The sequence below is a fragment of the Scyliorhinus canicula genome, chromosome 4 (assembly GCF_902713615.1).
Source record: "Scyliorhinus canicula chromosome 4, sScyCan1.1, whole genome shotgun sequence".
Taxonomy (NCBI): domain Eukaryota; kingdom Metazoa; phylum Chordata; class Chondrichthyes; order Carcharhiniformes; family Scyliorhinidae; genus Scyliorhinus; species Scyliorhinus canicula.
In genome coordinates, this window is record NC_052149.1 from 124,738,601 (window position 1) to 124,882,779 (window position 144,179).

The following is a 144,179-nucleotide window of genomic DNA, read 5'->3' on the forward strand; positions in this document are numbered from 1 at the left end:
CCCTCCTGTTGTTCTATAATGGTTTTAACGTATTCACTCTTGTTACCAACTTACTGAGCAGTGGGAATAGTTTATTCCGATCTATCAAAGCCCTTCATAATTTTACAACAATCCATCATAGTTTGTCACACCATCATTGCTGAGACAAGCTTTCTGTGCCCGGGTTTTTTAAATTGGTGACGTGAGCTTAAATTCCACCAGCTGCCGGGATGGGAATTTTCCCAGGACTTTAGCCTGGGCCTCTGGGTAACTTCTTCAATGACATCCCCACCTCCTTATTCCTTATGGGGCAACATAGTTTTCCAGATTTATGAACCAAAATCTGCTTGATACTAATTTATATGTCTGTCTGGGAACAATCCCCACCGTTCCTAGCAGTCCTGGTGTGAATGGTTTGCCTATTATATGCATTGGTGAATACGGGCTGATGGCACAGATCCTTGGTAATGGTGGGAAGAAGGAAATCCTCATTAAGGCCATAGACGTCGGAGCAGAAGTAGGCCATTCAGCTCATTGAGTCTGTTCCGCTATTCAGTGAGATCATGACTGATCTAATTTGATAATCCTGCCATATCTCCATAACTTACTGATTAATAAGATTCTCGTACTGAACCTCATAACCCTTGATTCCCTCACTGATTAAAAATCTGTCTATCTCAGCCTTGAACATACTTAATGACCCAGCCTCTACAGCTCTCTGTGGTAAAGAATGCCACAGATTCACTACCCTCAGAGAGAAGAAATTCCTCCTCATCTCTCTCAAATGGGCGAACCATTACTGAAATTATGCCCTCTGGTCTGAGACTCTTCCACAAGGGGAAACAACCTCTCAGCATCTACCCTGTCAAGCCCCCTGAGATTCCCATATATCTCAATAAGGTTGCCTCATTTTTTTCAACTCCACTGCGCAAAAGCCCAACCAATCGCGAAGGCCCTGCAGAATACCGGGTCGGGCCCACTAATGATATGCAAACAATATCTACTGTATGTGCGTTCCGGAACGCATTGATGCCGCTGTTGAGGTGCTGGGGCATTGTGATTTGGTCTCAAATCAGCGCCTGCCGCGATTTTGGTATCGGAACCAATTCTCCGCCGAATCGCCTTTCCTGATTGTGGCATCGGCTAACGGAGAACCCCGCCCAGTTTATCATCTTGACCTTCATATATAACAGCAACTTCTGTGCTGTCCTTACATCAGACCCCTTTGCACTACAGCAACCTTACAACAATCTGCTGTCAGTAAAATCTCAGACATTTCGACCAGTTTATTACTCAACATTTTACCCAGGAGTTTTTTTTATGAGATGAACAATAGACAAATACAAGTGTATAATTCAACCAAATGTATTTATCTCAAACAGTTATGTTAAAACAGTTACCCTTCTTAAATTATCCCAAAACAATACTAAGCGATCCCAAGATTCTTCATACTACCCAAGGTGATGGATTCGAGTCAAGCTACAGGTCCAATTCTTGGAGTCTTGATTTCTCAGGGCCTTCATGGGTCTCACACACTGCTTCGTTCTGTCTCTGGTTGGTCGTCCAATCTTCTCTGAACCCTCTGCGAGTCTTTGCTGGGGAGGGCGATCCTGGTGGTCGATCTTTATATCCCTTTTCTTGCCTTGCCAAAAAGTTCTCTGGCCCTCAGTCAATGAGGTCTTGGGGTGAGGGTCGTAATACCCAATGGAGTTGCCAATTGCAGCTCTGCAGGACACCAGGAACCCACCCCCAGGTGTCAATCACTGGGTGTATTGTCTGCATGTAACCTCTTTCCATATAAGGTAATTACAGGAAAACTGGGTGCCAGAACGTCCAGCTTTATCTGGGAAACCCAAAACAATCGATCCATAAGAGTAAAACCGATTATTTCCTGATGGGTGAATAACAATGCAGGTCCAGACATGTCCTGGCAGTTTGTTCAGTGTATTCAAACTTGGCCAAGTTTAAATTTCCACCAGGCCAGTCCTGGAACTGACTGTGATTTGATTTAAAATGTCCAATTTTGAATTGTGTCCAATTTTATATCGGGCCTAAAATTATGGCTGTGGTCCATTTTACCATAAATCCCTTCACATTATTGACATTGGGTATATAGTAATCACTCACTGTTCTTACAACAGATATGCAGGAATTCCTGCACACATTATTTATTTTTACCACAGTTGTATACTATGAATGTGCCAATCAAGATTAACCCCTTGCAAAGGAGACAGAATTCACCTTTATCAGAGCACAGTGGTTAGCACTGTTGCTTCACTGTTGATTTCCTACTTGGGTCACTGTCTGTGAGGAGTCTGTACGTTCTCCCCCTGTCTGCATGGGTTTCCTCCCACAAGTCCCAAAAGACGGGCTTGTTAGGTGAATTGGACATTCTGAATACTCCCTCCGTGTACCCGAACAGGCGGCGGAGTGTGGCAACTAGGGGATTTTCACAGTAACTTCATTGCGTTGTTAATGTAAGCCTATTTGTGACAATAATAAAGATTATTATTATTATATAGCTATCACTACATCTTTTATTTTGCTTCAAAGGAATTTCCATCCCAAGCTATCTCAATTTTGGTGAAGGGATCACATAGCAATTCCCAGGCCTCACTCATCATCTCATTGAATCCTGTGGTTTCTGATGACATTCTCCCTGCTCGGGCCCTCAACTCTCGGGGATTGTCTTGGAGCCTCCAAGAATTGAAGATCAACCTTCAGGACATCGCTGTTTTGCGACCCTGTAGAAAAATCATCTGGCCATTAAAAATATGTTTTTTTAATTTTCTTTGAACATTTTTCTTCACCAAGTATAAAAATATTGAAAATGGTGGAAAAATTGATGTTTGCCTGACAGTCGAACATTATCCAATTGGGTAACAAGTCTGTTTGCTTTCCAGTTGGTGTCAGAAGGCCGTACATCACAAGGATGGATGTGTTGGCAGAATGATGGCTGGAGTGTGCGGGCACGTCATGTGGTGAAATATCCAGAAATATATTTAATCGCAGTTGGCAACCCTACCTCCAGACTCCACTGGATTTTGTTCAAAGAAAATAATTTTATAATGTTCGGGATGCTGGAGAGCTGGAATAAAAAAGATTGGAAGTTGCATTGACTTAAGCTGTGCCCTGTTTCAATCCTCTCCGGAACAGCTCATTTGATTCTGAACACACCTCAGGAATGATACAGTGGAGGGGTTACACTGCACCTTCACCAGAATAATTTTAGTGTAAATGGGTTAAATTGGGGTTTCTCAAGCTTACTAAAATGCGGAACCTTTGGGCAGCACGGTAGCATAGTGGTTAGCACAGTTGCTTCACAGCTCCAGGGTCCGAGGTTCGATTCCCGGCTTGGGTCACTGTTTGTGCAGAGTCTGTACGTTCTCCCCGTGTGTGCATGGGTTTCCTCCGGGTGCTCCGGTTTCCTCCCACAGTCCAAAGATGTGCAGGTTAGGTGGATTGGACTTGCTAAATTACCCATAGTGCCCAAAAAGGTTGGGTGGGGTTATTGGGTTATGGGGATAGGGTGGCTGTGTGGGGTTGGGTAGGGTGCCCTTTCCAGGAGCTGGTGCAGACTCGATGGACCGAATGGCCTCCTTCTGCCCTGTAAATTCTATGCTTCTTCCAACAGCATTGGGGAGCCCCAGGCATTCTTGATGTCGACGCCACAAAATAGGTGCAAACACAAATCCAATTTCTAGCTACATCTCTCATACACATTCACCTCTTTCACACACACTTAGCTGTAACACACTCTTACTCACACACTCACCTCTTTCACAAGCGCTCAGCTCTCACACACTCTCTCTCTTACACATTCACCACTCTCACAAACAAACTCATCTCTCTCTCTTACACATGCCCACATCTTCTGAACGCACAGTCCGAGGACCATCTACTTGCTGCGAGGCACGCCTTCTCCCCACGAGGGCCGACCACCTGTTCGCTTGCCCCAAGGAGTGCCCGCTCGTTCTGAGACCCCATCACGCCGACTCTCTTCCATGAGATCCTTGCTGTTGGGCGCCAGATTTTTTGCGCAACAACAGTGGAATCGAAGCAATCAAATGGGTCAGTCATAATTGGCCTATTTGTTTTTCCTAATAATTCTTTTTAAACTTTGCTCGTTCAAACCAGCATTTGCCGATCACGTGACAGCCACCAGAGCCTTTACGGACCGCAGTTTAGAAACTCCTGGATTAAATTATGAGGGAAGAATGCTTAGACCAGACTCTATTCCATTGAATATAGCAGAGTAAGGGGTGATCCCATTGAGATGTTTAAGATGGTTACATTGATATGATAGATGGAAGCTGTTTTGTATGGTGGCACTTCTGCTCACAAAGGATGGTAGAAATCTGGATGGTAGAAAATTTCATTCAGGCACACTGACCTGAGCTGAGATTGTCTTCTCCATTGTCTGTATAATCATTCTGTTCAGAAAGTAAGGTTATTGGTTGTCCATGGTCCTTTTATTTTAATGTATGTTCCATTAGAGTTGTGGGGCTGGTTTCTCCATTTCTGAGGCTAAGTGCAGAGGATCTGTGGTGTTTTACGTGGAGAAAATCGGCACCGCCCCCTCACTGATCCTGCGACCAGTTTCAATTAAATAAACAGCTGGAGAATGTTCGGGTCCGTGGCCACGCATGCGCACTCCGACGACCTGCAGCGGTCGCCCGGTAAAACATGGCGCCGGCTGTGCGCGGACCCGATCTGCCAGATAATGCCCCCCGTCCACCCCCTCACCACCCCCTACCAGTCCGCCCAGCCCTCGCGGAAGCGCCACCCCCCCCAGCTGGCAGCACGGCTCCCGCCCGACTGTGGCGGCTCTGGACAGTCCGTAGCTGCCACACCGGGTTCCTACACGGCTGAGAACACACATGTCCCGCACTGTTGTGAACTCAGTCCATTGGGAGCGGCACCTTTAGGTGACATGCTGAGGCTGTCCTAACAGCATGCGGCACGTGCCGTGATTATGCCGTTTTGGAGGGGACAGAGCATAAGAAACCTGCATCAAACAGGCGCCACCACTGATTTGAGGCGTCATAAGTGATTCTCCGCCTGATCGCCGATTACAAAATCACCATCGGGCAACGGATAATCCCCCCCACGATATTTCTGGATTAATTTATCCCAAGTATTTTGTTAATTGATGTTGGGTTGTAAAGCAGCAATTTGGAATAGTTGTTGCTTTTTGGCAGTATAAAGTAGCACGGTTTGAGAGGGTTGAGTTACCCTGGGTCAGTGGTTACACCAAGGCATTGATTTTCATTAGTAATGGTAAGTATTTTTAAAAACTGATAGCTTGAGATATTTGGCTCAGTTTCAATGTGGAGCATGAATTTGATCCGGGATCTCGGAGGTGCTGGCAGAAGCCTTGACCAGGTTTTACACTTCATAATGAGGTGATTCTGTCTCCATCACAAGGGGAGAGTGTTAATCTTGATTGGCATGTCCAAGGTATTCCAAGTGTGGTAAATGTAAAGAGTCATTTATCTGCTCCAGATGTCATTTTAATTCTTTGATGATGCATGTAATGTGTTGTAATTTCCAATCCTCCACCCCCTTCCCTTTTGGGTAGGTCTTATATCTTTCAGATGAGATGCTAAACCAAGAACTCCATCTATCCCCCCTTAAAATATCCATGAGCACTATTTGAAGGCCAGTGGAATTCTGCTGTGTGCACCAATATTTATGCCCAAGTCAACACCTAAAAACAGATGATATAATCATGATCTCACTGCTGTTTGTGATAACTTACTATTTGCAAATTGCCTGCTACTATTGCAATAGTGCCAGCGCTTCAAAAGTACTTTGCACTGATGAAATGGCATCAAATTGAGACATTAACCCGTTCCACAGATGCTGCCTGACCTGTTGAGTGTTTCCTGTTTATATTTCAAAGGGAATTCATTGTGTTTGGGCCATTCTTTGGTTGTTGAAATAATTTTTAAAAATTATTATCCAGCCAATGGGGTCTGATTTTATGGCGATTACTGAGACATGTTACAAGGAGGTCTGGGAGTTGAATAGCCAAGGGCATTCAGTGTTAGGTAGGATAGACATAAAGGAAAAGGAGGTGGTGTAGCTTTCTTTAGTACAGGAAGGGATCAGTGTTGTAGTGAGAAATGATATTGCCACTGGAGATCAAAATGTGGATTCAGTCTGGGTAGAAATAAGAAATAGCAAGGGAAAGAATTCCCCGATGGGAGTAATCTATAGGTCACCTAATGGTAGTTCCACAGTAGGACACAATATGAACCAGGAAATACTGGGAGCTTATAGGAAAGATACAATTTCTTGAGTTGGGGGAGGGAGGGAGGGGGGGGGGGGGGGGGGTGGTTAGGGGTAGAGTACTGACAGTGACCGGGGTTTTTTCTTTGTCTCACTTTTTGGGTGGGGCTGGCGGCCAACTTGGGTGGCCTTTGCTCTAGGAACTTGTAGTAAGGATGGGCTAATTCATCATGGTAGAAATGGCTGATGTGAGGGGAGGGTGGGTGAGAGAACCCCTGATCAGACTAGTTACTTGGAACGTTAGAGGTCTGGGAGGTGGGAGGGAGCAGTGAAACGATTGAGAGTTTCCTCTCATCTGAAGAATTTGAGGACCAATGTGGTGCTTTTGCAGGAGCCCCACCTGCGGGTGAAGGATCAGACTAGGCTCCAAAAGGGTTAAGTGAACTAGGTGTTCCATTCAGGCTTTGATAGCAAGGCCCGTGGGGGTGGCAATTTTAATTAATAAAAGGTTCAATTTTCGAGTGGGAAGTTATTGGTGGATCAGGGAGGTAGATATGTGATAGTCACTGGAAGGTAAATGTATATTCCCCGAATTGGGATGATGTAACATTTATGAAGAGATTGTATTTGAGTGACTCAGAACCAGAGCTGGAAAAAGCTGCAGATGCAGTTTGACCTGCTATCTACAGACAAAGTGGTGCATCAGTTGAGGCACTTGGGGGGGAGGTTTACTTATGAATATGGGGAGAAGACCAGTTGTCTCTTGGCTTGCCAGTTGAGGGGGCAGGCAGTCTCCCGGGAGATTATTCAGGTCAGAGATTCGGGTGGCAGGCTGCTGTCCGCTCCGGATAAAGTTAACGGAGCCGTTGAAACTTTATAGGTCGGAGCCACCAGGCCTTGGGGGGGGGGGGGGGGGGTGGGGGGGATGTTGGAGTTTTTGGAGGCAGAGAGTTTCCCGAGGAGGAAGAGCGTGAGGAGCAGGAAACGTTTGGCCCAGAGGAGGTCTTGGCAGTGAGGGCGGATGCAAACAGGTAAGGTGTTTGGTGCTGTTATAATAATAATAAAATATAATAATAATAACCGCTTATTGTCACAAGCAGGCTTCAAATGAAGTTACTGCGAAAAGCCCCTAGTCGCCACATTCTGGCGCCTGTTCGGGAAGGCTGGTACGGGAATTGAACCGTGCTGCTGGCCTGCTTTCAAAGCTAGCGATTTAGCCGTGTGCTAAACCAGCCCTTAGATTGGGTTGTTTGAAGACTCTGTAGCATGGGGTTCCTTGCTTGTAACACAAATGCAGGTATCAATTTCATTTCTATTGAAAAAGGACAAAGACCCTGCGGAATGTGGGTGCACTGCCTATATCATCACTTAACGTGGGCACCAAGATATTGGCCAAGGTGTTAGCGCTGAGGTTGGAACCCTGCCTTCCTCGGGCAATTGGGGAAGATCAGGCAGGATTTGTCAAAGGCTGGTAATTGTCATCAGTGGGTGGTGATTGCTAAATGTGGTGCATTCCCCGTTTGAGGGGCTCGATCCAAAGGTAATAATCTTGTTAGATGCCAAAAAGGCATTTGATAGGGTAGAATGGGGGTACCATTTGCGGTTCTGGAGATGTTTGGGTTGGGTTCTGTGTTGTTCCTCGTGTCTTAATAAAGCTCGTAGTCTCAAAGGTGGAGAAGATGCTTTATTGTGAATTAATTCTCTCTTCAGAGCTTAACTTACGGCTACCTCAAATGCTGCCTGTCTGTGTCCTGCTACGAGTTCTGCCTTCCGTGAAGTGTGTCGTCACTTCCTGTCCCTGTGTATATATAGCTCTCCCGTGCTCCCTCTAGTGCTTGCTCAGTTGTATTGCATCTAGTCAGATCTACAATCACCACATCCCCCCTTTTTTCTTTACATATTTTCTGTACATCGTTAAAGAAAATTGTACAAAACAGTTACTTATGATATGTGTATCTATACAAGTGATGGTGCTATTGCATATTTTACAGAGCCAATTTATATTTATGAGTCCAATCTTAATAAAAACATTCATGAGTCCAAACGTGATGAATTTGTTCACTGAGTTTTTTCTTTTGTTGTTGTTGACGTGGTGAATGTTGTCGGTGTTCTTGTTATTTTAAGTAACCAATGCGTGTTGACGTGGTGAATGTTGTCGGTGTTCTTGTTATTTTAAGTAACCAATGCGTCATCCCGAGGTGTTTGCATGGTCGAACCACTGATGTTGACTGACATGGACTTTTTTTTGTGCTTGTGGTATCGATTTATTATGTCATCTGCCTTGAAAGCTGGTGTGCTTGCTTGTTCTGGAGCACATGTGAGTTTGTGCGATTCGTTGTCATCCCATGGCATGTTTGTAGTCTTGTCATTGTTTTGAGTGTGCTGTGGCATTGTCCTTCATGTGCAGAGTTGTACCATTTTGTACAAGTCGTTGTTTCATTGCTGTTGTTTCTGTCGTTCCTGTCTTTGTTGTTTTCGTTGCCGTTCTTGTTGCTGTTTTTTTTGTTTCTGTCTTTGTTGTTGCCGCTATCTTTGTTATGCTTCTTGTTGGTTTTGTTGTTCTTCTTGTAGTTTTTGTCGTTGTGCTTGTAGTTTTTGTTGGTGCTGTTGTTGTCGTTTCTGCAGTGCTTCTTGCGATTTTTGTTGTTCTTGTCGCGCTTCATGTTGCTTTTGTTCTTGCTGTTGTTGTTCTCGTTTCTGCTGTGCTTCTTTTGGCTTTTATTTTTCTTGTTATGCTCAATGAGTGTCCCGTGTGGATAATTTGAGTAATTGAACGTTTCGTCTCGAGAATGGTGAGAATGATCTGATGTTGCATTGATGCTGGTGACACCAGTCATTTGTTGTGGATTAGATTCGTCGTCTTTGCTTTCTTGGTGCTCCTCTTCTGGAGTCAAATTCTTCACAATTTCATTTGACGCGGTCTCTCTGGACTCTTGGTGCTCCTCTTCCGGAGTCAAAATCTTCATGATTTCAATTGACGTGGTCTCTCTGGACTCTTGGTGCTCCTCTTCCGGAGTCAAAATCTTCATGATTTCACTTGACGTGGTCTCTCTGGACTCTTGGCGCTCCTCTTCTGGAGTCAAAATTTTCATGGTTTCTGTTGATGTTGTCTCACTGGACTCTTGGTGCTCCTCTTCTGGAGTCAAAATCTGCATGGTTTCTTTTGGCGTGGTCTCACTGGACTCTTGGGTGGCCTGACTCTGTGCTTCTGTACAGACAAGCTGAGAACTGTCAGTCTCGCTGTGATCCTGTACGTCGAGTGTGATCACCTTGTCACTGTTTTCGTATGCAGTGGGTAGAGTACATTCTTTTTCTTGTTTATGTGAGCTTGGTAGACTTTCATAGTCTGCTTGCGGTTGCTCAGATACGGCGGGTTGACCTTCATGGTCTCGTTCATGCATGGTTTCGCCAGGGAGTGTTTGCTTGCTTCCCTTTTGGAGTCTTTCATCACTCTCACTGTGGAGCCTGTCATCGCTCTCTCTGTGGAGTCTTTCTGTGCTCTCTGTGTGGCGTCGTCTTCATCTTGGGTATTGCTGTCATCCAATGTATCGACGATCTGTCATGGCACCATGGTGTTGGATTCATCTACCACGAGTAGATTCGTGTTGAGCTTTGCGACCGTGTCGCTGATGCTGTGATCAGCATATCCGAATAACTCAGCCATGTCTGAGTAGTGTTCTTCGAAAACCAAATCATCTTGGTTGGATTCATCTACCACGAGTAGATTCGTGTTGAGCTTTGCGACCGTGTCGCTGATGCTGTGATCAGCATATCCGAATAATTCAGCCATGTCTGAGTAGTACTCTTCGAAAAACAAATCATCTTTTTTTGTTTCGGATTTCTTTTTGTTCTCTTCACTTTGGGTGGTGCAGACTGCTTTTTCCAGGGTGTTGTGTGAGTTGTTTTCAACTGCTGGTTTAAGTTCAGGCGTCTTTTGTCTTCTGAGGCAAGAAAGTTTGGTTTTACCGCTTTAAGTATCTTGTTTTCAATTATCGGGCATTTCCCTTTTAAGTAGGCGTGGTCCGGATGCTCAGACGTCATGACGCTCGTGACGTCATGCGTAGGAATAAATTGCGCATGCGCAAATCGGCCTTCCTTTACTGTGCGGTTTTGTGTCCATTGCGCATGCGCGGCTTGCGCATGCGCATAATGATCCGCGACCAAAATGTTTTGAAACTGCGCATGCGCAACTTGCGCATAACGATCAGCAACACAAACTTTTTTTAACTGCGCATGCGCAGAACGCAAAACGGGATTTCAGCATTTTGGCTTTGTGGAAATTTCAAGTTATTTCTTCTTTTTGATCTGTACTTTTCACTCGCGATTTCTTGACTGAAGCCTTTCTGTTTGTAGAGTTTTTCATCACTCAGTCTCTGTGCAGTTTGACCTCTGAGCATACCGTGCTGTTCAAATTCCTTACAGTACTCTTCAAATTTGTTTAGTATTGTTTGCAAGCTGTTGCTGTCTTCATTTGTTGAGTATTTAAATCCATTATATACTTTCCTAGCTTCATGTCCTGCGATGAGCATTGCTACTTTAATTTCATCTGAGGCTGCTGCTACATCATTAGCTATGATATATAAATCGAACATTTGTTTAAACATTTCCCAGACATTTCTTACATTGCCAGTCGTGTCCAGCTGAGGTGGGGTTCCAAGCCACATCCTCGAATAAGCGATGTCTTCCCAAGTCCAATGTCCAGTAGGAGATTTCCATGCCATTTTGTTCTTTCTGTGTCTGCAGCTGAGTTGTCCTGTAGTAAGCCTCTGAAGCCAATCCTGGTACCATGTGTTGTTCCTCGTGTCTTAATAAAGCTCGTAGTCTCAAAGGTGGAGAAGATGCTTTATTGTGAATTCATTCTCTCTTCAGAGCTTAACTTACGGCTACCTCAAATGCTGCCTGCCTGTGTGTCTGTGTCCTGCTACGAGTTCCGCCTTCCGTGAAGTGTGTCGTCACTTCCTGTCCCTGTGTATATATAGCTCTCCCGTGCTCCCTCTAGTGCTTGCTCAGTTGTATTGCATCTAGTCAGATCTACAATCACCACAGGGTCCAAGTTTGTGTCTTGCATACGTCTGTTGTACAAAGTTCCCTTGGCGAGTGTCTGCACCAATACCACGGGCTCGGGGTACTTTCAACTACGTAGGGGAATAAGAAGGGGTGCCATATTGTGCCCCCCCCCCCTGTTTACATTGGCAATAGAGCCTTTAGCCATCGCTTTAAGGGCTTTGGGTAAGTGGAAAGGGATAATTAGGAAGGTTGTGGAGCATAGGGTGTCACTGTACACTGATGACCTTTTATTTTATGTGACAAACCCTGTCCCCACCATGGGTGATATAATGGAACTACTGAGGTACTTTGGCCCTGTTTCAGGATTTTAGCTAAAATGGATAAAAGAGTGAGTGTTTTCCTGTGAACCCCTCGGGGAGGGGAGCCAATCTGGGTGTGCTACCATTTCATATGGCTGCTTCCAGTTTTAGATATGTAGTGGTCCTGACTTCGTAAACTGAATTATACTATTCTGGTAGGTAGAGTCGAGACTGACCTGTGAATCTGGGAGAACCTTCCCCTGGCCTTTCCAGGTAGGGTTCAGTCGATCAAGATGAACATTTTGTCACGATTTTGCTTTTGTACCAGTGTCTACCGGTTTTCCTTCCTAAATCTTTTTTTGAGAGGGTTGAGAATTTGATATAATTCTTTATATGGGCGGGCAAGACCCTGAGGATTTATTGGACAGTCCTTCAAAGGGATAGATAGTTAGGGTCCTGGCATTGCCAAACCCAATATTTTATTACTGGGCAGCTAATGCAGAGAAGGTGATTGGTTGGTGTAATGATCCAGGGGTTCAGAGGTCATGTAGGGTGTCTGGGGGCATTAGCGACGGCTGCGATCTAGTTCTCACAGGCAAATTATTCATCAAATTCAGTGGTTGTTTCACTTTGAAGATATGGAGACAGTTTCAACAACATTTTAATTTGGGGTCAATGTCGAAGTTGGCTCTCATCTGTTTGAGCCTATGGGATTGAATACCCATTCAGGGGGTGGGAAGGGAATGGACTGGACTGGAGGGAGTGGGTGATTTGTACCAGAGGGGCGGTTTGCCAGTCTAGAGGAATTGACGGAAAAGTCTGGGCTTTCGGGTTCAGATTCATTCAGAAACTGATTTTCCCGGCGTTCCCTGGGACGCGACCAACATCTCGAATGGAGAGAAGAGTCAGACTCATCGGAGCTGCAGGCAGGTGCGAGGGCCGATGTCCTGGTCTTCACCTTGTTGATTACCCAGAGGCGAGTACCGCTGGGGTGGAGGTCTCCATCTCCACTCAGTGCCTCGGTGTGACTGGGGGACATGATGGACTTCCTATACCTCGAGAAAGTCAAGTGCACTGAGGGGAGAAATTGAAGGGTTTTACAGAAGATGGGAGCCATTTATTTCAAAGAATCGGGCACCGTTAGTTGTTAGGTTTTGTGAGGGGTTATTGTGTTTTGGTTTTTTATGTATGAAATCCCATGAAATCCCCCGCCCACACCGAGGCACAGGATGGAGACAGGACCAGCCTGCGAGCTATCAGTGAGGTAAAGGCTTCCGGCAAGTCCGACACGCCAAACAATCCCTCATATCTGACTCTGCTGCTGGGAGCTCCGGCCTATACACCTTTCTCTAAAACTCCTCAAATGCCTTGTTCACCTGTTCCGGCGTCGCCACCAACTCCCCTGCCCATCCCGGACCCACACAATCTCTCTCGCAGCCTTCTGCCGGCGGAGCTGGCCCACTAGGAAGCGGCTGGCCTTCTCCCCATACTCGTAACTTCGCCCGCCTTAACTGGCGAACTGCCTTTCCTGTGGATAGAAAGTCAAACCATGCCTGCAATTCCTTTCTCAACAGAGGTTCCAGAGTGGGATCTGCCGCATGGTTCCCATCCACTTCCACAATTCCCTCTACCAGCTACTGCTGCTCCTCTCTTGCCTCCCTGTCCGCCTGAGCCTTAAACGAGATGATCTCACCCCTTACCACCGCTGATGGTGAGACCTCCTTATTCCTATTGAACCACACTTAGTCATCAATCATCTTCCCCACCTTTACACAAATATTCAGATCCGCCAGCCGCCCACATCTAACCTTCACGCTGACCTCTGTGCAGGCCCCGTCTCCAGGACAACATCCACCAAATTTGGAGCATGATCCGAAACAACAATCGCCGAGTATTCTGCCTTTCTCACCCCCAACAACTATTTCCCCATAATAAAGAAGTCAATCCTTGAGTACACATTATGATGCACCGGTGAAAAAAAGGAATACTCCCTACCCATGGATGCAAAATCCTCCATGGATCCGTTCCCCCAATCTCCTTCTTAAACAATGCCAATACCTTCGCCTCCGCCCCCCCCCCCCCCCCCCCCCCCCCCATCCGCGAGGGAGTCAGTGAATGCGGCTTAGACCGATCCACCTTCTGATTCAACACTGTATTCAAGTCGTCCCCCGTCCCCCCCACAGTAGGAACTGATGCATGTAAAAATTTGGTATGGCAGCCACCATTCTCTTCCTAAACCCTACATCGTCCCAATTTGGGGCATACACACTAACCAACACCACCAACCTCCCCTCCAAGGCACTCATTACAATAGCGTACCTGCCCCCCTGGTCTGCCACCATCGTCTCCATCTGAAACCACATCCTCTTACCCACCAGTATCGCTGTCCCCCGGGCCCTGCTATCAAAACCTGAATGGAACACCTGACTCACCCAGCCCTTCCGAAGCCTCATCTGGCCCTTCACCTCTAATGGGTCTCCTGCAACAGCAGCACATCCACTCTCAAGCTCTTTGAATGCAGGAATGCTCTCATTCACTTTACCACCGCCCCCCACACACACAACCCTCACACATTCCATGTTACCATATGGACTGAGGTCTCTCAACCTCTCCTACCTCCCCCCTGTCAGTCATGGAACCAACCCTACCCCTCGTCACCATCAGCCAACTGCCCCTCCCCCTCCCTCCTTCCCAGAAACCCACCGTGACCTGTTCACCAGGTCCTCCACTTTTGCTCACGAAACCACTGCATAGTCCCCTTCCCCTGACCATTTACACCTCCCAGGCCGATCAAAACCTGTCCACACAGACTCCGATGGTTGCGGCCCTCCCCCCACCCCACTCCCGTTCCCGAGCCAACTCGCATTTGTTAGCGAGGTGGCCCCTGCAAGACATCCCTACCCCACATGTCCAATACCAAAAAAACCAACAAAAAAGTCCCCCCGCACACTTACACCTCCCAAACAACCCAACATAATAGACCTCCAAAGGGAAACAAATCCCAACATATTATCCTAACGTCCCCAAATCATCCTCTCCCAACCACATGATGAAGAAAAGACAAATTCCAAACTCAATTCCGTCCCAGTCCTTCATCCTTCATGAACGCCTCCGCCTCCTCCAAGTAATAGTCCCCGGAGTTATGTAACTCTTAACGTCGTCAGGTAGACCCCAAACCGCTCTTGCTCTTGTCAGTCACCAATGTCTGTCCCTTGTCTTGCCAGCTCCGCCAGGAGATCTTGGTATATACGAATACCAGTGCCTTCCCACCTCACCTCTCGATTCTGCTTAGCCCATCTCTGCACCTTCTCCTTCACTTGGTAGCTATAAAAACAGATTATCACAGTGCTTGGTGGTTCATGCATCTTCAGCTTTGGCCGGAGCGACTGGTGAGCCCTATCCAGCTCATAAAGGAAGGGGCCCTCTTCCTCCCACAACAACCTGGCGAACATGTCCGCGAAATACTCCGTCAGCCTCTGGCCTTCCAGCCTCAGGCAATCCCACAATCCGCAGATTCTGCCACCGTGACCTGTTCACCAGGTCCTCCACTTTTTCTCTCAGCAATTTCTTGCTTTTCCTCCCATCGAGATGAACTGGTCGCTGTGTCGCGACAATGCCTCCTCCACCTCCTTCAACACCTCTCCTTGCTCCTGCACCGCCGTTGACATCTTTCCCATCTTTATTGGGGCCAGCATATCATACACCAACTCCTTGAACGAGGCCATCATCTCCTTCTGATACCTAGCAAAATGTTTGGCAAATTGCCGGTCAAACTCCATCGCCATCACCTCAGCCAGCCTGTCCACTCTAGTTGGTGCAGCCCTACCGGAGAGCTTGCTCCTGCCATCTTTTCTCCCACAGAACTCCCCATTGAACACGAGCTCTCAGGCGGACTATCACTTACACCTTTCCGCCACATATTCTTCTTCTGGGTTTTCGACATCCAAATCTGGGTGAAAAGGGCCAAAAAAACAAAAGCTCTAGCAGGAGCTACCCAACACGTGACCTCCACCTACATGTCGCCACCGGACGTCTTCATAGATTATTTGTTTTTTTTAATTTAGTGTACCCAATTTATTTTTTTCCAATTAAGGGGCAATTTAGCGTGGCCAATTCACCGATCCTGCACATCTTTGGGTTGTGGGGGCGAAACCCACGCAAACATGGAGAGAATGTGCAAACTCCACATGGACAGTGACCCAGAGCCGGGATCGAAGCTGGGACCTCGGCGCCGTGATGCAGCAATGCTAACCCACTGCGTCACCGTGCTTCCGTTCATAGGTGATTTTAATATGCATATAGACTAGATTAATCAAATTGGCAAAGGTAGCCTTGAGGGAGAGTTCATAGATTGTATTAGAGATTGTTTCTTAGAGCAATAAGTTGTTGAAACCAACCAGGGAGCAGGCTATTCTGGATTTAATATTATGTAATGAGATGGGATTAATTAATGATCTTGTAGTAAAGGATCCTCTAGGGAAGAGTGATCATTTCATGTTTGAATTTAAATTCAGTTTGAGCTCAATAAACCTGAGTCTCACACTAGTGTTCTGGTGTGAAACCAAGATAATAGACATGATTGGTCCTGACAGCGATAACCCCCTGCTTCTTAGGTTCCTAACGGGTTATAGTTTGGAAGACCCTCTGTTCTAACTGCTGTCTTCGGCACCTTTGCCACCATCCCGGTGGCCTTCAGGTGACCAGGCGGCGAGGGCGGAGCAGGCAACTGCACCACCGCCTCCTGCCCAGGACCCCGGGAGGAGCCTGAGGAGAACCCACCTGTCGATGATCCTGGTGACGGGATTAAGGCAGGCCCTGGGTTGGTGGTGGGCCTGTGTCGCCCGCCACATTCCACTGTGGTGGAGAATTCGGGCCCGGAGGACGACTCTGCGAAGGCTGTCAGCCGCCCAGTGTCGGGAGCGGAGGGTGCTCGAGGCTCTCCTCAGTGGGGTACAGGGCTCACTCGTGCCTGACACTGTGACGCCCCTCACCCTCTCTGGGTGACTCCCGGAATCGGGGACATCGTAATTGAAGGTTCTTTTGTTTTTCTGCCTCCATAGATGGTTCAGGCAGTGTCCTGTTGCCCCCCTCCCCCCCCCCTCCACCCCAACTCCCTCCCTCCCACCACCCTCCTTTCCCCTCTCTCCCCACCACCCAGCTTCCTTTCCCTTTGGGGCCACTGCTGTTTTATAAATGACCTGGAGGAGGGAGGAGAAGGATGGGTGAGTAAATTTGCAGATGACACTAAAGTTGGTGGAGTTGTGGACAGTGCAGAAGGATGTTACAAGTTACAGAGGGACATAGATAAGCTGCAGAGCTGGGCTGAGAGGTGACAAATGGAGTTTAATACAGAAAAGTGTGAGGTAATTCATTTTGGAAGGAATAACAGGAAGACAGAGTACTGGGCTAATGGTAAGATTCTTGGTAGTGTGGATGAGCAGAGAGATCTCAGTGTCCATGTACATAGATCCCTGAAAGTTGCCACCCAGGTTGAGAGGGTTGTTAAGAAGGCGTACGGTGTGTTAGCTTTTATTGATAGAGGGATTGGGTTTCGGAGCCATGAGGTCATATTGCAGCTGTACAAAACTCTGGTGTGGCCGCATTTGGAATATTGCGTGCAGTTCTGGTCGCAGCATTATAGGAAGGATGTGGAAGCATTGGAAAGGGTACAGAAGAGATTTACAAGGATGTTGCCTGGTATGGAGGGAAGATCTTATGAGGAAAGGCTGAAGGACTTGAGGCTGTTTTCATTAGAGAGAAGAAGGTTAAGAGTGACTTAATTGAGGCATACAGGATGATCAGAGGATTAGATAGGGTGGACATTGAGGGCCTTTTTCCTCGGATGGTGATGTCTAGCACGAGGGGACATAGCTTTAAATTGAGGGGAGATAGATACAGGACAGATGTCAGAGGTAGGTTCTTTACTCGGAGAGTAGTAAGGGCGTGGAATGCCCTGCCTGCAACAGTAGTGGACTTGCCAACACTAAGGGCATTCAAATGGTCATTGGATAGACATATGGATGATAAGGGAATAGTGTAGATGGGCTTTAGAGTGGTTTCACAGGTCGGCGCCACAATCGAGGGCAGAAGGGCCTGTACTGCGCTGTAATGTTCTATGGTGGACTGGGCAGAAATACTAAAAGGTAGGATAGTTGATGAACAGTGGCAAACATTTAAGGTATTCAACCCTTGGTTATTTGACCCTTCTACTAAGGGGAATCGTTCTTTCCTATCTATCCTACTTATGTCCCTCATAGTTTTGTACATGTCAATCAGGTTCCCCCCACATTTTTCTCTGCTCTAAGGAAAACAACCTCAGCCAAACTGGACTCGTCATAGCTGAAACACTTGCTGGTAAGTAAATTATCATTATCTCAACTTCCAAGTTAGCCTTCACTCAGGTGCGAGCACGCTCACCTCCGAATCAAAAGGTAGTGGCTTCAAGTCCTTCTTCAGAGACTTAAGTACAAAATAAATACTGATGCTCCCCATGCAGTACTGAGGGAGTACTGCGCAGCCAGAGATGCTGTCCTTTACACGAGACATTATACCACATCCCAACTGCCCTCTCAGGTAAAATATTTTGAAGAACTAACATCTTAATTCTGGTGGTCTGGCCTTCAGGAGAGATGGTGGTGTAGTGGTTGTAGGGGGGGGGGGGGGGGATCCTGAAATGAGATCCCGTAAAACCGGATAGCTAGGATAACATTAGCATAGTTCTACATAAGTTAGTTTATTAAGCATCAAGACTAATCATTGAAAGTATACCCAGTATTCATTATTAACCATTAAACATGTATTTTTAGGACATAGCAGTAACAAGCATTTAAACACTTGCTAAAAGCAGTGGCCACGATGCATGATGGGATTTAAGCTAGCTAACTTGTTTTTAAGACAAACCGGATTAGACAGAAATAGTGTGGTCAGCAATAACACAGTCAGCTCAGTAAACAGTTCTTGTCGGTGTCCACAACATCCTGTCTCAGACAATCCATGATGAAAAGAGATACCAACTTCAACAGCCTGCTCCGAGACGAACAATGAGGTGGGCAGGAATTGGTTGAGATAAGTAACATGGAAATGGCAACAAAACAAATTCATAATGGATAAAGTTACCCGGTAAACAACAGGTGGCAGGATGGAGTTAAATCATGAGCTGATCACAGTCATCATGTTGCTTCAAGTAAACTTCATTGGTCAATATGACCAATATTGGATCAAGTCCAACTGGGGTAGGCTATTGATTTTTGGAAAATTATATAATTGGGGCATCTGCACCAGTGTAAAGTAGTGTGGTTTTGACATTTATCCAAACCATTCTCCCTCGTACGTTGGACCAAGCTTGGAAAAATGAAGCCGTCTTAACCAAAGTTGATGTATCTGCAGGCCTTTGTGTTCAGCTGAGCTGTAAATAAGCAGGAGAAGCTTAGCTAAAAGCCAGCTAATACTCAGTCCTTGAAAACGCTCCGACAGTGGCAATGTCCCTGGACTAGTAATCCAGAGGCCCAGGCTAAAGCAGGTTCAAATACCACAGTGGAATTTAAATTTAGTGAATAAATCTGGAATTAAAAGCTTCTTTTAGTACTGGTGATCATGAGGCCATTGTCGATTGTCGTAAAAACCCAACTGATTCACTAATGTCCTTTAGGGAAGGGAATCAGCTGTACTTACCTGGTCTGGCCTACATGTGACTCCAGACCCACAGCAATGTGGCTGACTCAGAAATGGCCGAGTAAATCACTAATTTATATCAAACCACTACAGAAAGGAATTAAAGTAGACCGACACCAGGCACTTGTCAACTCTACAAAATCCTGATTTCCAGAGGGCATTTGATACAGTGGCGCATCAACGGTTGTTGCGGAAAATAAAAGCTCATGGTGTCGGGGGTAACACATTGGTATGGATAGAAGATTAGCTGACTAACGGGAAGCAGAGTAGGCATAAATGGGTCGTCTTCATGTTGGCAAGATGTAACGAGTAGTGCACCACAGGGATTAGTGCTGGGACCTCAACTGTTTTCAATTTATGTAAATGACCTTTTGATAAGGGATGGTTGCCAAATTTGTTGATGACACAAAGATAGGTAGGGGAGTAAGTTGTGAAGAGGACATAAGGAAGCTACAAAAAGATATCGATCGGTTAAGTGAGTGGGGAAAGATCTGTCAAATGCAGTATAATGTGGGAAAATGTGAAGTAGTTCATTTTAGAAGGAAGAATAAAAAATAAATGCATCATCTAACTGGTAAGAGATTGCAGAGCTCTGAGATCTGGAGGGGACTGGGTGTCCTAGGCATGAATCACAAAAGGCTAGTATGCAGGCACATCAAGTAATTAGGAAAGCTAACCATGTTATTGTGAGGGGAATTGATTACAAATGTAGGGAGGCTATGCTTCAGTCGTACATTGGTGAGACCACATCTGGAATACTGTAGAAAGTATTGGTCATCTTATTTAAGGGAAGGTGTAGATCGATGGAAGCAGTCCAGAGGTTTTCCAGATTAATACCTGGAATGGGTGGGTTGTCTTATGAGAAAAGGTTGGACATGTTAGGCTTCTTTCCACTGGAGTTTAGAAGATTAAGAGACAACTTGATTGAAACATACAAGACCCTGAGGGGTTTTGACAGGGTGAATATAGAGAGGACATTTCCACTTGTGGGAGAATCTGGAACTAGGGGTCACTTTAAAAATATAGAGTCGTCCATTTAAGAGGGAGATGAGGCAAAGTTTATCGTTCAGAGTCATGAGTTTCTGGAACTCTCTTCCTCAAAAGGCAGTGAATGCAGAAGTTTTGACTATTTTTATGGCAGAACTGGATAGATTCTTAACAAGGGGGATGATATGTTATGGAGGTGGTTGGCGGGTTGCAGATTTGAGGTTACTATCACATCAGCCATGGCCTTATTAAATAGAAGAGCAGACTTGAGTGGCTGAATGGCCTCCTCCTGCTCCTTGCTAACATCTGGGGGCTTGTGCCAAAGTTGGCAGGGCTGTCCCACAGACTGGTCAGCAACAACCTGACATAGTCATACTCACGGAATCATGCCTGACAATGTCCCGGACATCACCATTCCTTGGATATGTCCTGTACCACCTGCAGGACAGAGCCAGCAGAGGTGGCGGCAAAGTGGCATACAGTCAAGAGGGAGTTGCCCTGGGAGTTTGCAACATCGACTCTGGTCCCCATGAAGTACCATGACATTAGGGCAAACATGGGCACGGTCTGCAACAGGTGGTTAGGAAACCAACGAGGGAAATGCCTATTTGACTTCCTCACCAATCTGACTGCCACAGATGCATCTGTCTGTGACGTATCAGTAGGAGTGACCATCGCACAGAACTTCTGGAGATGAAGTTCCATTCACATTGAGGATACCTTCCATCATACACTGTGGCACTTCCACTGTGTTAGTTGCAATGGATTTCAAACAGAGATGCTGAGCATCCATGTGGTGCTGTGGGCCATCACCAGCAGCAGAATTGTATACAAGTACAATCTGTAACCTCATGGCCCGGCATATCCTCCACTCTACCATTACCACCAAGCTAGGGATCAAATCTGGTTCAATGAAGAATGCAGGACAGCATGCCAGGAGCAACACCAGGCATAACTATAATGTAGGTGCCAACTCGGTGAAGCTACAACACAGGACTGCTTGCATACCAAACAGCATGAGTAGCAAGTGATACAGAGCTAAGAAATTCTACAACCATTAGATCAGATCAAAGCTCTGAAACTCTGCCACATCCAGTTGTGAATGGCGATGGACAAATAAACACATAACAGGAGGAGGAGGCTTCACAAATATCCCTAATGATAGTGCATCAGTGCAAAAAGCTGAAGCATCTGCAATAATCTTGAGCTAGAGGTGCTGAGCGGATGATTCATCTTGGCCTCCTCCGGAAGTCCCAAGCATCACAACGGTAGTCTTCAGCCAATTTGATTCACTCCACATGATCACAAGAAATGACTGACAGCATTGTATACTCCAAAGACAATTGAACATGAGAACATTTGAGAACGAAGCAGCCCACTTGATTGGCACCCCATCCACAAACATTCGCTCCCTACACCACCAACGCACAGTGGCAATAGTGTGTACCATCTACAATATACACTGCAGGAACACACCCAAACCCATGACCACTACCATCTAGAAGGATAAGGGCAGCAGATATATAGAGAATACCACCAGCTGGAAATTCCCCTCCACGTCACTCACCACCCGGACTTAGAAATATATCGGCCATTCCTTCATTGTTGCTGAGTCAACATCCTGTGACTCCCTCCCTAACAGCACTGTGTACCTACACCACATGGACTGCAGTGGTTCAAAAAGGCACCTCATCATCACCTTCTCATGGGCAATTAGGGATGGGTAATAGCCAGCAATGCCCACATCCTGTGAAGGGATATAGATTTTTAAAACCCTCAACCATATCTAAAACAGATGATCACATTGCTATTTTTGTGTGGAAACTGACTGCCCCATTCCCCCCCCCCCCCTCCCCCCGAATTACAACACTGACCACACTGCATGAATGTATTTAATTGGTACTTTGCTGTGTGCTGAAGTCAGAAAACTTGAAAAATATATGCACAGGTGACTTTTTGAATTGGTCACTTACTAGTTTATACCCTCTGGTGAGGGTACATTCTGACCTGCTCTGCTTCCCCCCCCCTCCATGTGCACAGAACCACCTCAATATAAAGTCGAATGAATTGCTTAGAGTTTAATCTAACACTAAGACGAACAGGGGATGGTTTATAGATTATAGAATTTATAAAATTTACAGTGCAGAAAGAGGCCATTTGGCCCATCGAGTCTGCACCGGCTCTGTGAAAGAGCACCCTACCCAAGCCCATACCTCCACCCTATCCCCAGAACCCAGTAACCCCACCCAACACTAAGGGCAATTTTGGACACTAAGGGCAATTTAGCCTGGCCAGTCCACCTAACCTGCACATCTTTGGACTGTGGGAGGAAACCGGAGCACCCGGAGGAAACCCACGCACACACGGGGAGAACGTGCAGACTCCGCACAGTGACCCAAGCCAGGAATCGAACCTGGGACCCTGGAGCTGTGAAGCAATTATGCTAACCACTATGCTACCGTGCTGCCCATGGTTGGTCCTGACTAGTGCAGCTATCTCCACAGCATCTCAAATGATCAAGTATGCTCTTCTGCTGGCTGGAAGAAGTGGGGAACCTTATTTGGCTGCACATAAACTCAATCCCATTCTCAATGTGTGGCTGCAGAGGTAGGAATCTCTCTGCAGGAGACCATGCTGTAGGTAGTCGGTAACATCAGTGCAGTTAGCATTCAATCATTTTATTAGTCAGTAATTAAGCTGGTATTCAATTGATTTTGCGGTATTCAAATATGGTATAGTATTGTAAATAGTTACGATACTGACGAGTAAGCCAGAGGCGTGGAACAATCACCCAGAGAACGAGAGTTCAAATCTCACCAGAGCATTTTAGAAATTGGAATGTTTTAAAACGTCTGCCTGGCTGAAATCAGTAAAAGTGACCATTAAGTTGTTGTACAGTTACAAAAACAACTGGCTCCCTCATGTCCTGAGAAAACCTGCCATCCTTACCCAAAGTAGCTGACACAAGAAGCAGGAGCTCGTGTGGGCATTTGGTCCCTTGAACCGGCTCTGCTGTTCAATAAGATCAACCACGTTTCCTCCCTATCCCTTACTGTATAAATATGTTGCAATCTCTGTCTCGATAATGGAGCCTACACAGCCTCTCTCGGAATGGGAATTCCAAAGATTCAGAATCCCTCCTCCCCCACATGAAGAAATTTCACTTAATTTTAGTCCGAGATGTCTGATGTCTTATCCCCTATCTCTCAACTCTCCAGCCTGGGGAAATAGGGACTCATTATTGCTTCATCAAAACCTTTAACATTCTTGTATGTCTCAATGAGATCACCTCTTACTCTTCTAACCTCTGGAGAATATGGGCCCATTCTACCCAGAAATCAATCTTATAAACCTTACTTGCACACACTGTTATCGCTTCTGGTAAGGAGGCTAACATTGTACAGAATACTTCAGGTATAGTCTTACCAAGCCTCTAAATAAATTCCTCACTCTTAGGTCTGGCCTATATGTGACTCCAGTCCAACACCAATGTGGTTGCCTCTTAACTACCCTCTTTATGTGACTCAGCCAAGGTGACTAGGGCCAGGTAATAAATGGCAGCATTGCCAGTGATGTACCACATCCTGAAAATGAATTTAAAAATGCTATAAACTCCATGCAGTCAAGCCTCGAAGCTCAGGCACTCAGTCCCATTTTGTTCATAGGGAACGGTTAACCAAACTGTCACCCAGCATCCTCTGCTCAGCTGCAATAAGACCCATTGAGCAGGAATTCAGGCTGATTATTTGCTCAGCCCAAGCTCTGGGTCGTGTTTCAGGGGCGGGATGGGGATCGGCAATACTGAGATCCAGAAATATCCTGCACCTTATGGACTTGCTGCCACAGCACACCCAGGGTGATCCATAGGAAGAAGCTATTGTATCTCTACAGTGCAACATAAAAATCCAATATGTAGCAAATGCTTATAGTGTGAAGGACCATGCTATATGAGACTGTTGAGCTATTTATGCATGTTACTTGTTTAAAATTATACATACAACAAACGTGAGAGACAATGCCTCACTAACAATTAGCAGGTTGTTTCATTGCAGGCCATGACCCATATTTAAACGGGTTGGTGTCCCATTGTGTGTCGGTAAGGCCACTGGAAAAGGGATACGAGTTTGAAACGGTTCATCAGAGTGATTGGCACACCCAAGCGCAGCTGTAGAAAAAGAGGCTACTCGCGATGCATGTTTCACAGTCAATCTCTCAAAGGTCAATGGGAAAGTGAGAAATCTTCCAAACACCAAAACTCAAAATTGTCCGTATTCATCAGAAACCGGGTTCAAAGTACACTTTACATTCCTAATTGCCAAAAACACACAAGCACATTTTCACTGCTGACTGTTCATCCATGTAAACAGGGAGTGAATGCCATTCCGATTTGCAACAGAGGCAGTTTCTGACCCCAAGCCCAAAAGTGTGTCAACAAGTCTATGTGTGACGCAGGTTCCAGAAGTATTTCAAACAGCAAGGTGGGGCACGTTTCAGTGTCCAGTCCTACCTGCAGTGTAAGCCAAGTCCTTGAACAAGTGCAGCATTCCTGACTTCAGCTGCTTTCTGTGATTCGGAATTGCCTCCATTAATGCCGACATGTTCTGCCAAATGAACAACAAGCTGACATTCTTCCCACCTCTGCCAGTTCTATCCCCTCAACCCCATTACCATTTTATCTTGCGTATCCATGGTGCCAGGCTGGGTTACAGATGTTTTATGGCCAACATATTTAACTCTTAGTATTTCAGATGGGAAGAAAGAAACAGACCCAGGAACTTGCCAGTGGGGGCAGCGAGAAACTGGACCAGACCCAATGACCTGGCCAGAAAATTATCATATGGTCGCTTATTTATAATGAAGAACACCAAGATAAGTGAAATTTAGAAGGCATTACTTAACCTGCTAATTTGAAAAGACTGAGAATTGCATTTGTAAGGCATTTTATTACATCCCTCAAACATCTCTAAGTGCCTGACAAACAATGAATTACTTCTTTGACTGACTGCCATTATACGTGTGAAAATGGGAGCAGTTTTGTTCAAGCAGGATCCCAGAATCAGCAACATGGTGAATGAACTTTTGCTTTGTTGTGTGAATGCCTCCACTATGATTGAAATCCCTGCTGTCCCTTGAATGGTGCCACAGCATTACTATCACCCAGGTGAATAGGCAGACTGAGCCATGGTCTAGTGTGCATATCCAGCAAGGTAGTCTCCCACAGTACTAAACACAGCTGCTTTCTTCATTTGACTTGAGACTGCGGCACAGTGGTTAGCACTGCGGCCTCACAGCGCCAGGGACCCAGGTTCAATTCCGGCCTTGGGTGACTGTCTGTGTGGAGTTTGCACGTTCTTCTCGTGTTTGCGTGGGTTTCCTCCGGTACTCCGGTTTCCTCCCATAGTCCAAAGATGCGCAGTTTATGAGAATTGGGTGGGGGAGTGGTCCGAGGTCGCGTGCTCTTTTGGAGGGTTGGTGCAGACTCAATGGGCTGAATGGCCTCCTTCTGCACTGTAGGGATTCTATGGATAGATACAGTTATGCTGTACCCAAACAATGGGTATCTGTGAACTGACACAATGTCTATACATTAGAAGTTATATGACAGGTACCAATAAATTCAGCAAATAATTCAGGAGTAGTTTCTTTACCCAGACAGTGGTGAGAATGTGGAAAGCACTCCCACAGTGTGTGGTTGAGACAAATAGTATTGGTATGAGGAGAAGCTGGATAAACACATGAGGCAGAAAGGAATAGAAGGATACATTGATAGGGTTAGCTGGAGAATGGCCTGGTTTTTGTGTGCAATACTGGAAGTCCAGGATTTGGGCGGGGGAAGGCCGAGAAGCATTGCAATAGATTTCGGGTGATTTGCTCATTATTTGAGTGAAGCTATGGAACAATTCCGTTGGTGTTGAACGGGGAACATGTTCTGTGCAGTGTGACCGGATACCAAACACTGTAGGTCAGGGAGAAAAGGATGGGGCCAAGTGAATGATCCATTCGTCTGAACAAGGCGAGATCCACCTCTTTGTCCTTGCCTAATGCACAACGTTTTTCTTTTTAAAAGTAGGATTGACTTATTTTGATGATGTGCCCAATCAACATTGCATATCTCCATGTGGACTTGCTCCCTGAACTGTAAACGCACTGAGTTATTGGGCATTAGTGAGGAGAGTGGAGATCAGCAGTGTATTCCCGGTTCTTTAGTGCATTGTCAGGTCCACTAATGTGTTAGCCGTGCCTCAATGAGTAATACACGCCTGAGTCACAATGTTGTAGGTTTGAGTCTCACTTCAGAGACCTGGTCCCATAACCCAGGTTGACACTCGAGGCAGTACTGAGGGAGTGCTGCACAGTTGGAGGATAAGTACTGAGGGAGTGCTGCACTGTCAGAGGTATTCCCTTTCAGATGAAACATTACCTGCATGTCCTCAGGTGATTGTGATGTAAAATATATCATCGCACTATGTGAAGAGCAGGGGGGTTCCTCCTGTGCCCTGGCCAATTCATATTCCTCAATCAACATCACAGAACAGATTATTTGGTAGTTATCACATTGCTGTTTGTGGTTACTTGCTGTAAGCAAATTGGCTGGTGCATTTCCGACAACAGTGACTGCACTTCAAAAGTACTTCATTGGCTGAAGCGCTTTGGGATGTTTTGAGGTCAAAGGCGCTATAAAAATGCAAGTCTCTCTTAATTTACATTCATGACAATCCCACCCCAATTGCAATTTATCCAAAGCAGTTACGGGTATCCGGCAGTGAGAGGGTTAAGTGTCAGGCACAGTGCAGTGATACCCTCTCCCCCACTGCCCAGTAAACATTGGCTATCTAATTTCTACATCGAGTCACCACTAACAATTGCCAAGCACTAAACCCCACAACCTGCCTGACTCCCTATGTAGCATGTGTCCTTTTTCTGGGAATGCCTGTCGGGCTTTGTTAGTTTGGAGCCTCCATGATACCATTCCCGGTGTCTTCCAGACCCTCTGGGAAACCTGTCTCGTATCGGTGGCCGGTACCACCAGGTCTCATCCCACTGGTCTCGTGCCTCTGCCCAGCACCTGGCAGCTCCATCTCCTGGTTCCCGGACGCCACATCCGGCAAACCCCCATTCGCCCCATCAGTGATGACCGAGCGGTAGACGCCATCTCCCTCAGCCAACATCAGTTTGAGCTTGGGGATCCAGTGTTTGCGAACTACTCTCCTGGCATTGGTGCACATATCCGCGGCGATGGCATTCATCTCACTCTCCTTGAAATTCGGAGCAAAGTTCTGACAGTAAACTGCAAAAGAAAAAACATACCTTTCACAACCTCAGCATGTCCCAAAGCACTTGACAGTCAACGAAACACTGCTATTGTAAGGAGGCAGCCTATTTGCAGAAGGCAAGCTCCCACACACACCAATGACCAGATAATCCATTTTTAATAATAATGGTTAAGGGATAAATATTGGCCAGGACATGCCAGAGAACTTCCTTCCTCCTCTCAAAATAGTGCCATGGAATCTCTTACGCGCACCTGAGTGAGCACACAGACATCTGTTCAATGCCCCACCTGGAAGGTGGCACCTGCAACGATGCAGCACTCCCTCAGTACTGTAGGAGGAATGTTGGCCTGGATTATGTGCTCGGGTCTCTGTGGGGCTTGACTCAGATATGAGCGCTCTACACATTGAGCCCAACTAACAGAGAGGGCGATGTTTTGCAAAATTAACAAGGGTTAAGCAGGCAGCTGACCTGGAATCTCAGCGAGTCCCTCTCTCTACCTCACTCTGACTATAGAACCAGAGAACACAGGAAGAGGCCATTCAGCCCATTATGCCTAAGAGTTATCTCATTAGTCCCACGCCTTGCTCTTACCCCATAGCCTTTTCTAATTTTTCCTGGAAAGTTATTTTTGAATCCGCTTTCAGGCAGTGCATTTCAGATCGTAACCATCTGCTATGTTATAAAAATTCACCTGATCTTCTCCCTGGTTCTTTCACCACCGTGTCCTTTGGTCACCGACTGCCCTGTCAGTTTTTCCCCTACGAACTCTGTCCAAACCCTCATAATTGTTGAATTTTCTAGCACTCACAAGCTTGAAATATCTTCTTGGGACACAGTAAAGTTTCAGCTTCTTATGCTAATTCTATTCCGATCTGCCCCTGCATTAACCTCTTGCACACAGGAGCAGTCAGTCCTGGTCACAGCTCTCGAGTGCTGTTCTTTTCAACTGAATTCTGGAATGACCCAGCCCTGCGTCATCCACTCCCCCTTTTACCGCCACCTCTTTCAATATTATCTTCATTGGGGATAGGATGCAGAATCACCAGAATGATACTCAGGTTTAAAGTGTTAAATTAGGGACGTCTGGTTGCATATACTAGGCTTGTGTATAGAAGGGTGATCTAGGAACAGGAGGAGGCCATTCAGCCCCTTGAGCCTGTTCGTACATTTCATGAGGTTATGGTTGATCTGCATATTAAATCCAAGTAACTAACCAGGGGGGTGGCATGGGGCAGTGGTTAGCACTGCAGGCTACGGCACTGAGGACCCGGGTTCAAATCCCGGCCCTGGGTCACTGTCCATGTGGAGTTTGCACATTCTCCACGTGTCGGTGTGGATCTCACCCCCACAACCCAAAGATGTGCAGGTTAGGTAGATTGGCCATTCTAAATTGCCCCTCAATTGGAAAAAATAATAATTGGGTACTCTAAATTTATTTATTTTTAAATCCAACTAGCTGCCGTGATTCCATATCCTCTTATAACCAACAGGAAAAAATCCATGGGTCTCCAGGCTATCCTTCACTGTTTTTAATGAGAGTGTGTTCCACACTTATACCCTCCTTTGTGGAAAAAGTGTTTCCTAACCTCTCTCCCAAATGGCCCCCAGTCCTCGACTTCCCTACCAGTGAAAAACCATTCGAACCACCCAACCCCTTTCAAAATCCAGAAACCTCAGTCAATCACTCCTTAACCACCATATTCTAGAGAATACAAGCTTTATTGTAACTTTAAAACATTATTTAATTATTATAATAATAATAATCTTTATTGCCACAAGTAGGCTTACATTAACACTGCAATGATGTTACTGTGAAAAGCCCCTAGTCGCCACATTCCGGCGCCTGTTTGGGTACACTGAGGGAGAATTCAGAATGTCCAAATTACCCAACAGCACATCTTTCGGGACTCGTGGGAGGAAACCGGAGCATCCGGAGGAAACCCACACAGACACAGGGAGAACGTGCAGACTCCACACAGAATGACCCAAGCTGGGAATTGTGCCTGGGATCCAGGTGCTGTGAAGCCATAGTGATAACCACTATGCTATGCTACCGTATTACTCCAGGCTTGGTAACATTCTGGATCTGCACTGCAATCCTTCCATAGCCAACATATCTTTTGCGAAGTTGTGCAGCCCAGATCAGTGTATATGGATTCCTAAACCTCTTTAAACCTCCATTTTTCACCATTTAAAAATACTCAGATGTTACCTTTATCCATCCAATTGGATAATGACCTCACACCTAGCTGTGCTGAACTTCATCTATCATCATTTTGTCCACTCATTTAATCTATCGTCGTCTTCTTTGTCATTTTATGCTATCATCTACACTACTTATTAATCCACCAGTCTTCGTGTCATCAGCAAATGTGGGAGATGATTTTCTATTGTGATATCCAAGTCATTAATTAATACAATGAATAGTAGAGGTCTCAGCACAGATCCTAGTGGGTCACCACTAATCAATCCCTTCCAATTCCATTATAACCCCATTATTCCTATCTCCTCGCCTTCAATACCTCTTGTGGGAAGAGCATAACTAGAGGTCATGAATATAAGATAGTCCCCGAGAAACCCAATAGGAAATTTTACCATGTGCTATTTGACTGCAGAGTGCACCACAGCCAACCTGTCAAGTGAAATTCAACATCTCAATATGTACACCTTCACTGTACAGAGATCAGGACCAGGGCTGTGGCCAGGTCAAGAGTATTAATGATCCCATGGACAGGTAATAACCTATATTCTTCATTATTCTCACAAGTAGGCTCACATTAACACCGCAATGAATTTACTGTGAAAATCCCCAAGTTGCCACACTCGGGCAACAGTTCGGGTACACTGAGGGAGAATTCAGAATGTCCAAATCACCTAACAGCATGTCTTTCAGGACTTGTGGGAGGAAACCCACACAGATACGGGGAGAACGTGCAGACTCTGCACAGACAGTGACCCAAGCTGGGAATTGAACCTGAGACCCTGGCGCTGTGAAGCAACTGTGCTACCGTGCCGCCATAGGTAAGGCTGCAGTGGGTGGTGATGGGTCCTTGGATCAGGGGAGAAACACTAACATTACTTTGACATTTCTCTTTCACTTGTGTCTGGCGGATTTGACAGTGCCCATTTCCTCCTGACTGCCTTTTTCACCATTAACAACTTTCTATTAACACACCATTACCCTCCACACTTACCTTTAATGGCATTGAGTATCCTGCTGTCCAGTGGTTTTCGACTGGGATCGCAGAGTGAGGAACGGATCCCAGTGCCACAGCTGTTAGCCAGAGTATTCCTATAGGGACCAGAAGAATAACCAGTCAAATCAGGTGAGGGAGATTCACAGACACATCTTCACCAAACAATGAGCACGATCTACCAGCCTCATTGCGCCGGGTGCAAAAAAAAATTGTGCTGGTTAGATAGCGGGAGGCCGAAATCGGGAACTGCGCCAGACGCAGATTGGGTTTCCAAATCTACCGGCCCACTTCTGTTGGCGAGCACTGGATCCCGAGGCGAGAAACCAATAATCACCAATTAAGTCCAATCTCCATCTCATTAATGGGAAGGACCCTCTATCTAAGGGTCACCCGTGATCTAACCGCCTCCCCAGTGAGCGGTAACATGGGTGCCCTTTTCCATACCTATTTAAAACGTGAAGCCAGCACAATGGCTGTTATGGGATCCAAGGAGACGAGTAGCCATCTTGGAAATCAGGCAGTATACAGAATAAGGTAAATAAGCTTGCTGCGCACATTGAAATTGGCCGGAACGATGTTGTGGGCATCACAGAGACGTGGCTGCAAGGGGATCAGGGCTGGGATCTAAATATACAAGGATATGTGTCCTATCGAAAGGACAGGCAGATGGGTAAAGGGGGAGGGGTTGCATTGTTAGTAAGGAATGGAATTAAATCGAAAGCAAGAAGCGATATAGGATCAGAAGGCATAGAAACTCTGTGGGTAGAGTTGAGGAATCGCAAAGGTAAAAGACCCTGATGGGAGTTAGGTACAGGCCCCCAAGCAGTAGTCAGGGTGTGGGGCAGAAAATAAATCAGGAGATAGAAAAGGCATATAAAAAAGGCAATATTACAGTAATCATGGGAGACTTCAATATGCAGGTGGACTGGGAAAATCAGGTTGGTAGTGGATCCCAAGAAAAGGAATTTGTGGAATGTCTAAGATTTTTTTTGGAGCAGCTTGTGACAGAGCCTATTAGGGAACAGGCAATTCTGGATTTGATGCTGTGTAATGAGGCAGACTTGATTAGGGAACTTAAGGTGAAGGAACCCTTAGGGAGCACTGACCACTAAATGGGAGAATTTACCCTGCAGTTTGAGAGGGAGAAGGTGCAATCAGATGTAACGGTATTACAATTAAATAAGGGTAACTACAATGACATGAGGAAGGAGCTGGCCGGAGTTGATTGGAAAAGGAGCCTCGCAGGGAAGACGTGGAACAGCAATGGCAGGAGTTTTTGGGGTTATTAGGGAAGCACAATAGAAATTCATCCCATGTTAAGGGGACGCCGATGAGGGAAGTCAAGGACAGCATAAAAGCAAAGGAAAAGCATACACAGTGGTGACGATTAGTGGGAAGCCAGAGGATTGGGAAGCCTTTAAAAGTGAGCATAGGGCAACTAAAAAAACAATAAGGGGGAGAAGATGATATAGGAGTGTAAGCTAGCTAGTTATATAAAGGAAGATAAAAAGAGTTTTTTTCAATATATAAAAAGCAAGAGAGAAATAAGAATAGACATTGGACTACTGGAAAAAGAGGCTGGAGAAGTAGTAATAGGAAACAAAGAAATAGCAGAGGAGGAACTGAATCGTTACTTTACATCAGTCTTCACAGTGGAAGACACCAGTGGGATGCCAGACCTCCAGGAGAATCAGGGGGCAGGGGTGAGTACAGTGACCATCACTAAGGAGAAGATTCTAGGGAAACTGAAAGGTCTGAAGGTGGATAAATCACCCGGACCGATGGACTACACCCCAGGGTTCTAAAGGAGATAGCTGAGGAAATTGTGGAGGCATTGGTGGTGATTTTTCAGGAATTGGAAGCAGGGAGGGTCCCAGAGGACTGGAAAGTGGTTAATGTAACATCCCTGTTTAAGAAGAGACGGAGGCAGAAGACAGGAAATTAAAGGTCAGTTAGTGGGACTTGGTCATTGGTAAGATTTTAGAGTCCATTATTAAAGATGAGATGAAGGAGCACTTGGAAGTGTATGATAAAATAGGACTGAGTCAGCAAGGCTTCGCTGTATGGGCTGTCATGTCTGACAAATCTTTGAGGTGGTAACAAGGAAGTTAGACAAAGGAGAACCAGTGGACGTGATTTATTTAGATTTCCAGAAGGCCTTTGACAAGGTACCGTATAGGAGACTGTTAAATACGTTAAGAGCCCATGGTGTTAAGGGTAAGATACTGGCATGGATAGAGGATTGGCTGACTGGCAGATGGCAGAGAGTGGGGATAAAGGGGTCTTTTTCAGAATGGCAGCCAGTGACTAATGGTGTGCCTCAGGGGTCTGTGCTGGGACCACAACTTTTCACATTATACATTAATGATCTGGAAGAAGGAACTGAAGGCACTGTTGCTAAGTTTGCAGATGATACAAATGTCTGTAGATGGGACAGGTAGTATTGAGGAAGTAGAGGGGCTGCAGAAGGACTTGGACAGGCTAGGAGAGTGGGCAAAGAAGTGGCAGATGGATACAATGTTGAAAAGTGTGAGGTTATGCACTTTGGAAGGGGGAATGGAGGAATGGACTATTTTCTAAATGGGGAAATTCTTAGGAAATCAGAAGCACAAAGAGACTTAGGAGTCCTTGTTCAAGATTCTCTCAAGGTTAACGTGCAGGTTCAGCCGGCAGTCAGGAAAGCAAATGCAATGTTAGCATTTATGTCGAGAGGGCTAGAATACAAGAGCAGGGACAAACTTATGAGACTGTATAAGGCTCTGGTCAGACCCCATTTGGAGTATTGTGAGCAGTTGTGGGTCCCGTATCTAAGGAAGAATGTGCTGGCTTGGAAAGGGTCCAGAGGAAGTTCACAAGAATGATCCCTGGAATTAAGAACTTGTTGTATGAGGAATGGTTGAGGACTCTGGGTCTGTACTCGTTGGAGTTTAGAAGGATGAGGGAAGATTTGACTGAAATGTACAGGATACTGCAAGGCCTGGAAAGAGTGGACGTGGAGAGGATGTTTCCACTTGTAGGAAAAACTAGAAGCAGAGGTCACAATCTCAGACTAAAGGGACGATCCTTTAAAACTGAGATGAGGAGAAATTTCTTCAGCCAGAGGGTGGTGAATCTGTGGAACTCTTTGCCACAGAAGGCTGTCGAGGCCAAATCACTGAGTGTCTTTAAGACAGAGATAGATAGGTTCTTGATTAATAAGGGTATTAGAGGTTATGAGGAGAAGGCAGGAGAATGGAGACGAGAAAAGTATCAGCCATGATTGAATGGAAGAGCAGACTCGATGGGCTGAATGGCCTAATTCTGCTCCTATGTCTCATGGCCTAATGGGCAGTTAGCCGCTGCCTCAGTACGGCTAAGGCCCGGGGTCGAGGGGATGGGCCGCAATCGGTCGTTTGGGGGGGGGGGGGGGGGGGGTCGCCCCTGGTCTGGGGGCGTGCAGCGCCCACAGGTCTACCATGTCTGTTATCCCTGAATCGCGACATTGGTCTGCATGGTAGCATGATTGACTGCTGACTGGGGTTTGCTCTGCGGGACCAAAGAGCTGGGGATCTGCCATGCACGGACCCTGCGAATCAGCTGGCGGGACAGTCATTTGCAGCGTAAAGCCTGTGGGGCACCATTAAGTGGCCTAATTAATACTAGATACCAGTGACAGCCTCACTGGGTCTGTTGTCAGGAAACACCTGGCTAATCCTGCTCGTTACCACACTTCGGATGGCTTCCATTAGATCACAACTTATGTATTCTTTTTTTTTATAAATGTTTTTTTATTGAGTTTTCATATTTTATATATGACAAATTACAAGTCATTAGAGAGAGAGAAAAAAAAAGGAAAACACAAAAATTTAACATGAATATTTACAGGTAAGCATCCTCACAACAACAATTGTGGCCGCCCCCTCTAGCCAGCATACATACCCTACATTCCCCAACATGGCCGAGGCACATGTCTATAGGCATCCATTTATAGTTTGGTCCTGGGCCTTGGCCCGCCATCAAACCCCCACACCGAGCCCGTAGCCTCCCCCCCCCCCGCCCCCCGGCCACCTTCCCCCGATTCCCGTCCATTTTCCCCTGGTTCTTGGCCACCCGACTATTCTTCCTCATGTACGTTGGCCACAAACAGGTCCCGGAACAGTTGCATGAATGGCTCCCACGTTCTGTGGAAGCCGTCGTCCGACCCTCGGATGGCGAATTTGATTTTCTCCATTTGGAGAGATTCCGAGAGGTCGGACAGCCAGTCTGCAGCTCTGGGTGATGCTGCTGACCGCCAGCCAAACAGGATTCTACGGCGGGCAATCAGGGAGGCAAAGGCAAGGGCGTCCGCCCTCCTCCCCAGGAATAGATCTGGCTGGTCTGAAACCCCGAAGACCGCCACTATCGGGCATGGCTCCACCCTCACCCCCACCACTCTGGACATAGCCTCGAAGAAGGCTGTCCAGTACTCCACAAGTCTGGGGCAAGACCAGAACATGCGGGCGTGGTTGGCCGGGCCTCTTTGGCACCGCTCACATTTGTCCTCCACCTCCGGGAAGAACCTACTCATACGGTTTCTCGTTAAGTGGGCTCTATGTACCACTTTTAGTTGCGTCAGGCTGAGCCTTGCGCACGTGGAGGTGGAGTTGACCCTATGCAGTGCTTCGCTCCAGAGTCCCCACCCTATCTCCATCCCCAGGTCGTCCTCCCATTTCCTTAGAACATAGAACATAGAACAGTACAGCACAGAACAGGCCCTCCGGCCTCAATGTTGTGCCGAACAATGATCACCCTACTTTAAACCCACGTAACCCGTATACCCGTAACCCAACAATCCCCCCATTAACCTTACACTATGGGCAATTTAGCATGGCCAATCCACCTAACCCGCACATCTTTGGACTGTGGGAGGAAACCGGAGCACCCGGAGGAAACCCACGCACACACAGGGAGGACGTGCAGACTCCACACAGACAGTGACCCAGCCGGGAATCGAACCTGGGACCCTGGAGCTGTGAAGCATTGATGCTAACCACCATGCTACCGTGAGGCCCCTTCTTGTTGCGTCCAGTACGGTGTCGTCCCTATCTACCAGTCGGTCATACATGTCACTACAGTTCCCTTTCTCTAGGATACTTGCGTCCAGTAGGTCTTCCAGTAGTGTCTGTCGTGGCGGTTGTGGGTACGTCCTTGTCTCCTTTCGTAGGAAGTTTTTGTGCTGCAGGTACCGTAGCTCGTTCCCCCCAGCTAGCTGAAATTTCTCTGTCAGTTCGTCCAGTGTTGCGATCCTGTCGTCCGTGTATAGGTCCCTGACTGTCAGTGTCCCCCGTCCTGCCTCCACCTTTTGAAGGTGGCGTCGGTCAGTGCTGGTTTGAACCTATGGTTGTTGCAGATGGGAGCCTTGTCCGACATTTTGTAAAGGCCAAATTGCTGCCGCAGTTGGTTCCAGGATTGGAGGGTGGCTGTCACCACTGGGCTGGTGGAGTGTTTTTTGGGTGGGGATGGGAGTGCTGCCGTGGCGAGGGCCCGGAGGGAGGTTCCCATGCAGGAGGCCTCCTCCGCACGCACCCACTCGGCTTCTGGCAACTTATGTATTCTTTACTTGTTCATGCTATAGCATTTATTACTCATCCTCGAGGGCATTTAAGAGTCAACCACATTGCTATTGATCTGGAGTCACATATAGACCAGAAAATCGTTAATGATTTCTCGGTCATCATTCAACGTTTTAAAAATAAATTTAGAGTCCTCAATTCATTTTTCAAATTAAGGGGCAATTTAGCGTGGCCAATCAACCTACCCTGCACATATTTTGGGTTGTGGGGGTGAAACCCACGCAAACACGGGGAGAATGTGCAAACTCCACACTGACAGTGACCCAGAGCCGGGATCGAACCTGGGACCTCGGCGCCGTGAGGCAGCAATGCTAACCACTGCGCCACCGTGCTGCCTTATCATTCGACTTTTAATTCCAGATTTTTATTGAATTGAAATTTCACCAGCTGCCACGGTGGGATTCAAACCCGGGTCCCCAGAGCATCATGCTAGGTCTCTGGATTACTAGTCCAGTGACAATACCACCATGCCATTGCCTCCTCCATGTGATGGTTTCCAGTGATTTTCTCTCATGCAGCCCTGCAATTAGCTCCTGTGATGGGTACCAACAAGCAGTACAGGAAGAGGGAGTGCAGTGGTAATGTTACTGGACTAACAATCCAAGGATCCAGATAAATATTTTAAAATAAATTTAGAGTACCCAATTCATTTTTTTCCAATTAAGGGGCAATTTAGCGCGGCCAATCCACCACCAGGCACACGTTTAGGTTGTGGGGGCGAAACCCTCGCAAAGACAGGGAGAATGTGCAAACTCCACACGGACAGTGACCAGAGGCCGGATCGAACCTGGGACCTCGGCGCCGTGAGGCAGCAGTGTTAACCACTGCGCCACCGTGCTGCCCCCAGGATCCAGATTAATGAGCCGGTGGCGAGAGTTCAAATCCCAGCATCACCATGGCAGATGGTGGAATTTGAATTTGATGAACTAGATAAAATCAGAATAGAAGGTTAGCCTCAGTAATTGTTGTAAATCCAGCCTTTTCACCAGTGCCTCTTTTGGGAAGGAAACCAGTCTTCCTGGCCCACATGTGACTTCAGTTCCACAGCAATGTGGTTGACTCTTCATTGCCATCTGAAATGGCCATGTAAACAAACCGCTACGGAAAGTCAAATAAGAATAAAACTGGGGCAGCACGGTGGCTCAGTGGTTAGCCCTGCTGCCTCAGGGTGCCGAGGCCCCAGGTTCGATCCCGGCTCTGGGTCACTGTCTGTGTGGAGTTTGCACATCCTCCCCATGTCTGCGTGGGTTTCGCCCCCACAACCCAAAGATGTGCAGGGTAGGTGGATTGGCCAGGCTAAATTGCCCCTTAATTGGGAAAAATGAATTGGGTACTCTAAATTTATTTTTATAAAAATAAATAAGAATAAAACTGGTCAGACCGCCCAGCACTTACCTCAGCACCAGAAAAGACAAAGGAACTTCTACCCTGCAACACCCTTGTTACTAACAACTGAGGACCTGTGCCAGAATTGGGAAAGGTGTTCCACAGACAGAGGCATACTCACCTGATCATTCCTTATAGTCAATGTCCCAGACACCTCCATCAACACCCTTGGGTATGTTCTGTTCTGCCACTGAGTCATTTACCATCTACCATTAGTCCCCCAATCAACCTGTCACTGATACATCTGACCAAAACATTGCTGGTATGAGCAATCACTGCATAGTCCTTATGGAGACAAAATTCCATCGTCGCACTAAAAATACCCTCAAATCATATTGGGTGGCACTACCGCCATGTAAAATGGGATGGGTTCAGAAGAGATCAAGCAACTCAAGACTGGGCATCCATGAGACGCTGTGGGCCATCAGCAGCAGTAGAATTGTACTCGCCGACCATCTGGAACCTCATGGCCTGGTATATCCCCCACTCTACCATTACCATCAAGTCAGGGGATCAACTCTGGTTCAATGAGAGTGCAGGAGGGCACGTCAGGGGCAGCAATGTGGTGTAAACCTGGTGAAGCTACTTGCCTGACAGAGATAAGCGATCCCACACCAGCGGATTAAATCTAAACTCTGCAGTCCTGCCACACCCAGTCACATCTCCATCCTGAATGATGGAGGAGCCCTGCACTTCTGTGCAAAAGATTAGGCTGAAGCATTTGTAACAATCTTTAGCCAGGACTGCTGAGTGTATGATCCACCTCCCTCTCCTCCTCCTCCCAGTATCACAGATGTCAGTCTTCAGTTAATTCTATTCACCCAACGTGATATTAAGAAACGGCTGAAGGCGATGGACACTGCAAAGGCTATGGACGCTGACAATAGTACTGAAGAATGTGCTCCAGAACTGGACAAGCCCCTAGCCAAGCTATTCCAGCACAGCTACCACACTGGCATCTACCCATCAATGTAGAAAATTGCCCAGGTATGTCCTGTATACAAAAAAAAAGGACAAACCCTACCCAGCCAATTACCACTTCATTAGTCTACTCTCAAACATAAGAACTAGGAGCAGGAGTAGGCCATATGGCCCCTCGAGCCTGCTCCGCCATTCAATGAGATCATGGCTGATCTTTTGTAGACTCAGCTCCACTTTCCGGCCCGAACACCATAACCCTTAATCCCTTTATTCTTCAAAAAAACTATCTATCTTTACCTTAAAAACATGTAATGAAGGAGCCTCAACTGCTTCACTGGGCAAGGAATTCCATAAATTCACAACCCTTTGGGTGAAGAAGTTCCTCTTAAACTCAGTCCTAAATCTACTTCCCCTTATTTTGAGGCTATGTCTCCTAGTTCTGCTTTCACCCGCCAGTGGAAACAACCTGCCCGCATCTATTCCCTTCATAATTTTAAATGTTTCTATAAGATCCCCCCTCATACTTCTAAATTCCAACGAGTACAGTCCCAGTCTACTCAACCTCTCCTCATAATCCAACCCCTTCAGCTCTGGGATTAACCTAGTGAATCTCCTCTGCACACCCTCCAGTGCCAGTACGTCCTTTCTCAAGTAAGGAAACCAAAACTGAACACAATACTCCAGGTGTGGCCTCACTAACACCTTATACAATTGCAACATAACCTCCCTAGTCTTAAACTCCATCCCTCTAGCAATGAAGGACAAAATTCCATTTGCCTTCTTAATCACCTGTTGCACCTGTAAACCAACCTTTTGTGACTCATGCACTAGCACACCCAAGTCTCTCTGCACAGCGGCATGCTTTAATATTTTATCGTTTAAATAATAATCCCGTTTGCTGTTATTCCTACCAAAATGGATAACCTCACATTTGTCAACATTGTATTCCATCTGCCAGACCCTAGCCCATTCACTTAACCTATCCAAATCCCTCTGCAGACTTCCAGTATCTTCTGCACTTTTCGCTTTACCACTCATCTTTGTGTCATCTGCAAACTTGGACACATTGCCCTTGGTCCCCAACTCCAAATCATCTATGTAAATTGTGAACAATTGTGGGCCCAACACGGATCCCTGAGGGACACCACTAGCTACTGATTGCCAACCAGAGAAACACCCATTAATCCCCACTCTTTGCTTTCCATTAATTAACCAATCCTCTATCCATGCTACTACTTTACCCTTAATGCCATGCATCTTTATCTTATGCAGCAACCTTTTGTGTGGCACCTTGTCAAAGGCTTTCTGGAAATCCAGATATACCACATCCATCGGCTCCCCGTTATCTACTGCACTGGTAACGTCCTCAAAAAATTCCACTAAATTAGTTAGGCATGACCTGCCCTTTATGAACCCATGCTGCGTCTGCCCAATGGGACAATTTCTATCCAGATGCCTCGCTATTTCTTCCTTGATGATAGATTCCAGCATCTTCCCTACTACCGAAGTTAAGCTCACTGGCCTATAATTTCCTGCTTTCTGCCTACCTCCTTTTTTAAACAGTGGTGTCACGTTTGCTAATTTCCAATCCACCGGGACCACCCCAGAGTCTAGTGAATTTCGGTAAATTATCACTAGTGCATCTGCAATTTCCCTGGCCATCTCTTTTAGCACTCTGGGATGCATTCCATCAGGGCCAGGAGACCTGTCTACCTTTAGCCCCATTAGCTTGCCCATCACTACCTCCTTAGTGATAACAATCCTCTCAAGGTCCTCACCTGTCATAGCCTCATTTCCATCAGTCGCTGGCATGTTATTTGTGACTTCCACTGTGAAGACCGACCCAAAAAACCTGTTCAGTTCCTCAGCCATTTCCTCATTTCCCATTATTAAAACTCCCTTCTCATCCTCTAAAGGACCAATATTTACCTTAGCCACTCTTTTTTGTTTTATATATTTGTAAAAACTTTTACTGTCTGTTTTTATATTCTGAGCAAGTTTACTCTCATACTCTATCTTACTCTTCTTTATAGCTTTTTTAGTAGCTTTCTGTTGCCCCCTAAAGATGTCCCAGTCCTCTAAACTCCCAGCAATCTTTGCCACTTTATATTCCTTCTATTTTTCCTTCAATTTGATACTCTCCCTTATTTCCTTAGATATCCACGGTCGATTTTCCCTCTTTCTACCGTCCTTCCTTTTTGTTGGTATAAACCTTTGCTGAGCACTGTGAAAAATCACTTGGAAGGTTCTCCACTGTCCCCAACTGTTCCACCATAAAGTCTTAGCTCCCAGTCTACCTTTACAATCTACCTTTACAATCAGTAAAGTGAAGGAAGGGATCATCAACAATGTTATCACGAGGCACTTAACCCTGCTCAGTTTGGGTTCCACCAGCAGAAATCTTATCAAACACTAAAGACTTCCAAATCCTACACAGTGTGAAGAAAAGCCTGCTGAGCTTGTCATGATGTCCCAGAACCGATAAATGGTTTTGAAATTTATATAGAGTTGCGTTGCCAACTCTTCTGGATTGTCTCCAGGAATCTCTGAAAGTTGAAGATTAATCTTAGGGACACTGGTGATCTGACAATCTCAGAAAAAAAACTAGGAAAATTAATAATTTTGTTTTTCATTATTTGATTCTATAGAGATGGATAAACTCTTTCACTGATGGTCAATATTAATCCACTCAGATAACAAAGATGACGATCCCGATCCTGGAGGTAGGCCGTGTGCCTGGAGGATGGATCAATGCTGGGAGTGCGGCATTTAATCATGTGATGAAACCTCTAGGAATAGCCCCAAGCAGAGTTAGCACTCCAACTGTAGAAGCGAAAATGTTTTCTGTAAACGTTCGCACAGTTCAGCAGCCGTTTGGTTACAGTTATAATCCTGGACCAGGCAAACCTCACAGACCAGGTGACAACTGCCACGTTCTAACTCACCGATCAAAAAATGCAGCCAGCAGCCTCCGTAGCAAAACCTTGTGTCTTGTCCCCGCACAGATGTGGCAGTTCATCAGTTGAGCTCGTGTGATGTACACACTCGTACCTGTGGGTTCAACAGCAGGATGAACCATCGGTCAACAGTGAACTTTCTCAAGGACCACACAAGGCACAGTAACTGTCCACTAACCTCATCTCCTAACCAACTGTGCTGGGCAGTCACTATAGCTTTACTCAACTGTGTGAAATCAGTCTCCACATGTTCCTGTGACATCCAGCTCTACCTCACCACCTCCTCTCTCCCGACTGAAGGAACAAAAAGTCCCTCCAATTAAATTCTGGGAAGGTGGAAACCTTTGTCTTCGTACCCACCCCATCACAAGCACCTTTCCCTAGCTACCAACTCGATCCCTTTCCCTGAGATTAAGCATCTGTTTGTAATTTTGCTGTCCTATCGCACATCTCCTCTAAACTTTGCCCCTCGCACCTTAAACCTATGTCTCCTAGTAATTGACTCCTCCACCCTGGGAAAAAGTTCGGACAATCCACTCTGTCTATGCTCCTAATAATTTTATAGACTTCTATCAGGTTGCCCCTCAACCTCTGTCGTTCCAGTGAGAACAAACCAGGTTTATCTAACCTCTCCCAATCGCTAATGCCCTCCATGCCAGGCAACATCCTGGTAAACCTCTTCGATACTCTCGCCAAAGTCTCCACATCCCTCTGGTAGTGTGGCGACCAGATTTCAACATTATATACCAACTGTGGCCTAAATAAGGTTCTATACAGCTGCAGTATGACTTGCCAATTTTTATACCCAATGCCCCAGCCGATGAAGGCAAGCATGCCATATGCCTTCTTGACTATCTTCTCCACCTGTGTTGCCATGGGGTTGCGAGGTGAGGAGGTGCCATAGGGTTGAGAGGTGAGGAGGTGCCATGGAGTTGAGAGGTGAGGAGGTGCCATGGCGTTGAGAGGTGAGGAGGGAGAGGAGGTGCCATGGGGTTGAGAGGTGAGAAGGTGCCATGGAGTTGAGAGGTGAGGAGGTGCCATGGGGTTGAGAGGTGAGGAGGGAGAGGAGGTGCCATGGGGTTGAGAGGTGAGGAGGGAAAGGAGGTGCCATGGGGTGAGAGGTGAGGAGGTGCCATGGGGTTGAGAGGTGAGGAGGTGCCATGGGGTGAGAGGTGAGGAGGGAGACGAGGTGCCATGGGGTGAGAGGTGAGGAGGTGCCATGGGGTTGAGAGGTGAGGAGGTGCCATGGGGTGAGAGGTGAGGAGGTGCCATGGGGTGAGAGGTGAGGAGGTGCCATGGGGTGAGAGGTGAGGAGGTGCCATGGGGTGAGAGGTGAGGAGGTGCCATGGGGTTGAGAGGTGAGGAGATGCCATGGGGTGAGGGGTGAGAGGTGAGGAGGTGCCATGGGGTGAGAGGTGAGGAGGTGCCATGGGGTTGAGAGGTGAGGATGTGCCATGGGGTGAGAGGTGAGGAGGGAAAAGAGGTGCCGTGGGGTTGAGAGGTGAGGAGGTGCCGTGGGGTTGAGAGGTGAGGAGGTGCCGTGGGGTTGAGAGGTGAGGAGGTGCCGTGGGGTTGAGAAGTGAGGAGGTGCCATGGGGTGAGAGGTGAGGAGGCAAAGGAGATGCCATGGGGTTAAGAGGTGAGGAGGTTCCATGGGGTGAGAGAGAGGAGGTGCCATGGAGCTGAGAGGTCAGGAGGGAGAGGAGGTGCCATGGAGTTGATAGGTGAGGAGGGAGAGTAGGTGCCATGGAGCTGAGAGGTCAGGAGGGAGAGGAGGTGCCATGGGGTTGGGAGGTGAGGAGGGAGAGTAGGTGCCATGGAGCTGAGAGGTCAGGAGGGAGAGGAGGTGCCATGGGGTTTGGAGGTGAGGAGGGAGAGTAGGTGCCATGGAGCTGAGAGGTCAGGAGGGAGAGGAGGTGCCATGGGGTTGGGAGGTGAGGAGGAAGAGGAATGTCAAATAAAAACCCATTGAGGTATGGAGTTGCAGTTTTGGCACCTCTCACAGAACAAAGAAAAAACTACTGATGAGAAGCAAGGAATAGAGAATTGGAACACTCAAAGGAACAGATCATCGCTGTTCTGTCGGCAATGCTGAAGTAAAACTCGCCACGATCTGACAATCCAGGTGGTAAGAAAGGTTTCAGCAGAACCAACTAAACTTTTTCAATCGCTCGGATACCGGAACTTCTGGAGTTCCGAATCGTCACGACCGTCGAGACCTGAGGGAGAGGGCATTCGTCGAGATGTACTTTTCTGGTGATAATCAGATGCTGAAGACTTGGTGAAAGTGGAGTGATGGCGAAAGACATTGGCAATTTGACTCAGCGTATCGAAGAGTAACTGAGCTCAGCTGTAGAGCTGGGAGAAGCTACTGGATACTACACGCGTGTCTGAAGCATGGAATAAAGTTAAACAAATTTACCTTTTTGTTAAAACTGATGTACGATTTGCCTGTGAGTTGATATTTGAAATATATTACCTTTAGGTTGTCTGTAACCATACAGTCTGAAAAAGTGAAATCTTGTCCATTGGTTATTTTGTGGGGTTGTTTGGGAATATTCGCCTAGTCAAAGTTATTGGTCTCCAGGGCGATCTTAATGATATATTAAGATATATTAAGAGGTTGAATAAACTTGGTTTGTTCTCACTGGAACAAAGGAGGTTGAGGGGCGACCTGATAGAGGTCTACAAAATCATGAGGGGCATAGACAGAGTGGATAGTCAGAGACTTTTTCCCAGGGTAGACGGGTCAATTACTAGGGGGCATAGGTTTAAGGTGCGAGGGGCAAGGTTTAGAGGAGATATACGAGGCAAGTTTTTTTACACAGAGGGTAGTGGGTGCCTGGAACTCGCTGCCGGAGGTGGTGGAAGCAGGGACGATAGTGGCATTTAAGGGGCATCTTGACAAATACCATGAATAGGATGGGAATAGAGGGATATGGACCACGGAAGCGTGGAAGATTTTAGTTTAGACGGGCAGCATGGTCGGCGCATGCCTGAAGGGCCGAAGGGCCTGTTACTGTGCTGTACTTTACTTTGTTCTTTGTTCTACATCAATACAAGCTGTTGTTGTTAACAATCGCACGTTCTCACCTGCATACTGGCTCTAGCACTTTGCAGGAGCAGGAAAACTGGCTGATTATTTCACCTCTCCCTATCCCATTTCTGTGCCCTGCGATGTGCATCCACCACATTTTAGTGTCATTGAGCACTTTATGCCCTAATCCAGTGAAAATGTCACTTCCTTCCCAGAAAAACAGACCCACATTCAAGCTCAACCCCTCCCACCTCAGACTGCCTGGGACATTTAACCTGGTCCACCCAGGGCGAGTACAGTTTAACCTGGTCTATATGGGTTAGTATGGTTTAACATGGTCCACCCAGGGTTAGTACAGTTAACCTGGTCCACCGGGGGTTAGCATGGTTTATCTGGGTCCACCCCGGGGTTAGTACGGTTTATCCGGGTCCACCCCGGGTCAGTACGGTTTAACCTGGTCCACCCGGTGTTAGTACAGTTTACCCTGGTCCACCCCGGGGTTAGTACGGTTTATCCGGGTCCACCCCGGGGTTAGTACGGTTTAACCTGGTCCACCCGGGGTTAGTACAGTTTAACCTGGTCACCCCGGGGTTAGTACGGTTTATCCGGGTCCACCCCGGGGTTAGTACGGTTTAACCTGGTCCACCCGGTGTTAGTACAGTTTACCCTGGTCCACCCCGGGGTTAGTACGGTTTATCCGGGTCCACCCCGGGGTTAGTACGGTTTAACCTGGTCCACCCGGGGTTAGTACAGTTTAACCTGGTCACCCCGGGGTTAGTACGGTTTATCCGGGTCCACCCCGGGGTTAGTACGGTTTAACCTGGTCCAGCCCGGGTCAGTACGGTTTATCCGGGTCCACCCCGGGTTAGAACAGTTTAACCTGGTCCACCCCGGGTCAGTACGGTTTAACCTGGTCCACCCGGGGTTAGTACGGTTTAACCTGGTCCACCCGGGGTTAGTACGGGTTAACCTGGTCCAGCCCGGGTCAGTACGGTTTAACCTGGTCCACACCGGGGTTAGTACGGTTTAACCTGGTCCACACTGGGGTTAGTACGGTTTAGCCTGGTCCACCCCGGGGTTAGTACGGTTTAACCTGGTCCACACCGGGGTTAGTACAGTTTAGCCTGGTCCACACCGGGGTTAGTACAGTTTAATCTGGTCCAGCCCGGGTCAGTACGGTTTAATCTGGTCCAGCCCGGGTCAGTACGGTTTAACCTGGACCACCCGGGGTTAGTACGGTTTAATCTGGTCCACCCGGGGTTAGTACGGTTTAATCTGGTCCACCCCGGGGTTAGTACGGTTTAACCTGGTCCACCGGGGTTAGTACGGTTTAACCTGGTCCACCCCGGGTTAGTACGGTTTAATCTGGTCCACCCGGGGTTAGTACAGTTTAACCTGGTCCACCCCGGGGTTAGTACAGTTTAACCTGGTCCACCCCGGGGTTAGTACAGTTTAACCTGGTCCACCCCGGGGTTAGTACAGTTTAACCTGGTCCACCCGGGGTTAGTACGGTTTAACCTGGTCCACCCCGGGGTTAGTACGGTTTAACCTGGTCCACCCCGGGGTTAGTACAGTTTAACCTGGTCCACCCCGGGGTTAGTACAGTTTAACCTGGTCCACCCGGGGTTAGTACGGTTTAACCTGGTCCACCCCGGGGTTAGTACGGTTTAACCATCACACTGTGGGTCTGTGATGGTGATGGACTGATGGATCATGGCATTGGTTTGTGCTGCTCACCTGTCACCAGCTCGAGTTTCTCTGATGGGTCACCCTCCACGTACAGCTTGGGATGACAGCGATGACCAATCTGGTTAATCAGGTCAGCGGGTAACACCGCGAGGTCATGCCGAATCCTCATTCTGGACCGGCCATCCACATGATCAGGCAGAGCCTCCACCCTTTCTGGAGTGGCTGAAAGAGCAAAACAACAAAATTGGGATGAAAAATGACCCTCTGATCGAGTTTCAGGTTTGAACTGGCCACAGGCAAATGGTTTAGTGTGGAAAGGACTGAGCTGAGAACTGTCCAGTCCATGTATCAGGTGGATCCATCATTAAACAATGAACAAAATAGCCAATGAGCCTCAAAGAGGAAGGTGACAGCAATCCAATGGGATCAATGGTTCCTTCTCCAGAATTAAATCCCAATACCACACATAGCCAAAATAAACAGGAAGCTGCCAGGGAGGCTTCATTGACTGTGAATTCTCTCCCTCCCCAGGATCTGTGTTCTGACCAACACAGGCTGGGAGACCAGTAAATGCAGCTATGACTCTGGGAGTTTGCAATAGGATCTTTATCAAGATCTTGCAGATCAAGGTAGAATGATGGTGCAGTGGTTAGCACTTTTGCCTCACGGCGTTGAGAACCCGGGTTTGATCCCGGCCCTGGGTCACTGTGCGTATGGAGTTTCCACATTCTCCCCGTGTCTGCGTGGGTCTCATCCCACAACACAAAGAGATGTGCAGGGAAGGTGGATTGGCCACGCAAATTGCCCTTTACTTGGATAAAAAAATGAATTGGGTACTTTAAATTTATTTAAACAGACAGTACATATACACCTCAATGGGGGAAACAGTGGGTACAATCCTACCATGGTACCTTCATCTGAAGAGTGCAACTCGATCCTCTGAGGTGGTGTTGCTAACCCCATGGACCTACGGGGCACAATGCTGCCCATCCTCCACCCATGGCCACACCGACCCAGCCTCTTTCACCAGGACCGACCCAGTCTCCTTCCCCAGGACCGACCCAGCCTCCTTCCTCAGACCGACCCATCCTCCTTCACCAGGACCGACCCAGCCTCCTTCCCCAGGACCGACCCAGCCTCCTTCCCCAGGACCGACCCAGCCTCCTTCCCCAGGACCGACCCAGCCTCTTTCCCCAGGACCGACCCAGCCTCCTTCCCCAGGACCGACCCAGCCTCCTTCCCCAGGACCGACCCAGCCTCCTTCCCCAGGACCGACCCAGCCTCCTTCCCCAGGACCGACCCAGCCTCCTTCCCCAGGACCGACCCAGCCTCCTTCCCCAGGACCGACCCAGCCTCCTTCCCCAGGACCGACCCAGCCTCCTTCCCCAGGACCGACCCAGCCTCCTTCCCCAGGACCGACCCAGCCTCCTTCCCCAGGACCGACCCAGCCTCCTTCCCCAGGACCGACCCAGCCTCCTTCCCCAGGACCGACCCAGCCTCCTTCCCCAGGACCGGCCCAGCCTCCTTCCCCAGGACCGACCCAGCCTCCTTCCCCAGGACCGACCCAGCCTCCTTCCCCAGGACCGACCCAGCCTCCTTCCCCAGGACCGACCCAGCCTCCTTCACCAGGACTGACCCAGCCTTCTGGTGAGGATCAGACAAGCCAGCCACCTGCCCAGGCCAGCCTCTAGCCTTCAATTCCCCCCCAAAACTCCCCCACGACTGAACCAGCCGCCTCCCTTGAGGCCCAGCCGAGCCAGCCTCCTCCCCCGAGGCCCAACCGAGCCAGCCTCCTCCCCCGAGGCCCAACCGAGCCAGCCTCCTCCCCCGAGGCCCAACCGAGCCAGCCTCCTCCCCCGAGGCCCAGCCGAGCCAGCCTCCTCCCCCGAGGCCCAACCGAGCCAGCCTCCTCCCCCGAGGCCCAACCGAGCCAGCCTCCTCCCCCGAGGCCCAACCGAGCCAGCCTCCTCCCCCGAGGCCCAACCGAGCCAGCCTCCTCCCCCGAGGCCCAACCGAACCAGCCTCCTCCCCCGAGGTCCAGCCGAACCAGCCTCCTGCCGCAAGGCCCAGCTGTGCCAGCCTCGTGCCGCAAGGCCCAGCCCAGCCAACCTCGTGCCGCAAGGCCCTGCAGAGCCAGCCTCCTGCCCCAGGACTGATCAGCTTCCTGCCGCAGGACTGACACAGCCTCCTGCTCCCCGGACCAGACGAGTTTGTGTCCTGCCTCAGGGCCAGACGAGCCAGCCTCTTCCTCCAAGACCAGACAGGCAAGCCTGCTGCCCCTAGACTAACCCAGCCTCCTCACCCAGGATCAGAGGAGTCGGCCTTTACCCCAGAAGTGACAGACCTCTTGCCCCAGGATCAGCGAAGCCAGCCTCCTGCTCTACCAACCCAGCCTCCTGTCCCCGGATCAGCCAAGCCAGCCTTCTGCCCTAGGAGTGACCCAGCTTCCTCCCCGAGGTCTGGCCAAGCCTGCTTCCTACCCCAGGCAACCTAGCCTGCACTTCGAGACCTGAGAGACCCTCCTTGCCAAGGCCCTGCTGCCCCAGGAACAAGCCAACCTCCCCCCAGGCCTAAGCAGCATCAGTTCTGCCCTTGTTGCAGCACTGCTGTCGACAGCGCTGAGGGCCCGGGTTCAATCCTTGCCTTGGGTCACTGTGTGTGTGGAATTTGCACATTCTCCTGCATGGGTCTCACCCCCACAACCCAAAGATATACAGGACTGGCCACACCAAATTGCCCCTTATTTGGAAAAAAGGACGTAATTCATTTACTGTTCAGGGTTTAAGAAAGCAAGTCAAAAGCATGTTCAATGGCTCACGAGACCAGTTCCTGGGATGAGAAAGTTCATGAGGGGCTGAGTACATTAGGACAAGATTCCCTGGAGTTTTGAAGAACAGAAGACAGTCTCATTGAAGGGGGAACGATGGGGTGGTCACAGAAATCGTTTCTGCTGGTCGGGGAATCTGAAACACGGGGTCACAGTCTCAGGATCAGGAGTTGATCATTTAGGACTGAGCTGAGGAGAAATTTCTTCACTGAAATGGATGAGAATCTCAACCCCAGCGGGTTCTGGATGCTGAATATATTTCAGGCTGGGATTGACAGATATTTGGTCTCTCGGGAAATTCAGGAATACAGGGAGCGGGTGGGGAAATGGGAGTTGAAGCCCAAGACCAGTCATAATTGAATGGTGCAGCACGGTTGATGGGCCGAATGGTCTACTCCTGCTCCTATTTCTTGTGAAGCAGAGAGAAAACAGATCCAAACAGAGGGATACCTCCCCACAGGATCCGATAAGAAGCCCAAAGGGACTACAGGTCGTCGGAAGAGGAAGATGAGAAGCAAAACCCTGTCAGGGGTTTTCCGCTCTCTGTTGTCCGTAGTTGGGAAAGGGAAATTTATCCTGTTAAGCGGTGTAATTACTTCATAAATCTTTCCACTTTGCTACAGTCCGACAACCTGACTGTAGATTTATTTATCATGCCCAAATTCCTTGCAATGTTGCAATTAGCAGTTCGGAAATCTGCTTGGGAGAGAGGACAAGCAACGCAATCCAGGGGCACCAAGGTCATCTGCATTGCCCCTCCTTCCCTTTAACTGAAAAAAACACTGAGGGAACTGAACACAGATTTTCAACAGGGCCAAAGGAGTACAGGTACTCACGGTTATAATGTAGAAATTGTAGCAGGTAATTTGTACCCTGCAAGCTACAAAACCAGCAATGTGATAAGCAACTAGGTGATCATTTTCACATTCTGCTTATGTATAGGAACAGGAGGAGGCCATTCAGCCCCTCAAGCTGTCCCACCATTCAATTAGATCATGGCTGATCTGTATCTTAACTCCATTTCTCCAGCTTGCTCCATAACCCTTGACACTCTTGTGTAAGAAAAATCTTATCAAGCTCAGTTTGAACATTTTCAATTGACACCACTGCCCACCCACCAATGGAAGACTCCCCTTGGTGAGGCTAGGTGTAACAGAGTATCAGTAAGTCCCGTTGCCCTGAGGAATTTCTGCGGCTTACCAACATGTGGGACACTCATGATGTTGTACATGCTGCACATCTGGACGTACTGCTCATCTGTCATGTCCTCTAGTCCCTCCTCTTCTGCCTCCTCCTCCTCCTCCTCATTCTGGCAAGAGAAGGGGCTATCACTGGGGTGAACACTGCTGGCTCCAGGACTGGCAATATCCCGTGGCACATTGACGGCACAGCCCTGCCCACCAGCTCCATCGTGTGCCAGGCGGGCTGACTTGGCACTGCCCACCGCCGCAGGACCCTCACTGGCTCGTCTTCCACGGCTGAGACCCGCCTCGCTCTGCTCTACTTTGACACGGGAGGCGAGGGGGAGGGGTGTAGCTGGGCTCTGAGGCTCCCAGCTGGGGTCTTCGGTGTTCAGCCCTTGAGAGTCACACCTCGGTGAGCTGACCTTGGACAGCAGCTCGGTGCCCCTCTCCACGATGCGTTGTATCTGCAGGAACCCCGCTGTGTACATCAGCATGAACTGCTCACCCGCCTTCATACACAGCCTCCCCGTGTAGCAGAAGTTGAGAATGTTCTGGAAGCTCTGTGGCTGCACAGCTGCGGGCAGCTCAAAGGCTACCCGTGTGGTGCCAGCGAAGAGGTCCCGGAAGTAGGAACTGTTGGCAGCCAGCACTGCCCGGTGAGCTTTAAACGTCTGCCCTTTCACCACAATCGAGGTGTCGCAGTACAGACCCTGCAACCGCTGCTCATTCAGGCATTCTAGCACCGTATTCCCAAAGTTGGGAATCTCCAGCTGCAGCGTTTGAGCCATTGTTGCGACACTGACTTGACAACCTACAAAACAAAGAAACACATGTTAATTCTCGCAAGGCAAGGCGGCACCCCCACACTCGGCCCGCGGCAAGGCGGCTCCCCCACACTCGGCCCGCGGCAAGGCGGCGCCCCCACACTCGGCCCGCGGCAAGGCGGCTCCCCCACACTCGGATCGCGGCAAGGCGGCGCCCCCACACTCGGCCCGCGGCAAGGCGGCGCCCCCACACTCGGCCCGCGGCAAGGCGGCGCCCCCACACTCGGCCCGCGGCAAGGCGGCGCCCCCACACTCGGCCCGCGGCAAGGCGGCGCCCCCACACTCGGCCCGCGGCAAGGCGGCGCCCCCACACTCGGCCCGCGGCAAGGCGGCTCCCCCACACTCGGCCCGTGGCAAGGCGGCGCCCCCACACTCGGCCCGCGGCAAGGCGGCTCCCACACTCGGCCCGCGGCAAGGCGGCGCCCCCACACTCGGCCCGCGGCAAGGCGGCGCCCCCACACTCGGCCCGCGGCAAGGCGGCGCCCCCACACTCGGCCCGCGGCAAGGCGGCGCCCCCACACTCGGCCCGCGGCAAAGCGGCGTCCCCACACTCGGCCCGCGGCAAAGCGGCGTCCCCACACTCGGCCCGCGGCAAAGCGGCTCCGACACTCGGCCCGCGGCAAGGCGGCGCCCCCACACTCGGCCCGCGGCAAGGCGGCTCCCACACACTCGGCCCGCGGCAAGGCGGCTCCCCCACACTCGGCCCGCGGCAAGGCGGCTCCCCCACACTCGGCCCGCGGCAAAGCGGCATCCCCACACTCGGCCCGCGGCAAAGCGCCGCTCCCACACTCGGCCCGCGGCAAGGCGGCTCCCCCACACTCGGCCCGCGGCAAAGCGGCGTCCCCACACTCGGCCCGCGGCAAAGCGCCGCTCCCACACTCGGCCCGCGGCAAGGCGGCTCCCCCACACTTGGCCCGCGGCAAGGCGGCTCCCCCACACTCGGCCCGCGGCAAGGCGGCGCCCCCACACTCGGCCCGCGGCAAGGCGGCTCCCCCACACTCGGTCCGCGGCAAGGCGGCTCCCACACTCGGCCCGCGGCAAAGCGCCGCTCCCACACTTGGCCCGCGGCAAGGCGGCGCCCCCACACTCGGCCCGCGGCAAGGCGGCGCCCCCACACTCGGCCCGCAGCAAGGCGGCGCCCCCACACTCGGCCCGCGGCAAGGCGGCGCCCCCACACTCGGCCCGCGGCAAGGCGGCGCCCCCACACTCGGCCCGCGGCAAGGCGGCGTACCAACACTCGGCCTGCGGCAAAGCGGCGTCCCCACACTCGGCCCGCGGCAAAGCGGCGTCCCCACACTCGGCCCGCGGCAAAGCGGCTCCGACACTCGGCCCGCGGCAAGGCGGCGCCCCCACACTCGGCCCGCGGCAAGGCGGCTCCCACACACTCGGCCCGCGGCAAGGCGGCTCCCCCACACTCGGCCCGCGGCAAAGCGGCGTCCTCACACTCGGCCCGCGGCGAAGCGCCGCTCCCACACTCGGCCCGCGGCAAGGCGGCTCCCCCACACGCGGCCCGCGGCAAAGCGGCATCCCCACACTCGGCCCGCGGCAAAGCGCCGCTCCCACACTCGGCCCGCGGCAAGGCGGCTCCCCCACACTCGGCCCGCGGCAAAGCGGCGTCCCCACACTCGGCCCGCGGCAAAGCGCCGCTCCCACACTCGGCCCGCGGCAAGGCGGCTCCCCCACACTCGGCCCGCGGCAAGGCGGCTCCCCCACACTCGGCCCGCGGCAAGGCGGCGCCCCCACACTCGGCCCGCGGCAAGGCGGCTCCCCCACACTCGGCCCGCGGCAAGGCGGCTCCCCCACACTCGGCCCGCGGCATGGTGGCTGCCCCACACTCGGCCTGCGGCAAGGCGGCTCCCCCACACTCGGCCCACGGCAAGGCGGCTCCCCCACACTCGGCACGGTATCAATTAGATTCCAGTCTGTAACTCAGTCCCGGGTATCTGTTATTCTATATATAAACCACCCAAACCCCTCGATTAGATTCCAGTCTGTAACTCACTCCCAGATATCTGTTATTCTATATATAAACCACCCAAACCCCTCGATTAGATTCCAGTCTGTAATTCAGTCCCGGGTATCTGTTATTCTATATATAAACCACCCAAACCCCTCGATTAGATTCCAGTCTGTATCTTACTCCCGGGTATCTGTTATTCTATATATAAACCACCCAAACTCCTCAATTAGATTCCAGTCTGTAACTCACTCCTGGGTATCTGTTATTCTATATATATAAACCACCCAAGCTCCTCAATTAGATTCCAGTCTGTAACTCACTCCTGGGTATCTGTTATTCTATATATAAACCACCCAAACCCCTCGATTAGATTGCAGTCAGTGACTTTCTCCTGGGTTTTTCAGGGACATATATACATCTCCTGGTGTCACAGACATAGGGCAGGTGGATGGGGTTGTGAGGAGAAGCCGACTTTTCATTGCAGAGCATCATCTATTGCTGTGGTTTGGAGATATCCTGACCCTGCAGCGTAAGTGCTGTCAGCACAGATAAAGCACCATTGATCACTTTTGGGAAGGGCTGGGCTCTTATTCATGCATCAGCAAAAACAAACTGCTGGTTGGAATTTCCTGCTGCCATGCAGCTCCAGTGACTGCTTCCTGCCACTGGACAGAGGGTGAGCAGGATCTCTAATGGTGGCTGGTGGCAACCCATTGAACTCTGACAGGATGTAGATCCCAAAATCTGGAGCCATTGCATCAAGCGGGTGAAACAAACAATGTTCCATCTTAATCAATCGCTATTGGGCGGCATGGTGCTAGCACTGTTGCCTCACAGCGCAGGTCCCTGGGTTCAATTCCAGCCTTGGGTCACTGTGTGGTGTTTGCACGTTCTCCCGTGCCCGCGTGGGTTCCCTTGGGTGTTCCAGTTTCCTCCCACAGTCCAAAGATGTGCCGGTTAGGCGGATTGGCCTCGCCAAATTGTCCAAAAGGTTAGGTGGGGTAACTGGGTTATGGGGATTGGTTGGGGGTGTGGGCCTAGGTAGGGTGCTCTTTCAGAAGGTCAATGCGGACTCGATGGCCTCGTTCTGCACTATAGATATTCTCTGATTCTATCGAGTAAGGAGCAGAGAGTGAGACAAATGTTTTAGCTTTTTCAGAGCCACTAACGGCAAGATTTGTTGAACAACCTCCCTTTGTGGTGTATGATTCTCTGATGAACCAACAATTTGAAATGTGCAACCAACGTTTGGGTACGGAAGACTTTTAAAGCAGAGAAGGTGCTTCCACAAAGATGTAAAAACACTGAGGAACAGAGAAATAAGGAAAGGTGACCAAACACTTTGACAAAAGAGGGCGTCAAATCAGACGCCAGTAAGTGCACTCTGTAAATATTTCCCTGTAAAACTATCCTGCCCTCCAATCAAATGCCCACCGCCTCACAGGGCAACACTGGTCAGGCCAGATCACCTCCAAAAGGGCAACCCCAGAGACAATTCGGCAGCCGGTCAAAGGTCTCGGGTGTCACTGCAGACCTACGGAATACCTCCACTGAGGACAAAGGGGAGAGTCGGCCACATTGTCAAGTGTGTGGTCGGAAGACAACAGGAAAGCCACAGCCACAAAATTCGGAGCAGAGAATGCCTTCCAAGGCAAACTGAGCTTCACACCTGGATCTGCACCCGATGTTTTAGAGTCGATGATTTGTATACGAGACCCCGATGAGACTCCCGAATGGTATGTTGCCTCCCAGGTGCACGGGTCAGGGATGTCTCAGATCGGCTGCAGAACATTCTGAAGGTAGAGGGTGAACAGCCAGTTGTCGTGGTGCATATAGGCACTAATGACATAGATAAAAAACGGATAAGATCTTACAAGCAGAATTTAGGCAGTTAGGAGCCAAGTTAAAAAGTCAGACCTCAGAGGTAGTAATCTCAAGATTGCTACCAGTGCCACGTGGTAGTCAGAGTAGAAATAAAAGAATAGGCAGGATGAATGCGTGGCTTGAGAGATGGTACAGGAGGGACGGGTTCAGATTTTTGGGACATTGGGACCGGTTCTGGGGGAGGTGGGACTACTACAAATTGGACAGTCTACACCTGGGCAGGACTGGAACCAATGTCCTTGGGGGTGCTTTTGCTAACGCTGTTGGGGAGGGTTTAAACAAACGTGGCAGGGGGATGGGAACCAAATGAGGAGGTTAGTGGACAGTAAGGACGTAGTAACTAAAGCCTGTAAGGAACTAGATCATGAAGTCAGCGTGACTAAGGGGAAGAGTAGGCAGGGAGCAGATGATGAGCGCAAAGGGACTGGTGGTCTGAGGTACATTTGTTTTAATGCAAGAAGTGTAGTAGTTAAGGCAGATGAACTTAGGGCTTAGATTAGTACCTGAGATGATGTTATTGCTATTACTGAGACTTGGTTGAGGGAAGGGCATGATTGCCAACTAAATATCCCAGGATATTGATGCTTCAGGTGGGATAGAGAGGGAGGTAAAAGGGGTGGAGGAGTTGCATTACTGGTCAGAGAGGATATCACAGCTGTGCTGAAGGAGGGCTTTATGGAGGACTCGAGCAGTGAGGCGATATGGGCAGTGCTCAGAAATAGGAAGGGTGCAGTAACAATGTTGGGCTGTACTACAGACCTCCCAACAGCGAGCGTGAGATAGAAGCACAAATATGTAAATAGATTATGGAAAGATGTTGGAGCAACAGGGTGGTGGTGATAGGAGATTTTAATTTTCCCCAACACTGACTGGGATACACTTAGTGTCAGAGGTCTAGATGGAGCAGAATTTGTGAGGAGCATCCAGGAGGGTTTTCTAGAACAGAATGTAAATAGTCCAACTCGGGAAGGGGCCATACTGGACCTGGTATTGGGGAATGAGCCCGGCCAGGTGGTTGAAGTTTCAGTCGGGGATTACTTTGGGAATAGTGATCACAATTCCGTAAGTTTTAGAATACTCATGGACAAAGACGAGAGTGGTCCTAAAGGAAGAGTGCTAAATTGGGGGAAGGCCAATTATACCAAAATTCTGTAGGAGATGGGGAATGTGGATTGGGAGCAGCTGTTTGAAGGTAAATCCATATTTGATATGTGGGAGGCTTTTAAAGAGAGGTTGATTATAGTGCAGGACAGACATGTCCCTGTGAAAATGAGGGATAGAAATGGCAAGATTAGGGAACCATGGATGACAAGTGAAATTGTGAGACTAGCTAAGAGTAAATAGGAAGCATACATAAGGTCTAGGCAACTAAAGACAGACGAAACTTTGGAAGAATATCGGGAATGTAGGACCAATCTGAAACGAAGAATCAAGAGGGCTAAAAGGGGTCATGAAATATCTTTAGCAAACAGGGTTAATGAAAATCCCAAGGCCTTTTATTCATATATAAGGAGCAAGAGGGTAACTAGAGAAAGGGTTGGCCCACTCAAGGACAAAGGAGGAAAGTTATGCGTGGAGTCAGAGAAAATGGGTGAGATTCTTAACGAGTACTTTGCATCGGTATTCACCGAGGAGAGGGACATGACGGATGTTGAGGTTAGGGATAGGTGTTTGATTACTCTAGGTCAAGTCGGCATAAGGAGGGAGGATGTGTTGGGTATTCTAAAAGGCATTAAGGTGGACAAGTCCCCAGGTCCGGATGGGATCTATCCCAGGTTACTGAGGGAAGTGAGAGAGGAAATAGCTGGGGCCTTAACAGATATCTTTGCAGCATTCTTGAACACGGGTGAGGTACCGGAGGACTGGAGAATTGCTAATGTTGTCCCCTTGTTTAAGAAGGGTAGCAGAGATAATCCAGGTAATTATAGACCGGTGAGCCTGACGTCAGTGGTAGGGAAGCTGCTGGAGAAGATACTGAGGGATAGAATCTATTCCCATTTGGAAGAAAATGGGCTTATCAGTAATAGGCAACATGGTTTTGTGCAGGGAAGGTCATGTCTTACCAACTTAATAGAATTCTTTGAGGAAGTGACAAAGTTGATTGATGAGAGAAGGACTGTAGATGTCATATACATGGGGCGCGATTCTCCGCTCCCCACGCCGGGTGGGAGAATCGCGGGAGGGCCAGGCGAATCACGACACGCCGTCCTGGCACCCCCCCCGCGATTCTCCCACCCCCCCCAAAATGGTGTGTCGTGGAATCGCCGCTCACTGTTTTTCACGGCGACCGGCAATTCTCCGGCCCGGATGGGCCGAGCGGCCTCACGTTCCCGACCTGTTCACACCGGCGGCAATCACACCTGGTCGCTGCCGGCGTGAACATAGCGCAAAAGGCAAGTTTGGGGCCTGTGGGGGGCGGAGAGGGGATCGAGCACCACGGCCGTGCTCGGGAGGGGACTGGCCCGCGATCGGTGCCCACCGATCGTCGGGCCGGCGTCTCCAAGCAACGCACTCTTTCCCCTCCGCCGCCCCGCAAGATCAAGCCGCCATGTCTTGCAGGGCAGCGGAGGGGAAGACGGCAACCACGCATGCGCGGGTTGGAGCCGGCCAACCTGCGCACGCGCGGCTGACGTCACTTAGGCGCCGCCGTCGCGTCATTCTGATGCAAGCGTCAAGGACCGGCAGCCGAGTTTCTCACAACGCCGCTCCTAGCCCCTGGGGGGGGGGGGGGGGGGTGAATAAAGTGCGAGGAGCAGCCTCTGACGCCGTCGTGAAACTCGGCCGAGTTCACGACGGCCTTCCCGATGCCGCGCGGGAGCGGAGAATCACGCCCATGGACTTCAGTAAGGCATTTGATAAGGTTCCCCATGGTAGGCTGATGGAGAAAGTGAAGTCTCTTGGGGTCCAGGGTGTACTAGCTAGATGGATAAAGAACTGGCTGGGTAACAGGAGACAGAGAGTAATAGTGGAAGGGAGTTTCTCAAAATGGAGAACTGTGACCACAACGTTCCACAGGGATCCGTGCTGGGACCACTGTTGTTTGTGATATACATAAATGATCTGGAGGACGGTATAGGTGGTCTGATTAGCAAGTTTGCAGATGACACTAAGATTGGTGGAGTAGCAGATAGTGAAGGGGACTGTCAGAGAATACAACAGAATATAGATAGATTGGAGAGTTGGGCGGAGAGATGGCAGATGGAGTTCAATCCAGGCAAATGCGAGGTGATGCATTTTGGAAGATCCAATTCAAGAGCCAACTATACGGAAAATGAAAAAGACCTGGGGGAAAATTGATGTACAGAGAGATCTGGGTGTTCAGGTCTATTGTACCCTGAAGGTGGCTGCGCAGGTCAATAGAGTGGTCAAGAAGGCATACGGCATGCTTTCTTTCATCGGAAGGGGTATTGAGTACAAGAGTTGGCAGGTCATGTTAGTTGTATAGGACTTTGGTTCGGCCACATTTGGTCAGTTCTGGTCGCCACATTACCAAAAGGATGTGGATGCTTTGGAGAAGGTGCAGAGGAGGTTCACCAGGATGTTACCTGGTATGGAGGGTGCTAGCTATGAAGAGGTTGAGTAGATTAGGATTATTTTCATTAGAAAGACGGAGGTTGAGGGGGGACATCATTGAGGTCTACAAAATCATGAGAGGTATACACAGGGTGGATAGCAAGAAGCTTTTTCCCAGAGTGGGGGACTCAATCACTGGGGGTCACGAGTTCAAGGTGAGAGGGGAGATATGTGTGGAAAGATCTTTACGCAGAGGGTGGTGGGTGCCTGGAACCCATTGCCGGCGGAGGTGGTAGAGGCGGGCACGATAGCGTAATTTAAGATGTATCTAGACAGGACTTCCGGTAGCGGCATTGACCGAGTGAGACGCACATTCGGGAGCGATCACTCCGGCGGGGCTTTAGGACCTGATTCCCCGCGATAGCGGGACTGTGGAGCGGCAAAAAGGCGGACACGGAGGTGCGGGCAGTGTTTTATGGGACCACAGGAGAGAAGGAAACAAAGGAAATGGGAGAGAAAGGGACAAAGGAAAGGTGCAGGGGAAGCTGACCTGAGACCCAAGATGGCGGACCCGCGGACCTCGGACCCAGCAATCCAGCAAGCGCTGGAAAATATGCTACAGGTGATTAAAAAGTAGTTTTGAGTCGTTGAAGCGGGATAACTTGGACCCACTTCAGAGGGCAGTGGATCAGCTGAATCAGAGGCTGGATGCCCAGGATGTAAAAGTTAAGGAGCTGGGAGAGGCGGTGGAGGAGCAGGCGGATGCGCAGACGATTGCGGCGTTAGAAGTCGACGGGCTGAAGGAGAGGCAGAGAAGACTGCTGGACAGAGTGGAGGAGTTGGAAAATAGAGCCCGCAGGAAAAATCTGAGGATCATCGGCCTCCCGGAGGGGGCGGAGGGACCTGATGCCACAGCGTTTGTGGCGGACCTGTTGATGCAGATGATGGGGTCTGAAGCCTTTCCGCGACCGCCGGAGCTGGAGGGGGCACACAGAGTGCAGGCCCGTCCGATGGTGATTAGGTTCCACAGGTTCATGGACAAGGAGCGGGTGCTGCGGTGGGCGAAGAGCGCCAGGAGCAGCACGTGGAATAACAGTGTTCTTCGCATATACCAGGACCTAAGGTAGGAGGTGGCTCGGCGGCGAGCAGCCTTTAAACAAGTCAAGGAGGTATTGTTCAAGAAGCACGTGAAGTTTGGTCTGCTGTACCCGGCCCGTCTTTGGGTTACGCATCAGGGTCAGCACCACTACTTCTCTGAGCCTGAAGACTTTGCGAGGGATCAGGGGCTGGTCCCGAAAAGAGGTCCCACGGACACAAACTAGGGCCCGAGAACTACCGTTTGAAGGGACGCCGAATGTGCCTAGACTGCTGGTCAACTGTTTACTGTTTTAAAAGGTGCCAAAAGGAACATTTGGGACTCTTCCTTTTGTTTTTGGTTGTTGTCTTTTTTTTAAGTGTTTTGTCGCTTTCACTTTGTGGTTTCTTTTCTGGGTCTTTCTGTTGGGATAGGTACTTTTTGTGGGGCTCGCTGAGTGCACTGGAGCCGGTATTGTAACTAAGGGGTGGCCGGTCGGCAAGGGGGGTTAAAGACGTGGGTTGGGGTTTTTTGTTTTATTGCCGTTTATGCCTTTCTGTGCCAGTGAGTTTGCTCCAGCGGGTTGGAGAGGGGTATGGGGCGCCGGGGAGTGGGGATGAGGACGGGGAAACAATGGGAATGAGACAGGTGGGCGCCGGAGTGATGAGTCACCGGGCTAGCAGATTGGCTAGTCAAGGGAGTCAGGTGGGGGGGGGGGGGGGGAGAGCGGAGGGGGGGGGGGGGGAGAATACAGCCAATGGATGGCAGGGGTGGGGTTACCTGGAGTGTTATTCTGCTGACGTGGGAGGGATCTGAAGTAGGCAATGGAAAGGAGGTCGAGGGTGGAGGCATCCAAGAGACGGCCAAGAATGGCGCGACGCACGGGCCGGCGGCCGGCCCGAGAAAGGCTATGGCTGACCGCCGTGGGGTGGGGGGGGGGGGGGTTGTGCCCCCCAACCAGGCTGATCACCTGGAATGTAAGGGGACTGAATGGACCGGTTAAGAGGGCACGGCGCTCGCGCACTTGCGGGCCCTGAGGGCGGACGTAATTATGTTGCAGGAGACACATCTGAAAGTGTCTGACCAGACCAGGCTAAGGAAGGGCTGGATTATCCAGGTCTTCCACTCGGACTTGGATTCGAAGTCCAGGGGGGTGGCAATTATGATCAATAAGCGGGTGCAATTTGAGGCGGAGGGCATAGCCGCAGACAGGGGGGGCAGATACATGATGGTAAGGGGCAGACTGGAGGGGAGAAGAGTTGTGCTGGTGAATATATATGCCCCGAACTGGGATGCCGTGGACTTTATTAAAAGAGTGCTGGGGAAGATTCCGGACCTGGACTCTCATAGGTTGATAATGGGGGAGGACTTTAACGCGGTCCTTGATCCGGGGCTGAATCGGTCGTGTCCCAGAACGGGTAGACTCCCAGCAATGGCAAGGGAGCTGAAAGGGTTTATGGAGCAAATGGGGGCAGTGAACCCTGGAGAGCCAGACAGCCGACGGGAAGGGGCTACTCGTTTTACTCGCATGTTCATAAAGTATACTCTAGGATTTATTTCTTTATCTTGAGCAGGGACTGTGTAGGGGAGGTAAAGAATACGGAATATTCGGCAATTACTATCTCGGACCATGCCCCGCACTGGGTAGACCTGCAGGTCGGAGGGGCGAATTACCAACGCCCACAATGGAGGCTAGACGTAGGACTGTTGTCGGAGGAGGGGATCTGTGAGAGGCTTCGGAGGTGTATGCAAAACTATTTGCAGGTGAACGATACGGGGGAGGTCTCAGCGGCGACCCTGTGGGAGGCGCTGAAGGCAATGGTGCAGGGAGAGCTGATCTCAATTGGGGCCCACAGGGCCAAGGCGGACAGGGCAGAAATGGACAGATTGGTTAGGGAAATGTATCGGGTAGACGAGGAACTCGCGGAGTCCCCGGGGGAGGACCTACTCGGAGAGGCGGAGACTACAGGTGGAACTAGGGGGCATTATCCACGAGTAGGGCCGTGGAACAGCTTAGGAAGGCGAGGGGAGTGGTGTATGAGCATGGGGAGAAGGCTAGCAGATTGTTAGCGCAGCAACTCAGGAAGAGGGAGGCAGCCAGGGAAATAAGTAGAATGATCGATGGGGAGGGGAGCAGAGTGGAGGACCCGGCAGGATTGAATAAGGTTTTCCGGGACTTCTATAGCAAGCTGTACACTTCGGAGCCCCCGGAAGAGCCGAAGGAGATGAAAAGGTTTCTGGACGGGCTAACATTCCCAACAGTAGTTGGGGGGTGAGTGGATGGGCTGGGGGCCCCGATTAGAGTGGAGGAGGTATTGGGGGGCCTGAAGGCCATGCAGTCGGGGAAAGCCCCGGGGCCGGATGGTTACCCAGTAGAGTTTTGCAAGACGTTCTCCGAGTTAGTGGGACCCATCTTGGCGAGGGTTTTTAATGAGTCAAGGGACAGAGGGACCCTGCCACCGACGATGTCACAAGCCACCATATCGCTGATATTGAAGCGGAGCAAGGACCCGGAAGCGTGCGGGTCATACAGGCCAATCTCCCTGAACAATGTAGATGCCAAGCTCCTGGCAAAGGTCCTGGCGATTAGAATGGAGGACTGTGTACCGGAGGTGATTGGGGATGACCAAACTGGATTCGTGAAAGGCAGGCAGCTGTCGGCCAACCTGAGAAGATTACTCAATGTGATAATGATGCCCTCGACGGGCAAGGAGGTGGAGGTAGTGGTGTCAATGGATGCCGAGAAGGCCTTCGATCGGATGGAGTGGGGCTATCTATGGGAGGTGCTCGGACGGTTTGGGTTCATTGAAAGGGGCTGATGAATTGGATCAGACTACTGTATCAGGCCCCAAAAGCCAGCGTCAGGACCAACAGAGTAGTGTCAGAGTATTTCAGACTATATCGCGGGACCAGACAGGGTTGCCCACTCTCCCCGCTGCTGTTTGCGCTGGCCATAGAGCCGTTGGCGATGGCCTTGAGAGCCGCAAAGGGATGGAAGGCAATGACCAGGGGTGGGGTGGAACATAGGGTCTCTCTCTATGCGGACGGCCTGCTCCTGTACGTGTCGGACCCATTGGCCGGGATGGAAAGTATACTGGGAACCAGTTTTCAGGGTACAAATTAAATATGGCCAAGAGTGAGATGTTTGTGGTGCAGGCAAGGGGCCAAGAGAAGGGGCTGCCATTTAGGCTGGTTCAGGAACGTTTCCGGTACTTGGGGATATAGGGGCAGGCTGCACAAGTTAAATTTGACCAGGGTGGTGGAGCAGATGAAGAGGGTGCTTCGGAGATGGGATGCACTCCCACTGTCGCTGGCGGGGAGGGTGCAGACTGTAAAGATGACAATCCTCCCTAGATTCCTGTTCATTTTTCAATGTCTCCCGATCTTTATCCCACAGTCCTTCTTCAGAAGGATTGGTAAGATTATCATGAGCTTTGTCTGGGCGGGAAAATCCCCGCGGGTGAAGAAGGCGATGCTGGAGAGGAGCCGCAGCGAGGGAGGGCTGGCATTGCTGAGTCTGATTAACTATTACTGGGCGGCTAACATCGCTATGATAAGGAAGTGGATGGTGGGTACGGGGTCTATCTGGGAGCGGGTGGAGACGGCTTCGTGCAGGGGCACCAGCTTGGCAGCCCTGGTCACGGCTCCCCCACCGCTGTCGCCGGCCAGGTACTCCACCAGCCCGGTAGTGGGGGCGACCCTGCGGATATGGGGCCAGTGGAGGAGGCATGTAGGGAAGGTGGGTGCGTCTGTCTGGGCGCCAATATGTGACAACCATCGATTTGCCCCCGGGAGCATAGATGGGGGGTTTCGAGCATGGCGGCGGGTGGGGGTGGGGAGGGTAGGCGATATGTTCCTGGAGGGGAGCTTTGCGAGTCTGAGGGGCTTGGAGGAGAAATTTGGTCTGGTAAGGGGAAACGATTGCAGGTACCTACAGTTGCGGGACTTTGTCCGTAGACAGGTCCCATCCTTCCCACACCTCCCGCCAATGGGGATCCAAGACAGAATAGTATCTAGAGGGGAAGGAGGAGAGGGTAGAGTCTCAGATATTTATAAAGTGCTCATGAAGGGGGAAGAGTCCCAGACGGAGAAACTGAAACTCAAATGGGAGGAGGTGCTTGGCGGGGAGATGGAGGATGGGCTGTGGGCAGAAGCCCTGAGTAGGGTAAACTCGACCGCAACATGTGCCAGGCTCAGCCTGATTCAATTTAAGGTCGTTCACCGGGCCCACATGACGGTGGCTCGGATGAGCAAATTCTTTGGGGTAGAGGACAAGTGCGCTAGGTGCGCAGGAGGACCAGCGAACCACGTACACATGTTTTGGGCATGCCCGATGCTTAGGGGATACTGGGAGGGATTTGCGGGGATCATGTCCCGGGTGCTAAAAATAAGGGTGGTGATGGGTCCAGGGGTGGCAATTTTCTGGGGTTTCGGAGGACCCGGGAATCCAGGGTGAGAAAGAGGCCGATGGTTTGGCCTTTGCTTCCCTGATAGCCCGGCGACGAATACTATTGGCGTGGAGGGACTCAAAGCCACCGAAGACTGGGCTATGGCTTTCGGACATGTCGAGTTTTCTGGGTATGGAAAAAATTAAGTTCGCCTTGAGGGGATCTGTACAGGGGTTCGCCCGAAGGTGGCAACCATTCATAGACTTCTTCGCGGGGGGGGTTTATGATTGAAGTATTGATTCTACGTTGATGTTTGCACATTCTTGCCTTTTTTGCTTTCTTTTTGTTGATGTCTGTAACTGTTTACAGTGCCGAAAAACTACCTCATTAAAATTGTTTGTTTAAAAAAAATGTATCTAGACAGATACATGAATGGGCAGGGAGCAGAGGGATACAGATCCTTAGAAAATAGGCGACGGTTTTAGATAGCGGATCTGGATCAGCACAGGCTTGGAGGGCCGAAGGGCCTGTTCCTCTGCTGTGATTTTTCTTTGTTCTTTGTTCTATACAAAACTGGCTAGAGGGTGTTCCTTGGATTTGGATTTCTTGTCACGTGTGCCGAGGTACAGTGAAAAGTATTGTTCTGCATACAGCCAAAACAGATCGTTCCAGTCATGAAAACATTAATTTTTTTCCCAATAAAGGGGCAATGTAGCGTGGCCTATCCACCTAGCCTGCACATCTTTGGGTTGTGGGGGCGAAACGCACGCAGACACGAGGAGAATGTGCAAACTCCACATAGACAGTGACCTGGGCCGGGATCGAACCTGGGTCCTCGGTGCTGAGACAGCAGTGCTAACCACTGCGCCGCTGTGCCACCCCAGGGTATTCCTTTACGGAACTCAACATGAGCCACGTCTATTTATAGGTGGCACTAGATCCATCGTCCAGAAGATCTGTGACCATAAACACCCAGAGAAGGTTATTGAATACACCCACCTCCCAGGTCTTATCTGTCCTGTTGGTTTTGCAGCATGTAATGGAGAGTATCCTGCAGGGTCTACCAAAGGTGGCCATTTATCTAGATGACGTGCTCATCACGGACACCACTGAAAAAGAGTATATGGACAAACTGCAGGAAGTGCTCAGGTAGTTTTCTCAAGTGGGCGCCCAGCTGAAGAAGAGTGGGAGCGTTTTCTGCACAAGAGCAGTGAGTTACTTAGGATACAGGGTGGACAGGGATAGTCTACACCCAGTGGAGGACAAGGTTCAGCCATAAAAGGACCCCTGACTCAGATGAACACTCCTGAACTTCAGTCGTTTCTAGGCCTGGGAAATTATTATAGAAAGATCATCGCCAACCTGATCACCTTATTGGTTCTGCTCCACATACTGTTGAAGAAGGACTAGAAGTGGTTTTGGAGTGCCTCACAAGACAAAGTGTTCTCCGGGGTAAAAAAGCGTCTGTCGTCCACACAGCTGCTAAGTATGATCCAGCTTGGCTGCTAATCCTAACATATGATGCCTCCCCCTATGGCAACGGGGCAGTCCTGGCCCACAAGTGGGACGACGGCACCGAGTGCCCCATTGCTTTCGCCTCGATATCCCTGGGGGACGCTGAATGATGGTATTCCCAAATCAAGGAAGGATTGGCGGTAATATTTGGAGTCAAGAAATTCCACCAATATGTTTATGGGAGGCACTTCTTAATTGTGACTGACCACAAATCCTTTTTAGGGGAGATAAGGGAATCCCATCCATTGCATCAGCCAGAATTCAGCATTGGGTGTTTCTACTTGCTGTGTATGAATAGTCGTTTCAAAACCGCCCGGGCGGCAGATTGCCAATGCCGCCCCTCTCAGTCGTCTACTGTCCATGGGTTCCCCGTCCCCGCCAAAGGCGAATGAAGTGGTAGGAACCTTTAATTTTATGGATACCTTGCCAGTGACAGCTACTCAAGTGTAAGCCTGGACACCGCCAGATCCTAGACTGACGAAGCTCAGCCGCATACTTTTGAGCGGTGGATTGCAGGGGACCCCTCCTCTTGCCCAGAAACTTCCGGAGCTCAGCGTAGAGGACAGCGCCATACTGTGGGGAGCTTGCATAGTCATTACACAGCAGGGTAAGGAGCTACCCCGGCGGCCTCCCTTCATCTATGGGAATGGCCGGGACGCCCATGGGTGCAACTGCATACGGGCTTCACAGGGCCTTTCATGGGGTTCCATAGTCCCCCGTCATCGTGTTCACCCATTTGAAGTGGCATGACGTATACTAGATGGCCTCAACAACATCTAGGGCCTCAGTAGAAAAGCTCAGGTGCTCGTTCAGTACCCATGGAATCCCCGAGGTCCTGGTGACGGACAATGGGACACTCTTCACGAGTGAGGAGTTTGCCACATTTGCAAACCGGAACGACATCCGGCATAACAGAACTGCGCCATATCCCTCATTGAACGGCCTGATACCTTTGTGTCGTCTGCAAACGTACTTTACCAAAACTGGGATTCCTCCCAGAAACAGCCAACACTGATGAAATGAAATGAAATGAAAATCATTTATTGTCACAAGTAAGCTTCAAATGAAGTTACTGTGAAAAGCCCCTAGCCGCCACATTCCGGCGCTTGTTCGGGGATGCTGGTACGGGAATTGAACCTGTGCTGCTGGTCTTGGTCTGCTTTACAAGCCAGCTATTTAGCCCAGCGTGCTAAATTTAGCCAGGTATGAAGAACAATGGGAAAATTGAAAAAAGAAACGGGCCCCCCACCTCTATATAATGGGTCCACTGCTCCCCACCCCTAGTACTGATGGTCCCTTACCAAACCGGAGGCGAAAGCACATCGCAACAAGACCCAGCTAAGGAACGTTGCAACAGTGCCTTTTATTACTGCAGACGGACCAATATTATTACAGGGCTAACCATCCCTAGAGAAATAGTGGAAATGTAGATTTTTGGCAGAAAATATGTGCTACAAGGAGCACATACCCTAGTTCAAGCGAAAGTGGATAAGGGACCTGGCAGAGAGTAGATTGATAAAATGAAAAACATGAGCCAAACTGTAAACAAAATACAGGCTTGTGTTAAAAATCCAGCTCTGGGGTGACTTTTGAAGTCTCTCTGAGTCTCATATCAGTCCGAGGAACAGTTAAAGATGTGAAGTAAATAGGAATGGTTGTGATTGCTGAGTCAGGGGAGGGAGAACTGTGCACATGGGTTTGTGGAGGGTGATATCTCTTTCCTTTTCGTTGTCTGGGTGCTCTTTTCTTTCTTTCTTTTTTTTTGTTTTTGTTCTTTCCTTTTGTTTGAAGTTGGTCTTGAAGCTGGGGGGGGTATTGTTCATGGGGTGTTACCGCGGGTGTTTGGTAATAGAGTTAAGATGTTTATATTTTCTATTTTGTAAAAATTTCAATTAAAATTATTTTTTTTAAAAAAGTGATTGCTGAGTCAGTTAAAGTCAAAACATAACAAATGAGTTTATCGTGTGCTTTTTGAGTTAATGCCAAGTTTTATGGTAGTGTTTAGTTTCTTCAGAAAAGAAATCGTAGAAAATAGAATAGGAAAGAAAAAGGTATAACATTTGAAAAAGTAGAGTTCGATATGGTGGTTAGAACTTGTTGAAAGAAAGTTACTCAGGGCTACGCTGCTGTGTAACTCCGAGAATATTTAACTCCGCTCCTTTAGGTTCTACAGAAAAGTTTTTTTTTAATATAAATTTAGAGTACCCAATTATTTTTTCCAATTAAGGGGCAATTTAGCATGGCCAATCCACCTATCCTGCACATCTTTTTGGGTTGTGGGGGTGAAACCCACGCAGACACAGGGAGAATGTGCAAACTCCTCACGGACAGTGACCCAGGGCCGGGATTCGAACCCGGGTCCTCAGCGCCGTAGGCAGCAATGCTAACCACTGTGCCACCGTGCTGCCCTCTACAGAAAAGTTAACCCTTTCGGCAGACACTTGATTTATTTTTAAATTGCCTCACAGCTTTTGTATTTTTAGAAGTAACTTTTTGCAACTTAAGTTGCATTAAGTTTTTGGGAGTTATGACTGCAGGTGGTAACGTGATTGGTTGAGAATGCGTTGAGGTTTTGAATCAACATTTCCCATTGGAGTTTGGCTTCAATGGAACAAAAAATAAGTTATGTTATAATGAAGGAGGATGGAGGATCTCGTTTTTTTAATTTGAAGGTTTATCTTTTTGGGGAATTAAGCTTATCCTGAGTTTTTAATTACAGGTAGTTTGGAAGTTTAAAAACAGAACCACACGCTGATGTAATTAATCTTATCTATTGTTGTTTTAAAGCACGTGCTATGTTTTCTGCTTGTGTATGGATGATATTTGTGTGGACCGAAATTCCCCAGCCGTTGGGATTCTCTTTTCCCGCTGGCAGCACACCCCTGCTCCAGGTTTCCCGGTGGCGTGAGGTGGGTTCAGTGGGAAATCCCATTGACAAGCAGTGGGAAGAGAGAATTCCCCGCCAGTGAACGGTGCAGCGCTGAGAAACACGCGGCTGCGGGACCGGAGAATTCCACACCTGCTGTTATGTTTCAAGCTTTCATGTTTTCCTGTCTGATATTATAACTTTGTGATAGCAGTTTAAGTGATTTAAGTCAAATGCTGACAAGAACGAAGTGTAATAATTTTTTTTCAAGTTATGAACCTGGAATCATGACTACTGGGTAGAATCACAATTCCAGGATATTTTGATCAACATGTGGGAATTTTAATCCAAACAGAAATTCACGCATATGAGGATGAGATAGTTTTAATTTGATAGGATTAATTGGAATTTGGGATATTTGAAATTATTACAACTGTGTTGGATTGATCTTCGGTTAAAAACTTCTTGTCAAAAAAAAACTTCTCGTCCGGTTCAAAGAGTTATTCCTGTTACAACTAGCACAATGAAAAATGAAAATTTTGAGATTGGATACTGGATAAACAAAGTATAAAGGAGAGATTGTTAAATGAAAACGGGTCCCTGACCGTGTTCTCGTTAGATTAAAATAAAAGGGAGGTGATGTGATGGTGTCCATTTGAGAACTTTTGCTCCACCCCTTTTCAAACGGCAGATAAGAGTTAACTCTTGCCTGTAAACAGCTGAAGATGTGCTTATATTTTTACAGGAAGTGGGAATTACAACATTTTAAGTTTCTGGATTGTCAGATTCGTTCAAATGAATTAACCCATTCTGCCCCAGGCCGAGTGGAGCTGTTGTGGGTTACTTTGCAGGTAACTAAAGATTCGCAGTAGCTTCAAGAATTTGAGAATTTATTCGCAGATTTTCAATATTGCAACAATAGTCATGGACTATTGTTCAAAAAAATAACTAAAGAAAGAACTAAACCTATTCAGGCCATTTGTTAATCCCAGAAACAAGTGCTTGTGTCTAGGACAGCTGATGTAAATACATTTGTGAAGACCCAGGAGGACGTTGTAGGTGAATAAACGGGAGTTTATTGTAGAAAATGGCCGCCACGGCAACATACATACAGTAAGTCCCCATCGGGACCACCAGACTGCCTGTCCCAGTCTCGGCCTGCTTTTACATAGCCCGGTAATGAGCCGCAGCTGGGTGGTCCTCCACCCACTAGTGGGGAAGCTCGTGTCCCATGGGGAGATAGATTAGGGTATCCCCGTGGGCCTTGTGAGGATGATTACAACATTGATTAATGAGCATCTAACCTTCTACACCACAAGAAACTGGAATTGAATAATTAATTTCATTTCATTTGAGTTGGTATTCTAAAAAAATTTGAGGAAAAAAAGGTCTTTTAAAGTGATTCTAAGAAAACAAAAAAAAAACATACACACAGTCTTGGTGGTTTCTATGGATATAAGAACAAAGTTTCTTTTGAAGAAAAAGCTGAAGAAATCAACAATGGAAATCTGTTAGCCCAACAACACTGTTGTTTGAATTTGGAACAATTCTGAGATGCGAAAAGTGAGCTGTAATTTAGCGAGTTACTTTTTTAAATGGCAATGTCAATTAAGATAAGGAATAAGCAATCAAGACATGTTACTGCTTGAAACAAAATAAAAATGTTTGATTTCTGTTTTAAAGATACGCAAATATTTTATTGACTGCAAAATGTCTCCAGGGCTTGTGACTGGGAAGGGATACCGATCAATTCTGCCAACAGTGTATTACTGTGCCCAACATAATCCCGGAAGAGCAGTGAAAATAAGGTTGCACTCACCCTCGGGTACCCTGGGAACAATTCCATTTCACAGGACCATTACCCCCATCGAAACCAAATAGTGAAATGAAAATGAAAATTGCTTATTGTCACGAGTAGGCTTCAATGAAGTTACTGTGAAAAGCCCCTAGTCGCCACATTCCGGCGCCTGTTCAGTAATATTGCATAGTAATTATAGTCCAATTCACCAGATGGGTGAGAGCTTTCCCCGCTCAGGGCTCCTCCCCTGACTGTAGCCAAAATCTTAGCGGTAAGGGATAATACCGGTGTGTGGTGTGTTCCCACCCAAATGGATTCAGACCAAGGGACCCCATTTCACTGATAAGATTGTCAGGGGGATGTGTAAACAAGTGGGTATCAAACAGAAATTTCATAGACCTCATCACCCGCATAGCTCTGGGATGGTTGAGTGAATGAACTGGACTCTTAAAACATCGATAGCAAAGGCGATTCAGGAAACCAGGGAAGGCTGGGCAACAGTCTTGCCGAGTATCCTGATGCGCCTCTGAGCCACCCCGAACCAGAGTACCGGGTTCACACCCTTTGAGTTAATGGCTGGCCGCACCTTGCAATTGCCTGAGGGAATCAGGTCAAGAGTTTTCTCCCTAACAGGGACCATATGAAATTTATCACATCTCTTCTATCTTCCCTCCTAATCTTGACACCCACAATTTTATTTTTGATGGGGATCTAAACTGTGTTATAGATCCAAAGCTGGATCGTTCAGGTCCAAAGACCTTTGCCCTCTCTGGCAATTCCAAGCTTCTATCCACCTTTAAGACACAAATGGGTTGTGTGGACTCTTGAGAGTTTCCTCCATCTGGTCACAAGGGACTTTTCCTCCTTCTCTCATGTCCACCATGCTTGCTCATGCATTGACGATTTTTTTTTTGGACAGAGCTCTTCTCCTCACAGTTAAAACTGCTGAGCATTCTGCCATAGTTATATCAGGCCACACGCCCCGTTCCCTTGACCTCGCTCTTGCGTCCAAAGCTAATGGTTGGCCTCCATGGAGATGTGACACAACCCTACTATCTGACAAGGATTTCTGTAACTCTATATCCACCGGTATATATATTTTTATTAAAACAAGCAAATCTGATTCCACCAACCCATCAGTATTATGGGAGACCCTCAAGGCAGTTCTCCGGGAAAATCTAATTTCTTACAATGCATAGATCGTCAAATAAAGAAAATTAAAACAAAAATTGGATTACATTTTAGAAATAGACCGTCAATATTCCATTATCCCTCCTCGGAGTTATATGTAGACAGGCTAAAGCCCCAGATTCAATTTGACTTACTTTCCATAAATAAAACTGTGCACATGTTACAACGTTCAAGGGGGACTTTTTATGAGTACGGGGACAAAGCTGGCCGGCTACTAGCCCACCAGCTCAGGTGCTAATCTGCTTCTTGGTTCATTGCCCAGATCTATGATTTCTCTCATAATCTTACTACTAACCCCTCTGGTTTTATTTTGACTGTTGCTTCCTTTTACCAAAATCTCTATAAATTGGATTTCCTGTCAGTTAGCTTGGCAATGGCGGACTTCCTAAATAATTTGGACATCCCATCTGTAGATGTCGACAGGATTAACAAACTGCATTAAGTTGATTGAAAGTGATAAGGCCCCAGGTCCTGACGGCTTCCCTATTAACGTTTATGAAAGATTCTCCACTCCACTTGCAGCCTTATTGCTAGATTGGTTCTCTGCCCCCCACACTGACTAAAGTTTCCATTTCGCTTACACTTAAAAAAGACAGGAAGACTCTGAAGAATGTGGTGCATATCGGCCTATCTTCCTTTTACATGCAGGCATAAAGCTGTTGGCTAAGGTACTGTCATGCTGCTTGGAACCATGGCTGGGATTCTCTGCTCCTGAGGCTAAGTATTGACGCCGTCGGAAACGCCGTTGCGTTTCTCGACGGCATCAACACGGCCTCAGGATCAGCAATTCTGGCCCCTACAGGGGACCAGCACGGCACTGGAGCGGTTCATGTCGCTCTAGCTGCTGATCCCAGCGTCAAATGGGCATGGCGGGATCAGTGCATGTGCAGTGGCACCGGCGCCAACGTGCACATGTGCACTGGCCTCCTTCAACGCGCCGACCCCGACACAGCATGGCACAGGACCAAAGGGGCCGGCGCGGAGGAAACGAGGCCCCAGCCAGAGAGGCCGGCCCGCCAATCAGTGGGCCCCGATTGCGGCCCAGGCCACATCGGAGGCCCCCCCGGGGGTCTCTCCCCGCCCACACAGGCCGCACCCGGACCCTTCAACGCTGAGGTCCCGCCGGCTGAGAGCAGGTGTGGATGGCGCCGGCGTGACACGGTGTTTTTATGACGGCCGTTCGGCCCATCCCGGGCTGAGAATCGGCGGGCCGGTCGTGTAGAGCGGCCCCCGAATGGCGCTGTGCGAACCACACCGGCGCCAATGCTCTGCGGGGAATCGGGTGGCGGGGCGGCATGGCATGATTCGCGACAGTCGGGCGATTCTCCGGCCCGGCCCCGGGCTGAGAGAACCCCACCTCATGTCTTCCTGTTAGAATATCTGGGCCGCGATTCTCCCAAAAAATGATTCTCATTTTGGGTGGGAATTACGGGGTGATTTCCACAGGCCGTATGGGCGTGATCCAAATCACAATTCAGCCACATTTAGTCATTTTTTTGAAGCTTGGGGAGATTCTCATTGAAAAATCCCATGATATTTCTGGAGAGGTGAACTAAAGATGTTGGCAAGACCGCTCTTCAGAGATCGGGGCACATTTTTAAAGGGTGCACAAACCTGAAAGTTAAGTTGAAGGTGCTCCACACCCCCCACTCACAGGCTTCACAACTCCTCCCCCCCCCCCCCCCCCACCCCCCCCCCCCCACCCCCCCCCCCCCCCCCCCCCCACCACCTCCCTCAACCCCACCAGACATGGGCAACACCCCCAACCCTTGACCGGGAGGGGCAACCACACCCCTCACCATCCCATCACTAAATGTCTGTCACCACCCAGGCATGAGTGAGACCCGGTCCTACTCCATCCATCCTCCTCGGCATCGCCCCCACCCCCAGGTCAGCATACCCAGCTATGGGCCGCTGAAGGCCCCCCCAACCTTTGAAGTCACCCCAATCTTTCAGCCCTCTCCCCCAATGCACCCTCTTCAGGACCCCCCTTCACCTCCCCCAACCCTTTATACCCCCTTCAACCTCCACCCTTCACACCCCTTACCCGCACCCTTAATAACCTCCATCATACCCCCACCCTTCTTACCACCCCCACCCTTCATACCCCCCCTTTCATGGCCATGGTCCCTCTCAGGCCCTTGGCAATGCCAACCTGGTGCCCCTGTCCCCAAACACCCAGAGCTCCAATGGCCTCTGAGCCCCCTAGCGTGGTCATCATGTGTGATTTGTGTTTTTGGAGAACAGTACTGATTCGTGCCGGCCTTATGCTGCACCGGTGAATCCCGGGAGCCGGGAGACTCCGGCCTCAAATGGACTGCGCATAGTTAAATGAGTTTTAAGCCTCATACAAGACTGGTTCACGCCCAGCGAGAGCATTATCCAGATCGTGTCAGGGGCTGCGGGTCAGGAGCATCGCATTTAGGGATCTACTAATACTCACACAATTGCCTCTGGTGACCAAATTAGCTTTGCAAAGGGATGCTAATTATCCTCAAATGTGTTTGGCCTTCTTGACATTACACTTTCCCCAACTACCTCGACAGCCCCTGAAGTTGTTGTTTCTCTGGATGTGGAGAAGGCTTTTGACCTGGTGGAGGGGGATTGTCATAGAATCCCTACAGTTCAGAAGGAGGCCATTTGGCCCATCAAGTCTGAACCGGCCTTCTGAAAGAGCACTCTACCCAGACCCACTCCCTCCACCCTATCTAACCTGCACATCCCTGGACACCATGGGACAAATTAGCACAGCCAATCCACCTAACCTGCACATCTTTGGATTTTTGGGTAAATTTGGGTTTGGTCCAAAATCTACTTCATGGGTTTGCCTTCTTTGTACCACCCTGCCGTGGGTGTGCACACTAACTTTCTACACTCCAGGGGGGACCCGTCAAGAGTGCCCTCCGTGCCCACTGCTGTTTGCCCTGCTGATAGAACCCCTGTCAATAGCCTTACAGTTGTCCACACTGCTAAATGGTATCCTTCAAGCTTGTGTGGATCACCGTGTGTCCTTATATGCTGATGGCCTCCCATTGTTTATCACTAACCCTGTTGCCTGTGTTGATGGCATAATGAATATTTTCAATACCTTTGGCTCATTCTTAGGCTATAAATTGAATATCAACAAAAGTGAGTGTTTCACAATTAACTCTGGTGCCAAATAAATACCCCCAAGACCTTTGGCATTTTGTACATCTGGTGCCGGTGTTCACTACTCAGGTGTGAACATAATGCACTCTCTTGCGACACTTCATAGAACTTTTACGAACCCAGTCGCTAAAACTAAAGCGGCCTCAAGTCCCTCAGCCTTTTCTCATAAGATCTTCCCTCCATACCAGGCAACATCCTGGTAAATCTCCTCTGCATCCTTTCCAATGCTTCCACATATCTTCCCGAACAGGCGCTGGAATGTGGCGACTAGGGGCTTTTCACAGTAACTTCATTGAAGCCTACTCGTGACAATAAGCGATTTTCATTTTCATTTCATAATGCGCCGACCAGAACTGCACGCAATACTCCAAATGCGGCCGCACCAGAGTTTTGTACAGCTGCAACATGACCTCATGGCTCCGAAGCTCATCCCTCTACCAATAAAAACTAACACACCGTACGCCTTCTTAACAACCCTATCAACCCTGGGTGGCAACTTTCAGGGATCTATGTACATGGACACTGAGATATCTCTGCTTATCCACACTACCAAGAATCTTGCCATTAGCCCAGTACTCTGTCTTCCTGTTACCCCTTCCAAAATGAATCATCTCACACTTTTCTGCATTAAACTCCATTTGCCACCTCTCTGCCCAGCTCTGCAGCTTATCTATGTCCCTCCGGAACCGGCAACATCCTTCCGCACTGTCCATAACCTTCCCATAGTGTGTTCAGGCTGGGGGGAGTCGGGGGTCACTTTGGGGGCCTTGGAGATCGGGATGTAATTTTTAAATGGCATCACAATCTCTCACTACATGGGGGAGGTCCAGTAAGCGTAGCTCCCCAATGCGCCTCACGTTCCCCGTTCAGGCCCTATATACAACACGAGTCGTGTTGAATAGCAATGTGTTTCTCGGCACTCCGAGCGCCAGGAAACACGTGGCTAAACGCGCTCGCTATGGGACTTTATTGCCATTTAGGTGAATTGCACCCTTAGTTTACACCGCTATTTTCAAACCCGTGGTTGTTTGCTCACGCTTTCTATCCTTTCCTCAACTACCTCCAAGTACATTGTTAGGGAAATTGTGATTGCCTCAACCAACTTCAATTTCAAGGTTGTACAATCTCATTCTATTCTCTGGACACTCCCATCTCCATAAGGTAAGAAATGATTGGGAAGCAGAGTTTGGACTGGACCTTATGGATGACTGGTGGGAGGAGGCCCTTTTTAGGATCAACTCCACATTCTCCTGTGCTCGGTTAAGCTTAATTCAGTTTAAAATTCAGCACAGGATTCACTTTACCAAGGCCAGAATTAGTAAGTGTTTCCCCAACACAAGCAACACATCTGACAGGCGCTCACTCGCCCCTGCAGACCATACCTCATATGTTCTGGTCATGCACGAAACTTGACAGTTTTTGATCATCTTCTTTGACACTCTTTCCAAAGATGTGGCGATGCCGGCGTTGGACTGGGGTGAGCACATTAAGAAGTCTTACAACACCAGGTTAAAGTCCCACAGGTTTGTATCAAATCACTAGCTTTCGGAGCACAGCTCCTTCCTCAGGTGAATTCCTCAGCATTCACCTGAGGAAGGAGCTGCGAACCGAAAGTTAGTGATTCGAAACAAACCTGTTGGACTTTAACCCGGTGTCGTAAGACTTCTTATTCTTTTCAAAGTTCTAGATATTGACCACAGCCTTGTTCTTTGATAGCCATATTTGGACCCCCATCTGCACCAGTCAGCTTCACTAAGATTGAGGTAGACGTTTCATTTATTTAATTTGTTTCATTCATAGCCCATAGACAGATTCTACTAACCTGGAGGTCCCCCAAGCCACTCAATGCTTCATCCTGTTTGGAAGACTTAATGTCTTTTCTATATTTGGAGAAGATTAAGTATGCCGTAAGAGAATTCACTGAGAACTTTCTTTGAAGGCAACCATTTGTCTCTTTCTTTAAGGAATTAATTACTGCGGACTGTTAATTTTACTGTTTTTCTTTGTATAGTTTTTGTTTGTTTGTCTGTTTATTGGGGGGGGGGGAGGGGGAGGAGTTGCATTATGGTGCTGTATGGAACTTTGTTACCTGCTCCTTTCCTGTTTTGGAAATCAATAGAAAGAATTTACAAAAAAAACATGGTCAAGGTCCAAGGTACATCTGGTTCACTTTTCCCATCCTGCTAGTCACCTGATACAACAATAATTGAGTATTTGACTAACGACAGCAATCAATCTCTTATCAACAGCGAAGGAGGCGGCCATTTGGCCCATCGGTCTGCACCGATCCTCTGAAAGAGCACCCAACCCCCACCCCCGCCCTATCCCCATAACCCCACCTAACCTGCACATTTTTGGGCATTATGGGACAATTTATCACAGCCAATTCACCTAACCTGCACATCTTTGGAATGTGTGAGGAAACCAGAGCACCCGGAGGAAACCCACACAGACACTGGGAGAACCTGCAAACTCCACGCAGACAGTCATCAAGGGCCGGAATTGAACGTGGGTCCCTGGAGCTGTGAGGTAGCACTGCTAATTAATAAGGGGATCAGGCGTTATGGGGAGAAGGCAGGAGAATGGGGATGAGAAAAATATCAGCCATGATTGAATGGCGGAGCAGACTCGATGGCCAGAGTGACCTAATTCTGCTCCTATGTCTTATGGTCTAACCACTGTGCCACCGTGCCGACAGCAATCAATGTATTATCAATTCATCTTCAACAGCCCCAGAAGAGGAAAGCCCCAGTGATGGGGAACTTGGAATTATCTTTTCTTTATTCTTTCATGGGATGTGGGCATCAACATTTGTTGCCCATCCGTAATTGCCCTCGACTGAGCGGCTTCTTTCAGGAGGTCAGTTAAGAGTCAACCAACATACTGTGGCTATGAACTCACATGTAGGTCATACCAGGTAAGGATGGCGGATTTCCTTCCCTAAAGGACATTAGTATGATATATTACATGCATTATACATTAGTATTAATGAGAAAATGGTTACAGCACAGATTCTTTAGGAACAATTGGTCCAAAGTCACGTGTTCCTCACCAGCACAGACCAAGTGCAGTAGTCCAGATAAAACAGTTTGTCACAGTCTACATTATTTTGTCCCTTTAACAGCTACTCAAGACAGAGCCCGAATGGCCCACTCCTTCTCCTGTTTTCTATGCATATCAAAAATGCAATCATCTCACTCTTTAACCGTCTCTCCCCTAATGGGATATGGAGAGGGTGGCTGAGTGTATGTGGAGAGAGTGCATGTCGGGGGATGATGAAGTCGGAGGGTGGATGCAAAGTGTAATTTACTATGGGTTTGAATTCAACAGGCAGCAGTAACAAGCCACGCATGCATTACCAAAACAATAACACAAGTAGAGGGTTTTATCACTCTTGCAATTGTCCAAAGAGCTCTCAGAGTTTATCGACTCTCTTGCACTAAGGATCAAAAACATGTCACAAAATAGCAAGGTCCCAGAGAAACTCTAAGAGAAGTTACCCCAGTACTAAGTGTACTGCACCAAGGAAACACCCCCCACTTCAATCCACCAGTAAAACAGTCAACAGCTGCTCCTCAGAATAGTATCCGAGGCCCAATAACCTTCCCTGCATCATAAGTGGTAATGATCGCTGATGATTGCACAATGTTCAATAATAATAATCGCTTATTGTCACAAGTAGGCTTTAGTGAAGTTACTGTGAAAAGCCCCTAGTCGCCACATTCCAGCCGCTGTTCGGTGAGGCCAGTACGGGAATTGAATCCACGCTGCCTTGTTCTGCATTACAAGTCAGCTGTTTAGCCCACTATGCTAACCCAGTACCATTCCTGACCCCTCAGATAGTGACCCAGTCCAAGCCTGTTTTATGCAAGACCTGGACAATATTCAGGCTTGGACTGACAAGTAGCAAGTGACATTTGTGCCACACAAGTGCCAGGCAATGACCATCTCCAATAAGACAGAATCTAACCATTGCCCCTTGACATTTAATGGCATTGCCATCACTGAATGCATCACTATCAACATCCTGGGGTTACTACTGACCAGAAACTGAGCAGGTCTAGCCATATAAATACTGTGGGGAGCAGGTCAGAGGCTGGAAATTCTGCAGCGAATAACTCACCTCCTGACTCCACAAAGCCATTTACAAGCACAAGTCAGGAGTGTGACAGAACACTGTCCATTTGCCTGGATGAGTGCAGCTCCAATAACACTCAAGAAGCTCGACACCAATCAAAGCAGCCAGCTTGATTGGCACCCCTTCCACAAACAATCACCCTCAACCACTGTCACACAGTGGCAGTAGTGTGTCCCATCTACAAGTTGCACTGCAGGAACTCACTCTTTCGACAGTGCCTTCCAAACCCACGACCACTACATCTAGAAGGACAAGGGAACCAGGTACATGGGAACATCACCACTTGGGAGTTCCCCTCACCACACCATCCTGACTTGGAAATATATCGCCATTCCCTCGCTGTACCTGGGTTAAAATCCTGAAGCTCCCTCCCCAACAGCACTGTGGGTGTACCTACACCATAGGGACTGTAGCGGCTCACCACCACCTTCTCAAGGGGCAATTAGGGATGGGCAGCAATTGCTGGCCTAGCCAGTGACACCCACATCACGTGAAAGAATAAAACAAAAATTCCAGGTTTGCCGAATAAGACATAGGTGCAAGGCAATATTGAACATGACCATTTATAAATTTAATAAGGCTGCTTTTTAAATTGCAGGAAATATTGGGACTAAAACACCTGGATAAGAAATGGAACGAAAATGTACAGGGCAGAAGATAACCAGGCCCCTGTCACGAAGCAGATGATGGGAATACTTCTGTGCTGAACAGGAGGGAGTCTGTTGTTAAGTTGTAAAGTTTGGTTTTGGAGTGGGAACACTTGTCTCCCTCTGTGTCCCTCTGCCCCATGATGAGTAAACACAGTGTGTCTCAGTCAGATGCAACTATACAAAAGGGATCCAGTTAAATATGACATTGTGATTCCTGCTGGAGCTGGTACCTGTACCCCTACCTCCCCCCAGCACCCAGCAACAGCACCCAGTCACCACCTCCACCTCACCACCTTCTCCCTCACCCACCCTGGGGTGGATGAATTACACTTACCCTGTTGTGCCAGCTCCCTGGGCGTCTCCCCTGTTTTCCCCCTCCTGGTTGATGTTAATTCCTATCTTCACTCACTCCCTCATTGCTGCCGATCCTTCCAGTGAGGGCACACAGGGAGAGGGGAGGAGGAGGAGGAGGGGGAAGGGTGGTGGTGGGGGTGAGGGAAGAGCCTGTCGCGGCCGCCGCCGGGATCTGTAGTCCTCCCGCCCGCTCCTCCCAGCGCTCCCAGCCGGGCCGCGAACTACCACTCCCGGCGGCCTCCGCGGCGGTCGGCGCCTGCGCACCAGCCACCCCCAGGAGCTGGCAGCCTCTCCCACTTCTCTCTCTCTCTCTCTCTCACCAGTGCCCATGTTAAACAAGATGGCACAAGAGAGAGGCAGAGCCAGCCAGTAGGGACATCTTAAACAAGGTGCAGGTGGTAGGAATCCTCCTTGCATCTCTCCACCCTTCCCCTAGAATCTGTGCAAAAAAAGCCCCTCTGAACTGTTCAACTTGTCTTTCTTCCCTGCTTGCATTGCATGGTGCCACAATATCTCTCCCTCTGCTACACAACACAGAGTCCCTGTGTCTGTGTGAGGCTGACATTTCCAGAACCTTTCAGACGATCAACCACCCTGCCTCGCTTGACCCCGGAAGCAATATTTGCATAATTTGACAAAAATAAATAAATCATTTGACATTTTTATCGCCCCCCCCCCCCCCCCCCCCACTACTAAAATAATTCTGTAACTTTTACGCAATGGGTAACTTTTTATTGAACGTGTTGAACTCAGCCATGGAAAAATGCTAACAATAACAGGCTGGCCATGCCAAGTCCCCACGGTGCACTGTGCTGCCTCAAATCCTTTCTCAAAATGTCTGCCCAGAGTGCCAAATCTCCAAACAGGACATGGTTTTGAGGCTCATTCCGCACCCGTGTCACTTTTGTAAGACAACATGATTGATAATTAATTGATCAGAGGTTTACGAAAAGCTTATTGCCAGATTTTCCAATGGAAACTCTTTCCACCCTGTCTCCAAATTATTTTTTTGTGGGACAGAAGCAATTGTTTATGTGTTCAGTCTACATTAACCACTTACATCTACCTCTGAAAGCTGGCATTTCCAGTTTCTGACTGGAACCAGTAAATATGGTTGCATTGTTGCTGCCCTCATTTCCCAGATGCTGCCCATTTCCTTCCACCTTCCTTGATAATTAATACTTCCTCCTCCCCTTCCCTTGTCACTCCCATTCCCATATCCTTCTCTCAACATGTCACTCCCATTCCTATATCCTTCTCTCAACATTCCCAATTCACCTTCCCCTTCACACTCCCAAAGCTCCTCCCCTTCCCTCGACACACATCTTCTTCCCCTCACAGACCCATCAGCCCCTATCCCTTCCCTCAAGGTCCCCCCTTCCCCTCCTCATTTCTTGTCACTCCCCATTAACCCCTTCCATTCACACACCCATTATTCCCGAACCTCCCGACCCCATTTCCACATTCTTATCTTTGACACTCACATTGCCTTCTCCTATTCCCTCACATCTCCAATCATCCCTGCCATATTCCTTGATACCCCCAATTCCCCTCCTCTTTCCACTCTGAGGGCGCGATTCTCCGGAAAGATTTCTAAGGGTGGTAGAATCATCGAATCCCGACAGTGCATAAGGAGGCCATTTGGCCCATCGAATGTGTACTGACCCACTGAAAGAGCACCCTACCTAAACCCAAACCCATGCCCGACCCTATCCCCATAACCCCACCTAATCTGCGCAACCCTGGATACTAAGGGGCAATTTAGCATGACTAATCGACCTAACCTGCACATCTTTGGACTGTGGGAGCAGACCAGAGCACCCGGAGGAAACCCTCACAGACACTGGGAGATAGTGCAGAATCCGCACAGACAGTCACCAAGGCCAGAATTGAATCTGGGTCCCTGGTGCTGTAAGGCATCAGTGCTGACCACTGCGCCACCGTGCCGTGTAGTGAGAGGGAACTGCCGCGAGTCTCCTAGAGCTGAGCATGGCGAGGCCATGAACGCTATTCAACATTAATTTGTCCACTTAATGAGGGTCCATGGGCTCCACGCCGCAAATGAAGGCTCGCCAGCCGATTCGCCGGGACCATGCTCACCAACCCCCTGCTAACAAGATCAAGCAGCACTTAAACAGCACTTGCACAACCAACCCCACGTAGCTCCCAGCCGTGGTGCTGAGGAAACTGGCCCCAAGAGTTTGAGACGCGGGCCTGGGGAGTCTCCTAGATACGGTGGAGGCCAGGAGGGATGGCCTGTTCCCCCCGAGGGTCCTGGAGAGTGAGCCACAGGGTAGCCAGTGCCACTAGGGACGAAGTGGCAGCGGCTGCCAGCTCTGGAAGAGTAACCAGGCGAGCTGGCCTCCAGTGTCGCAAGAAGGTCAACGACCTACACTGGACAGCATGGGTAAGTTGACACCAACGATCCCCCCCCCCCCCCCCCCCCGAGACCTTTCCATCCCCATGTGAGCACCCACCCCCCCCCCCAACCCTCCATGTGGCACCCAACCCTCCCTTCATCTCCCCCTCTCTTCAAACCCCCCCCCCCCCAGCCCTTCCTTCACCACCCAATGGAAATGTGGAGCATGTTCAAGGAACAGCTACTGCGTGTCCTTGATAAGTATGTACCTGTCAGGCAGGGAGGAAGTGGTCGAGCGAGGGAACCATGGTTTACTAAAGCAGTTGAAACACTTCTCAAGAGGAAGAAGGAGGCTTATGTAAAGATGAGACGTGAAGGTTCGGTTAGGGCGCTTGACAGTTACAAGTGAGCTAGGAAGGATCTAAAGAGAGAGCTAAGAAGAGCCAGGAGGGGACATGAGAAGTCTTTAGCAGGTAGGATCAAGGATAACCCTAAAGCTTTCTATAGATATGTCAGGAATAAAAGAATGACTAGGGTAAGAGTAGGGCCAGTCAAGGACAGTAGTGGGAAGTTGTGCGTGGAGTCCGAGGAGATAGGATAGGTGCGAAATGAATATTTTTCGTCAGTATTCACACAGGAAAAAGACAATGTTGTCGAGGAGAATACTGAGATACAGGCTACTAGACTAGAAGGGCTTGAGGTTCATAAGGAACCATGTGAACCATGTAATCGTGTTAGCGATTCTGGAAAGTGTTACAATAGATAAGTCCCCTGGGCTGGATGGGATTTATCCTAGGATTCTCTGGGAAGCTAGGGAGGAGATTGCTGAGCCTTTGGCTTTGATCTTTAAGTCATCTTTGTCTACATGAATAGTGCCAGAAGACTGGAGGATAGCAAATGTTGTCCCCTTGTTCAAGAAGTGGAGTAGAGACAACCTCGGTAACTATAGAACAGTGAGCCTCACTTCTGTTGTGGGCAAAGTCTTGGAAAGGTTTATAAGAGATAGGATGTATAATCACCTGGAAAGGAATAATTTGATTAGGGATAGTCAACATGGTTTTCTGAAGGGTAGGTCGTGCCTCACAAACTTTATTGAGTTCTTTGAGAAGGTGACCAAACAGGTGGATGAGGGTAAAGCAGTTGATGTGGTGTATATGGATTTCAGTAAAGCGTTTGATAAGGTTCCCCACAGTAGGTTATTGCAGAAAATACGGAGGCATGGGATTCAGGGTGATTTAGCAGTTTGGATCAGAAATTGGCTAGCTGGAAGAAGACAAAGGGTGGTGGTTGATGGGAAATGTTCAGACTGGAATCCAGTTACTAGTGGTGTACCACAAGGATCTGTTTTGGGGCCAATGACTGAGGAACATCTGTGAGGGCAGTGACACAATGGTTCAGACAATGGGGAGCCACCAGGGCTGGCAGAGCCAGATGAACAAGGGGCAGCTGGGGCTCGAACCAGCTGCCCCTCCATCCCGATGTGAACCCCAGGGCCCTATGGGCACTATGTTATTCTCTAAGTCCGAATAAACATTGTACACTTCCTGTTAACGCAAAAACTTTATTTAATGGGTTTGTTCTGTTTCCAGAGCTTAACTAGATATAATACAGTCCAGAGGTATGACCAGTGAAGCTAAGGTAAGCTGCCTATGCTGAGCTGTCTCTGTCTGCTGCTGCTCACTAGCCCTGTGCTTCTGAAAGAGGCGGATCCTGCCTTCGGCTGGACCCTTTATACCCGTCTCTGATGCTGCCCTCTAGTGATGCTGTGGCTGTTACATCTGTCTGTAGTCCCTAGTGTATGTGCAGATGTATCTACAGATGTACAGATCACTACATCCCCCCCCCCCCCTTTTATTGGACATGCTTTCTAGACTGGCCTCAAGAAAACTATACATAACAAATTAAGGGGCAGCAGGGTAGCATGGTGGTTAGCATAAATGCTTCACAGCTCCAGGGTCCCAGGTTCGATTCCCGGCTGGGTCACTGTCTGTGTGGAGTCTGCACGTCCTCCCCCTGTGTGCGTGGGTTTCCTCCGGGTGCTCCGGTTTCCTCCCACAGTCCAAAGATGTGCGGGTTAGGTGGATTGGCCATGCTAAATTGCCCGTAGTGTCCTAATAAAAGTAAGGTTAAGGGGGGGATTGTTGGGTTACGGGTATAGGGTGGATACGTGGGTTTGGGTGGGGTGATCATGGCTCGGGACAACATTGAGGGCCGAAGGGCCTGTTCTGTGCTGTACTGTTCTATGTTCTATGTTCTAAGTGGTGAGAATATGCAAATCTACACACTTTGAAAATGATAAAAGTAATGCAGAAACAATTAACTGTGTTGTGAGTTGATCGTGAGAAATGTCCATATTCGTCTTGTGCGTGTGTTGAATTGTCGTTACAAATCCAGCCGGTCGGGTGCCTTACAGCTTCTGCTGGAGCATCTTAATTGTGGTAGTAGGGATGATGGTTTGATGCCATCAAGAATACTGTCTGGCATTGTGTGGCGAGGAACGTCCTGTGGATAAATGGACTCGGTCAAGTCCGGTATGGGAAGTACTGGCGTTATAGGTCGAATCTCTAATAGATCCCGGCGGTTACGGTGAAAAAGTACTCCCGCAGACGATTTGACAATGTAGGACCACGGTGCCTCCTGCCTGATCACCGTGGCTAGCTCAGACCATCCGCCTTCTGGGTCCACTGACCTATTGTCAGTGGCTTGAGTGGGATTGCATGTTTATCGTAGTATAGTTTTTGTTTGGAGCATAGTGCCCGCTGCCGTCGAGAACCGGTGCGTTGCCGGGGTCTCGGAATTGCTTTGCCGGTAGGGTTGTCCGGATGTCTCTGCTGAAGAGCATTTGCGCTGGTGACAGTCCTGAGCTCAATGGGGTTGCTCGGTATGATAACAGAGCTAGGTTGATGTCGGGTGACTCGGCTGCTTTGCTGACGAGTCGTTTAATGATGTGGACACCTTTTTCCCCTGTTCCATTTGATTGCAGGTAGCGATTCTGTGTCGCACCATTGTCTGACCTCGACTTTTTCCTGTGTTTGTGGTATTGATTCTGTATGTCATCGTTCGTGAAACCTGTTTTGCTTGTTTGTTCTGGAGCAGATGTGAATTTGTGAGATTCTTTATCATGCCATGGCATGTTTGTAGTCTTGTCATTGTTTCACAGTGTGCTGGGCATTGTCCTTCACATGCAGAGATGTACCATGTTGTACAGGTCGTTGTTTCATTGTTGTTGTTTCTGTCGTTTCTGTCTTTGTTGTTTTCGTTGGCGTTCTTGTTGTTGTCGTTCTTGTTGTTCTTTTTGTCATGCTTGTTGATTCTGTTTTTGTTGTTTTCGCTTTTATTCTTGTTCTTTTTCTTGTCGTGCTTGTTGTTTCTTGGATGCTTCTTGTTGCTTTTGTCGTTCTTGTTGCACTGCATGTTGTTTTTGTTGTTGCTGTTGTTCTTCTTGTTTCTGCTGTGCTTCTTGCGGTGTTTGTTGTTCTTGTTGCGCTCAATGAGTGTGCCATGTGGCTGATTTGAGTCATTGTCACAGTTATTGGTGTCAGTGTCCTTTGTGGTATCTGCTACATTGACCGTATCTTCTTGAGAATTGTGAGAATGATCTGATGTTGCATTGATGTTGGTGACATCAGTCATTTGTGGTGGATTCGATTCCTCCGCTTTGCTTACTTGGCACTCCTCTTCTAGAGTCATTTCTGGTTCACTTGAATCATCATTCATTTCTAGGTGCTCCTCTTTTGGAGTCATTTCAGGTTCATTTGAATCATGTGATCTCTTTGTGCTCCTTTTCTGGAGTCAAAATCTTCAAGATTTCAATTGACATGGTCGCTCTGGACTCATGGGTGGCCATCCTCTGATTATTGAGTGCTTCTGTGCAGACGAGCTGAGATATGTCAGTCTCCCTGTGATCCTGCACATGCTGTATGGGAATTGTGATTTCTTCATCACTTGTCTCACATACAGTGGGTAGACATTCCGTGTCTTCTTCTGGTGGCTCAAATAAGCTTGATAGATCTTCATGATCTTGTACTTGCATGGCGTTCGCTGTGGAGTATTTGCTTGTTTCCAATTTTGAGTCTGTCACCAAGCTGTCTGTGGAGGCTTGCGTCACTCTCTTTGTGGAGGCTTGCGTCGCTCTCTTTATGGAGTCCTTCATCCCTCTCTGTGGAGTCCTTCATCGCTCTCTCTGTGGAGTTTGTCATCGCTCTCTCCGTTGAGTCTGTCATCGCTCTCTCTGTGGAGTCTGTCATCACGCTCTCTGTGGAATCTGTCATCGCTCTCTCTGCGAAGTCTGTCATCGTTCTCTCTGTGGAATCTGTCATCGCTCTCTCTGTGAAGTCTGTCATCGCTCTCTCTGTGGAGTATGTCATCGCTCTCTTTGTGGAGTCGTGCAGTGTTCTCGCGGTCGAGTCAATCTGTGCTCTCTCAACGGAGTTGTTCTGCGCTCTCTGTGTGGCGTCGTTTTTGCCTTGGGTATTGCTGTCATCCAATGTACCGACGATCTGCCATGGCACCATGGTATTGGATTCATCTACCATGAGAAGAGTCGTATTGAACTTTTCAAATGTGTTGCTGATGCTGTGATCAGGATCTCCGAATAACTCAGCCATGTCTGAGCAGTATTGTGTGTATTGTTCGTTGGACAAATCATTGTTTTTTGTTTCGGAGTTGTGATCATTCTCTTCATGTTCAATGAACAAATCATTTTCTTGTGTGGAGGCTGAAACCCTTCGAGGTGCGTGGACAACTCTCTGTTTCTTGGCGTCAGGCCGCAGCATAATCCTGCACTCACGAGTCGGGATGTCATATATGCTGGGCTGCAGATTCCCCAATCCGAAGAACACATCGTCGGGGTCTTCACGGTACAACACCTCTAGTTGCGGTTCGGATTTGGTACTGGGGTAGCCATCTCCCAAGATTAAATCTTCGTCTGAGTCGTAGTCTACAAGGACCATATCATCTTCTAGGGCGGTGCTAACTGCTTGTTCCAGGGTGTTGTGAAAGTTATTTTCAACTGCTGGTGTATGTTCGGGCATTGTTCTGTCTTTTGAGGCAAGAAAATTGGGTTTTGCAGCTTTAAATTTCTTTTTGTTCATTTTCATGCATTTCCCTTTTAAGTGGGCGTGGTCCTGGTCCTCTGACCTCATGACGCTCGTGACGTCATGCGTAGGACTCAATTGCCCATGCACACACCGAGTTTCCTGTACTGTGCCCTCTTTTCGCAACTGAGCATGTGCGGCTCCTTTCTCAAGATGGCTGCCGTTCAGCACCTCCGTCTTTCTCCGATTCAACCCTGCCTCTGCCTCGCGGTGAGTGTTCGCGCCATTTTTACTGATTTTGTTTTCTAAATGATGATTCTGTGTTTGTAGAGACTCACAGTATTAATTTTGTTTTGTTCATAAGCAAGGCATTTTTATATAGCGCTTTCTAGAGTTAGATACTTATTTTGTGAAAGTTCTTCCCTCAAATTTTTATCAGAAACTCCAGAAATTAATTGATGCATTATCACAGCGTCTTTGAAATCAGCATAATCACAGCCTTGTGGTATTAACTTGAGATTTGTAATAAAATCAGAGATGGGCCCTCTGTTTCTCTGACAAGAGTTAAATCTTTCCAGCATCTCACTGGGCCGACTGTTTCAGTGAACAGTAAATGTTTTGAGTATAACGTCTACTTTGGTGTTGCCCTCACCTTTTAAGTAATTAAAGCAATTATAGATTTCTCTAGCTCCATGACCTCCTGTTGAGAGTAGTAGGGCTATTTTTGTTGCGTCAGAGGCAGTGCTTAAATCATTAGCTGTGATAAATATTTGGAACAGCTGTTCAAACATTTTCCAGTTATAACTTAAATTACCGGTTGTTTCCAGCTGCCATGGAGTTCCAACAAGTTCCATCGAATCAGTTAGTCGTCGAGGATCCATTTGCTGGGAAGTCTTCCACAGTCGAATATCCGGTTTAAGTTTTTTTTCTCTTGCTGGTGTCTAGCTAGCTTTCTGAAATCACTCCTGGTATCATATGTTATTCTCTAAGTCTGAATAAAGATTGTAGACTTCCAGTTAACACAAATACTTTATTCAATGGGTTTGTTCTGTTTCCAGAGCTTAACTAGATATAATACAGTCAAGAGGTATGACCAGTGAAGCTAAGGTAAGCTGCCTATGCTGAGCTGTCTCTGTCTGCTGCTGCTCACTAGCCCTGTGCTTCTGAAAGAGGCGGATCCTCCCTTGGGCTGGACCCTTTATACCCGTCTCTGATGCTGCCCTCTAGTGATGCTGTGGCTATTACATCTGTCCGTAGTCCCTGGTGTATGTGCAGATGTATCTACAGATCACTACAGGCACCATGTGGGAGGAGAAGGCGCTGGGGTCCAACCCAGACCTGTTCCATGGAATGCGGATGGTGTCCACCATCTCCCCCGAGTTTCACCCCTCCGATGAGGCCGCATCTCAAAGTCAGCACATGGGACAGGGCGGCATGGCTGTGCTGTGATGTTGTACAAAGTAAATAATGGCATGATGGGAAAACTGGTCAACTACTGGGTACAATGAAAGAAAAACTGACTTCGCATGACCTAAAGCATGAATAAGATCAGAGAAGGTCAAGTTGTTCCGAAATGCCTGGGCTCTGTAAATTCTGATAAGACTAACTCGTCGTAACCCAAAGCAGTCTAAATACGACAAGATAGGGCCAGAACAAGTCTCCTCCGATTCTTAAACATGCGTTCAAAAGACAAGATAATGGTATGAGACCCAGAGTCCTGAAAGGTCAGCAAGGTGACGCCTGTTTTATGATATTTCTTATGTTTTTACTTCTGATCGAATTCCTGACCAAGCTGCAGTCACGTAATCCTGATTCTGATAATGTATAAATTTTGAGCAGATTCTCTGTGAAAGTGCGGACTTAAGAAGGAAACAGCAGTTTTTACTGACTGCTCTCTGCCTTCAAGTTTCAGCCATTTCTGCATGCAGCTGTAATTCGTAAATAAAGCTTTGTTTTGTTTTCTTAACGAGCGTTGTTGAATCTTTCTATCACAGTCCAGAAGCGGGAAAAATACTGACTTTGACATGCATATGCCACCGACAAGTGCGCCGGGACCCTCCGGCCCTCGAGCCCCCAGAGGACGCCCTAAGGGACATGGTAAGCAGCTGGCTGCCTCCACCACCGATATGCATCCTGGAGACACACCTGGACATAGTGGTAGAGCAAGGAAGGCCAAGCACGTTGAGGATCACTGCGGGCACCGGGGAAACGGGGAGAGGTAGGTAGTGGGTGGGCAGTAAGGGGTGGTGAGGAGAGTTGGGCGTCACCATCGGGGGAGTGGGAAATTGTTGGACACACGTTACACATCCCCCCCCCCACCAGGCATATATATCGTGTGAAGGTGATGGGTGTGAGCGGGCAGGGTCAGACAGGCAGGGTCAGACTATGGCATAGATTGAGGAGCGCAGACGCTCAGCTCCCTGCGGGTTATCATCACCCCACTGTCCTCGACAGTGACCCGCTGACGGTGCCGACTAAGTACCAGCACCCTGGAATGATGTAACACATACCCTGGGAGGGTGGGAAATGGAGGTTGGGGAAGTTGCAATGATGCACCAGGCCACGTCCTGTGTGAATCAGGCGACTATGAGAGCCTCCCTGTCCTCTAGGCTTGCTGGACCCTCACCGCTGCCGCCTGTCCTCCGGTCCGTCCCCGGGCTTCCTCCAGCCCCTGCTGTTCCACACCACCTCATCATCCTCCTCCTCCTCGGAGGTAGCCACATGTTCCTCATCCCCAACCTCCAGCTCGTCACCCCACTGCTGTGCCAGGTTGTGGAGGACACAGCAGACCACCACAAAGTGGGCTACATTTCGGCCGGTGTACTGGAGGGCACCACCGGAGCGACCATGGCATCGGAGCCGCATCTTGAGCTGTTCGACGCACCTCTTGATGACAGCCCGGGTGGCTGCATGGGCCTCGTTCTGCGGGGTCTCTGCATCAGTCATCGGCCTCTGCAGTGGCATCACTAGTCAGTGTGGTAGTATGACTAGGGGTATTACGGTATCTGGGAGTGTGAGCTGCCATTGGTGCAGAAGGCTCGCTGCCGATTGGCCCAAGTGTTGTTTTCTCTGTATTCCCATTGGTCGAGAGGAAGGTAGCTCCGCCTACGAGGCAGGGTATAAGAACCCGTGTGTACCCCAGCAGCTAGGTCATTTCTGTACTCCTGCTGCTGGGCACACTTCTTGCTGATTAAAGTCTTCGATTCGGACTACATCTTCGTTTTCGTGTCCATTGATTGCGCATTAGTCAGGTCCTCAGTGTGTGCCCCTTATCCCCCAAGAGCCAGCTGTCCATCCTGGGGTGATCCTCGAAGAGGCCGGGGATGTCTGACTGCCCAAGGAGGTAGCTGTTGTGCGCACTCCCTGGGAAGCGTGCACACACGTGCATGAACTTCATGTGGTGGTCACACACAAGCTGTATGTTCAGAGAGTGGAACCACTTGATGTTAAGTTAGGGCACCCCCAGATAGCCTGGTGAGTGCAAGGCGACACGTGTGCAGTTTATCAGGTGCTGGACCTGGGGCATCCCAGCGATGGCGAAGAATCCTGCTGTCCGAGCATCCTGCTGGGCTTTGTCCATCTCAATCTTTATACAGTCCTCTGCCCGGGCAAACAGAGCTGTCGGATCCAGCTGTGGGCTGTGGCCTGTGAAATGCCCCCTAGGTCCCCGTTTGAGCCCTGGAAGGATCCCGAGGTGCAAAGGTTCAGGCCACCGGGAGCGGGTGTCCTCATCCTCCAGGTGGTGCCAAGTCCGTGAGGACATGGCACAGGGGTGTACCATCTCCTTGTTCAGGCGGAGCCTCCTGCGGCCTGAGCTGTCCGTAATTTGTTGTAAGGACCTGCGATGCCTGTACACCCTAGGCCATTGAGAGCCTCCTCCTCTGGGTTCCTCCCTTGCCTGGTGGGCGGCTGAATGCTCATGGTGTGGGACACGTCCCTGCACATGGGCCGCCGCCTCGAGCATCTGCAGATGCTGCTGCTGCCTCCGTCTCGGGTATCTGGCCACTCGACCTGCCAGCAGCACCACTAGGGCCTATTCTGCAGGTCCAAAATCCCGTCCATACCGTTCAATATCTATAAGGAATTGGGAGAGGGTGTTAGACTGACAAACAGCGGTGGCTCCCATCCCGGGACCCTCCTTTCCCCCATTGATCCCCCCCCTTCCCCCATGCCCAGAACACTCTGCCCACACACTCCAGGTTGCAGTGAGCTCCCCTCAACGGATCCCAGACCCTGTACCGCTGACACCCGCACATTACTTCTCCTGGACCAGGCACTGGTTCCCTCCCCATTTCACTCACCTACTCTCGGCCATGGACATGTCCCGGAGCTGTGTCCCATCCCCAAGGTGTTCAGATATTGGCTGCGGCATGTCTGCTGTTGCCTCCCGCAGCGTTAAGGCACAGTGTCCAGGCATTGCGGTTTGATTGGGATGCTAAGCAATGCCTCCCACATGCTACATGGCCTGCCTACACACGGAATCCACTTGGGTTGTGTGAAGTGCTCACTTAACCACATCTGCCATATCACTATTAGCGATAGCTTTCAGCCGCACGATCAGAGGCCTCAGCAGTCGGTGGAGGTTATGAGTGGTTGGTGGGGCAGACAGGCAGGGGCTAGAATTTCCCCAATAATGGGTACACGCGATCCAGGGGTTGGCATGGTGGACCCATGTGCAGTTGCCCACCCCAGCGGCCGCCCCTTCCCATGGCAGCCCACCCCTCCGGAGGGTCCCCTACATCCCGCCGAGCGCTGGGACGGCAAGCCCAGCGCCCCCGGGTCTCTTTGCCCAGTGAGTAAAGATGGCTACTCTCTCCTTTGGCTCCCCACAGTAGCCCTTCTACCAGTTTCACGATTTTAAAAAGGTGTTCTAATCAGCGCCAACATGACCACCTGCTGGGGAGGCGGCTGAATGATGGGAGGCTGTTGGGTATGGGGTCGCTCCTGTTAATTGTATGGAAATAGGGCTTAAGTGGTGATAATAGGTTTCTCGCCATGCTACGGCGAGATCCCGATTTCACCTACGAGAGCAGGCCGGTTACATCACAAACTGTTTGTCGCCTGGCGCGGTTGTCATTTTCAGCCTCGACTGCTATTCACCGGCCTCATTTCACTCGAGTGAGAGTACAAGTCCCATAACAAGTGCATTTAGCCATGTGTTTCCCAGCACCCGCAGTGAAGAGAAGCACATGGCTACGCAACGTGACTGGCATTGTATAAGGGGCCTCAGTGGGACATGCATGGCCAAGGCCGCAGATAGCTCTGTTTTGCACACTGACGTGCTCCGCTCGCTGGACCTTCCCAGTGTAGTTAGAGATCGGGAGGCTATTTTTAAATGGCATCCTAATCTCCGAAGCCTCTGAAGCGATCCCTGACTCCACCCAGCCCAAACACAGTATGGCAGGGTCCCCGGTCCCCGGCCCCCCGCGCTCCCCCAACAACCACACATGGCACCCCTGGCCCAATCACACACCTGCAAACAATGACAGTTTGGCTCCTTGGCAGTGCCAACCTAGCACCCTGCCAGTGCCCATATGCTGGCAATGTCACCTGGGTGTCAGCCTGACACTGCCGCGGACTTGTCGGTGTCGACCTGTACAAGACACATATGGATAGGGAAGAGAGGGAGGCCAGGCAACAACTGATCCACTCCATCCTGGACAGAAGGTACTCAGAGGCCTCGATCGTAGAGCTCCTGGCGGAGAGAAAAAAGCTGCAAATGGACTTTAACCAGCTACCCACAAGGAAGGCAGTGCACCAACTCCGCCAGATACAGGTGAGCTTTTATGAACACAGAGAGAATACTAGCTGTCTGTTGACTCACCAGCTGAGAAAGCAGGCAGTCATGAGGAAGATAGCCCAGGTAAAGGACAGCAGAGGCGGACTGGTAGCCGAACCAAAAAAGGTCAACCAAGCATTTGAGGCCTTCTATCGGGGACTGTACACCTCTGAGACCCCGACGGGGACTCGGGGATGAAATGGTTCCTCGATGGACTGGACATGCCAGTCGTGGGGGAAGATAGGTGGAAGGAGCTGGAAGGATCAAAGGAGACGTCATGGAGAGCATCAATTCCATGCAGGCAGGAAAGGTGCCGGGGTCCGATGGGTTCCCGGTGGAATCTATTAAAAATCCGCACTAGCTCTGGCCCCACACCTACGGGAGATGTTTGCAGACTCGCTAGCAATGGGCTCCCTGCTTCCTAACCTAACACAGGCCACTATATCACTGATCCCCAAGTAAGACAAAGTTCTGACGGAATGCGGATCACACAGACCCATTTCACTGCTAAACGTAGATGCGAAAATATTCGAGGAAGTCCTGGCCAAGAGACTGGAGGACTACGTACCAGAAATGGTCGCAGAGGACCAGGCGGGCTTTGTCAAGGGTAGACAGCTAACTGCAAATATCAGACGGCTGCTGAATGTGCTACAGTAGTCCCCCTTTATAACGCGGGTGTTGGGGTCCAAGACAGCCACCCGCGTTGCAACCGAGCCGCGGATATCCACGATGGGGGTTTTAAATTTATTTAAAAATCTATGCTAGCGCTTCCCATTGAGAGTCTACGGGGGGGCGGGGGGAGAGGTCAGACCCCCGTAGACTCACAATGGGAAGCGCTAGCATAGATTTTTAAATAAATTTAAAACCCCCATCGTGGATCTAATTAAAACAGTGTCAATTTCAGCGGCCGGCTCACTTTCATCCGGAGAGGGAAGGTGCTCTCACTGAAACAATCAGCTGGCCGCTGAAATTGACACTGCCGGCTGCTCTCTCCCTCCAATCCAACTTTTAAGTTTTAATGTTTCTGATTGGAGGGAGATAGCAGCCGGCAGTGTCAATTTCAGCGGCCGGCTGATTGTTTCAGTGAGAGAGCAGCTTCCCTCTCCGGATCAAAGTGAGCCGGCCGCTGAAATTGACACTGCCGGCTGATTGGAGGGAGAGAGCAGAGAACACAGGAGGAGGTCATACGGGCCTCTGCAAGACCAGCATGGTCTCACATCGCCCCTCCCCTCTGTAGCTGGGGTTCAGGCTGTGGCTGCTGGGGTACAGGCTGTGGCTGCTGGGGTACAGGCTGTGGCTGCTGGGGTACAGGCTGTGGCTCCTGGGGTACAGGCTGTGGCTGCTGGGCTTCAGGCTGTGGCTGCTGGGGTACTGATTGGAGGGAGAGAGCAGCGGGCAGTGTCAATTTCAGCGGCCGGCTGATTGTTTCAGTGAGAGAGCAGCTTCCCTCTCTGGATCAAAGTGAGCTGGCCGCTGAAATTGACACTGCCGGCTGCTCTCTCCCTCCAATCAGAAACATTAAAACTTAAAAGTTGGATTGGAGGGAGAGAGCAGCCGGCAGTGTCAATTTCAGCGGCCGGAGAGGGAAGCTGCTCTCTCACTGAAATAATCAGCCGGCCGCTGAAATTGACACTGCCGGCTGCTCTCTCCCTCCAATCCAACTTTTAAGTTTTAATGTTTCTGATTGGAGGGAGAGAGCAGCCGGCAGTGTCAATTTCAGGGGCCGCTGATTGCTTCAGTGAGAGAGCAGCTTCCCTCTCCGGATCAAAGTGAGCCGGCCGCTGAAATTGACACAACTGACAGTTGGGGTCCATAAGCCCCCCCGCGGTATATCGCGAACCGCGGTATTGCGGAGCGCGGTATAACGGGGGACTACTGTACTAACCCCATCCGGGGAGAGAACACCAGAGGTGATCATCTCCCTGGAAGCTGAAAAGGTCTTCGATAGAGTCGAATGGAAGTACCTCATTGAGGTGCAGGAGCAGTTTGGGCATTCACCTCGTGGGTGAAACTCGTGTACAACACCCCCAAGGCGTGCATTCGGACCAACACCACCAGCTCTGAATACATCCAGTTGTGCTCCTTCCTCAGGTGAATGAAGAGGTGTGTTCCAGAAATATGGACAAATTCAAAGATGCCAGACAATGCTTAGAATGCGAGCATTTACAGGTAATTGAATCTTTACAGATCCAGAGATAGGGGTAACCCCAGGTTAAAGAGGTGTGAATTGTCTCACCTCTTCATTCACCTGAGGAAGGAGCAGTGCTCCGAAAGCTAGTGTTTGAAACAAACCTGTTGGACTTTAACCTGGTGTTGTAAGACTTCTTAATCTGCTCACCCCAGTCCAACGCCGGCATCTCCACATCATGGCTACCATCGACACTGCAAACTGCCGGTTCAAAGTGGAGAGGATCTCCAGGAAGATCGCGCATATAGACACGGACATTACGTTTCTACAAAGATGCAAGAAAGCAGACAAGATCCCAAAAGGGCTACAGATCACAAACCCACTTGAGTCAACCTACAATACAGACTACGCTGAGAGACTCTACCGCCGCACCTTTCTCACACTCCTCAACCACCTCGTACACCAGCTCTACAGCAGACGCTGCAACCTGGAAACCAAGATAGAGGCCATATTCTCAACTTGCACTCAGGACGCAGCAGACCAGATGCAGAACACCGCCAAACAGATGAGACAACGATACTATGCCACCTATATGCAGACCAAGAACAGGAAGCTTGAGAAACTCGGCATCACCACCAGCAGCAACCAAGCCTCCCCCGGTATCACAGTAGAAAACAATACAGGGAAATCTATTGTCAACTTGTCGGACTACACCCTTCAACCAGCCGAAATCGAAGTCCTCAGCAGAGGGCTCAATTTCTGCACCACCACCAAAATGGACCCCATCAGTCTCGCGGCAGACACGGAGGAATTCATCAGGCGAATGAGGCTCCGGGAATTCTTCCACAGACCTCAAGAGGCCGACAGCAAACCCAAGGAGACGACCAATGAACCGGTACAGCAGACTGACAGATCTACGGTGCGGCAAACGAAGAGGAAAGAGTCAAATTGGACCCTTCCGGAAGTCCGCTGCCCGAGACTCGACATATATGCTCAAGCCATCAGGAGTCGCATCAATGCCAGATTCATCAGTCGCATTCACAAGGCAGCCCCGAACGTCACCCAAGCACAAAACAACGCCATCCGCGCTCTCAAGACCAACCCCAACATCGCCATCAAACCAGCAGACAAAGGAGGGGCCACCATCATACTGAACAGAACGGACTACTGCAAAGAAGTATACCAACAACTCAACAACCAGGAACATTACAGACAGCTACCCGCAGATCCAACCAAGGAACACATCCGCCAACTCAACAGACTGATCAAGACCTTGGATCCAGACCTTCAGAGCACCCTACGTGCTCTCATCCCTCATATTCCCCGCATTGGAGATCTCTACTGCCTCCCGAAAATACACAAGGCCAACACACCAGGCCGTCCTATCGTTTCAGGCAATGGGACCCTGTGTGAGAACCTCTCTGGCTACATCGAGGGCATCTAGAAACCCATCGTACAAGGTACGCCCAGCTTCTGTCGCGACACGACGGACTTCCTACAGAAACTCAGCACCATGGACCAGTTGAACCAGGAACATTCCTCATCACAATGGACGTCTCGGCATCTACACCAGCATCCCCCATGACGATGGCATTGCTGCAACAGCCTCAGTACTCAACACCGACAACTGCCAATCTCCAGACGCAATTCTGCAACTCAACCGCTTCATTCTGGATCACAATGTCTTCACCTTCGACAACAAGTTCTTTATCCAGATGCATGGAAGAGCCATGGGTGCCAAATTCACACCTCAATACGCCAACATCTTCATGCACAAGTTTGAACAAGACCTCCTCACCGCACTGGACCTTCAACCGACGTTATACACCAGATACATCGATGACATTTTTTTCCTTTGGACCCACGGCGATGAATCACTGAAACGACTACACGATGACATCAATAAGTTCCATCCCACCATCAGACTCACCATGGACTATTCGCCAAATTCTGTTGCATTCTTGGACACACTCATCTCCATCAAGGATGGTCACCTCAGCGCTTTGCTTTACCACAAGCCCACGGATAACCTTACAATGCTCCTCTTCTCCAGCTTCCACCCTAAACACATTAAAGAAGCCATCCCCTATGGACAAGCCCTCCGTATACACAGGATCTGCTCAGATGAGGAGGAGCGTAACAGACATCTACAGATGCTGAAAGATGCCCTTGTACGAACGGGATAGGGCGCTCGACTCATTGATCGACAGTTCCAATGTGCCACAGCAAAAAACCACACCGATCTCCTCAGAAGACAAACACAGGACACAACTGACACAGTATCCTTCGTCGCTAAGTACTTTCCCGGAGCGGAGAAACTACGATATCTTCTTCGCAGCCTCCAACACGTCATCGATGAAGATGAACATCTTGCCAAAGTCATCCCCACACCCCCACTACTTGCCTTCAAACAACCGTGCACCCTCAAACAAACCATTGTTTGCAGCAAACTACCCAGCCTTCAGAACAGCGACCACGACACCACACAACCTTGCCATGGCAATCTGTGCCAGATCATTGACACGGATACCACCATTACACGTGAGACCACCACCCACCAGGTACACGGTACATACTGTGCGACTTGGCCAGCGTTGTCTACCTCATACGCTGCAGGAAAGGATGTCCCGAAGCGTGGTACATTGGTGAGACCATGCAGACGCTGCGACAACGAATGAATGGACATCACGCGACAATCACCAGGCAGGAATATTCCCTTCCACTCGGGGAACACTTCAGCAGTCAAGGGCATTCAGCCTCTGATCTCCGGGTTAGCGTTCTCCAAGGCGGCCTTCAGGACGCGCGACAACGCTGAATCGCTGAGCAGAAACTTATAGCCAAGTTCCGCACACATGAGTACGGCCTCAACCGGCACCTGGGATTCATGTCGCATTACATTCATCCCCCACCATCTGGCCTGGGTGTGCAAAATCCTACCAACAATTCTGGCTTGAGACAATTCACACATCTTTAACCTGGGGTTACCCCTTGTGGTGAATGTGATTCACACCGGATTATAATCTGTATATACATGTGTCTATATTGTAAGTGCAATTGCACTACCTGACCACCAGGGGGAGTAGCTCTGGGAATGCTCGAGAATTGTACTGGGCTTCTCCCTTGGTTCCGCCCAGGACTCCTCCCCCTGGAGCTGCTGTATAAAGATCAGTGCCACATGGTCAGCCGGCCAGTTCACCGAAACTTCAATGGCTAATAGGCTGGCTCTGTTGTGAGTATATTAAAACCGCTATTCTAATCCTACAAGCATGTGTCCATAGAATTGTTGGTTCCAACAATTTAATATACTCAGGAAACAGTCGAAGAAATCATGGAAGCAGCCCTCAAGCCCGGACACCGAGAACTCGACCCACAGGATGCAGAGGCTAAGGAAATTTTTTTCCCACTGGCTGAGATGTTTTAAAGCCTACCTGGCAGAAGCCAGCACCGCCGGAACAATGGAGGAACAAAGCCTCAGCCTACTGCACGCGAGGGTAAGCCACAGAATCTCCACACAGCTGAATCCGGCCGGTTCTTACGCCGCAGCGCTGACAATATTGGACAAAATGTACGTTAGGCCCATTAACGAGGTTTATGCACGCCACGTGTTTACGACTCGCCGTCAGCGGCCTACAGAAATGCTAGCCGAGTTTGTAAGGGAATTGAACAATCTTTCCAATGACTGTAATTATCAAGCCGTTACCGCGGCTGAACATTGGGAGCTTGCTGTGCGGGACGTTTTCGTGGCGGGCCTTAGGTCTAACTATGTGCGCCAAAGACTGCTAGAAAAGGGGGCCCAGGACTTAGACACTACTGTGGAGGCTGCCACCACTATGGAAGTTTCCTTCCGCAGCCTCACCACGTTTCCCGCGGACCCCGTGACCTCATCGTGGACCCCCGACCAACAGTCCCCCCAAGCCTGTGCCGCCCGGCCCCCCCAGCTACCGCGCTGCCAAAGCCAGTTACTCTGCTGCCCCAGCCAGTTACTCTGCTGCCCCAGCCAGCTACTCGGCTGGTCCAGCCTGCCATTTCTGTGGCCAAAGCCAGCACCCGCGGCAGCACTGCCCGGCCCGTAACGCGACCTGCAGCAGCTGCGGGCGAAAAGGACACTATGCCAGAGTGTGTCTGGCGAAGAAAGCCCCAGCCTCTAACCCTCCCACGGTTCAAAGCACTCGTTCCCTGAATTCACAGGCCTGCAGGCCCCGAAATGCTGCAGCTTGTATGCCGACTCCGCCCCCACCCGACATGTGCGACTCATGGGGGCGGCCATCTTGGCAATCCTCCTCCATGCGGCCGGCCATGTGCGACTCATGGGCGCAGCCATCTTGGCAATCCTCCTCCATGCGGCCGGCCATGTGCGACTCATGGGGCGGCCATCTTGGGATCCATCCTCTTCAAACTCTGAAACTCACCTCGACGACTACGAACTCAGAGGGCAATCATCACGGCGCCACTCCAGCACAGCTGATCGAGCCGCCGACTACCCGCAACTCAGCGCAGTCACCCTGGATCAATCCCACCCCAAGCACCTACGAAGTTCGATGGCGGAGGTCCACATCAATGGGTACAGCACACCATGCCTCTTTGACTCCGGGAGCACCAAGAGCTTTATACATCCAGAGCTGGTAAGACGCTGTTCGCTTTCTATTTTTCCGGTGAGCCAAACTATCACCCTCGCTTCAGGCTCCCACTCAGTCCAAATCCAAGGACGCACCGTTGCTACGCTCACATTTCGAGGCGCTAGTTATTCTAAATTTAAACTTTATGTCCTGCCCAACCTCTGCGCGCCAATCTTATTAGGCCTGGATTTCCAGTGCAACCTCAAAAGCCTCACCCTCAGCTTCGGCGGGCCCCTGCCCCCACTCACTATCTGCAGCCTAACCACACTGCGCATCTCCCCCCTCCGCTCTTCGCCGATCTCACTCCGGATTGCAAGCCAGTAGCTACTCGCAGCAGGCGATACAGCCTACAGGATAGGGTCTTTATCCGATCGGAGGTCTGACGGCTGCTCAGTGAGGGGATCATAGAGGCCAGTAATAGTCCCTGGAGAGCTCAGGTGGTGGTCGTCAAGACCGAGGAAACATTTTGCATGGTCGTCGACTACAGCCAGACCATAAATCGCTTTACGCTCCCAGACGCGTATCCCCTCCCCAGAATTGCAGACATGGTTAATCAGATCGCCCAATATCGGCTATTTTCCACGGTGGATCTGAAGTCTGCATACCACCAGCTCCCAATCCGCCTGGAGGACCGCCACTACACGGCATTCGAGGCCGATGGCCGCCTCTTCCATTTCCTCCGGGTCCCTTTCGGCTTCACTAACGGGGTTTCGGTGTTCCAACGAGCAATGGACCGAATGGTAGACCAGTACGGGCTGCGGGCCACGTTTCCACATCTGGACAATGTTACCATCTGCGGCTATGACCAGCAGGACCACGACGCCAACCTCCACCATTTTCTCCAAACGGCACAGAAATTAAATCTCACTTATAACAAGGAGAAATGCGTTTTCCGCACAAACAGACTGTCCATCCTCGGCTACGTTGTGGAGAACGGAGTCCTGGGCCCAGACCCGGACCGCATGCTTAGAACTCCCCCTCCCTCATTGCCCCAAGGCCCTCAAACGGTGCTTGGGGTCCTTCTCATACTACGCCCAGTGGGTCCCTCAATATGCGGACAAAGCCCGCCCACTGTTTAAGGCCACACGATTTCCCCTGTCAGCTGAGGCGCGCCAGGCCTTCAGCTGCATCAAGGAGGACATCGCCAAAGCAGCCATGCAGGTGGTGGATGAATCCACTCCCTTTCAGGTTGAGAGCGGCGCCTCAGAGGTAGCTCTAGCAGCCACTTTAAATCAGGCAGGGAGGCCCGTTGCATTTTTCTCCCGTACCCTATCCGCTTCAGAACTCCGACACTCCTCAGTCGAGAAGGAAGCACAAGCCATTGTGGAGGCTGTTTGTCACTGGAGGCACTACCTCACAGGTAGGAGGTTCACCCTCATCACCGACCTACGATCGGTTGCCTTTATGTTTGACAACTCGCAAAGGGGCAAAATAAAAAATGATAAAATCCTTCGGTGGAGGATCGAACTCTCCACCTATAGTTATGATATTAAATATCGACCGGGGAAGCTCAACGAGCCCTCGGATGCCCTATCCCGCGGGACATGCGCCAGTGCGCAGATCAGCCGTCTGAAAGCCATCCACGTGGACCTCTGCCATCCAGGGATCACCCGGCTCGCCCACTACATCAGAGCCCGAAACCTGCCTTTCTCCAACGAGGAGATAAATGCGGTCACCAGGGACTGCCCGATCTGTGCGGAGTGCAAACCGCACTTCTATAGACCAGACAGGGCCCACCTGGTCAAGGCTTCTAGGCCCTTTGAACGCCTTGCGATCGATTTCAAAGGGCCACTCCCCTCCACTAACAAGAACATTTATTTCCTCAACATCATCGACGAGTTCTCCCGATTCCCTTTTGCCATCCCGTGCCCCGACATGACCTCCCACACAGTCATTGGGGCCCTGCATAGTGTCTTCACCCTGTTCGGTTTCCCCAGCTACGTGCACAGCGACCGGGGGTCGTCCTTTATGAGCGATGAGCTGCGTCAGTACCTGCTCGACAAGGGCATCGCGTCGAGCAGGACTACCAGCTACAACCCCAGGGGGAACGGACAGGTGGAGAGGGAGAATGCGATGGTCTGGAAGACCGTCCTACTGACCCTCCGGTCTAGAAAACGCCAAGTCTCCCAATGGCAAGAAGTCCTCCCAGACGCGCTCCACGCAATCAGATCCCTCCTCTGTACAGCTACAAATCAAACCCCTCACGAGCGACTCTTCAATTTTTCTAGGGGCACTACCACGGGAGTCTCACTTTCGGCGTGGTTGAGGACACCAGGCCCGGTCCTCCTGAGGAAGCACGTCATGGGGCACAAAACTGACCCCCTTGTTGAAAAGGTGCTCCTCCTCCATTCCAACCCCCAGTATGCATTCGTGGAGTTCCCGGACGGTCGCCAGGACACAGTATCCCTTCGGGACCTGGCACCCGCTGGATCCAGCCCCCCCTCTACCCCCGCTGAGGAACCCCTCACCCCGTTCCCTATGCTGCCGCCCCCTCGTGCCCCCGATTCCGCAAGCTCACCCCACCGGTTCCACGCGCCAGAACCTGCCCGCCCCCAGCGCCCCCAGTCTCCGGTCGAGCCAGAGGTGTATAAAGTTCGGACGAGACCCGCCCCGGAGTCTGCCATCGTACCCCAGCTCTCAACACCCACCCAGCCACCGCACGAGGCTGCAACCGCGGTGCTCCGCAGATCGAAATGAACAATTCGTCCACCAGACAGACTAACTCTGTGAGCCACCACCCCCGCTGGACTCAATTTTTTTCACAGGGGGTGAATGTGGTGAATGTGATTCACACCGGATTAGAATATGTATATGCATGTGTCTATATTGTAAGTGCAATTGCACTACCTGACCACCAGGAGGAGTAGCTCTGGGAATGCTCGAGAATTGTACTGGGCTTCTCCCTTGGTTCCGCCCAGGACTCCTCCCCCTGGAGCTGCTGTATAAAGATCAGTGCCACATGGTCAGCCGGCCAGTTCACCGAAACTTCAATGGCTAATAGGCTGGCTCTGTTGTGAGTATATTAAAACCGCTAGTCTAATCCTACAAGCATGTGTCCATAGAATTGTTGGTTCCAACAATTTAATATACTCAGGAAACAGTCGAAGAAATCATGGAAGCAGCCCTCAAGCCCGGACGCCGAGAACTCGACCCACAGGATGCAGAGGCTAAGGAAATTGTTTGACATCTTTACATTTGTCTATATATATGTTTCTGGAACAAACCTCTTAATTCACCTGAGGAAGGAGCAGTGCTCCGAAAGCTCGTGTTTGAAACAAAGATGTTGGACTTTAACCTGGTGTTGTAAGACTTCTTACTGTGCTCACCCCAGTCCAACACCGGCTTCATACTTCCAGTTGCACAGTGGCACCAGGCAGAGATGCCCGCTGTCCCACTCCTGTTCGCCCTGGCACATGAACATGAACACCTGCAATCGCTCTGCGAGATGCAAAGGCTGGAAAGGCATCCGAAGAGGAGGCAGAGAGCACAGAGTCTCAATGAGGATGCCCTGCTCCTCTACATCTCGGACCTATGGAACGGCTTGAAGGAAATCATGAAGCTCTTGGAAGAATTCAGGGTCTTCGCGGGCTACAAACCCAGCCTGGGCAAGAGCGAGGCATTCCCGGTGAACCCGAACGGGGGAGGGATGGAGCTGGGGGGGGGTCTACTATTCAAACAAGCCCAAATCAAATTCCGCTACTTGGGGATCCAGATAGCCCACAACTGGACATAGATCCACAAATGGAATCTGACCCGTCTAGCGGAGAATGTTAAAAAGAACCTGCAGAGATGAGACGCACTCCCGCTCTCACTGGCAAGGAGAGTGCAGATGATCAAGATGAATGTATTGCCAAGGCTCCTCCTCCTGTTTAAATCCATACCGATCTTCATCCTCAGGGCCTTTTTTCCAGGGGAAGATAAAATGATTATGCCGTTTGTGTTGGGGGGGGGTTTGTGTTGGGGGGAGGGGGGGGGGGGGGGGGGAAGAATCCAATAATCCACAAAACTACACTGCAGAGGAGAAGAAGCATGGGTGGCCTGGCCCTTCCGAATCTGCAATACTACCAGTGGCCAGCCACAGTCGAGAAACTGAGGGGATGGGTAAGGGAGTCGAGCAAGGAATGGGTGAATATGGAGGAGTCCTCCTGTACAGGAATGACCCTCCGAGCCCTAGCCACTGCAGCACTCCCATCCCCCCTCCGGCAAAAGAACACATCCAGCCCAGTGGTGGTAGCTGCATGGAACCAGATGAGACAGCACTTCGTCTCAACCGAGGTATTCACCCTGGCCCCCATCTGCGGTAACCACAAATTCCCACCAGCCATGCTAGATGCCACTTTTAAGAAGTGGAGTCAGGACAGGGGGACACTAACGATTGGGACTTTTACATTGGGGACAAACTGCCAACCCTGGACGAGCTGACGGAAAGACTGGAGCTACCGAACGGACAGGAGCTCCGACATTTACAAATCACCGTGGCAGCACGGTAGCACACGTGGTTAGCACTGTGGCTTCACAGCGCCAGGGTCCCAGGTTCGATTCCCCACTGGGTCACTGTCTGTGCGGAGTCTGCACGTTCTCCCCGTGTCTACATGGGTTTCCTCCGGGTGCTCCGGTTTCCTCCCACAGTCCAAAGACATGCAGGTTAGGTGGATTGGCCGTGATAGATTGCCCTTAGTGACCAAAAAGGTTAGGAGGGATTATTGGGTTACGGGGATAGGGTAACCCAATCCCTATTGGGTTAAGAAGTGAGGGCTTAAGTGGGTCAATGCAGACTCGATGGGCCGAATGGCCTCCTTCTGCACTGTATGTTCTAAAAAAAAAATTACTCCGCAAGGCCGAGGTACCCCAGGGCCCCGAGAGACAATGCTGGAGGCCTCACGGTAGCATGGTGGTTAGCATCAATGCTTCACAGCTCCAGGGTCCCAGGTTCGATTCCCGGCTGGGTCACTGTCTGTGTGGAGTCTGCACGTCCTCCCCGTGTGTGCGTGGGTTTCCTCCGGGTGCTCCGGTTTCCTCCCACAGTCCAAAGATGTGCGGGTTAGGTGGATTGGCCATGCTAAATTGCCCGTAGTGTAAGGTTAATGGGGGGGATTGTTGGGTTTACGGGTATACGGGTTACGTGGGTTTAAGTGGGGTGATCATTGCTCGGCACAACATTGAGGGCCGAAGGGCCTGTTCTGTGCTGTACTGTTCTATGTTCTATGTTCTAACTGCTGGACAGTATGAGAAGGGGAATTGTGGGGACATTTTCGGATGACTGTTAGAAAGGCCGAGGACACCACGAGGCGGAGCAAGATAGAAATGGGAGGACAAACTCGGGGCGGAAATAGGGTTGGGACTCTGGAGCTGAGCACTGAGCAGGGCCAACTCCGCCTCCTCCTGCGTAAGGCTCAGCCTAATGCAGTTCAAAGTGGTTCACAAAGCGCACCTGACCAGAACCTGAATGAGCAGGTTCTTCCCGGAGGTGGAGGAAAAGTGTGAACGGTGCCAGGGAGGCCCGGCCTACCACACCCACATGTTCTGGGCCTGACCCAGACTTGTCAGGTTCTAGATAGCCTTCTTTGAGGCGATTTTCAAGGTTGTAAGGGTGGAGCCGTGCCCGAGAGTGGCAGTCTTTGGGATAATGGACCAGCCAGAACTACATATGGGGAAGAGGGCCAATGCCTTTGCTTTTGCTTCCTTAGTCGCACACCGGAGAATCCTGCTCGGCTGGCGATCAGCAGCACCATCCACAGCTGCAGACTGGCTGACGATCTGCCGGAATTTCTCCACTAGGAGAAGATCAAATACACCATCCAATGGTCTTATGAGGGCTTCCACAAAGCATGGGGGCCAGTCATCAGCCTGTTCCAAGACCTGTTCGAGGCCAATAGTGGATAGGAAGGGAGGGAGCAGCGGGAGAAGGAGGGGGGCAATAAGTGCAGACAGGACCACACAGAGTAGATAGGAACAAAGGGGAGTGGGCAGCAAGGAAGGAACCCAGGGAAGTATCAGGAGGTGACACGGGAAAAGACAGAGGGGTGGGGGGGGATTTGAATTGCCCCCCCTCCCACCCCTCAACAAAGACATAGGGAAAACAGCAACTAATACAAAACGAAAGGGGCGGCACGGTAGCACAGTGGTTAGCACAGTTGCTTCACAGCTCCAGGGTCCCAGGTTCGATTCGCGGCTTGGGTCACTGTCTGTGCGGAGCCTGCAGGTTCTCCCTGTGTCTGCGTGGGTTTCCTCCGGGTGCTTCGGTTTCCTCCCACAAGTTCCGAAAGATGTGCTTTTTTGGTGGATTGGCCATGATAAATTGCCCTTATTGTCCAAAAAAAGGTTAGGTGGGGTTACTGGGTTACGGGGATAAGTTGGAGGTGTGGGCTTAAGCAGCGTGCTCTTTCCAAGGGCCGGTGCAGGCTTGATGGGCCGAATGGCCTCCTTCTGCACTGTAAATTCTATGATTCTATGAACGAGAGCCTCCAACATCTCAGATGGAAGAAAGGGAGTGGAATGAAAGGGGAACATGTGAATTATACATACGAACTGTCTTGCTCATCTATTGCGTAGTGTACAGATGTAAAAAAATCAATTACATTTTTAAAAAACTTTACAAACATCAGAACCAAACATTTAATTGAGATCATTATAAGTGAATAAGATAGTTGAAGTAAACAAGACAGAAACCTATTTAACACAGTGGCATATTAGTTAGCACTGCTGCCTCACCAACACCAGGGACCCGTATTCAATTTGGATCTTGGATGACTGTGTGGTGTTTGTACATTCCCGTGTCTGCATGGGTTTCCCAGAACCATGGAATAGAATCATTGAATTCCTACAGTGCAGAAGGAGGCTATTCAGCTCATCAAGTCTGCACCGACTCCCTGAAAGGGCACCCGGCCTGGGTCATGTGTCCATTCCCCCACCCTATCCCTGAAACCTAACCTGTACATCCCTGGACACTAAGGGGCAATTTAGCATGGCCAATCAACCTAACCTGCACATCTTTGGACTGTGGGAGGAAACCGAGCACCCAGAGGAAACCCATGCAGACACGGGGAGAACGTGCAAACTCCACCCAAGGCCGGAATTGTCCTCAGGTCCCTGATGCTGTGAGGCAGCAGTGATAACCACTGTGCCATCGTGCCACTGCTGTTTCCTCCAAGTGTTTTGGTTTCACCCCACAATCCAAAGATATGCAGGTTAGGTGGATTAGTGTTGCTGAATTGCCCCTTAGTGTCCAAAGGTTAAGTGGGGTAATGGGGATAGGGCAGGGGCGTGGGCCTGGGTAGGGTTCTTTTTTGGAGTGTCAGTGCAGGTTCAATGGGCCGAATGGCTTTTATTCTGCACAGTGATTCTATAAACAGTAATCAAAAGAATCACACATGACAAGGACAGTGATAGCAAAAAGCCCTGGGGCACATTTAAAATCTTATGACCGTAATCTAAATTAAAATTTACAAACATTTTAAGCACGCCACAAATAAAATTATACAATATAGTGCAGATTTAAATAGTTTCACAGATTTAGAACAAATAACCAAACCCATGTTCACTTATAAATAATCACCTGTAATCATAATTTTTAAAAAAAATTACTTTAAAAGAATCAACAATAGCAATGCCTATTTAAAAGAAAGAGCAAAAGAAACTGTCATAAATATCTACATGCAGTGGCCTAGTGGTATTGTCGCTGGACTAGTAATCCAGAGACCCAAGGTAATGCTCTAGGGACCTGGTGGCAGATGGTGGTATTTGATTTCCAAGAAACATCTGGAATTAAAAGTCTAATAATGACCATCAAACCATTGTCGATTGTCATAAAAACCCATCTGGTTCACCAATGTCCTTTATGGGAGGAAATCTGCCGTCCTTACCTGGTCTGGCCTACATGTGACTCCAGACCCTACAGAAATGTGGTTGACTCTTAAATACCCTGAGGGATGGCCAATGAATGCTGGCCCGGCCAGCAGCACCCACATCCCACAAACAAATAAAGAAGAACTTGTTAAAATAGTTGCCTGTAATGGGCAGCACGGTGGCGCAGTGGGTAGCACTGCTGCCTCACTGCACCGAGGTCCCAGGTTCGATCCCAGCTCTGGGTCACTGTCCGTATGGAGTTTGCACATTTTTCCTGTGTTTGCGTGGGTTTCACCCCCACAGCTCAACAATGTGCAGGCGAGGTGGATTGGACAAGCTAAAGTGTCGCTTAATTAGAAAAAAATGAATTGAGCACTCTAAATTTATATTATTAAAAAGTTGCCTGTTGTTTTCTATCTGTTTAAATGACTGCCCTCAAAGGGCATTCCCAAGCTGACCGCGTGAATAGGGGGGGGGGGGGGGCTGCACCCCTTCTGCGACATGCCGGAGCCCTCACAGACTGCGGCGCTGGAAGCCGCAGGCTGCCAAAGAGAAAGGAAGGTTCCTCGTAACATTGTAAAAATGCGCACCTTTCTGTTTCAAAATCGGTGGCCCCTGGTTCCGCAAGCAGGAAGTTATAGGCCAAAAGAACTTCTGTTATGTGCTGAACCTATTTTGCATTGATACCCACAGCTTTTTTCACTTTTTCTTTTGGTTTGATGTGATAATGGTGAAAACATGAAAACCTCAATAAAAATACATTTTTAAAAAAAAATTAAAAAGGAGGCCAACATGACTGCTTTACCATTTGATTTCTCACAGTCTCCTTTTCCAAATGTGCTGTTGGATTTCAGTGGATTAACCACAACCTGGGCTACTGTTTGCAGATATTTTCACTTTGGGGGTTTAAGACAATCACCGTCGCCGTTTCAGAATGACCCATTCAAGTCAAGAAACACCTTTTGGATGGTTTCAGGGGAGTAACAAAGCTTCTCAGTGGAGAATGTGACCATTTGTTCTCTCGAGACAATGTGGTGGTTCCACAAACTAAGTCAGGTGACTCGGCAGCCACCTTTTTAACGTCCATTTTTTTTAAGGAAACGTCAGTTCCAGACGTTTCCACACTGAATACAGTTCATGTTTTTAAAGCTATATGTTGGACAATGGTCTCAGGAGAATATGAGTGAGCCACACATCCTGTTATCCTATTAGCAAGGCAACACCTGGATATTCAACAGGGAGTTCCCAGACGTGAAGTCATCAAACTGCAATGGGAAAACGCAATCACTTGAACAATGGGACGCCGACAGAGAGGATCCCCAGACATGAACTGATTAAAAAGTACAAAGGGGAATACACAATTCATGACCATGAATGAACCACTGGGTTATGGTTATGTGACAGGCCCACCCTTTGTTTGTTTAAACCCCTGCTTTCTCTGCAAGAGGACAAACAACTGACAAGTGGCCTCACTCCTTCCTCCCTCAGTCTCTCTCCAAACCACCTTGCAAGCTTTAAACCCTATTTTCTGACTGTTGCCATCTGGGGACGTCCCTGCTGCAAGTAGCGATTTCTTGAAGGAAATTAAACCTCGCAATAATGTCTTCAGGCGAACATCCACACCTTTAAATCATATACATCGAAGGATTGTTGCGGGATTACCAAATTCAGCCTGAAGCCAGCTGAGCCACCTTTTACTTTTACTTTTATGGACTCTAATTTGACCAAACTATCCTTCCCTACTCTGTAATCGATTGGTTTGTGTGCAGGGGCGGATCTACTATGAAACTAATGAAGCTTAAGCTTCAGGGCCCCTAATCCCGGAGGGGCCCCAGAAGCGACTTTAGTCCACATTGCTTAAAAATTTTGGGTCTACTGTATGAGAAGGGGTTTTTAAAAAATAATAATATTAATAATATAGTGACTTTGACATGTGAGATAATCCAGTACAGCAATTTTAATCAAAATCTGAGATGTAGTGGTTACATTTTTAAAAAATTTGTGGTGATCTGTCGTGGAACAACCCCATTGAAGAAGGTAACAGTGGTTACCCAAACCTCGTTGCTGGTTGAGAAGGGTTAACAATTCAAGCTTCAGGACCCCAAAAATGTAGGTCCGCCACTGTTTGTGTATATGTGAAAGTTGGAGCGTATTTTAATATTTTACGCTGATTGGCTTAAGTATAATAAAATGAAACTCTTTCTTTATTAAACTCAAGAAAACCTGTCTGATTGTTTCTTTTATAATCACAGTGCATAAACAGTTAAGTAATCACTAAATTGGCGACAATGCCCCTTTCAAAAGAACCAGTTGAGGTCTAGCAAGGAAAGAGGAAAGGGGGAGAACCATGTGACCCCCCTCCTTCCTCACCCGATTGGAGCACAGGACTGGAACCAGGGATGTGGAGAGGCTAGAAAAGCTGGCATTGCTCTCCATAGAGCAGAGAAAGTTAAAGAGAGATTTGATAGAGGTGTTCAAAATCATCAGGGGCTTTGAGAGAGTAAACAAGAAGAAATTGTTTCCAGTGGCAGAAAGATCGATCAACAAAGGCAGATAATTAAGTTGAAAAGCAAAGGTGACGTGAAGAAACATTTTTTAAAAATCCAGTGAACTATTGTGACCTGGAAGGTACTGCGTGAAAGGACAGTGGAGGCGATTCAATAGTCATAGAGACATAGAGGTCTACAGCACAGAAAAGACCCATCAAGTCTGCGCCAGTCAAAAACAACCACCAAAGTATTCTAATCCGATTTTCCCCACACTTGTCCCATTGCCTTGTGTGCCTTAGCATCGCAAGTGAACATCCAAATTTTTCTTAAATGTTAAATGTTATAAGGTCCTTGCTTCCACTACCCTTTCAGGCAGCGAGTTCCAAACTCCCACCATCTTCAGGGTGAAAATGTTGTCATAATATACATCCATGTATATGATGGAGTGCAGACAGGCAGTGATTGAAACGTGCGTTCTCCACGAGCATGCTAACAAGCGGTACTCCCACATCAGGGCGGCAGAAACGGCAAAGCTAAACCCCCACGAGGCAGAATGGTTTCAGGCCATCACACAAATGCAGGGCCTGAGCCTTGATGAGAGTGGCCATTTTGTGCGCTTTTCCCGGGCTCCAGCGCATGCGCGCCACGACCGAGGGGACGTAATTCGACCGCACTGCGCATGCGCGTTGACACACGGAACGCGCTGACGTTGCCGTCATTACGTGTCCGAATTGTGGCTCCGCCTATTTAAAGTGGCAATGTCCGGCAAAATCACGACGCTGTCTCCAGTGTGGCAAGCTTGGCCACTACGCAGCCCTTTGCAGATCTGCTCCACTGCCCAGCATCCAGCGATCCCAGCCACGGCGCAGAAGTGTCCGTTCAATACAGCAGGCCATGCCAGACTCCGACAGCCCACCAGATCCTGACGCTGAGTGCCTCAAATCCCCATTCCGGGTGAGCATCATTACTAAGCATGCGCTGCCTTTCTCAAAGATGGTGAAACACCTCCCAACCCTGAGTGTTGATCCGGACGATGAGTGGTGTGCTATCCTTACAGTCAACAAGGCTCGCATCCGTTTCAAGCTGGACACCGGCGCTTCAGCGAACCTCATTTCGAAATCCGATCTCGACACCATCCGCGTCAGACCAAGCATTCTTCCACCGATCTACCAGCAATCTTGCCGACCTCTGCGACCACCGCATTGGCGGCAGTCCCGCCCATCCAAGTGCAAGCGGCCCCTGATCCACCCTTGAGGCGGTCAACCAGAATTCGTCGCCCGCCACAGAGACTAAACTTATAGACTGAATGTTGCATAACTTTGTTACCTCATCATTTTGACATCTGTAAATATCGTTTTTTTTTTACTGCTTTATCTGCCTTAAATCTGCACTAGCGACACCTTCCTATGTATATAAGTTAGCATATTCTGTATACAGTCACGTACATATACACATTTACACGCACACACACCTCAATATTTATTACCTGAACACAAACTTCACAAAAAAAAGGGGGGGAGATGTCATAATATACATCCATGTATATAATGGAGTGCAGACAGGCAGTGATTGACACACAGGATGACCAGTAAGCACACAGAACACAACAGCCAATCACCAGACAGGACACGACCACTATAAAGCCAGAGGGCACCAGTTTTCCCGCTCTCTCGGGATCCAGCCTCTGAGACAATCAGAGCTCGTGAGCAGTAGCCAGTGCAAATACCATGTGGTGTTTGCCAGTTAGTCTGGTCAGGCTAGCCTCAGGTCTCCAGTCAAGTCAGCATAGTGTCAACCCACAGTTGAACATGTATAATAGTTTAGATGTTAAATAAAATTGTGTTGCATCTCATCAAGTGTTGGACGTTTATCTCTCTCTACACTGCATCGAATGGTTCTGCGGTGCTGCTTATGGCACACTTAGCTGCTTCTAAAGCAGAAAGTGCTGCAAATTGCAAATCTTCTCCCCAAGTTTCTTGCAGTGGTGTTGAGGAGACTAATCTTCTATTCCAGGTGGCTGCAGGGTAACCTGGGGAGTTTGGTGATCCTGGGCCATTCCCTGGTTGCTGTCACCTTCTTCACAATCCGATTTGACATTGTTCTTTAAGAACACCTGCTCTGACTTCCGGTGGCTGTGATGAAGTAGGAAGCCACACATTTGGGAGCTCCCGTTTTAAACTGACTTTTCGGCTCTTTTTAGAGCCCAAAACGGAAATTTTTTGACGTCTCCCGGTGGGGGAAGGTGTGCTGAACGACTTTCCCCGCAGTCCATGACTCGAACTCAGAGTGGAAAGGGGGAAAAAGCAGCAGCAGCTCCCCAGAAAAAACAGGGGAAGGGATCCAAGATGGCCACCGGCAGAGCTCCAGAGGAGTGGAAACAGTGGGCCCAGGAGCAACTAGCTGCTCTCCTGCGCTGCTTCACAGACTTCAAGGCTGAGGTACTGAGCTCTCTGCAGGAAACAAACAGAAGGCTGTCGGAGATTCAGACCACCCAGGGTGCTGCCATCAAGGAGTTGCAGACGCAGGCCACTGAACGAGAGGAGGAGGCCGTGGTCCTCGTGAGTAAGGTGGAGGGGCACGAGGCACTCCACAAGAAGTGGCAGGAACGCTTCGAAGGAGCTTGATCACCACATGAGGCGGAAAAACCTGCGGATCTTGGGCCTTGCGGAGGGGCTGGAGGGGTCGGACCTGACAACATATGTGGCTATAATGCTGAACTCGCTAGTGGGGGCCGGGTCTTTCCATCTGCCCTTGGAGCTGGAGGGAGCACACAGAGTACTGGCCAGGAGGCCTAAGGACAATGAACCCCCGCGTGCTGTGCTGGTGAGGTTCCACCGGTTCAGTGATCCGGAGTGTGTGCTGTTCTGGGCCAAGAAGGTGAAGAGCAGCAAGTGGGAGAATGGGGTAGTACGGATCTACCAGGATTGGAGTGCGGAGGTGGCTAAGCGGCGGTCCGGATTTAATCGAACGAAGAAGGTGTTTTACAGGCAAAAGATAAAGTTCGGAATGTTGCAGCCCGCGCGCCTGTGGGTAACTTATTCGGACCGGCATTATTATTTCGATTCCCCGGAGGAGGCGTGGGCCTTCGTGCAGACGGAGAAACTGGAATTGAACTAGGGGTTTGGGGTTGCGGGGTCGGTTGTAATATCTTAGCGCTGGATTCTGCTGTTGCTATTTTCTTTTTTTTTGTACTTTTGCAATTTTGATATGGTTATTTATGGGGGTGTTGTTCTGCTATGTTTTTTATGCTGTGGGGCATTGGTTGAGTTGTGTATCCTGCGGGGAGGGTCGGGGGGGTTTGTTGTATTCTATGTCGGGTTGGGGGTATGGAATGGGGCCAGGGCCGGCTCAAGGCACCGGCAACTCGGGCAGTCGCCCGGGGCGCCATGTGCTAGGGGGCGCCAGAGACTCGGGTCCCGCGCATGCGCAGTTGGGCAGGTGCCAACCAGCGCATGCGCGGTGGCCGCCCTCCCCGGGGCGGCCGCCCCCCGCTCGGTCCGCTCCCCCGCCCCCCCCTCGGTCCGCCCCCCCGCCCCCGGGTCCGCCCCCCCCTCGGGTCCGCCCCCCCCTCGGGTCCGCACCCCCCCTCGGGTCCGCCCCCCCCCCGGGTCCGCCCCCCCCTCGGGTCCGCCCCTCCCGCCCCCCCCTCGGGTCCCCCCGCCCCGCCCCCCCCCTCGGGTCCCCCCCCACCCCGCCCCCCCCTCGGGTCCCCACCCGCCCCGCCCCGCCCCCCCCTCGGGTCCCCCCCCCCCCCCCTCGGCTCCCCCCCCCCCCCCCCCCCCCGCCCCCCCCCCCCCCCCAAGGGCGCCGAAGTTCAGCTTGCCCGGGGCGCCAGCAACCCTAGAGCCGGCGCTGAGTGGGGCTGTTATTTGGGAGCTGCGTCAGAAGGGTGTGGTGGGGCAGTGCGAAAGCGCGGGCTTTCCTCTGGTTTCCCGCGCTGCGGGGCTGGGGGGCGGAGACGGTGACGGGGGAGGCGGGGCCTTAACTGGTTCTTCCCCGCGCTGGAGCGGTGCCTGGAGGAGGGATAGATTGGGGGATGATCCCACTTTGGGAGGGGTCGGGTTATTGGCGGGAGTTTCCGGGGTCAGCAGAAGTTAACTGACCCACGGAAGTACAATGGAGGACGGTTCGCGGCTGGGAGGGTTCCTAGCCTGGGGGGGAAGGGAGGGGGGAAAGGGGAATACCGGGTTGCTGCTGGTAGGGTCAGGAAGGAGCTGGTGGGGGCTGGGGGGACAGAGGAGAGGTGTTGTCGCTGTGGGGACTGGGTCTGGCAGGGGGTGCTGGCCTGGGGCGGGCAGTCGACGGGCTATGGCTAGTCAACGGGGGAGGGGGCGGGACGCCCTCTGATCCGGTTGGTCACCTGGAATGCGAGAGGGTTGAATGGGCCGGTGAAGCGGTCGAGGGTACTGGCTCACCTGAAGGGGCTAAAGGCAGATGTGGCAATGCTTCAGGAGACCCACCTGAGGGTGGCGGACCAGGTCCGCCTGAGGAAGGGATGGGTGGGGCAGGTTTTCCACTCTGGGTTGGATGAGAAGAACCGGGGAGTGGCGATTCTGGTGGGGAAAAATGTGTTGTTTGAGGCATCGGAGGTGGTGGCGGATAAGGGGGGTAGGTATGTTATGGTTAGGGTCAGGCTTCAAGGAGAGAAGGTGGTACTGGCTAGTGTGTATGCCCCAAATTGGGACGACGCGGGCTTTATGAGGCGTATGTTGGGACGGATCCCGGATCTGGAGGCGGGAGGTCTGATCATAGGGGGGGACTTTAATACGGTGTTGGATCCTTCACTGGATCGGTCCAGCTCTAGGACGGGTAGGAGGCCGGCGACGGCCAAGGTACTGAGAGGGTTTATGGATCAGATGGGTGGGGTGGATCCATGGAGGTTTGTGATGCCGAGGGCACGGGAGTACTCTTTCTTCTCCCACGTACATAGGGTCTACTCTCGGATAGATTTCTTCGTGGTGAGTAGGGGACTGATTCCGAGAGTGGAGGAGGCCGAGTATTCGGCCATTGCAATCTCCGACCACGCTCCGCATTGGATAGAGTTGGAGATGGGGGAGGTGCGGGACCAACGTCCGTTGTGGCGGTTGGATGTGGGGTTGTTGGCGGAGGAGGAGGTGTGTAGGAGGGTCCGGGCAAGTATTGAGGGGTACCTTGAGGTGAATGATACGGGGGAGGTTCAGGTGGGGATGGTCTGGGAAGCCCTGAAGGCAGTAATTCGTGGGGAGCTGATATCCATCCGGGCACACAGGGAGAGGTGCGAGAGGGATAGACTGGTGGGAAAGATGCTGGAGGTGGACAGGAGGTATGCAGAGGCACCAGAGGAGGGACTGTTGGGGGAGAGGCGCAGCCTGCAGGCTAAATTTGATTTGCTGACCACTAGAAAGGCGGAGGCACAGTGGAGGAAGGCACAAGGGGCAGTGTACGAACATGGTGAAAAGGCGAGTTGGATGCTGGCTCATCAGCTCCGCAAGCGGGATGCGGCTAAGGAAATTGCTGGAGTGAGAGACAAGAGTGGGAATGTGGTGCGGAAGGGGGTAGAGGTGAATGAGGTCTTCAAGGACTTTTACGGGGAACTGTACCGGTCGAACCAACGGGGGAGAGGAGGGGAATGGAGAGGTTCCTTGACGGGCTTTCTTTCCCGAAGGTGCAGGAGGAGAAGGTGGAGGGGTTGGATGCGCCGATTGAGCTGGAGGAGCTAGTTAAGGGGATCGGGCAGATGCAGTCAGGGAAGGCACCGGGGCCGGATGGGTCTCCGGTGGAATTTTATAAAAAGTTTGTGGACCTAGTGGGCCCCTTGCTGGTGCGGGCACTCAACGAAGCGTGGGAAGGAGGGACTTTGCCCCCGACGATGTCACGGGCACTGATCTCGTTAATTTTAAAGGGGGATAAGGACCCCCAGCAGTGTGGTCCATACAGGCCCATATCTCTCCTCAACGTGGATGCTAAGGTCCTGGCAAAAATCCTGGCCACCAGGATAGAGGACTGTGTGCCAGGGTTTGTGCACGAGGACCAGACAGGTTTCGTGAAGGGAAGGCAGCTGAACACGAATGCGCGGAGATTGTTGAATGTCATCATGATGCCGGCGATTGAGGGGGAGGCAGAGATAGTGGTGGCTCTGGATGCGGAGAAGGCCTTCGATAGAGTGGAGTGGGGGTACCTATGGGAGGTGTTGGGGAGGTTTGGATTTGGTGAAGGGTTCATTAGATGGGTAAGGCTGCTATATGAGGCCCCAAAGCCGTGCGTGGCCACGAATAGGAGGAGGTCGGAGTACTTCCGGCTTTACCGAGGGACCAGGCAGGGTTGCCCCCTGTCCCCCTTGTTGTTTGCACTGGCAATCGAGCCGCTGGCGATGACGTTGAGGGATTCAGAGAGGTGGAGAGGCTTGGTGCGAGGTGGAGAGGAACATAGGGTGTCGTTGTATGCCGATGACCTGTTACTGTATGTGGCGGACCCGGTGGGAGGGATGCCGGGAGTGATGGAGTTGCTAGCTGAGTTTGGGACCTTTTCAGGTTATAAATTAAATTTAGGCAAGAGCGAGGTGTTTGTGGTGCACCCTGGAGACCAGGAGGAAGGAATTGGTAGGCTCCCGCTTAGGCAGGCAGGGGAGAGCTTTAGGTACCTGGGGGTGCAGGTGGCCGGGGACTGGGGGACTCTTCACAAGCATACCTTCACCAGACTTGTAGATCAGATGGAGGAGGAGTTCAAGAGGTGGGACATGCTGCCATTATCGTTGGCGGGGAGGGCACAGTCCGTCAAAATGACGGTGCTTCCGAGGTTCTTGTTCCTCTTTCAGTGCCTGCCCATCTTTATCCCCAGGGCCTTCTTTAGGAGAGTGACTAGCAGTATTTTGAGCTTTGTGTGGCACATGGGACTCCGAGAGTGAAGAGGGTGTTCCTGGAGCGAGGGAGGGATAGAGGCGGGCTGGCGCTGCCCAACCTTCTGGGGTACTATTGGGCAGCCAATGTGTCAATGGAGCGTAAATGGGTGATGGAGGGGGGAGGGGTGGCGTGGAAAAGAATGGAGATGGCATCATGTAGAGGTACGAGCCTGGGTGCCATGGTAACGGCACAGTTGCCGCTCTCCCCTAAGAGGTTTACCACAAGCCCGGTGGTGGCGGCGACCCTAAGAATCTGGGGACAGTGGAGATGGCATCGGGGGGAAACAGGGGGCTCGATGGAGGCTCCACTGGGTGGCAACCATCGGTTCATCCCGGGGAACAAGGATGGGGGATTTAGGGGGTGGCAAAGGGCGGGCATCAGCAAATTGAGGGACCTGTTTATTGGCGGGAGGTTTGCGGGCCTGGGGGAACTGGAAGATAAATTTGGCCTTCCCCAAGGGAACATGTTCAGATACTTGCAGGTAAAGGCGTTTGCTAGGCGACAGGTAGAGGGATTCCCTCTGCTGCCGTCGCGGGGGACGATGGACAGAGTGCTTTCGGGGGTGTGGGTTGGAGGGGGGAAGGTGTCTGACATCTATAAGGTAATGCAGGAGGTGGAGGAGTCGTCAGTGGAGGAGCTGAAGGCTAAATGGGAGGAGGAACTTGGGGAGCAGATAGAGGACGGGACTTGGGCGGATGCCTTGGAGAGAGTCAACTCTTCCTCCTCATGTGCGAGGCTTAGTCTCATCCAATTTAAGGTGCTGCACCGGGCCCACATGTCCGGGACTAGGATGAGTAGGTTCTTTGGGGGTGAGGACAGGTGCACCAGATGTTCGGGGAGTCCAGCGAACCACGCCCATATATTCTGGGCATGCCCAGCACTGGAAGAATTCTGGAAGGGGGTGGCGGGGATGGTGTCGAGGGTGGTTGGATCCAGGGTCAAACCAGGGTGGGGACTCGCGATTTTTGGAGTTGCGGTAGAGCCGGGAGTGCAGGAGGCAAAAGAGGCCGGTGTCCTGGCCTTTGCGTCCCTAGTAGCCCGACGAAGGATTCTGCTACAGTGGAAGGATGCGAGGCCCCCAAGTGTGGAGACCTGGATCAGTGACATGGCGGGATTTACAAAATTGGAAAGGGTCAAATTTGCCCTGAGAGGATCAATACAAGGGTTCTATAAACGATGGCAGCCTTTTCTGGACTTCCTGGCTCAAAGATAGGTATCTTGGTCAATAGCAGCAGCAACCCGGGGGCGGGGGGGGGGGGGGGGGGTTCCTTATTGTAGTGTCTATTCTGTAACTTTATATTGTGTTAATTTGCATTGTTGTTAAAATGCTGTGTTGTTCATGGAGGTGGGGTGAATGTTTATGATTGTTAATATTATTGTTATTTTTGGTATTTTACTATGGTGCGTTATTGTTGTATAAATACAAAATTTTTCAACAAAAATTATTTTTAAAAAATGAACACCTGCTCTGTTTATCCTTCTTCGGCAACAGTAGGATCCCACAGATAGCATTAAGGACTGAAGAGTTTTTCCGAAGTGGGTGTGAAACACATCTCCGCCATCTCCAGTAGCCCGAGGCCATATTATGCCCAAAACAAGACTATCCAGTTAATCACCTTGGCCAGAATTTCCACACCTGTGCCCCCCTCACCCCTACTCCGCCGCGCCCCCCACTCCCGGCGGGTTAGAATAGAATAGAACAGTACAGCACAGAACAGGCCCTTCGGCCCTCGATGTTGTGCCGAGCAATGATCACCCTACTTAAACCCACGTAACCCGTATACCCGTAACCCAACAATCCCCCCATTAACCTTACACTACGGGCAATTTAGCATGGCCAATCCACCTAACCCGCACATCTTTGGACTGTGGGAGGAAACCGGAGCACCCGGAGGAAACCCACGCACACACGGGGAGGACGTGCAGACTCCACACAGACAGTGACCCAGCCGGGAATCGAACCTGGGACCCTGGAGCTGTGAAGCATTGATGCTAACCACCATGCTACCGTGAGGCATGGGGCAGAGCGTGAAATTGAATAGATGGGATTCTCTCCAGGCTCCCACCTGCCCTGACCTGGTAGAGACTTTACACTGGAGCCTCAGACAGGAAGCATCGATGTGATTGGCAGAATGCGGGAATTTGGCCCCTCACTCGTGAGCAAGTCCCATCTGAGGATAGCTGCCAGTCAATTAGACTGGCTGGCAGCCCTCCAGGTACAGGAGTGAACGAAGAGGCCCTTGGCACTAAGTCCCGGGAGCTGTCGGAAAGGGAAGTGGCGGGGGTCCCAGGACGGGGAGGGTAGGGAATGCCTGGGTGGGGGGTGGGGGGCGATTGGGGTCTCACAAGATAGGCCGGGGAAGAGGTCCAGAGGTCACCAGGCCTAAGTGGAGGGTGCCCCCAATCAGAAAGGGGCATCTAATGGAGGCTCTCCGATTGCTGCCTGAGATTCAATTCTCTCCATTTGTTACCCCCTGAGCTATCATTGAGACTGGATGGGAAACAGCTCTAAGTGATCATTAATTATTTGGAGTAACTGTGGGCTTCCTTTCCGAGGCTCTTCCCACCACAATGTAAAATCAATACCAGTTGGATGTGGGTGGAAGGGGGAAGCCTATCCATGCAATTTCACCCTCCGTACCTAACCCTAACTCCCATCTCAGAACCTTCCCAGGTGGCAATTCTCCAGTAATAGCAAGAGACAACTAAATTTAGCAATGACATCGTCGGGGCGCAGATGCCGGAGGTTGTCACCTCCGTGGATGCGGAGAAGGCCTTCGACTGGGTGGAGTGAATGTATTTACTTGAAATTTTGGGTAGGTTTGGATTTGGATTGATGTTCTTGGTGTGGGTGCGCTTGTTGTATACAGCTCAGGTAGCACGTGTAGTCATGAATGGAACGAGCTCACGAAGTTCGGGCTATACAGAGGTACGAGACAGGGATGTCCACTGTCGCTGTTGCTATTTGCGCTAGCGATTGAACCCTTGGTGGTAGATCTTAGCGGGTCAGCAGAATGGCGGGGGAGTGTGAGTGGGATTAGAGAACACAGGGTATTGCTATATGTGGATGACTATTGTTGATTGTGTCGGATCTGCTGGAGAGTATGGGTAGGATCAAGGGAATACTGGAAAGGTTTGGGGCCTTCTTGGGGTATAGGTTGAACGTAGGTAAGGCCGAGATATTTTCGGTGAACACAGTGGGGCTGAAGGTCAATTTAAGGGTGCTACCATTTCAGATGGCTAGGGAAGGGTTTCGGTATTTAGCGATTCCGATGACAAGGGAATGGGCAAGTGGAATTTGACAGTGTTGGTGGAGATGATTAAAGGGGACCTTAAGAGATGGGACACACTGCATCTGACATTGGCAAGGAGGGTGCAGTTTCCCACAGGCAAACGGGAAAGCTGAGAAAGGGGTGGGAATTTTGAAGCAGCTTTTCAAGAAAGCAATGGATGTCAAGAAGGACTTTGATTTAGCACTGCTAGCATACAGGGCTACACCATTGTCACGGGGCTTTCTCCAGCACAACTATTGATGAGACAAAAAATACGTACAACGTTACCAACTTTAATTGTTCCAAACAAAGATGAACAAGTCGTGCATCAGAAAATGCAGCAACTGAAGAACAAACAAAAGACATATTACAACAAAAACTCCAAACCACTATCTACACTCCGAGAAGGTGAGATTGTACACATTTGTAATCCTGACGGTGGATGGATGGACATTGCAAAAGTACTCAGTGCACCCACACCAAGATCATACGTCATCAGAACACAATCTGGAAGGATTTTACGTAGAAACAGAAGAGATTTCCTGAAACTTAAACAACCTGTTACATTCACAGAATCAGCTACTGTCAACAACTCATATTTCCCACTAGTGATTTTCCAAAAGCTATATTGTCAAATGTACCAGACAATTCAAATAACAATGCTGTAACGTTAAGAAGATCTACAAGATGTAGAAAACCTCCATATAGATTGAATCTGTAAATAAGTAAATCTAACATTAGTTCTATGATTGTTGACATGCTGTATGATACTTTAAACAAGAAAATGTACAGCCATTCAACCGTGTATAAAAATAAAATGGAACATTTTTTCTCAAAGAAAGTGGAATGTGACATTATACAAATGTACAACATGTGAAGTGTTAATGTTATGTTAAGCCTAGCCACTAGAGGGAGCGAAGGGACAGTACTATAAATTGTACTGGCTCTTGGGCTCGGGGAGGAGATTAGATTGGAGCTGAAGAAGACAAGATTCATAGTGTATTACAGAGCTAGTTAAGATATAATAGTTATAGTTAGTAGATAGAGATAGTGCATTTGAGTGCTATAGTGAGAGTTTGGTGACTGAGGGAGTTAGGTGAGGAGGGAGCAAGGTGCTCCTTTCATTTCATTTCCGCAAAGAGCGAGAAGGGAGCCAGGAGTTTAGAGTGCAGCTGACTGGGAGCAGAGTCGGAGGGCGGAGGTCCAGTTGGTCTACAGGGCAGCTATACTGTGTAAAGTAAGAGGGGATGGAGGCTAGGGCAGTTGCATGCTCCTGTAGGATGTGGGTGGTGAGGGATACCACTGGTGTCCCCGCTGACTATACCTGTGGGAAGTGCACCCAACTCCAGCTCCTCAGAGACCGTGTTAGGGAACTGGAGCTGGAGCTGGATGAACTTCGGATCATCCGGGAGGCAGAGGGGGTCATAGAGAAGAGTTACAGGGAGGTAGCCACACCCAAGGTGTCCAGGTACTGGACAAGAGTAGCTGGGTTACAGTCAGGGGAAAGAAAACTAACAGGCAGACAGTGCAGGGATCCCTCGTGGCCGTTCCGCTTCAAAGCAAGTATACTGTTTTGGATGCTGTTGGGGGGGATGACCTACCGGGAGAAGGCCCTAGCGGCCAGGTCTCTGGCACTGAGTCTGGCTCTGGGGCTCAGAAGGGAAGGGGGGAGAATAGAAAAGCAATAGTAATAGGAAATTCAATGGTTAGGGGAATAGATAGGAGATTCTGTGGTCGCGATCATCCGGGAGGCAGAGGGGGTTATCGAGAAGAGTTACAGGGAGGTAGCCACACCCAAGGTACTGGACAAGAGTATGTTGCCTCCCGGGTACCAGGGCCAGGGATGTCTCGGATCGTGTCTTCAGGATCCTGAAGGGGGAGGGTGAGCAGCCAGAAGTCGTGGTGCACATTGGTACCAACAACGTAGGTAGGAAAAGGGGTGTGGAGGTAATAAACAAGTTTAGGGAGTTAGGCTGGAAGTTAAAGGCCAGGACAGACAGAGTTGTCATCTCTGGTTTGTTGCCGGTGCCACGTGTTAGCAAGGCTAGGAATAGGAAGAGAGTGCAGTTGAACACGTGGCTGCAGGAATGGTGTAGGAGGGAGGGCTTCAGGTATTTGGATAATTGGAGCGCATTCTGGGGAAGGTGGGACCTGTACAAGCAGGACGGGTCGCTAGTGGGGGCCGGGTCTTTCCATCTGCCCTTGGAGCTGGAGGGAGCACACAGAGTACTGGCCAGGAGGCCTAAGGAGAATGAACCCCCGCGTGCGGTGCTGGTGAGGTTCCACCGGTTCAGTGATTGGGAGTGTGTGCTGTTCTGGGCCAAGAAGGTGAAGAGCAGCAAGTGGGAGAATGGGGTAGTATGGATCTACCAGGATTGGAGTGCGGAGGTGGCTAAGCGGCGGTCCGGATTTAATCGAATGAAGGAGGTGCTTTACAGGCAAAAGATAAAGTTCGGAATGTTGCAGCCCGCGCGCCTGTGGGTAACTTATTCGGACCGGCATTATTATTTCGATTCCCCGGAGGAGGCGTGGGCCTTCGTGCAGACGGAGAAACTGGAATTGAACTCGGGGTTTGGGGTTGCGGGGTCGGTTGTAATATCTTAGCGCTGGATTCTGCTGTTGCTATTTTATTTTTTTTTGTACTTTTGCAATTTTGATATGGTTATTTATGGGGGTGTTGTTCTGCTATGTTTTTTCTGCTGTGGGGCATTGGTTGAGTTGTGTATCTTGCGGGGAGGGTCGGGAGGGGTTTGTTGTATTCTATGTCGGGTTGGGGGTATGGAGTGGGGCTGTTATTTGGGCTGCGTCAGAAGGGTGTGGTGGGGCAGTGCGAAAGCGCGGGCTTTCCTCTGGTTTCCCGTGCTGCGGGGCTGGGGGGCGGAGACGGTGATGGAGAGACGGGGCCTTAACTGGTTCTTCCCCGCGCTGGAGCGGTGCCTGGAGGAGGGATAGATTGGGGGATGATCCCACTTTGGGAGGGGTCGGGTTATTGGCGGGAGTTTCCGGGGTCAGCAGAAGTTAACTGACCCACGGAAGTACAATGGAGGACGGTTCGCGGCTGGGAGGGTTCCTAGCCTGGGGGGGAAGGGGGGGGGGGGGAAAGGGGAATACCAGGTTGCTGCTGGTAGGGTCAGGAAGGAGCTGGTGGGGGCTGGGGGGACAGAGGAGAGGTGTTGTCGCTGTGGGGACTGGGTCGGGCAGGGGGTGCTGGCCTGGGGCGGGCAGTCGACGGGCTATGGCTAGTCAACAGGGGAGGGGGCGGGACGCCCTCTGATCCGGTTGGTCACCTGGAATGCGAGAGGGTTGAATGGGCTGGTGAAGCGGTCGAGGGTACTGGCTCACCTGAAGGGGCTAAAGGCAGATGTGGCAATGCTTCAGGAGACCCACCTGAAGGTGGCGGACCAGGTCCGCCTGAGGAAGGGATGGGTGGGGCAGGTTTTCCACTCTGGGTTGGATGAGAAGAACCGGGGAGTGGCGATTCTGGTGGGGAAAAATGTGTTGTTTGAGGCATCGGAGGTGGTGGCGGATAAGGGGGGTAGGTATGTTATGGTTAGGGACAGGCTACAAGGAGAGAAGGTGGTACTGGCTAGTGTGTATGCCCCAAATTGGGACGATGCGGGCTTTATGAGGCGTATGTTGGGACGGGTCCCGGATCTGGAGGCGGGAGGTCTGATCATGGGGGGGACTTTAATACGGTGTTGGATCCTTCACTGGATCGGTCCAGCTCTAGGACGGGTAGGAGGCCGGCGACGGCCAAGGTACTGAGAGGGTTTATGGATCAGATGGGTGGGGTGGATCCATGGAGGTTTGTGAGGCCGAGGGCACGCGAGTACTCTTTCTTCTCCCACGTACATAGGGTTTACTCTCGGATAGATTTCTTCGTGGTGAGTAGGGGACTGATTCCAAGAGTGGAGGAGGCCGAGTATTCGGCCATTGCAATCTCCGACCACGCTCCGCATTGGATAGAGTTGGAGATGGGGGAGGTGCGGGACCAACGTCCGTTGTGGCGGTTGGATGTGGGGTTGTTGGCGGAGGAGGAGGTGTGTAGGAGGGTCCGGGCAAGTATTGAGGGGTACCTTGAGGTGAATGATACGGGGGAGGTTCAGGTGGGGATGGTCTGGGAAGCCCTGAAGGCAGTAATTCGTGGGGAGCTGATATCCATCCGGGCACACAGGGAGAGGAGCGAGAGGAGTGAGAGGGATAGACTGGTGGGAAAGATGCTGGAGGTGGACCGGGCCTGTACGCAGAGGCACCAGAGGAGGGACTGTTGGGGGAGAGGCGCAGCCTGCAGGCTAAATTTGATTTGCTGACCACTAGAAAGGTGGAGGCACAGTGGAGGAAGGCACAAGGGGCAGTGTACGAACATGGTGAAAAGGCGAGTAGGATGCTGGCTCATCAGCTCCGCAAGCGGGATGCGGCTAAGGAAATTGCTGGAGTGAGAGACAAGAGTGGGAATGTGGTGCTGAAGGGGGTAGAGGTGAATGAGGTCTTCAAGGACTTTTACGGGGAACTGTACCGGTCGGAGCCAACGGGGGTGAGGAGGGGAATGGAGAGGTTCCTTGACGGGCTTTCTTTCCCGAAGCTGCAGGAGGAGAAGGTGGAGGGGTTGGGTGCGCCGATTGAGCTGGAGGAGCTAGTTAAGGGGATCGGGCAGATGCAGTCAGGGAAGGCACCGGGGCCGGATGGGTTCCCGGTGGAATTTTATAAAAAGTTTGTGGACCTAGTGGGCCCCTTGCTGGTGCGGACACTCAATGAAGCGTGGGAAGGGGGGACTTTGCCCCCGACGATGTCGCGGGCGCTGATCTCGTTAATTTTAAAGAAGGACAAGGACCCCCAGCAGTGTGGTTCATACAGGCCCATATCTCTCCTCAACGTGGATGCTAAGGTCCTGGCAAAAATCCTGGCCACCAGGATAGAGGACTGTGTGACAGGGGTTGTGCATGAGGACCAGACAGGTTTCGTGAAGGGAAGGCAGGTGAACACGAATGTGCGGAGATTGTTGAATGTCATCATGATGCCGGCGATTGAGGGGGAGGCAGAGATAGTGGTGGCTCTGGATGCGGAAAAGGCCTTCGATAGAGTGGAGTGGGGGTACCTATGGGAGGTGTTGGGGAGGTTTGGATTTGGTGAAGGGTTCATTAGATGGGTAAGGCTGCTATATGAGGCCCCAAAGCCGTGCGTGGCCACGAATAGGAGGAGGTCAGAGTACTTCCGGCTTTACTGAGGGACCAGGCAGGGTTGACCCCTGTCCCCCTTGTTGTTTGCACTGGCAATCGAGCCGCTGGCGATGGCGTTGAGGGATTCAGAGAGGTGGAGAGACTTGGTGCGAGGTGGAGAGGAACATAGGGTGTCGTTGTATGCCGATGACCTGTTACTGTATGTGGCGGACCCGGTGGGAGGGATGCCGGGGGTGATGGAGCTGCTAGCTGAGTTTGGGACCTTTTCAGGTTATAAATTAAATTTAGGCAAGAGCGAGGTGTTTGTGGTGCACCCTGGAGACCAGGAGGAAGGAATTGGTAGGCTCCCGCTTAGGCGGGCAGGGGAGAGCTTTAGGTACCTGGGGGTGCAGGTGGCCAGGGACTGGGGGACTCTTCACAAGCATACCTTCACCAGACTTGTAGATCAGATGGAGGAGGAGTTCAAGAGGTGGGACATGCTGCCATTATCGTTGGCGGGGAGGGTACAGTCCGTCAAAATGACGGTGCTTCCGAGGTTCTTGTTCCTCTTTCAGTGCCTGCCCATCTTTATCCCCAGGGCCTTCTTTAGGAGAGTGACTAGCAGTATTTTGGGCTTTGTGAGGGCACATGGGACTCCGAGAGTGAAGAGGGTGTTCCTGGAGCGAGGGAGGGATAGAGGCGGGCTGGCCCCGCCCAACCTTCTGGGGTACTATTGGGCAGCCAATGTGTCAATGGTGCGTAAATGGGTGATGGAGGGGGGAGGGGCGGCGTGGAAAAGAATGGAGATGGCATCATGTAGAGGTACGAGCCTGGGTGCCATGGTAACGGCACAGTTGCCGCTCTCCCCTAAGAGGTTTACCACAAGCCCGGTGGTGGCGGCGACCCTAAGAATCTGGGGACAGTGGAGACGGCATCGGGGGGAAACAGGGGGCTCGATGGAGGCTCCACTGGGTGGCAACTATCGGTTCATCCCGGGGAACAACGATGGGGGATTTAGGGAGTGGCAAAGGGCGGGCATCAGCAAATTGAGGGACCTGTTTATTGGCGGGAGGTTTGCGGGCCTGGGGGAACTGGAAGATAAATTTGGCCTTCCCCAAGGGAACATGTTCAGATACTTGCAGGTAAAGGCGTTTGCTAGGCGACAGGTAAAGGGATTCCCTCTGCTGCCGTCGCGGGGGACGATGGACAGAGTGCTTTCGGGGGTGTGGGTTGGAGGGGGGAAGGTGTCTGACATCTATAAGGTAATGCAGGAGGTGGAGGAGTCGTCAGTGCAGGAGCTGAAGGCTAAATGGGAGGAGGAACTTGGGGAGCAGATAGAGGACGGGACTTGGGCGGATGCCTTGGAGAGAGTCAACTCTTCCTCCTCATGTGCGAGGCTTAGTCTCATCCAATTTAAGGTGCTGCACCGGGCCCACATGTCCGGGACTAGGATGAGTAGGTTCTTTGGGGGTGAGGACAGGTGCACCAGATGTTCGGGGAGTCCAGCGAACCATGCCCATATGTTCTGGGCATGCCCAGCACTGGAAGAATTCTGGAAGGGGGTGGAGGGGACGGTGTCGAGGGTGGTTGGATCCAGGGTCAAACCAGGGTGGGGACTCGCGAATTTTGGAGTTGCGGTAGAGCCGGGAGTGCAGGAGGCGAAAGAGGCCAGTGTCCTGGCCTTTACGTCCCTAGTAGCCCGACGAAGGATCTTGCTGCAGTGGAAGGATGCAAGGCCCTCAAGTGTGGAGACCTGGATCAGTGACATGGCGAGATTTATAAAATTGGAAAGGGTCAAATTTGCCCTGAGAGGATCAATACAAGGGTTCTATAAACGACGGCAGCCTTTTCTGGACTTCCTGGCTCAAAGATAGGTAACTTGGTCAATAGCAGCAGCAACCCGGAGGGGGAGGGGGTGGGGGGGGGGGGGGGGGAATGTTTATGATTGTTAATATTGTTATTTTTGGTATTTTACTATGGTGCGTTATTGTTGTATAAATACAAAATTTTTCAATAAAAATTATTTTAAAAAAAAGAACACCTGCTCTGTTTTTCCTTCTTCGGCAACTTCGGCACAGTAGGATCCCACAGATAGCATTAAGGACTGAAGAGTTTTTCCGAAGTGGGTGTGAAACACATCTCCGCCATCTCCAGTAGCCCGAGGCCATATTATGCCCAAAACAAGACTATCCAGTTAATCACCTTGGCCAGAATTTCCACACCCGTGCCCCCCTCACCCCTACTCCGCCGCGCCTCCCACTCCCGGCGGGTTCTGGGGCAGAGCGTGAAATTGAATAAGTGGGATTCTCTCCAGGCTCCCACCTGCCCTGACCTGGTAGAGACTTTACACTGGAGCCTCAGACAGGAAGCATCGATGTGATTGGCAGAATGCGGGAATTTGGCCCCTCACTCGTGAGGAAGTCCCATCTGAGGATAGCTGCCAGTCAATTAGATTGGCTGGCAGCCCTCCAGGTACAGGAGTGAACGAAGAGGCCCTTGGCACTAAGTCCCGAGAGCTGTCGGAAAGGGAAGTGACGGGGGTCCCAGGACGGGGAGGATAGGGAATGCCTGGGTGGGGGGGGTGGGGGGGGGGGGGGGGGGGGCGCGGGGGTGGGGGGTGATTGGGGTCTCACAAGATAGGCCGGGGAAGAGGTCCAGAGGTCATCAGGCCTAAGTGGAGGGTGCCCCCAATCAGAAAGGGGCATCTAATGGAGGCTCTCCGATTGCTGCCTGAGATTCAATTATCTCCATTTGTTACCCCCTGAGCTATCATTGAGACTGGATGGGAAACAGCTCTAAGTGATCATTAATTAGTTGGAGTAACTGTGGGCTTCCTTTCCGAGGCTCTTCCCACCACAATGTAAAATCAATACCAGTTGGATGTGGGTGGAAGGGGGAAGCCTATCCACGCAATTTCACCCTCCGTACCTAACCCTAACTCCCATCTCAGAACCTTCCCAGGTGGCAATTCTCCAGTAATAGCAAGAGACAACTAAATTTAGCAATGACATCGTCGGGGCGCAGATGCCGGAGGTTGTCACCTCCGTGGATGCGGAGAAGGCCTTTGACTGGGTGGAGTGAATGTATTTACTTGAAATTTTGGGTAGGTTTGGATTTGGATTGATGTTCTTGGTGTGGGTGCGCTTGTTGTATACAGCTCAGGTAGCACGTGTAGTCATGAATGGAACGAGCTCACGAAGTTCGGGCTATACAGAGGTACGAGACAGGGATGTCCACTGTCGCTGTTGCTATTTGCGCTAGCGATTGAACCCTTGGTGGTAGACCTTAGCGGGTCAGCAGAATGGCGGGGGAGTGTGAGTGGGATTAGAGAATACACGGTATTGCTATATGTGGATGACTATTGTTGATTGTGTCGGATCTGCTGGAGAGTATGGGTAGGATCATGGGAATACTGGAAAGGTTTGGGGCCTTCTTGGGGTATAGGTTGAACGTAGGTAAGGCCGAGATATTTTCGGTGAACACAGTGGGGCTGAAGGTCAATTTAAGGGTGCTACCATTTCAGATGGCTAGGGAAGGGTTTCGGTATTTAGCGATTCCGATGACAAGGGAATGGGCAAGTGGAATTTGACAGTGTTGGTGGAGATGATTAAAGGGGACCTTAAGAGATGGGACACACTGCATCTGACATTGGCAAGGAGGGTGCAGTTTCCCACAGGCAAACGGGAAAGCTGAGAAAGGGGTGGGAATTTTGAAGCAGCTTTTCAAGAAAGCAATGGATGTCAAGAAGGACTTTGATTTAGCACTGCTAGCATACAGGGCTACACCATTGTCACGGGGCTTTCTCCAGCACAACTATTGATGAGACAAAAAATACGTACAACGTTACCAACTTTATTTGTTCCAAACAAAGATGAACAAGTCGTGCATCAGAAAATGCAGCAACTAAAGAACAAACAAAAGGCATATTACAACAAAAACTCCAAACCACTATCTACACTCCGAGAAGGTGAGATTGTACACATTTGTAATCCTGACGGTGGATGGATGGACATTGCAAAAGTACTCAGTGCACTCACACCAAGATCATACGTCATCAGAACACAATCTGGAAGGATTTTACGTAGAAACAGAAGAGATTTCCTGAAACGTAAACAACCTGTTACATTCACAGAATCAGCTACTGTCAACAACTCATATTTCCCACTAGTGATTTTCCAAAAGCTATATTGTCAAATGTACCAGACAATTCAAATAACAATGCTGTAACGTTAAGAAGATCTACAAGATGTAGAAAACCTCCATATAGATTGAATCTGTAAATAAGTAAATCTAACATTAGTTCTATGATTGTTGACATGCTGTATGATACTTTAAACAAGAAAATGTACAGCCATTCAACCGTGTATAAAAATAAAATGGAACATTTTTTCTCAAAGAAAGTGGAATGTGACATTATACAAATGTACAACATGTGAAGTGTTAATGTTATGTTAAGCCTAGCCACTAGAGGGAGCGAAGGGACAGTACTATAAATTGCACTGGCTCTTGGGCTCGGGGAGGAGATTAGATTGGAGCTGAAGAAGACAAGATTCATAGTGTATTACAGAGCTAGTTAAGATATAATAGTTATAGTTAGTAGATAGAGATAGTGCATTTGAGTGCTATAGTGAGAGTTTGGTGACTGAGGGAGTTAGGTGAGGAGGGAGCAAGGTGCTCCTTTCATTTCATTTCCGCAAAGAGCGAGAAGGGAGCCAGGAGTTTAGAGTGCAGCTGACTGGGAGCAGAGTCGGAGGGCGGAGGTCCAGTTGGTCTACAGGGCAGCTATACTGTGTAAAGTAAGAGGGGATGGAGGCTAGGGCAGTTGCATGCTCCTGTAGGATGTGGGTGGTGAGGGATACCACCGGTGTCCCCGCTGACTATACCTGTGGGAAGTGCACCCAACTCCAGCTCCTCAGAGACCGTGTTAGGGAACTGGAGCTGGAGCTGGATGAACTTCGGATCATCCGGGAGGCAGAGGGGGTCATAGAGAAGAGTTACAGGGAGGTAGCCACACCCAAGGTGTCCAGGTACTGGACAAGAGTAGCTGGGTTACAGTCAGGGGAAAGAAAACTAACAGGCAGACAGTGCAGGGATCCCTCGTGGCCGTTCCGCTTCAAAGCAAGTATACTGTTTTGGATGCTGTTGGGGGGGATGACCTACCGGGAGAAGGCCCTAGCGGCCAGGTCTCTGGCACTGAGTCTGGCTCTGGGGCTCAGAAGGGAAGGGGGGAGAATAGAAAAGCAATAGTAATAGGAAATTCAATGGTTAGGGGAATAGATAGGAGATTCTGTGGTCGCGATCATCCGGGAGGCAGAGGGGGTTATCGAGAAGAGTTACAGGGAGGTAGCCACACCCAAGGTACTGGACAAGAGTATGTTGCCTCCCGGGTACCAGGGCCAGGGATGTCTCGGATCGTGTCTTCAGGATCCTGAAGGGGGAGGGTGAGCAGCCAGAAGTCGTGGTGCACATTGGTACCAACAACGTAGGTAGGAAAAGGGGTGTGGAGGTAATAAACAAGTTTAGGGAGTTAGGCTGGAAGTTAAAGGCCAGGACAGACAGAGTTGTCATCTCTGGTTTGTTGCCGGTGCCACGTGTTAGCAAGGCTAGGAATAGGGAGAGAGTGCAGTTGAACACGTGGCTGCAGGAATGGTGTAGGAGGGAGGGCTTCAGGTATTTGGATAATTGGAGCGCATTCTGGGGAAGGTGGGACCTGTACAAGCAGGACGGGTTGCATCTGAACCAGAGGGGCACTAATATCCTGGGAAGGAGGTTTTCTAGTAGTCTTCGGGAGGGTTTAAACTAATTTGGCAGGGGAATGGAAACCGGATTTGTAGTCCAGCAACTAAGGAAGCCGATATTCAGGACACCAAAGCGTGTAGTGATGCAGTGGGGAAGGTAACAATGACAAAGGAGAGTACTTGCAGGCAAGGAGATGGGTTGAAGTGTGTATACTTTAATGTAAGAAGGAATAAGGTGGGTGAACTTAAGGCATGGATCGGTACTTAGGACTACGATGTGGTAGCCATCACGGAAACTTGGATTGAAGAGGGGCAGAAATGGTTGTTGGAGGTCCCTGGTTATAGATGTTTCAACAAGATTAGGGAGGTTGGTAAAAGAGGTGGGGGGGGGGGGGGGGGTGGTATTGTTAATTGGAGATAGTATAACAGCTGCAGAAAGGCAGTTTGAGGAGGATCTGCCTACTGAGGTAGTATGGGTTGAAGTCAGAAATAGGAAAGGAGCAGTCACCTTGTTGGGAGTTTTTTATAGGCCCCCCAATAGCAGCAGAGATGTGGAGGAGCAGATTGGGAAACCGATTTTGGAAAGGTGCAGAATCACAGGGTAGTAGTCATGGGTGACTTCAACTTCCCAAATATTGAGTGGACACTCTTTAGATCAAATAGTTTGGATGGGGTGGTGTTTGTGCAGTGTGTCCAGGAAGCTTTTCTAACACAGTATGTAGATTGTCCGACCAGAGGGGAGGCCATATTAGATTTAGTACTTGGTAATGAACCAGGGCAGGTGATAGATTTATTAGTGGGGGCGCATTTTGGAGGTAGTGACCATAATTCTGTGACTTTCACTTTAGTAATGGAGAGGGATAGGCGCGTGCAACAGGGCAAGGTTTATAATTGGGGGAAGGGTAAATACGATGCTGTCAGACAAGAACTGAAGTGCATAAGTTGGGAACATAGGCTGTCAGGGAAGGACACAATTGAAATGTGGAACTTGTTCAAGGAACAGGTACTGCGTGTCTTTGATATGTATGTCCCTGTCAGGCAGGGAAGAGGTGGTCGAGTGAGGGAACCATGGTTGACAAGAGAGGTTGAATGTCTTGTTAAGAGGAAGAAGGAGACTTATGTAAGGCTGAGGAAACAAGGTTCAGACAGGGCGTTTGTGGGATACAAGACAGCCAGGAGGGAACTGAAGAAAGGGATTAGGAGAGCTAAGAGAGGGCATGAAAATTCTTTGGCGGGTAGGATCAAGGAAAAACCCCAATGCCTTTTACACATATGTGAGAAATATCAGAATGACTAGAGCGAGGGTAGGTCCGATCAAGGACAGTAGCGGGAGATGAACTCTTAGTGAACTCAGGCTGACTCTGGACAAGGGTATTTATACAGTTGCACTAGGGGGAGGAGTCGTGGGCGGAGCCAAGGGCGGAGCCCAGTACAAGTTCCTGAGTACTCCCAGAGCGACTCCCCCTAGTGGTAGGATAATGCTACTGCGCTTACAAAGACTGTGAATTATCATATATATATATTACATTCACCACAGTGTGTGAGAGAGGTTTGTGTGTGAGAGAGGTGTGTGTGTGAGAGAGGTGTGTGTGTGAGAGAGGGGTGTGTGTGAGAGAGAGGTGTATGTGAGAGAGAGAGAGGTGTCTGTGTGAGAGAGGGGTGTGTGTGAGAAAGAGGTGTCTGTGTGGGAGAGAGGTTGGCGTGTGTGCGTGAGAGAGAGATAAGCGGCTATGTGCGTGAGAAAGATAGCTGGTAATGTGAGTGTGTTTTTGTGTTGAGAAAGTCAGTGTGTGTCTGCGGGTTATGGGTATGAGGGTGTTTCTGATAAGAGAATCCAGCTCTCCAGCAGCAGTCCGAATATTGAACGAAAAAGTGAGCAAAAGAAGGAGCATCAATTGTCCCATTAGAAATGACAAAAAGTATTTGTTGACTTAAGATAAATTTTTTAATGTATCCATAAAAGAAATAAATAAGCTTTTTAACTTTTTTTGGTTTGTGCTTATTGAGCAAAACCAATTGATTTTTTTGTCGTTTAACATTTCAACATAATAAGAATGTGTTTTTTAGGGTTTCTGTGAGTAATCGTGGGAGGTCAAAAAGATTTCTTGACTGGAATAATTTGCATGTCAAGAATTGACACAGGCATCATGATGGTGCTCCACCTGGTGGCATTGATATGAATTTCATTTCCAGAGATCTCACCTGCCAAACACCCAGAACAGGCAGTATCCATTACATAGAATGTATAGCATAACATCATGCTATTCAGCCCATCTGGTGTGTGCCACTGTTTATGCTCTACACGAGTCTTCTCCTACTTTTCTCCATTTAACAGGGCCTGTATAATCTTCTATTCCCTTCAGCCTCATGTGTTTATTCAACTTCCTCTCAACTCACCAATATTGGATTGGATTGGATTTGTTTATTGTCACGTGTACCGAGGTACAGTGAAAAGTATTTTTCTGCGAGCAGCTCAACAGATCATTAAGTACATGGGAAGGAAAGGGAATAAAAGAAAATACATAATAGGGCAACACAAGATATACAATGTAACTATATAAACACTGGCATCGATGAAGCATACAGGGACTAGCGTTAATGAGGTCAGTCCATAAGAGGGTCATTTAGGAGTCTGGTGACATTGGGGAAGAAGCTGTTTTTGAGTCTGTTTGTGCGTGTTCTCAGACTTCTGTATCTCCTGCCCGCTGGAAGAAGTTGGAAGAGTGAGTGAGCCGGGTTGGAGGGGTCTTTGATTATGCTGCCCGCTTTCCCCAGGCAGCGGGAGGTGTAGATGGAGTCAATAGATGGGAGACAGGTTTGTGGGATGGACTGGGCGGTGTTCACGACTCTCTGAAGTTTCTTGCGGTCCTGGGCCGAGCAGTTGCCATACCAGGCTGTGATGCAGCCCGATATGATGCGTTCTATGGTGCATCTGTAAAAGTTGGTAAGGGTTAATGTGGACATGCCGAATTTCCTTAGTTTCCTGAGAAAGTATAGGCGCTGTTGTGCTTTCTTGGTGGTAGCGTCAACGTGGGTGGACCATGAAAGATTTTTGGAGATGTGCACCCCTAGGAATTTGAAACTGCTCACCATCTCCACCTCGGCCCCGTTGATGCTGACAGGGGTGTGCACAGTGCTTTGCTCCCTGAAGTCAATGACCAGCTCTTTAGTTTTGCTGGCATTGAGGGAGAGATTGTTGTCGCTACACCACTCCACTAGGTTCTCTATCTCCCTCCTGTATTCTGACTCGTCGTTATTTGAGATCCGGCCCACTATGGTTGTATCGTCAGCAAACTTGTAGGTGGAGTTGGAACCAAGTTTTGCCACGCAGTCGTGTGTGTACAGGGAGTAGAGTAGGGGGCTAAGTACGCAGCCTTGCGGGGCCCCAGTATTGAGGACTATTGTGGAGGAGGTGTTGTTGTTCATTCTTACTGATTGTGGTCTGTGGGTCAGAAAGTCGAGGATCCAGTTGCAGAGTGGAGAGCCAAGTCCTAGGTTTTGGAGCTTTGATATGAGCTTGGCTGGGATTATGGTGTTGAAGGTGGAGCTGTAGTCAATAAATAGGAGTCTAATGTAGGAGTCCTTGTTTTCGAGATGCTCTAGGGATGAGCGTAGGGCCATGGAAATGGTGTCTGCTGTGGACCGGTTGCGACGGTATGCGAATTGCAGTGGATCAAGGCATTCTGGGAGTATGGAAGTGATGCGCTTCATGATCAACCTATCAAAGCACTTCATTCCGACTGAAGTCAGGGCCACCGGATGGTAGTCATTGAGGCACATTGCCTGGTTCTTCTTTGGTACCGGTATGATGGTAGTCTTCTTGAAGCAGGAGGGGACCTCGGAGTGGAGTAGGAACAGGTTAAAGATGTCTGTGAATACCTCTGCCAGCTGGTTCGCGCAGGCTCTGAGTGCACGACCAGGGATCCCGTCTGGGCCCGTCACCTTCCGAGGTTTCACTTTCAGGAACGCCGATCTGACTTCGGAAGCTGTGATGGTGGGTATGGATGAATTATGGGCTGCTGGGGCACTCGACAGCGGATTGTTGGTTACCTGCTCGAACCGAGCATAGAATGCATTGAGTTCATCGGGGAGGGGTGCGCTGCTGCCAGAGATACTGCTCGGCTTCGCTTTGTAGCCCGTTATGTTGTTTAATCCTTGTTAAGTAATGGGCTAAGAGACATTGCAATTAGTTGTCTCATTTATGTTAAGTGTTCAATGATTGTCTCATTTATGTTAAGTGTTCAATGATTGACACTGATATGTAAAGGGGCTTCAAGTGGCCTCTGGATCTGGTGATGTGATGATAGAGTTTAGTGCAGAGTCTGTTAAAGTGAAATAAAGGTGTTTGTGAAAAGGAGCTGGACTTCTGTCTCTTCATACCACAGCATCAATTACGTCTAACAGTCCTTGCCATAACCGCCGAGAGTCTGTCTGTGACTTTAGCTTGGTTTGATATTCTCTCTTGGCATCTCAGATGGCTTTGCGGAGGTCGTACCTGGATATCTTGTATAGGTCAGGGTCGTCTGCCTTGAACACCTCAGATCTGTCCTTCGGTAGGGAGTCAATCTCGCGATTGAGCCATGGTTTCTGGTTGGGGAACGTACGTACTGCTTTCTTTGGCACGCAGTTGTCCACACATTTGCTGATGAAGTCTATGACGGTGGTGGCATACTCATTTAAGTTTGTCACTGAGTTCTTAAATATGGAACAGCCCACTGTCTCTAAGCAGTCACGTAAGAGCTCTTCTGTTTCCTCGGACCAGCACTGCACAACCTTCTTAGCTGGATTCTCCCGCTTGGGCTTCTGCTTGTATGCCGGGAGAAGGAGCACTGTATTATGGTCTGATTTCCCAACGTGTGGTCGGGGGATGGAACGGTAGGCGGCCTTGATTTTTGAGTAGCAGTGGTCAAGAGTGTTGTCGTCCCTGGTGGGACAGGAGATGTGCTGGTGGAATTTTGGCAGTACACTCTTGAGGTTGGCCTTGTTGAAGTCTCCGGCCACGATGAACAAGGCCTCCCGGTGTTCTGTTTCGTAGTTGTTTATAACTGTGTACAGTTCGTCCAGCGCCTTCCTCACTTCTGCCTGTATCCTCTTCCTCCTCCAGATGTCATGCCCCAAGAGGACATTGGCAGCCATGGACTTCAATTGGATTAACAAGGGAGTGAAAGGTGATCGGGGATAGGCAGGAATGTGGGATTGAGGTTACAATCAGGTCAGCCGTAATCTACTTGAATGGCATAGCCGGCTCGAGGGGCTGAGTGGCCTGAGTAGGTTCCCAGTTTGCATGTTTGATGTGCGTGTTGGTCCAGGATTATGCTTGGCAAAGTATTGCAGGAGATTGCCGTTGCCTTCTAGTCTGTCTGACCAGGAAATTCTCTAACTCTTACCCACCGCCACCAGGTATATTGGAAGGATTTACAGGCTGATAAACAACCTGATGAATGCTCTGTCCCTGGCTATCAACTCCTGGAGTGGGACTTTAGCTTGGAGCTTCTGGCCCAGAGCTGAGGATGCTACCCACTGCACCACAAGGCCTCCCATGCAGCTACGATTTTCATCTCTATTACTGCCTGTTGCAGCAGGTTCCACATTTAAAACTCTCACTAAAAGTCTTGCATTTATACATCACCTTTCCCAATCACCAAGGTATCCCAAAGAGTTTCACAGCCAATGACGTGTAGTCACTGTCATAATGTACGAAATGTGGCAGCCACACCGGGAAACGGAAAGATTCACAAACAGCAATGTGACAGCGGGCGGATAATCTGACTTTGAGACATTCGCTGAAAGATAAATACCAGCTACACCAGGGCCGGAATTTTCCGGCCGTTCGCTGGCAGCGGGATTCTCTGGTCCCGCTGGCAGCGCATCCCTGCCCGCGGGTTTCCCGGTGTCATGGGGTGGCTTTAATTGACAAGTGATGGGAGTAGAGATTCCCGCCACCAACGAACAGTGCGGCCAAATTCTCCGTCCTCGCTCAGCAGCGGGGTGGACTCTCAATGTAGAATCCTGGTATTTCAGTATTTCAAGGATATTGACCGGGTGGATGTGGAGAAGATGTTTCCTCTTGTGGGAGTGTGCAGAGCTAGCGGTCACTGTTTGACAATAAAGGGTTGCCCATTTAAGATGGAGGTAAGGATAATTTCTTTCTCTTAGGGTTGTGAGTCTTTGGAACTCTCTTCTTCAAAAGGAAGTGCTAGTAGAATCTTTCAATATTTTAAGGCAGAGCTAGTTAGATTCTTGATTAACAACGGGGTGAAAGGTTATCCGAGGTGGTGTTGCGATTGTAGTCTGATCATGATCTTATTGAATGGTGGAGCAGACCTGAGTAGCCAACTCCTCGTCCTAATTCGTATGTTTGTATGTATGGGGGACAATTGCATTGACATTTTGTGTGAAGGCTCCAGTACAGAATCTCTGCAGGTTCTGTTCTCCTTCTTTTCTGTTTGAGTTTCAGGATTTCAACCCTTCCCGTATTTGGCTTTCTTGTTAGCGAACAAATGGAGGAGCAAAGCTGTGCACAGCAAGATTCCACAAGCTTCAATGTGACCACGACCAATGGGTATTGGATGAAGCATCAATGTCGCCCGGGACATTGAGGAAAATGCTGTTCCTCTGAAAAAAATGCCGTGGGATATTTTTCGTCTGCATGTGAGAGTGACAGGGCCTCGATTTAGCACATCATCCAAAGGAAAGGCAGCATTCCTTCAGTCCTGGACTATACGCTCCAGTCTCTGGAGTGGGATTTGAACCCACAATGGTCTGAATGGCAATCTTCTGTTCTGTAAGCATTCTAGAATTCTACTTCTTGTTGCCCTGGTGACGGGTCTCCTTTGTCATGGTCAGAACCATCAGCATTTGTCCTGCTTGGGACTGAAGTGAACAGGATCCCTTGAGAATCAATCACATTGGTGTGGGACTGGAGTTGCACATACACCGGACAGGGTAAGGACAGCAAATGTCCTTTTCGAAGGATATTTGTTAACCAATTCAGTTTTTAATGACAGTTTCATGGTCATTTTTTCATTGGATGTAATTTTACAATATATCATCAGGCATTCAGCCCACCAGGTCTAAAGTACTCTTCAGCCTTCTCGCAATGTACAATTCTCAACGCTTTAAATTCAAATTCTCAAACCGTTGTTGTGAGATTTGAACTCATGAATGTTAGTGCAGGACTCTGGATTACTCGTCCAGTAACACAGATTGTGGCTAATCTGTACCTTAACTTCACAGACCCACCTTAGCTCCATGTCCATTGATTTTTTTTTCTTAAATTTAGAGTACCCAATTATTTTTTCCAATTAAGGGGCAATTTAGCATGGCCAATCCACCTATCCTGCACATCTTTGGGTTGTGGGGGTGAAACCCACGCAAACACGGGGAGAATGTGCAAACTCCACACGGACAGTGAACCAGGGCCGGGATTCGAACCGGGTCCTCAGTGCCGTGAGGCAGCAATGCTAACCACTGTGCCACCGTGCTGCCCCTTGAGATAGAGGCCAACATTCCCTTTGACCTTTTCAATGACTTCCTGTATTTACCCCTCCATCAGCTTTTTCCATTTGTGTACACGAGCTCCTAAATCTCTGGTGCTCTGCAATTCATAGCTTCTCGGGCACAATTCTCCCCCCCCACGTCGGGTGCGAGAATCGCGGGGGGGGCCAGGCGAGTCCCGCCCCGCCGCCCCGGCACCCGCATGTGATTCTCCCACCCACCCCCCCCCCCCCCCCCCCCCAAACTGGCGCGCCGATATTTACAACAGGCCGCCCGGAGAATTGCCACTCGCCGTTTGTAACGTGCGAGCGCCGATTCTCCGTCCCGAATGGGCCGAGCGGCCTGCCCAATACGCCGGGTTTACGCCGTGCCAACCACACCTGGTCGCTGCCGGCGTGAACAGCGCTTGAACGCTGCGTGGGCGACCTGTGGGGGGGGGGAGGGAAGATCGAGTACCAGAGGGGCGTTCAGAAGGGGTCTGCCCCACGATCGGTGCCCACCAATCGGCGGGCCGGCGTCTCTAGAAGACGCACTCTTTTTCCTCCGCCGCCCCACAAGATCACTCCACATGTCTTGCGGGGCGCCCGCGGGGAGGACGGCAACCGCGCATGCGCGGGTGACGTCATTTACGCGCGGCGCCGGCCGCATTATTTACGTGGCGCCAAGACCCGGCGTGTGTAAATGACACAACGTCGCTCCTAGCCCTCCCCGGGAGGGGGGGGGGGGGGGGGGGGGGGGGGGTAGGGGGCGAGGAGCGGCCTCCGACACCGGAGTGAAAACACTCCGGTTTTCACTCCGGCATCGGCACTTAGTCTCCTGTTGGGAGAATCCCGCCCCTCACCTTTAGAATATATTCCAATTAGCTTCTGTTGATTCCAGTGTTTCTCCCACTCATTACATCTGCCTATGGCTCTTTGAATTTTTAAATTTAGAGTGCCCAATTCATTTTTTCCAATTAAGGGTCAATTTAGCATGGCCAATCCACCTACCCTGCACATCTTTGGGTGGTACATGGACAGAATGTGCAAACTCTACACGGACAGTGACCCAGGGCCGTTATCGAACCCGGGTCCTCAGCACCATGAGGCAGCAATGCTAACCATTGCGCCACCGTTCCGCCCGCCTGTGCCTCTTTGCAATTTGTTGATTCCATCTACACGGCTTACTGTTCCTCCTAACATTGTGTTTCCCAGCAAACCTGGATATACAGCTCACTATTCCTTCATCCAAGTTATTGATAAAAATGTTGAAAGACTATGAGCCATCTACCCTGAAAAGCACAACTTATCCCATTCTATCAATGCGAGCATATCCACTTTAACACCCACCCTCTGTCTCCTACATCACAAAAAATTTCTAACTCACACGACACTAGGGTTGTTTCCAAGTCTGTGCACTCTGATAAAAAAACATTTCACTGCGGAAGCTGGAATCTGAAACAAAAGCAGGAAATAGTGGACAATCTCAGCAGGTCTGACAGCATCTGTGGAGAAAGAAGGGAGCTAATGTTTTAAAGTCTGGATGACTGTTTGTCCAAGACAGAAAACTAAAGGAATGCAGAAATTCAACCCCATTATTATCAATGTTAGAGGTGAAAATATTCACACGGAGGCCTGAGTATAAGTAAAAAAGCAGTTTATTATGTCAGAATTCTGGGAGACAAGGGGCGAAATTCACCGCAGACCTACCCATTACCGGCGGGCCAAAGCGGCGGCGGTGACTCTGACGTCGCGGCCTGCTTTTAGGCCCTAAATCTCCGTTTCCGAAAGGGCCAGCAGCGGACTGACACTATCCGCGTCAGTTTCACCTGCTGCGGACGTGGCGCGTCCCGGCGTTTGTGTGTGTGTGGGGGGGGGGGGGGGGGGGGGGAGAGAGGGGGGGGGGAGAGAGTACCGGCATTTGTGTGTGTGTGGGGGGGGGAGAGAGTACGGTGTTTGTGGGGTGGTGGTGGGGGGGGGGGGGAGAGAGGGGGGGGGAGAGAGGGGGGGGAGAGAGTACCGGCGTTTGTGGGGTGGTGGTGGGTGGGGGTAGGGGTGGGGGGGTGGGTAGGGGGTGGGGGTTAGGGGTGGGGGGTAGGGTGGTGGGGGTGGGGTGGGGGGTGTGGGGGTGTGTGTGGGGGGGGTTGGGGGTGGGGGGGTAGGGGTGGGGGGTGGGGGTGGGGGGATAGGGGGGGGTGGGGTGGTAGGGTGGTGGGGGGGTAGGGGTGGGTGGGTAGGGGTGGGGGGGTGTGGGGGGTAGGGGTGGGGGGGTAGGGGTGGATGGGGGCGTGGGGGGGTGATGGGGGGGTGGGGGGTAGGGGTGGGGGGGTGTGGGGGTAGGGGTGGGGGGTTGGGGGTGTATGGGTGGGGGGGGTGTGGGGGGGGTAGGGGTGGGGGGTGGTGGGGGGTTAGGTGTAGGAGTGGGGGGGGGTAGGGGTGGGGGGGTGGGGGGAGGAGGTCAGGGTAGGGGGCAGCGGCGTGCAGGGGGGGGGGCGACGGTGCGTTGGCCCAGGCATCCATTGGATGGGGGCATCAGCAGATCTTCCTCAAGGCTCCCAGCTGCCTTGTCTTTGTTTGAGAGAGAGAGAGAGAGGGAGATTGTGGGGACAGACAGAGAGAGAGACAGAGAGAGGGAGTCCCGTCCATCCTCTGGCTGAGAGCAGGGCTTTGGTGAGTATATTGCAATCTGCCTAAACCCAGGAATATTGCCTGGTTAGAATGCAGAGGGAAATGCTGGGATCCCGGGGTGGGAGATGTGTCTGGATTTGTCTATTTCAGCTTCAGCCTCTGCGGTTTCAGGTCAGTTTCACAACAACAGGAAAAACACGCGGAGAGAGAGGGAAAAACTTTTGGCAAAGTTTCTGGGTTCTGCCTTTATAATTCACAGTGCAGAAAGGGTTCTGCGCTGTGAATTATCAAGGCACCTTTTCTAATCCTGGGGAGAAAAAACCTTTTGAAGAGTCTGAGGAAATAAGCAGGAATTTGGATTAATTCTGCCTCCCCACCCCCTGGGCCCCTTTCTCCTCCCTCCCCCTTTCTCCTCCCTCCCCCTTTCTCCTCCCTCCCCCTTTCTCCTCCCTCCCCCCATTCTCCTCTCTCCCCCTTTCTCCTCTCTCCCCCTCTCTCTTCTCTCCCCCTTTCTCCTCTCTCCCCCTTTCTCCTCTCTCCCCCTTTCTCCTCCCTCCCCCTTTCTCCTCTCTCTCTCTCTCACATTCTCTTCATCCTGCCCTTTGTTCCAGAGCTATTTGATCCCCCTGTGCACTGGCACAGATTTACAGTGCGGTTTAGGTTCTGCGTTTACCCCAGGTGTGGGGGCGGGGAAAAGAGGGAGGGTTCGGCATTCCTCAGGGGCACTGCATTGAACCACCCCCCACCCCCCTCCCAAATCATCCTCCATCTAACCTCATCCATCCCTCTTTTCCCCGCCCCCACACCTGGGGTAAACACAGAACCTAAACCGCACTGTAAATCTGTGCCAGTGCACAGGGGGATCAAATAGCTCTGGAACAAAGGGCAGGATGAAGAGAATGTGAGAGAGAGAGAGAGGAGAAAGGGGGAGGGAGGAGAAAGGGGGAGGGAGGAGAAGGGGGAGGGAGGAGAAGGGAGGAGAAAGAGGGAGGGAGGAGAAAGGAGGATAAAAAGGCCCAGGGGGTGAGGAGGCAGAATTAATCCAAATTTCTGTTTATTTCCTCAGACTCTTCAAAAGGTTTTTTCTCCCCAGGATTAGAAAAGGTGCCTTGATAATTCACAGCGCAGAACCCTTTCTGCGCTGTGAATTATAAAGGCAGAACCCAGAAACTTTGCCAAAAGTTTTTCCCTCTCTCTCCGCGTGTTTTTCCTGTTGTTGTGAAACTGACCTGAAATCGCAGAGGCTGAAGCTGAAATAGACAAATCCAGACACATCTCCCACCCCGGGATCCCAGCATTTCCCTCTGCATTCTAACCAGGCAATATTCCTGGGTTTAGGCAGATTGCAATATACTCACCAAAGCCCTGCTCTCAGCCAGAGGACGGACGGGACTCCCTCTCTCTGTCTCTCTCTCTCTGTCTGTCCCCACAATCTCCCTCTCTCTCTCTCTCTCAAACAAAGACGAGGCAGCTGGGAGCCTTGAGGAAGATCTGCTGATGCCCCCATCCAATGGATGCCCGGGGCAAACGCACCGTCGCCCCCCCCTCTGCACGCCGCTTCCCTCTACCCTGACATCCTCCCCCCCACCCCCCCACCCCTACCCCCCTACCCCTACACCTAACCCCCCACCACCCCACACCCCTACCCCCCACACCCCCCCACCCATACACCCCCAACCCCCCACCCCTACCCCCCCACCCACCCCACCACCCCACCCCCCCACCCCTACCCCCCACCCCCCATACCACCCCCCCACCCCCCCACCCACCCTACCCCCCACCCACCCTACCACCACCCCTACTCCCCCACCCCTACCCCCCCACCCTACCCACCCACCCTACCCCCCCACCACCCCTACCCCCCACACCCCCCCACCCACCCTACCCCCCCACACCCCCCCCACCACCCCACAACCGCCGTTACTCTCCCCCCCCCACCACCCCACAAACGCCGGTACTCTCTCCCCCCCCCACCACCCCACAAATGCCGGTACTCTCTCCCCCCCCACCACCACCCCACAAACGCTGGTACTCTCTCCCTCCCCACCACCACCCCACAAACGCCGGTACTCTCTCCCCCCCCCACCACCACCCCACAAACGCTGGTACTCTCTCCCCCCACCACCCCACAAACACCGGTACTCTCCTCCTCCCTCCCCGCACTCGATGTAGGTAACTGAACGGCGTCAACCATCATTAATGGTTGACGCCGTTATAAACCTAGTGTGATTTACGCCGACGTGACCCGTAGCCACGTCGGCGGGACTTTGGCCCATCCGGGCCGAAGATTTGTTGACAGTAAAAATTAAATGACATCCCGCCGGCGCCAGCTGCTCTCAGAGGCTGCCAGCGGGATTTGCACCACGCCGGTTTTTGGCCGCTCGGAAAATTCAAAACCCGGCGGGAGCGGGAATAACGCCGCCGCCGGCTGATTCTCCGACCCTGTGTGGGGTCGGAGAATTTCGTCCAAGGTCTGAGGCTCCGCAGCCTTTGACAGCACCTTATCTCACTTGAGCTAAGGGTCGTATTGGGTTAATACACAGATTCAAGGGGCGGAATTACTTGTATTCTCATTTACATACAATCAATCAACTATATTCGGGTCACACTTATTACATGCAGTCAATCAATTTTCCTAGCATCCCAGTTATCACATATATGGTTAAAGTGGGTGTTGTCTTACCCGCCCCTAACTTCATACAGAAATTATTCAAAACTAACACAAGGATATGTCCTGTCTGCAGCTGTGGGCCTTGAGCTTTATCAAGGATACATTGCATGTCTAGTTCTGTGAAGCTGTTATCAACGGCTGTTGGGACACTCCCTATAAATACCCATGGTTGTTTTTCAGGAGACAGTTTACAGGGAATGTGGCTTGGTCAGCCATTTTGTGTTTTTAATATCACAAAATAGCTAACAGCCATTTTGTATCTTTTCTGATATTAACAGCATTGTGTATACACTATCTATTTCTACAAATTGCCTCTTCTAAACAGGCATTTAAGCCAATGGTTTCATCAGAACTATTCAAAAGTAATATAGGAGCACAAATGTAGTTATAGGGCCACCTATAATTTATATCAGAGTCCAGTATCACAAAATGCCCTCCAACAATCAGCATTGAATCTGACTGAGCTGCCTGCTGCTGGCAGTGGGACAAGAGACGGTGCATTTATGTACGTTTGCTCAATTCTGAATGGGCGGAATTCTCCGCTCCCGGGAAAAATCGTGAA

The 144,179-nt window shown here is 50.2% G+C and overlaps 1 protein-coding gene across 1 annotated transcript; it reads right to left on the bottom strand.

The window, feature by feature from the left end:
• Positions 1-22,839: 22,839 nt before the first annotated feature.
• LOC119964943 (nucleus accumbens-associated protein 1-like) lies at positions 22,840-79,687 on the bottom strand. The gene is made up of 6 exons (XM_038795158.1): positions 79,528-79,687; positions 50,258-51,052; positions 46,279-46,452; positions 41,493-41,598; positions 30,647-30,744; positions 22,840-27,465 (listed from the first exon to the last, which is right to left on the bottom strand). Exons 2-6 carry the CDS (start codon positions 51,027-51,029, stop codon positions 27,122-27,124), a joined length of 1,494 nt encoding a protein of 497 aa, XP_038651086.1. The 5' UTR covers positions 51,030-51,052; positions 79,528-79,687; the 3' UTR covers positions 22,840-27,121.
• Positions 79,688-144,179: the final 64,492 nt, after the last annotated feature.

Excerpts from the sequence above, each read along its gene's own strand:
- LOC119964943 (XM_038795158.1), bottom strand. The coding sequence starts at position 51,029 with ATGGCTCAAACGCTGCAGCTGGAGATTCCCAACTTTGGGAATACGGTG. Across the intron at positions 46,453-50,257 it reads CATGAGTGTCCCACATGTTG|CCACTCCAGAAAGGGTGGAG; the intron begins GTAAGCCGCAGA and ends TTGCTCTTTCAG. Across the intron at positions 41,599-46,278 it reads GAAACTCGAGCTGGTGACAG|GTACGAGTGTGTACATCACA; the intron begins GTGAGCAGCACA and ends TTGAACCCACAG.